Source organism: Balearica regulorum, chromosome 23, assembly GCF_011004875.1.
Source record: "Balearica regulorum gibbericeps isolate bBalReg1 chromosome 23, bBalReg1.pri, whole genome shotgun sequence".
NCBI lineage: Eukaryota > Metazoa > Chordata > Aves > Gruiformes > Gruidae > Balearica > Balearica regulorum.
Genome location: NC_046206.1, coordinates 2,270,947 through 2,392,107, shown reverse-complemented (window position 1 = coordinate 2,392,107; position 121,161 = coordinate 2,270,947). Strand labels below are relative to the sequence as shown.

General features: G+C 50.3%; 7 protein-coding genes and 2 long non-coding RNA genes across 13 annotated transcripts; 2 read left to right on the top strand and 7 right to left on the bottom strand.

The window, feature by feature from the left end:
• Positions 1-4,713: 4,713 nt before the first annotated feature.
• On the bottom strand, positions 4,714-13,314 carry SCN2B (sodium voltage-gated channel beta subunit 2). Its single transcript, XM_010310316.2, has 6 exons — positions 13,245-13,314; positions 12,337-12,728; positions 10,984-12,213; positions 7,976-8,142; positions 7,344-7,554; positions 4,714-7,151 (listed from the first exon to the last, which is right to left on the bottom strand). Exons 3-6 carry the CDS (start codon positions 11,051-11,053, stop codon positions 6,952-6,954), a joined length of 648 nt encoding a protein of 215 aa, XP_010308618.1. The 5' UTR covers positions 11,054-12,213; positions 12,337-12,728; positions 13,245-13,314; the 3' UTR covers positions 4,714-6,951.
• LOC142604906 (uncharacterized) lies at positions 13,211-20,866 on the bottom strand. 3 transcript variants are annotated; one of them, XM_075774572.1, is made up of 9 exons: positions 20,229-20,866; positions 17,647-17,876; positions 16,105-16,268; positions 15,490-15,715; positions 15,200-15,329; positions 14,767-14,827; positions 13,987-14,082; positions 13,572-13,759; positions 13,211-13,334 (listed from the first exon to the last, which is right to left on the bottom strand). In XM_075774572.1, exons 2-9 carry the CDS (start codon positions 17,687-17,689, stop codon positions 13,322-13,324), a joined length of 921 nt encoding a protein of 306 aa, XP_075630687.1. In that variant the 5' UTR covers positions 17,690-17,876; positions 20,229-20,866; the 3' UTR covers positions 13,211-13,321. The 3 variants fall into 3 exon arrangements, with proteins under 3 accessions (XP_075630687.1, XP_075630689.1, XP_075630688.1); XM_075774574.1 differs by having other exon boundaries at positions 15,200-15,326; XM_075774573.1 differs by having other exon boundaries at positions 17,647-17,695.
• A 766-nt stretch (positions 20,867-21,632) lies between these two features.
• Positions 21,633-29,530, bottom strand: MPZL3 (myelin protein zero like 3). Its single transcript, XM_075774475.1, is given in 8 exon segments — positions 21,633-22,811; positions 24,826-24,889; positions 25,711-25,876; positions 26,526-26,733; positions 27,745-27,911; positions 29,215-29,287; positions 29,289-29,345; positions 29,347-29,530. Coding segments are annotated over 8 exon segments (795 nt in total). The 5' UTR covers positions 29,380-29,530; the 3' UTR covers positions 21,633-22,784.
• A 162-nt stretch (positions 29,531-29,692) lies between these two features.
• On the bottom strand, positions 29,693-38,573 carry MPZL2 (myelin protein zero like 2). 2 transcript variants are annotated; one of them, XM_075774476.1, is made up of 7 exons: positions 38,396-38,573; positions 36,230-36,518; positions 33,887-34,053; positions 33,043-33,253; positions 32,644-32,788; positions 32,093-32,180; positions 29,693-31,545 (listed from the first exon to the last, which is right to left on the bottom strand). In XM_075774476.1, the coding sequence occupies exons 2-6, from the start codon at positions 36,282-36,284 to the stop codon at positions 32,120-32,122; spliced, it is 639 nt and encodes a 212-aa protein (XP_075630591.1). In that variant the 5' UTR covers positions 36,285-36,518; positions 38,396-38,573; the 3' UTR covers positions 29,693-31,545; positions 32,093-32,119. The 2 variants fall into 2 exon arrangements, with proteins under 2 accessions (XP_075630591.1, XP_010297850.1); XM_010299548.2 differs by lacking the exon at positions 38,396-38,573 and having other exon boundaries at positions 36,230-36,575.
• A 1,194-nt stretch (positions 38,574-39,767) lies between these two features.
• On the top strand, positions 39,768-46,525 carry CD3E (CD3 epsilon subunit of T-cell receptor complex). 2 transcript variants are annotated; one of them, XM_075774477.1, is made up of 6 exons: positions 39,768-39,824; positions 39,942-40,071; positions 42,375-42,569; positions 43,369-43,521; positions 44,622-44,668; positions 45,022-46,525. In XM_075774477.1, the coding sequence occupies exons 3-6, from the start codon at positions 42,551-42,553 to the stop codon at positions 45,076-45,078; spliced, it is 276 nt and encodes a 91-aa protein (XP_075630592.1). In that variant the 5' UTR covers positions 39,768-39,824; positions 39,942-40,071; positions 42,375-42,550; the 3' UTR covers positions 45,079-46,525. The 2 variants fall into 2 exon arrangements, with proteins under 2 accessions (XP_075630592.1, XP_010297849.2); XM_010299547.2 differs by lacking the exons at positions 39,768-39,824; positions 39,942-40,071 and having other exon boundaries at positions 41,984-42,569.
• A 2,641-nt stretch (positions 46,526-49,166) lies between these two features.
• On the bottom strand, positions 49,167-53,039 carry LOC104629353 (T-cell surface glycoprotein CD3 gamma chain). Its single transcript, XM_075774340.1, has 6 exons — positions 52,959-53,039; positions 52,288-52,730; positions 50,922-51,128; positions 50,285-50,416; positions 49,838-49,881; positions 49,167-49,453 (listed from the first exon to the last, which is right to left on the bottom strand). The coding sequence occupies exons 2-6, from the start codon at positions 52,358-52,360 to the stop codon at positions 49,391-49,393; spliced, it is 519 nt and encodes a 172-aa protein (XP_075630455.1). The 5' UTR covers positions 52,361-52,730; positions 52,959-53,039; the 3' UTR covers positions 49,167-49,390.
• A 26-nt stretch (positions 53,040-53,065) lies between these two features.
• ZW10 (zw10 kinetochore protein) lies at positions 53,066-67,468 on the top strand. The gene is made up of 16 exons (XM_075774339.1): positions 53,066-53,235; positions 53,618-53,752; positions 54,590-54,691; positions 54,881-54,958; positions 55,083-55,242; positions 55,950-56,099; positions 56,673-56,864; positions 57,523-57,686; positions 58,464-58,646; positions 59,117-59,355; positions 60,378-60,449; positions 61,177-61,346; positions 62,565-62,695; positions 63,188-63,319; positions 64,345-64,547; positions 65,547-67,468. Exons 1-16 carry the CDS (start codon positions 53,119-53,121, stop codon positions 65,665-65,667), a joined length of 2,349 nt encoding a protein of 782 aa, XP_075630454.1. The 5' UTR covers positions 53,066-53,118; the 3' UTR covers positions 65,668-67,468.
• A 45,074-nt stretch (positions 67,469-112,542) lies between these two features.
• LOC142604917 (uncharacterized) lies at positions 112,543-116,264 on the bottom strand. Its single transcript, XR_012838767.1, has 3 exons — positions 116,115-116,264; positions 114,022-115,935; positions 112,543-113,842 (listed from the first exon to the last, which is right to left on the bottom strand). It is a non-coding gene; the product is annotated as an uncharacterized LOC142604917 (long non-coding RNA).
• Positions 116,265-117,324: 1,060 nt separating this feature from the next.
• Positions 117,325-120,132, bottom strand: LOC142604919 (uncharacterized). The gene is made up of 3 exons (XR_012838771.1): positions 119,975-120,132; positions 117,882-119,795; positions 117,325-117,702 (listed from the first exon to the last, which is right to left on the bottom strand). It is a non-coding gene; the product is annotated as an uncharacterized LOC142604919 (long non-coding RNA).
• Positions 120,133-121,161: the final 1,029 nt, after the last annotated feature.

Below are 121,161 nucleotides of genomic sequence, written 5' to 3'. Positions count from 1 at the left end.
CGAGGCTGGTGGCTTCCTCTGCGGCTGCCCAGAAGACAACAGAAGGGGCCGAGGCTGGGGCTCAGCTCTCGTTCGGTGCACCTCAGCAGGGTGACACCACCGGTCTCCCTGCCCTCCGTCCTCGTGCAGATACCAGCACCCCTCTAGCCCCGAGGCAGACACCAGACAGTCGTGCAGCCGCAGACCGGGACGCTGAGGCTGACACCGACGGGCAAGGCTGCAGTGGGAATCCACCTGGCGCCAAAGGGAACGCTTTGAAAACTTATTTTTCTCACCGTGAGCTTGTTCCAGGATAATAACCTGCACATAAGTTCACGTCTCCACAACCTTTTCCTTACCGCCACATCCATTAGACCTAACCTTCAGCAGACCACATTCAAAAAGGTGGTGGTAGGGGCCCTCCTAATGGAGGCCTCTGATGGCACGATGTGCAAAGATAGAGCTTTACCTTTGCACCCGGGTCCATTAGACAACCAGACCCCTGGGCAGAGCAGCAATTTGCTGGAGATGACGCATCCCAAGAACAGGCATGGCGGGAAGGGGGAGGAGATGCTGCCGTGCTCACGGTGCAGGAACAGCACTGACCCTTTTCTCTGGGCTGTAGTCCTTGCTGGCACAAGGCACGTGTCCTGGCAAAGCTCACCCCAGGGGCCAGGCGAGGCTGTACCTCCCTTGCTGGGTACAGCACTATAGCATGGCTTCCCTGAACAGGATTGCTTCTTTTCAGGAGTGAGAGCAGCTCACCCACAGGGATGCTGCCTAGGGCCCTGCCTGCATGTCCGGGTTGCCACGGCCTGCTGTCAGCTCCAGGGCACTTTGGGGGACTCCTCAGCCCCACTGCAGCTCCCTTTGCAGTTCACTTCCCTTCCTACCTGGCCAGGAGCATGAAGCAGGAGGGAAGAGGGAAAGCAGGAGGCTTTGCAGGACACAGGGGCATCCCAGGGGACCCTGAGAGGATGCCATCAGTGCCTGAGGGTTGAGGAGTTAGGGCTGCAGAGCTGGCAACAGAGACAGGAAAAGTACAGGCAGAGCGGACTGGGCAGCGCTAGCAGCCGGTGCTGCAGGAGCAGCGTGGAGAGTACTGCTGATGCAGCAGAAGGTGTCTCGGCGGGCAGCTGTGATGGATACAGCTAGGTGATGAATACAGCTAGGTGATGGATATGACTAGGTGATGGATACGGCTTGGTGAGTAGAGCTGCAGGCACTGGTGACCAGGCAACTGGTGTGCTGAAACAGGAGGAAGAACGCTGCACCTGCTGGAGCCTTGCTAATTGTGGGGGGGGAGGGAGGGGGGCACACCTCCAAGGAGGTACGCTGCAGGGAAAGGCCGTTATGTGTGGCGAACTCCTTCCAGGGATGCTCAGCTGTCTGCCAAGTTTGCTTCCAAAAAGGTGGGTAAAGTTGTGGTGGGTTTGGCCAAACTGCCATTGTGAATCCTCCAAGCAGAGCCCTAAATGCTTTTAGAGGCAGGGAGGTTGGGAACAGCAGCACCACCCAGCTGGGAGGGTTGGCCAGTAAATACAAAGGGGCTCCTGTGAGCGCTGGCACAAACTGGGTGTGCTGGGCAGGTGCGTACCCAGCTTCTTGCACTCTGTCACGCCCTGCGGGCACTATCTCCCTGCTGAGCATCCCTGCAGAGGCAGGGCTCCACGTGCCCTGCTGGGGAGAGGTGGCAAGCCTGGCGCTGTGCTGCCCGCTCCTGCTGCACGCCTGGGGCCAGCCGGGCCCTCCTGGTCACAGTGCCCCAGGGCTCAGAGCGGGACACTGCCTGTCACAGAAGCCTGATGGAACTGTCACACTTGGCAGCTCTGGCTGGTCTCCTCGGCCGACTGATCTTGTGTGACATCTGCCGCGGGCCTGGGAAAAGCTCTGCTCTCCTGCAGCCCGTCCTCGTTAAGTAGTGTGTGCCATCGCAGGGAAGGGCACTCACAGCAGCTGGCCCTGGGATTTTGGCATGATGCTGAGATGTCCGGTGTGGGACCTGGGGATACTGCAGCTCAGCAGAAACTTGTTTTGCTGAGTCCAGCACAAGGCTGCTGCGTCCGGTTTCAGGGAAGACGAGCACCCTCTACTTGGACACTGTCACCTCCCCGGGGGACAGGAAGAAGGGCTCCGGGGTCCTGCCAGCTGGCATGCAGTCTGCCGGGGGTGTCACAGTGGCTGCCAGACCCCTGTGTACCCCTCGCTCCCTCTCACGTTACACTAATGGAGCTGGGAGGGTTAAAGTGCCAGGCTGCTCTCCGAGGAGGGCTCCTGCTTCCCTCCACGTGGGTACCGAACGGGGTAGGGCTGAGCAGAGCAGTTGGGCTGCAGCCTCCCAGCTCAATGCAGCAGGCGCTGCGCTGGCCCCAGCTGCCCTGGAGCATCCTGCTGGGGGCAGCCCCAGCCCTTCTACCGGCAGCAACCCGAGGACAGCCCCGGCCCCCTCTCAAACCTCCCAGAGCCAGGGGATGCTCAGAACTGCCAGCACCAGGAGCAGACAGAGCCCTCCTGCTGATGGAGGAGGTGGCGATGCTGGAACAGAGCTTCCCATCAGCACCTTATATTTACCGCAAGGTCCTCTGGCTGTGACCTTTAAAAAGCAAGGTGGCCTGGCAGCCCCGGAGCTGGCAGCGGGCAGGAGGCGCTCGCAGTGATCAGACACTCTGCAGGACCGTCCCGGCTGGGCCAGGCACGCTGGGCTGGGAGCTGAGCGAGAGGTCCCGGGCATACAGACTGCGGGTGAGTGCTTGGCTGCCTTTGTCATTCTCAGCCCTCCCCTGCCTGCAGCTCTCCCTCGGAGCAGTGCTTTCCCCTCTCCCTGCCTCCTTCTCCCTATGCAGAGCCGTCCTGCCCGCTGCCTCCTCCACACCCGCCAGCAGAGCCTGCTGCCCTCCAAGGTGGGCAGGTTCCTCACCCGCTTTCACAGGCCCTTTAATACAAGCCAGGAAAGAGGAGCAGTGTCCCCAGGCAGCCACTGCAGAGGCATCTGCAAGAAACACTGAGGCAACCGTCCTGTGTCCCAGGAGAAAGTTTCTTCCTGACCCAACACGGCCTGAGGCCACTTCTGCCAGACCCTCCCCAGGTCCAGCTCTGGCTCCCCAGAGTTCACTGCCCCAGGCTGTCCACTTTCCAGGTCCCCCCTCCCCTGTGCCTCTCTGCACAGCACTGAGCAGAGGTCTCCCTGGCACAGGGAAAGCCCCCCGCCATCTCCTGAGCTGCTGTCTTGCTCTTCAACACCTCTAATCCCACCTGGTCCAAGGAAATGTATGTGGTCTGTAAAAGTGACTGTCTCCAGTTCTGGAGGATCTGTGAAGCCCCGGTGCTAGGAGGGGTTGCAGTCACTGCCCTCGGTCCCTCGCGGTGATGAGAACTCACCCTTGTCATGTCCCTTGGGGCTCTCCTCCATGATCCCACAGTGCCTGCCTTCCTCATGAGTTCCTTGCCAGCAACTCTCCCAGAGGCATCCCCAAACTGCCAGCCTGTGGGTCCGTCGTGCCCTTTGCCTAGGCTGTATTCACCCCTCTGTCGGGCTGACTCCCTCTGAAGCTGGGTGGCTAGATGGCTGCGTGCCCTCCTCCAGAGAGCTGCTCCTTTCCGCAATAGCAAAGCTGTTCCCTGCCAGGGGCCAGGTACAGATTGCAGCGTGGCTGGGCTGTATATCCCAGCACCAGCCCTTTCGGGGAGGTGGGAGTTTTCTACAGAGTTAACCCCGCGGGCACACGGTGAGGCGTGCAGGGTGCCGCGCCTGGGCCAGGCAGGTGGCACTTGGAGGAGCTGAGACTGGCGGTGCTGCTCATTCTCACACTGCCGCTCAGAGCAGCAGTAGGCTGCGTGAGCCGGGGTCGCTGCGGAGTGGGTACAGCAGGGCAGGCAGGCAGCGTTAGCCCAGGAAAGAGGTAGTCTCCGTCGGCGCGTAGGGGTGGTGTGCCAGCCAGACCTTGCTTGTGTGCAGACTTGGGATGCACTGGCATTCGGCAGCCCCGGTTGAAGGGCAGCTGTCAGAGCTCCCCTCACCCTTGGTTCTCCACGGTGGGTAAATTGATGGACGTGCCTATTAACTGTGCCCCAGTTGTGCCACGTCGCTCTGGCACATCTGTGCGACGTTGCTGGATTGCTAAGTCAGACAGCAGCCTGGTTATGTGCGTTGATCACCCGGCGCGTGCCCTGGGCTCTGCGGGAGCCTTACCTGCCGTGCCTCAAGCGGCTGTCAACCCCGGCTCTCTGCAGAGCAGAGGTGCAGAACTTGGCAGGACGCAGCTCCCTGTAGCAGAGCTGGAGCCCCTGCAGTACGTGCGGAGCACCCCTGAAATCTCGGTGCATGCAGATTTGGGCAGCATTGGCTGCTCTCCCGCCCCCAGCGCTGCCCTGCCTGCACCTGGCTCTGCGGCAGCTCCAGGGGACTGAGCTGTGGAAGCGCAGGCTGCCCTGGGTTCCCCGGGCACCCAAAGCAAACCTGTTGCCACAGCGGGACCGAGCTCCGAGCACATGGGAGCCTTCTCATCCCCCTGGACAGACGCTCAGGCAGAGCAGAGATGAGGCACCCTGTTCTGCCCCTCCAGCAGGCAGCAGCACAAAAGCATCGAGTGCAAAGTTTGTGTTTTGTTGTTCTTTTGTTTGTTTGACTGTACAAAGAGAAATAAAAACATCTTACACTCAGCAGTGTCTGGCAAAAGAAACCCATCAGAAGGCGCAAGCACAAAACTATAGTCATGACCAGTAACAGCACCTCCCGTGTGTAGAGATATATATGTATTTGTAGAGATTCTCTCTGTTGTGTACAGCTATGTACATACAGATGCATTGGCAAGTTGCAATCCAAGGATAGTGCATGAAAGAAATGAAAGGCAGATGCAAGACTGGTCGTGTGCAACAGTCAGAGGCCTTTGGCCGCAAAGTTGCCAGCTCAGTCCCGCGTGGAGCCGCTCACAGCCCAGCTTTGAGCAGCAGGCGGTCCCAGGGAACCAGCTTTGCGGCTGGCTTCCCACCGGCACTGTATGGGGAAAGCCCTCTGGCATGGGCATGGGGGTGCATGGGGGCAGGCAGCCTCAGCCCAGCCCTCCCCGGGCAGGAAAGCCCATGGGAGAGGGGGAAGCCACAGGGCGAGACACGGCGCATTCCTGCTGCAGACGGGAAAGGGAGCGGCGTACAGCCCAGCGAGGTCAAGCGGGGTGGAGAGGGCACGCAGGGCCTGGGCAGAAAGCGATGGGGCAGAGCAGGGAGCGCATGGCCATCCCTTCATCCCTGGGGCCTGACGGCATTGCCTGTGGCGCTGCTGGGACGGCACCCGTGCAGGGATGTGGCGGCGCTGGGCAGCGGGCGGTGTGGCAAAGGTCTCCCTTCTCCCCTGGCAGTGCTGCTCGTGGGCGACAGGGGACCTCCGTCACCAGGCCCTGGGCAGTGTCCCCTGGGGCTCCGTGCACTAGCCCTCTCCTGCCCCATGTCCCACCTGCCATGGGAGAAGAAAAGCCCAGGCACGGTGTGACAGGGGACACTTCCCCGGGTCATTTTCCCTGTCTGAACCACAAGAGGCTCCAGGGCGAGCTCCCGCGCTGCAGCCAGCACAGCTCAGCCGCCAGGTCTGGTGCAGGAACCAGGGCCAGGCAGCGAGCCCGAGGCAGGCAGGACCACCAATTCCCAGCCCTGGGGCTCGCTGCGTCCCCCTGCACCGCAGCCCGGTGGGACCAGCCAGGATCACCGCTCGCGCATACCTGCCCTCACCCCCCACCCCGAACTGCCCGGGCCACTGCTCATAACAAACTGCAGAGCACGCAGGGCAGCTCCTGGGGTGCGCTGAGGGAGCTGCCACAAGCAGGGCAGGCACTGCGCCATCGACGGGGCTGAGGCAGGCGGCAGCCGGCACTGCGGGGCCCGCAGCTGGGCGGGCTGGCAGTGCATCGCCATGGCAGTTACAGATTGTACAGCGCTCGGCAGGGAGGCTGGAGGAGGCAGTCACAGGGTTGCTCAGGGGTGACAGAGCTGTCCTGCCTCTGGGCCCGCGGTTGTGCCCAGTTCTTCCCAGCAAGTGCCCAAAAACTCCTCTTCCTCCCAGCAGCTCTTTGTCCCTAGCAGCCGCACCCCACCACTCCCCACCACCTCGGTTTGGCACATCAGCAGAACATTCTCCACTAGAATTCCCCTCCCCAAGAAGGAAACGAGCACAAAAAAGTCAGCCCAGCACCTTTGGCTGAGATTCTCAGGCCCAAAAATAGCCTGAGAGGCAGAAGGGTACATCCATTCCACACCAGGAGCCATTATCGGCTCCAAAAACCAGCAAAGCTCAGAGAGAGCATGTGGGCTAATGGTCGTTACCCAGCCATCGGCTTCCGAGCAGGCCGGGACAGTCCTGAGGAGCACGAGCTTCTTGTCGCAGCACCCTCAGCACTGGCACACAGGACTTGCAATGAGGAGACAGGCAGCTATCGGGGATCCCTCGGGGACAGGTATGCCAATTCCCCGTGCCCTGGGCACAGCAGGAGCGCCTCAGGGGAGAGACATGGCCCAAGGGCAGACGGCTGCTGGCCGCTGGCCCCTGCTCTCCTTTCCTAGAGGGATGGCGTGCAGACATGGGCACAGGGCTGCCCGGCTCCCTTCTGCTCCTCCTGACACCCCCTGCTCCAGCCCCTCCATGCATGGGGACCACGGTCTTCCCCTCTCTCCTGCACCACCCTGTCCCCAACCCCTCCCCACGGCCCCAGGCGGTGCTCTGGCACTCAAAGTGTGCCCAGCGGGACAAGCTGGTCCCAGCTCAGCCTCAGGGGCAGCCTCGATGCACTTCAGCCACTGTCCCCAGCCCTGTCCGCTGTGGCCAGGCTCTGGGGACCTTCTTCTCTCTGTGCCCTGCTCCAGGCTGGGTTGGGTATTTAGATGGAAGGAGGGATGCTCTGGGGAGACAGAAATCCTTGCTCTGGGAAGCACATCAGGGGAGTCACACTGTACAGGGGCGAAGAGGGAGGGGTGGGCAGGGAGGCATTACTTGGTGCCCTCATCCGGGTTGCCTTCACCGTCTGTCTTCCCTTCCTCCTCCGTCTTCTGGTCATCTGTGTTCAGCCTCTGCTGCTTTTTCCGGCGCACGCATTTCACCACCATCAGCACCAGGATCACCACGGCCAAGAAGCCACCTACAGAGGCACCCACGATGACAGCCACTGTCGAGTCGTGCTTCGGGGGCTCTGGGGAGACAGGGCACAGCCTCAGGACATGCAGCCCCCAGCTGGGGCAGCCAGCGGGAGCAATAGGGAACGGGCTCGCTCCCACCGCCGGGGAGCAAACCTGCACATGCAACACAGGGTGAAGGCAGGGCACGAGGTGGAGCAGAGAGCCACACAGCACCCATGGGTGCCCGACAGCAGAGGGGCACTGACCTTTGGTGAGCACCTTCAGGCTGATGCTGGCATGGCCTCGATGCCGGTCTGGTGGGTTCAGGACATAGCAATTGTAGGTGCCCTCGTCCTCCAGCTGCACGTTTTTGAGGGTAAAGGATACATCGTACTTGGTGGGGTTCCCAGTGAACTCCACCCGGTTCCCAAAGCGGTCCAGCTGCTTGTTCATGATCTTCGTCCGGAACTGCAGGAACTGAGCAGCCCGCGCGGGAGAGGAGGTGAGACACTGTTTGGGTCCCCGCACGCTCACCTCCCCTGGCCAGGCATCCCCCTCCCTGCATGCGTTGTCCCGGGCACGTGCCCACACTGCATGCTCGCCCCCGAGCAGGGCAGTGCCCGCTCAGCTCTGTCAGCGGCACGATCCCCGCTCAGCTCTGGCCGCCCCAGTGGCCAGGGACAGGGCCTGCTCACGCCTGCCTGTCCTGCTACATCAGGGCAGCTGCCCCGACCGCTGGGTCTTTACACGGTCAGTTGCTAATTGTCCCTGTGGCGGAGGAGGGCCAGATAGCAGGACCACACGTAAGGAGAAGGCTCGGGACCCCAAGAAACACACACAACAACTTCAAGCTGGTCCCAGGACCTCTCAGCAGACCCCCAGCCTCGGCAAGACTCACCAGCTCCTCAGAGCAGTTCCTGCACTCCTGGTATGTCCAGTTGAGGGAGAACTGCTTGTTCTCCACCTTATAGCAGGAGTTGAAGGTGCAGGAGAGCTTCACGGAGGAGCCATTCAAGGCATTGATGGTGGCGGGAGCCATGACCTCCATGCCCAATCCTGTGGGAGCTGCCACAAACACAGAGAGCGAGAGCAGACACACAGATGAGTTAGAACAGGGGCACAAGCAGCCATCCTGCTGCCTGGGCCCGTCTCCCTATCCCGCCCCGCACATTGGCTGGCTGCAGAGGGCTCACCCTGGGGCCTGGGATCGCCTTTCAGGCACGTCCACGCACAGACCACACTGTGGTCAGCCAGGACCGGGGTTTCGCTGCACAGAAGTGACAGGGGACAAGCAGGGAGCAGCCCCAGCCCTGGCACCACCCCTTGGCCCTGCTCTGCAAGGGCTGATGCCCCCTCTCTACCGTGCCTAGCCTGATTGTGCCTGGTGCTAAATTCTGCTGACTCCAGGCAAGCCCTGTTCCTTGCCGCTTAAACGAGGCTTTCCTGCTGCAGAATCGATAACACTATGCAAAGGGCTGAATGCAGCATCAGCATGCAGGGCTCAGTGCCACATCCGCAGAGAAATTTATGGCTGCGCTCATCAGATTTCATTCCCAGCAGGATGCACTACAGCGGCAAGGGCTGGGATCTGCCAGGGCCAGCCCCTGGGGGCTGCAGGGGGAATGCAGATGCTCCCCCCTCCGGGTGGTGTTCACTCGAGGATTCTCCAGCTGGGAATGACTGGGTCAAGATCTCAGTCACTCCTGGGGGGACCAGGCCAGTCCCTGCACCCTGGCCTTGCTGTGGCAGAGAAACGGGGACATTACCTGGTGCAGCTCGCAGGGCAGGATGGCTCACCTGGGGCATGGGCAGGATGATGTCTGTGCCCTGCTCCCTATTCCACTCTTTTTCTGCACCTCCCCTAGTCTGCTGGCTGCCCCCAGCAGCTCCTGAAACCCAACGCCCCCATCCAGCACCTTCTCCCCAGCCTGCAAAGGGGAGGGTGCACATGCCGAGACAGGCTCCTGTGCAGCTATTTAGCTTCAAAGTCTAAGGATAAGCCCCAAGAAGCACAGGGACAGAGAGCCCTGGAAGGACTGCTGGGACAAGGCTGTAAAGGGAGGCTGTGGCACCCCACAGGGCAGGGACGGTGACACTGGCAGCAGGTGCTTTTCCGGTCACCTCACCTCTCCCCTTTGGCTGCTGCTCTTTGCTCTCAAATCTTCCTCCTGAGGTGCTCCTGACTCCAGCCCTATGGCCAAGCTGGATGCATGACAAGGCAGCTCCGCTGACTAATCCGCTCCATCTGCAAGCAGGGCAGGAAAGGGACCAGGCTCTGCAGCCAGGGAAAAGAGGCTTTTCCACGTTGCAGATACGGCTGCTTCAAGCCACAGGTCTTACTGTGAGGTGCGAACCAGCAGCATCCTGAAACCAGCTCTCTGGGGGCAGAGGGGTGCCCTCCAGGTATGGCCAAGCCCCTGGGGATGGCTCCCTGCTCGTGCTGGCAGCCGGGCAGCCACGGTGAGCACCCTCAGCCCCAGCGCAGGGAGGGCTCCCCACAGGGTGCTGGGAGGCGCAGAGATGGAGAGAGCTGGCGCATGGGGATGAGTCGCAGCACCCCAGGAAGGAAGAAGGGTCCACGCCTGAGCTGGTGACCCAGCCTTGCTGCCCCATCGCACCCCACCCCCCTTAAGCGCTTTCAAGAAATGCTTGCAGGAGTGGGAGAGAAGAACCAGGAGCCTGCCTGTCCCAGGAGGCCCCTTCACAGACCCAGCCCAGCAGGCCTGGTTGGAGGGGTCCCCGCACAGAGGCGCTGGCTTGAGTGCCCAGCGGCCCTCGCACTATGCCCTGTGTGCCTGCGGTCGGGTGGCGTGGCTTCGTGCTGCGTCCTTGGGGCACCCCAGGGCTCTGCAGAGGGCTGAGATGCCACCAGGAGCTAGCTCTCCCAGGCTCTGCAGCAACGGGGCAGCCCTGGCCAGGGCTTTGCCCTGCCACCGGGTACGGCAGGACCCTACTGCAGCTGGACGGTCCTCGCAGGCAGCCAGCACGCAATAGGCACGTGCCCCGGGAGCACCTATGTGCACAGGTCCAAATTCTGCCACTGCCTGGGCACCCAGCACCGGAGGACAACAGAGGTGGGGAAAGAAACTGCTAAAATCCCTGGGAGCGACTGTCCAGGCTGCACCCTTTGGCGCTGCGCACACTCCCAAACGCTTTGTCACAGTACACCCTGCACCCAGGGCTCGGGAGGTAAAATTACACGCAGCCTCTAAAGCAGACCTTGCTGGGCTTGTTATCTTTGTGTCCTGGCCTCTCTCCTAAAGCAAAGGCAGCCCACCAGGAGCTGCAGGACAGTGCGAACAGCACTTCAAAGAGGTGATGTGTTCCTGTTTCCAATCAATACAGACCCAAACCTGCCGACACACGCTGCTGGCTCTGGGGCAGGGCGGAAGAGCAGAGACCACAGTTCCCCCCCACGCCCTGCACCGCCATCAGCCCAGAGCCCGCTGCCCCAACAGCCAGCCACAAACCAACGGACAGTCGCAAGCCACCCGCAGCCCACCAGCCACCGCCTTCCCAGCGAGGCAAAGCCAGAACTGCCCCCTCTCCCCACTGCAGCCCACACCCCTGCCTGGCATGCAAACAGCCTTGCGCTTAGACAAAACCTCCAGCAAGCAGGATGCAAAGCTTTTTGAACAGAAGATGCACTTGCAACACACCCCCCGTCCTGCCTAAAAGCAGGTCACCCTGGCTAGCGGATTTCGGCAGGGTGCGTTTTGGACCACCTCTGTCCCTGTCCCTGCGGCACAGCATCTCTCGCTGGCTCGCTGCTTCCCCGGGGACAGGAGGCGCTTCTCAGGGCTGGGACGTGGGGAGGGGGCTCCTGGCCAGAGAGGCTGTTTCTCCCCAGCCTGGATGCTCTCCCCTGGCAGCCGTGTGCATGCAAGGGGTCAAGTCGACACTTACCCAGCGAGAGGAGCAAGCTGAGGCCAGTGAGGAACAAGGTGGGCTGCGGGAGCCGAGCTTCCGGGCTCATTTTGAAGGACTTTTGTGTATGGAGAGGACCTGGTGTTGGTGTGGATTTTGGTGGTGGTGGTTTGCTTTTTTCGAACGCCCGGGTTATTTGCAGGTGACATATAACATTAGAGCTGCTTTATTTCCACAGCCCAATATGGCTGGCTGGAGTGGTGCTGGATCGAAAAAATCCGTAAATGCTATGGTTGGTGGATTTCAGCAGAGGAAGTGGGAGGGCAGAAAAATTTTCCCCTGAACAGAAGGCAAACACTCCTGGCGCTCCGGCTCTGTGTTCTGAGGTCTGGTCGTGGGCTGTGGCACAGAGCACCTCCTGCAGTGTGCTGAGCCCAGGGCAGCCAAGGAGCAGGTTTCTGCTAGGATTCTCTCTGGCCGGGCAAACTTGCCATTGGAGCAAGTAGCACTCAGGGCTCCTCTTTCCCCCCTGGGGAGGCCAGGAGCCTAGGGGCTCAGCCAGTGCCCTGCAGGGTGGGCCTGACCTGGAGGGCTCCCATGGGCACCTGCAGCCCCCTTATTTCAGTGGGACCGTGCAGACGTGTCACCTCTGCCCTGCAGGAGGCTGGTGACCAGCCTCGCTCGCACCATTCACGGCAGCGGTTCCCACTCTCGAGAGCCCAGCTGTGCCCAGGGACATCAGAAACACTCTCCCAAAGACAGACAGAGAGCAAAGGGACTGATCTAGCGTGGGAAGAGAGGAGGGTCCCAAGGAGGCAGCCTGCACAGCAGCCTGGCCAGCGTGCCCAGGCAGAGGCATAGCCACGGGCAGGCAGCCTACAGTGAGCAGAAGTGCACCTGCCTACTCGCGTACTGATGTGAGGACAGCCCCCTTGCTTCCCGGGGCTGCCAGACTCTGCCGGCACCTTCCCCTTTCCCCTGCAGCGTGCTATCCCAAGGCAACACTCTATCCTCCTCCAGCCCTCAGGATGGGGAGGCTCTGCTCAGCAGTAACAGGGCTGGAGAAGGTCTTTGGTCCCCTTCGCACCATTGGTCAAGGAAGCCTCTGGGTCATGGACTCCAAGCCTGGATTCAGGCTGCAGAGATGGATGCAGGAGGGAGACAACACGTGACCTCATGGAGATCGGAAAGCCAGCGACAGCAGCTGCTTGACCACCTAGTTCTCACGTCCCAGGACGCAGGATGGTGGGGCTTGCTGCGGCAGCATCACTGAGGATAAAGGAGAAGGGTGCCCTGGAGCCAGAGCACATTTCAGCTCCTGTGCACCAGAGCTCTGGGGAGGAAGAGATGGGGCAATGGGGAGGCAGGAGGGATGCAGAGGTGCTCTGTTACCTGACCAGCTTCAGGAGGGGAAACAGGGCAGCCAGGAGAGAAGGTATCGGAGAAGTGCCGGGGGAACGCAGGAAACCTACTCAGCAAACACACTCACTGCATGCGCAGCACAGTTTCCCAACCACGCCGGGCAGGCAGAGCCCACTCTCCTCTGCTGCAATGGGTCCCACGACCCCGCAGAGGCAGCGGAGGTCATACGTAACCTGCCCCGACACCCCAAAACCAGCTCTGGTTGCTGGTTCCTCCTGTAATCTCATTATTTGCCTTCATCCAGGAAAAGAGAGTAGGGTGTCAACGTGAAACGAAGGACTGCAGCCCGGAGCAGCCTGTGCTGCAGTCTCCCATCTAGCAGAGCCGGGTGGGAGGTGGTCCCCAGGCTCCCAGCTCTGCACCTGGAGGTGTCAAACATCTATATATAGTGCAGGAGAAGAGCCAGCACACGCTGAGACGCTGCCCCGGAGGCCCAGGAGGGGTTGCTGGATTCCTCCCGGCCAGGGCAGCGAGTCCCAGGTGTAGGGTGCGCGTGGAGGTGCTCACCCATGGCGAGCGGCTGGTGCATGGGAGATACACGTGAGCACACACACATGGGGGACACCACTGCCCGCGGGGTCTGCTCCGCTCCCCTCCATCCCCTGCAGAGCCGGGGCAGCAGGGTGGCTCAGTACAGCCCAGGCAGGCCCCTTCCTGCTGCAAAGGGACCGCTTTTGTGGCTCATTTGGCTTTACTGCTCCCTGGAGCCAGTGGGACAGGCGCAGGTGCCGTGTGCGAGGCTGCACGTGGGTGCAGGAGCTCCCAGGCCCAGGGGCAGGCAGTGTTTGGCACACTTGGACGTCACACACTTAAGTGGGAGGTAAAAGGAAGCCAGGAACAGAGAAGACTCCCAGAGTTTTATTATCTTCAGAAGATACCATTGGCACGTCTGCATGGCTCCCGCTGCATCTCCCCCTTTCTCCTCCTGCCAGGCTCTCCTTGGAGATTCGTTATCTCAGGACCTGGACCTGCATGGACCGGGATCAAAGCTAGAGCATGGAGGCTGTGTCCCCCTCCAGAGACCAGGAGACAAGAGCCAGAGAGATGCGTCTCCCCTGGTCCCCCGGCAGACAGCTGGGGTGGGACGTGCCCCAGCAGTGGCTCTGGCTCGGAGCACACAGTGAAGTGGCATCGCTTTTTAGAGGAAGGGCTGACAGCAACAGAATGCTGTCATGCCCAAAGGAACAAAGATGTCTTGCACACACCTGCTGGCTAAGGGTCTTACATCCCCCTGCACGGCTATTTCTCCCACATTGGAGCCCAGGGAAGTGCTGCTTCTGGTCTGTTCCTCGCTTTGTCCATCACCCTGTCTCCCCTCTCCCATCCATTCTGCCGGGATCGCCCTCTTGGCCAGCTCCACGTAGACACTGTTCTCCCGGAAGAAAGAGGGATGCTGCAAGGAGCAAGGGACAGAGCATGAGGCTCGCTGCAGGCATTGGGGCCCATTTGGAGTGGGCAGGAGGCAAGGGATGCTGCTGTCTGGCGTGGGGAGTGAGCGGTCAGGCCCTGGATGCCGTCCCCTTGGCGAGGGGAGCAGTGATGTAGGGAGTCACATCAGCCCTACAGCTGCACACCCTGCCCATGCCTGCCACAGCTCGGGGCAGCTGCTCGCCTCCTCACCATGGTTATGTAGGTGTCCTCGGCTCTCTTCTTCTTCCCTGCATCCTGTTCAGCCTTCGGTACCTCAGCTCCAGGGATTGAGCAGTAAAGTGCTTCCTATGAGAGGGAGATCAGGATGCTTGGAACTGAGCAGTCCCCAAATGCAGGAGAGCTGCCTTATCCCAGTGATAGGGCCAGCACTGAACGCCAGTCGTGGCTGGCCAGAAAGCAACACCTCGTGCTTGGCCAGTGTGAGATCACCTCCTTCAGCCTCCCCAGCCCTGTGTCCACGCACCCCATGTCAGTGATCCCTCCGTGTCCTGAAGACACACAGCCTTAGCTAGTGACGAGACAGCAACCATCCTGCGTGAGGATAACCCTGGCTTCAGTCTCAAGGGGAGGCTGTGGTCCAGGACCCCATCTCCCCGCGGCAAACCTCTCGGCTCCCAGGCGTTCGGCTGCTGCAGCAGCATTTGCTCCATCGGCGCCTCCTCTTAATTGCAAGCCAAACAAAATGGCAGACCTGGGGCTCGTTCCAACCACCGCATGCAGCCAGTGGCACAGCAAGGAGCCCACAGCTCTCCTGTGCATGCCACGTCCCTCGCTGGGGGTGGCCGGCCGCACGAGGGCACAGCTCCGTGCGTGCACGGGCCTTGGGCGCTTGGCACCTGCCCTGCAGCCCCGTGCAGCCCATCCCTCCCCTTCTCTGCCTCTCCTCCCTGTCTTCGGTTCCCACGGGTTGTGGCGGTGTCCCAGGGCAGGGCAGGCACACACTCCACTCAGCTCAGCCTCAGCTCTCACCTCTGCTTTGTTCTTGCTGCCACCATTTCCAGTCCTCTCCAGGGCCGTGTTGGCCGCAGACCTTGAGGGAAGGCAATGGCAGTGTCATCTCCGGCAAGAAGCATTGCCTACTCCTCCAGTCCCTGCCCTCCCTCTCCTGGGACACCGGGATCCCTTTGCGTGTGCCTCGGTCAGGTCATCCCCGCTGCTGGCATGCCGGGAGCCCAGAAGGTTTGGGGCAAAGGAGGGACAGGCCAGGGCAGCGGGACACTAGAGGGCAGCAGGAGTGTGCACCCCGCTGTGGGCAGCGGTGTTACCCGGGATGACGATCCCTCCGGTTCGCACAGCTCCAGCCCTGGCTTGTCCAGCTAGTGCTGGGACAAGGACAACAGCGCAGGAGGGCTGCTCTGAAGTGCTTTGCTCAGCCCCATAAGCCCACAGCTAGCGCTAGTACCTCTTCCTCAGGCTGAGTCCGGCCAGGAAAGCCAGCACAACAGCCACACAGCCACAACCCACAGTCACTGGCCAAAACACGGTGTCTCCCGGAGCTGCAGAGTCCTGGGTGTGTTCTGCTCCTCTTCCTGCTGGGGAGACACCAAGGCAGGGAATGGTACATACAGGGACCCTGGCCCTACTCCAGAATAATCATGGTGGCATGTCTGAGAGCTTCCTGGAGCCTCTGCAGCCCCTCTGCGTGGGGCCAAAGAGGGCGATGGGAGAGGGGAGCAGCCATAGGGCACCTACCTTTCTGTACCATGGGGCTGACGTGCAGCACCGTGTGATTCTTGAAGATGTCGCTGTGCCTGAGCAGCCGGATCTCGCACACATAAGTGCCGCTGTAATTCACCTGTACATCCTGCAGCTGAATGGAGCCATCACAGCTGGAGATGTTCCCTTGCCACTGCACCCGGTCCTTGAAACGGCCCACGGGGGTGCTACAGTTGCTGTAGTAATAAAACACCATCTCCTCCTGGCAAGGCACAGAGAGCATCAGGTGAAAGGAGCCCAGCAGAAGAACACTTCCCCTTGTGCCCTCCCTGCCCAAGAGCCCTCAGACTTGCTGTTTCTCTCTGCCCATGAAGCGCTCGCTGCGTGCAAGAGCCCAGCTCACTCCCACGCTCTCCTGGAAAGCCCCAGGATGCAGCACCCAGCGCTGTGGTTCCCTTGCGGTGCAGGGCCACGGGGAGCGGTGGAGGTGCCTCGCTGCCCCACACAGGAACCCTCCTTCTCTCGTGGCCTGGGCCAGGTGGACGGGCTTCCCTGCAGCCTCCCAAGAGCAGCAAGGCTGCCTCTCTCACCCTCCCCTGCCACCTGCCCCCCGTGCCCTACTCCCCCACCCACCCCCCGGTCACGACCCACCTTCTGCGTGTCATTTCCTTCCACGCGCAGCCAGTCAACTTTGGCCATCGTACAGCCCTCGGCCACCGAGTCTCGGAAGAGGCACCGCAGCAGGACAGAGTGCCCAGTGCTGGCTCGAAGCTGAGGCTCTGTGAACACCCAGCCAGTCGACCCGCTGCATCGCTCTGCCAGGGACAAGGACAGCAGGATGAGTCCAGGGAGGACGGTCAGATGCAGCCTGCCTGTCCCCATAGATATCTCCTCTCCAGATAAGCCTGGGGCTAATGGCACTGACCAGTCCAGAGCGCAACAGGGAGGCCCCACTCCCTGTGCGGGCAAAGCCTCTCCCTGACCCCTGCTTTTGGTGTGCTTGGGATGTGGGGCAGCACATCCTCCCAGCCGCCAGACCAAGGGCTGCTGCGCTTGCTGAACAAGCGACGCAGAAGGGAAGGGGGGAAGCACAACCCCAGCCCTCTGCGTCTCCGAGCCGAAGGCTGCAGCTCCTGCAGGGTTGTTCCTGTGAGTCACTGGCTGGGAGAACCAGTGCTGCTCTCATCTATACCAGGCCAGGAGCAATTCAACTGCTTTACACAAACTTGAGTTCCTCTTTCACAACCTGCCCATTTGGCTTCCTTACCCCTTGCTCACAGGCTCCTGACCTGGGCTTGGACTTGTCTGGCCACATAACTACTGCTTAGGGTTTCTAGAGAAGCCGGACAGTGGGGGAAATCAAAACAAAACAAAACAGAGGAACATCAAAGAGCACAGAGCTGATATAACCAGGATGAAACAGCTGCCGACATGGCGGGCTGCAAAGCGTGCAGCAGGAAGGGGAAACAAGGGGGACAGAAAACGTCCCTGGGGCTCGTCAAGAGAAACTCTGCGTGCCCCAGAGTTTGCACTGGCAACACCCAGCAAGAAGAGCGGCTGAGGCTCTGGCACTTGGTTGTCAAGAACTAGGTGAGCTGATTCAGTGGGGAGCTGCTCAGACAGGTAGACTTTTCCCAGCGTCTTAGCCGCTCTGCTGACTCTGTCCACAAGCCACTGAGGGCTGGGCCCTGGCGAGGCACGAAGTACTTGTCTGATGCCCTGGAAATAATAAATGCAAAATGCTGCAGCTTCCCAAGCAGGTTTCTTTTGGTCTTGACCAGCTGTGGAGCTGAAAATGACACATATTTGCCAGCAGAGAAGACCAAGGCAGCCAGTTGCCTCGAGCAGAGCCAAAATCAATACCTTGGAAACCTTTCCCTGTATTTAGACTTGACAAAGCAGTTCTACTTCTTTCAAAGCCTTGGAGCCGGGAAGAGTAAGTACAGGACTCCATCCAGGGATGCCGTTGCAATTTGAAGCCTATATATATGCAAGCTCTGCAGGAAGGGAATATGCGGCACCCAGAGAGCAGAGGAGTTACTGGTAGCCAGGAGCCCACTTACCGCTGTCAGCTCCATGCGCCTGCGAAACCCCAAGGGCTTCTCGCCGCAGGAACGGAGGAACCGATGGGTCTTTCAGCAGAGAGGAAAGCAGGCAAGGTAAATAAACCCACCAGAATGACTTACAGCTTACCCAGCCATGTCAGCACCAGAGTCAGGCTCAGCAACGTGTTCATCTTAATCTAAAAAGAACAGCAGAGGTGACACGTGCATCGGTTTCCCCCAGGGCAGGACACCAACAACTTGCGACCGAACTGAACCCCCAGATCAGAAAAAGACTTCCTTCAGTTCTTCAGAGAGGGACATGATCTTTGCTGCCTGGATGTTCAGCCTCTCAAGTTAGCCACTATCCCAGCCGGGAGCCTGAAGCTCAGTGAAGCACAGATGTCACATACCTCTCTGGTTTGAGAGTGCTCTGAGCCCTGGAAAGGAAGAGAGGGCGAGTGGGGGGAGGGCTCAGCCTGAAGCACCTTTACATTTTCCCCTAAGCAATGAATCTTTCCGGTGGTTTGGGGGTCAAATCTCTAGCATCTCAACTGAGATGTTCATTGACGTTAATTCTGCTCAGAAAGCAATGGGATGTTTTTTCTACTACATACTCAGAGACGTTTGGTCCTAAAAACACAGACCCCTTACTCTAGCAACAACTCCCTTGCTGTAGCGTGCTGCACAGGGTGACAATTTCTGCTGGAACCCTTCAGGGTCTGTCCAAGACAGTGCCACGTTTGGTCACTGTATTCAGTTTGACCCGCTGCACGTCTCTCAAAATAAAGCCAATGTCTCCTTTCTACACATTGTAGACGTCCTGCAGCCCCAGGCAGGACTGGCTGTTATCATCAGAAATATGTCAGCCAGCGTTCATGCATGGATCACAGAAAGGCAAAAGTCAGTACCCTGCTTGCTGCATCTGCTCCACGATTCAAAGTTCAAGAAGTGATAAACATATTTAAGGGCAAAAAGTTATTGAGAGAAGCCCTCCCACTTGGACAACCTGCACATTTGACACTGCCATTACCAGCACATGTTTTCCAATACATGCATTTTTGCAGCAGAAATAGACAACAAGAGCTGAATCATCTCTGAAATGTTGCTAGCTACTCTCACTTTTCCTCCATTGTGCAAGTCAGAGGATCTCTAGACCAGCTTCAGCAAGGCTCGGAAGGGCAAAAGGTCCCAGATAGTATTTCTCCCCAAGAAACAGCCATGAAAGGAGTTAGAGTAAATACATAAGGCAAACATCTGTCATTATTCCTATTGCTCTGAGAGATGCACGATTCCTTTCAGTGCTGTGGAGCAGAAAGCCACAGCGACAGGTCCATGGTCCCGGGACACCAAGTGTCCTGGGGCAGCGCCCACATCCTTGGCGCTCCATGCAGAACCAACATGACAATAACACCATCTACAAAGGAGAGCAAGGAGGTGAGAGGGGACATGCCAGCTCTGTGTAGAATGGCAGGAACTGCTATTGCAGCTTTGCAGAGCACGAGCAGGGCGTGGGGAAGGCCTCCGCCCCGCCATTGCTCATACCCTAGCAAGCTTCCATCTCTCGCTACATGGCCAGACATGTTTGCTAATTCCTTTTTCTTTCTAAATGCATTTTTCTCAGTGAAGGAAGCTCAGAAACACCCTGAAACAGGCTCAGACAGGGATTACAGGCCCAGAATTAGCAGCTGGGGCACTGATGGGTCTGTTCTAGGCTGAGAAACAGTCACCACGGCTTTCCAGTCAGTGCATGGTGTTCTTGCCTGCAGTCAATGATGCAAAACTACCTCTGCCCTTCATCACTCTCCTCTTTCTACACAAAAAAAAAAAAAACAAAAACAAACCCAAACCCAAAACCCCAACAACACACACCCCCCCCCATCAAAACCCGAAAAGCAGTAAATAGCCTTCTGGAATTCTTTCAAATCTGCCTTTCAAAAAAACATGACCTGTTTGGGGGTTGGGTTTTTTGGAGGTGGAGGGGAGAGCTGTGTGGTTTGACTGCACTGTTTGCAGCTCTACCATGACAGAGTTTGCTGTACAACCCGCGCTTGTGCACACATGACCTACAAATGCAGCAAAATTCACGCTCAGCTCCAAAGCTCTCAGCTGGTGCAGCATATCTCAGTGGAGCAGGCCAAAGCATCCCACTTCCCAGCTATACTGCCAAAAGCTGTAGAACTCAAGCAGAGCTACGTCCTCCCAGGACCACCCCTATGCAGGACCCAAAATAGGAGGTAGCTTAAAAACAAGTCCTCAGCACACAGAACCCTGCATACTGGGATATCTGCACTGAGAACTTCCAAAGTTCTCTGTAGCTGAGTTACCGAGGCTGTGGTCCTTATTTGCCATCAGATCCTTCCTGGACTTATCACCCTATTTCTCAGAAGAAATTCTGGTCCTGTCTGGGAACACATTTTTTGCAGGGTCTCCCTCTGCGACACACACCAGCAAGTGGGTGCTGTGCGTGCACCAGCTGAAGACAGCACCCACTCACCCAGGCTGTTATGTATATTACAGTGCTGACACATCCAAATCCTTCCACAGAATGACTGCCTTTACTAAACAGATTGGGGAAAAAAAAAAAAACCAACACGTAGATACCATACTGCCTTCACATTTTCCTACTTTTGCACACGGTTATATGAATCCTCAGCACTTCTATGTCTCTCTAGGTCTCTTTTCAGGAAAAACAAACAAAAAAGAGTAAATATTATGGGAAAAAATACTCACCTTGTGTGGCTTGGGACAGTCAACTTGTCTCTTGCACGAGGGGTTCTTCAGTGACTAATTTGGAGTACCTGAAAGAATCGGTTGCTAAATTGTCTTGAGGTTGTATGTATAAGACATTTGTCTTCCTTACAATCTTTGGTTTTGATTCTCTTATTTCAAGTTGTTTGGTGGTCACTTTTAACTTGCTAGAGGAAGTTAAGAGCTAGACTGATGTACTGACAAATCAGAATGCAGAAGGGACTGCTACAGAGAGGTGAAAAGAACTATAGATGCATATGCCTCAGAGCAGATGATGGGTATACAGCTTCATAAGACGACACTTCACAGGTACAAGATGTGGCTCAGTCCCAGTCCTTCCATTGCGGCAGACTGATCCAATAAGTTGCCATGTAAGAAGTCAAGAACAGAGAAAATTCTTGGCAAGTGACCCTTTTGCGGCCTGTTCTCCCTCCTAGTTTGTTTTTGGTGATCAGAGCTGGTTAAAGAACCACCACTCCTGCAGACTGGATCTTGTGAGGTATCAACAGCAAGGAACTCGGAGTAGCTTTGCTGAGCCTTACTGCTGGTGCTACAGGTATCCTACAGGCAGAAGGGCCACCGTCAACATGCTTTTCACTGCGCAGTCAGCTGCTCCCTTGTGAAACACATACGAGATACACAGCATGGACTGCTTTTAGCTGGCACCCCCCTCCCCCGCAAGTCACTTTGAAAGCATATTTTCATCCTTCCTCTTCCTCTGGAGTACCACAGCAATCTCTGTTCTCTAACGTATTATCAGTGGTTTTAATGGTACACGGAGCAACTTCCATACAGCTAGCAAAGGAAGAGAGAGTGAAGTCTTAATGTGCGACGCCATTCACAATCACGAATGCTATTAGCTTCAAGGTGGCAATTCAGCTTTACACCAGGAAGAGACTGCCCAGGATCTAGCCTGCTGTTTGCAAAGGAGTCATAGCTGAAGGCAAATATTCTGCAGAAAAAAAAAAAAGTTGTTCATTTCCATAAGGAACTTGAACAACGTATTATTGCTGAAATTGGAGCAAAGCCACTTCCTCCAGGCTGCGTATCCCACTGATATCCTTTCCCAGGAAAGTTTTGGTCAGGAGAGACATTGTATCATCAGGAAGTGCAAGCTTGTTAAATATTACTTTATAGTAAACAAGAGAAAAATATGTTTCTTTATCTGGAGGTACAGAGCTACAGCTAACCTTCCACGTAGCTGTAATCGACAGCTATCATAGAGCTGCTAAAGGGGGACTCGGTACATGTTCCCTGTTGAGTTAAATCTGTTCCCTAAGCACCTTTACCCATCATCATATGACAATTTCTATTGCTAAGCAACAACTCAGGATGGCAGTTTTATGAGCTCAACTATATTTAGCCAAATAAATCCACAGCCCAGAATGGAACAAAGCAGTTTATTGGTAATGGCACATCAAAGTCAACAGTAAACTTGTAACACATAGGTAAAAGGAGACTATTTGACCAATGCTGCATACAGAAAGGAAGCGGAAAACAGCAGCTGTTTGGGTATTGAGCAGACACGAATTCCACTGCACTCTGCCATAGATTATTGGACAAGGTTGGTGAAAGAGCAAGTACTCTTTGTTACTGAGCAACAATGCATGTTCAGCTGTTTCCCTAAAATGGTACCTAGAAAAAGAGGAACATGACAGTTGTTCTGAACACGGAACATTCCTTCGCACACTGCTTGAGTCAACAGTTGAGGTAGATGTGGTCATGTTTCCCCAGATACAGAGTCCCCATTTGCATCTCTGATTTAAAACCATTATTTTTATATGAATTGTGCTTCAATTCTACAAGTACAAGGAGATGTACCTACTAATGCAGCTGTTGGACAAATTAAAAAAAAAAAAGGAAAGAAAACTCAACAATGTAAGGTAACAGTACTGTGCAATTGGTGACTTAAAAATCAGAAAATAGTACAAACAAAATAGCGATCCTGTAATTCAATGGCAGATTAAACCAAGAAACAGTTAAAAAGCGGTAGGTTCTCCTTCCTCCAAGACAAAAGATGTCATATATCAACTTAATCAAACTGTTTTAAGTCCTTAGCAAATACGTTCCAAAAAAAATGAGGCGAAAACATTGTCAGTGCCCAGTGACCATTACCTCAGAGAGCTGATGTCCCTCTGGAGTAGACTGTGCTTCAGGCAATTTGAATTCAAGGGTGCAGGAAAGGGGGGATGTCACCAATAATAAAGGAAACAAATTTGCGAGTAAACTAAGAAACGTGCATTGTCAGAATGCTGGTAGGAAACACGCTGTACAGCTGTAGGCACTGAGGTTTCTGTAGGCCTGGAGATGTAAGGCTAAGAGAGGGTTTTTTCCCCCAATAAATTAGAAAGATTTCAAAATTCATTCTTTTGTGCTTAAATAAAAGTGAATTATCCCATCGGCATTATTCTTCCAGTCTAACAAGATTAGAGCAGGTCCTTCAATCTGCACTGGTTATCCAGCAGCCTTCGTACCATCTATCAAGCCATGATTTTCAGTGCTGTAATGTTGTTCTTTCTCTGTAGCTTTGGTCTTTCATCAGTATGGGTCTTCCTCATCCGTGTCCTAAACAAGGAGTATGGAAAGAGAAAATGAGACTATGTATGAAGACATGAACCAAGTTCTGTTTGACACAATTTTGAGTCTGCTAGGCTTCTGACAGGAGTTTAAATGCTTTCCAAAATGCTGCTGTCCTTGAATAAGCCACAGGACTTGGAGTCATATAAGCACTTGCAGCTAAATCTGTTTGACTTCTCACAGATACACAGATGAATTGTCACTGTATAATCAACATGTGAAATGTGTTTTAAGAGAAGTAGCAGCTAAACCTCAAGCAAAAGAAAAACCATCAAGTGCAGACAGCCATCTTCTGAAAAAGCACCACCAATCCCTACACAGGAGGTCCGGAGCAGCACACGCTGTTGTTCAGCTACAGCCAACCACATATTTTCAGATCCCCATCATCTACTGTCTTAACCACAGTAAGCCTTTGATGGCATCCCCACAATCCAGCTCTGCAGCTCTCAACTGGAAAGCAACTCAAACCTAACAGCTCTATGAGGGATATCTCACTTACTTTCCAGACATTTTAAATCCAAACATTATCACTGGCTTTGCAATTTACCTTTTTGGTAACATGCTAAGCATTAAAAAGTACATTATAGAAACCTCAAAAATGTAGAATCATTAAAGTGAGTGAGACAGGATTTTCAGAGACTTAGTAAGTTAAATGTTTTGGTATCAGAGAGCAAAGTATCAAACAGATGACAAAATACTCAATATGAAAGCAGCAGGATTATAGCATTCAAATTTTCCTTCTCTCAAAGGATGAGAAGGTATTTTTCAATTTTTAAATGCCTGACAGCATTTTTCTCACTGAATCTGGGCTCCAATACTTTTGCATCTCTCCACTGGCAGTACAGCAACGGTGCCTCCCTGTTCCCCAGCATTTCACTAGCAACAGCCTTTCCATCTCCCATGGCAACTCTACCTTTTGCACAAAGCATTTTCTACTTTCTGCAGCTCCCAAAACTTTTTCCCTGATACTGCTACATTGTATGTGTGTTACATAGAATTGTAAATATTTCTTATGTAAATATTTCTTATGTAACTTGCATAATTGCTTGGTTTTCATTCTGTATCTAATAGAGCATAGAAACCATCAGCACACACTGTCTGAAGGCTCGTGCATTTAGTACATTTTAAATCACTGGCATTAGAATAGTGAATGAAGTGACACATATTTAAATCCTCCTTAACATACTTCCTGACCATGCATAAACGACATAAAGGCGTGTCTGAGGTAAGCTTGCTCTGTGGGACATCAGGAAAAAATGAAAACACTCACATTAGCCATATTAGTGAGCTTACTCTGGAATGTGCCACACTTACGGCTGTAGCTGCTAATGCCAGCACAAAGAACTGAGGCACATTTTACAAAACAAGTAGAGCAGGTGGACAAAACATTCAGTAGTTCCAGTGCAAAACATTTGATTAACAGAGGCTGGCTGACAGGGCAGCAAGTGAACAAGCAGAATGAGAAGACAATCACCACTTCACAAAACTAAATAAAACAAATCACAAGAGGTTAGCAGGATTATGTTGTGACAAAAACAGTGTAAGTAGGAAGACGTCCAAAAAAGAAACAAGGCTGCACACTACTATCTTTGCAAGAAACATAGTGGTTTGAGGTTATCGCTGCCTCCATTCCTCACCGTAGGAGGAATGTCAAACTGCAAACTGGTTTTGCAGAGTCTTTAAAGAACTACAGAGCACGGTAGCTAGCACTTAAAATTCTGAATTTTCATCTTAAAACGTCAGCTTTGGTTTCAATAATATCAAATGAAAAATCAATTTGGTGCATCTCAAGACAACTTCCCCTGCTAGTAATACAGTATGACCAGCAGTTCTCACCCCCTATAGCCCATACGTGGAAAACACCAAGGGGCATAAGTCCAGCCATTTGGGACATTTCTTTAACATCCACAGGTGTTATGACAAGCTCTACCTGCTGCTCTTTGCACCTCCTCTGACCACCAAAGTTGACAAAACCACTTATGAAACACCAACTTTCACTTACCACACAGTTCAGGAACCAGTCTCTGAGTTTCCCCAAGCAGTTGTCTGTCCCTGTATGTTCAGGCCTGCAGTAAAAGCACAGGATTAGGTTGGACTTTTTCCCCAACACACATACTAATATCTCCTACGGACTGTGAATTCTAGTTCTACTACACTGAATCGAAGGCTTTTCACCATGATGAAGAAAGAACGTCAGGTCCCTTATTTTGAAGGCACATCAGTGCCATGAAGAATACAACAAGAGTTGCTATTTGGCTGGCAGATCTTACAACACTAATCAGAACATTGTATTAAAACCCCATTCTTGCCAGAAAGTGTAGTACTGAATTGATTGCAAAAACAGGTGCAGCTCCAGCATTAGCAGTGTCACCTTATGGTTCTTGCTACCGAACCTTCCCAGAACAGAATCCTCTCCAGTTCAGAAGGGAATTCAGTCTCTAAGGCTCATTCAGTACCTGGCATCTCTGCTCAGGCCATCACAAGGAAACCAGTTAGCATTATTCCGTTTGTTTTGTTGTTATGGATACTTCATACTAAAATGCAACACACTCGGCCTAAATCAGCACGGTATTTTGCTGATTTAGGCTGAAATGCATCCGATTACAGAACTGAAAGACTGTCTAACCCTAAACCACTTCAGTTCCACAGCCTCACAAGAAAGACAGAAAAAAAGGGGATATACAGCACTTAGTTTATGCCCCAGCATGGGGATTTTCCAAAGCTTTCTGACCGCTGGCTAAATGATGCTCATAGAGGAGTAGATTTCAGTGACTGAACTGCAGATGCTGAGAGATATGTAATGAAAGACAGTGAAAAAAACTGTCCTTTGGCCTGTGGCAACATGCCGAAGTATAAATACAGGCTTTAAGTTGCAGCCATAACTTACTCATCAGACACTTCAATGGAGGATTTCTTACAGCCAGTTTTTTTTTTCTCCTTTACCGCTCCGAATTTTCTTCCCATCCTTACCAACAGCAGAATAACCACAATGATGGAAGGCAGAAATACTAAAATGGACAGCAGCACCGCTGAAGTTAGTTGGAAGGCAAGGCCTGCAGGAAAGACAAAGAGCAGCCCAGCTGTATCAGTAGTAAAATACAGCTTGCTTAAAGCACTGTGACAAATGTTCATCCAGGACACAGGTTGCTAGCCTTTTGATATAAAGCACAGAGCTGGCAGATTTGAAACAGCTTGTCACTGAATCTGCAGGATTCCAATCACGTATCCAACACAGCAGGGTGCTTCATATGCAAAAATCTACAAAGGATGGCAGGTCACGACATAGTTCTATCAGCATGTCTAAGCTGCAAATTTGGGGCAGGTTGCACATGCAGGGCAGATGAGGAAATTATTACTGAGAATCAGCGTTTGTGATGTGACAGTTATTTTTAGACCACTATTTCCTAAACATTTAACTTGTTCTACTGCCGCAATATGTGGAGACTGGAACTCCTGAACAAATGCACGCTTTTGATTTCTATTATCAGCACAGCTTCCCCTGTCCCTTCCTGCCCCCAATAAATTCAGTAGTTCTCAATGTATCTAGCTCAGAAAGAAGGGCTGAGGTAACTCTTGCTGAGATTCTAACGTGGAACTGCAGGGAACCCATTTCACGTGATGGTCGGACTTCTAAGATACTGACAAAGCTGCAACGCAGCTGTATCACATAGACGAGGATGCTCTATCGAAATGGAGGCTTACCCCTCTCTGTAACTATCAGCACTGTCTGGGGAATGTTATGGTACACGTCTGGAGGGTTCTTCACACTGCAGATGAACGTCCCATTGTCACTCATCACTGGGCTTTGGATAGCAATGGAAGCATCGCCCTTGGCAACATTCCCAACCCAGGATATCCTGTCTTTGAACTTTCCCATCGTTGGGTATGGAACAGACTGATAATGAAAAATCTAAAAGGAGGCAAAGACATTAATTGCGCCAATAACACACTTATCTGAGAAAGCAAACTAAACTACTTTTTGGACTGTAAACATAAAGGAATACACATTAGGAAGGCAGAAAGATTACTTCTTATAAAGGACACCTTCTCAAGTTCCTGTTTGATAATTCTATGCCAGTCACATTTCATTAGATCTCCAATGCTTTTATCTACCAGCCTCAGCTGTCAGATATCACCATCACCATTCTGACCAACTTGTTCCCTTCTGCAGATGTTCAGCTGAGAAGTAAAGCAGGCTTCTTGTCTCATGCAAGACAGAACATTGCAGTTCTTCAGGTTTTGCTTCTTGCACTTTTGCCCTTGCTGTCCTAGGAGTACAGAGTTAGCAGATCTCACTTCATATATGCAGCATCCTTTTGTTCCAGATACAAGGACACTCCTAAGAGTTCAAACTCTTCAGGCAGTGGAAGTCACTGATAATCCGTAAAGATGTGCATTTTCTATTTCCACCTTGAATAAGATTTTCAGTGGGCTTTCAGACGTATGTATTTATGCTTAGATTTCAAAACGCTGCCAACAAAACAGCAAGTAGCAGCCCATAAACTTTCGAGGCTGTCATCATCACTGTCTTCAGACTGTCATTGCACACATGTTCTTGCCACTCCAAGATATATCAGCAGTAGACTGCACAACAGAACTACTAGGGTACAGCTGCCTTCAAGAAAGCTACTGATCAAATGCTTTCCAGTCATTCTATACATAGCTACAGCGTACAATGCAGCACTCATGTCAAAACCCAAAGTTTATCTACGTTATCATCGTTATGCTATTATGCATTTACATAGAATACTTTTTGCCCAAAGAACGCTACAGCAATTTCACACGGGAAAGAAGGCGACAATGAGAGTCCCAAACTGATGAAGCAGCACAGCAAGGTAAACAGAAAAAATACCATCAGATTTTCAGCAGGCACAGAGGCCTGGTCAGTCTCCACTAGGAAAAGACTCCCTGTCCCACTTACTGTCTCCATCTGACCACCTGTGAGGGGCCGGTATGTCCAGTCTACTGTCAGGCTGTCAGTGATGGGAGAACTGGATTTGAATGAGCATTTCAGCAATACTTGTTCACCAACAAAAGCTTGCACTTTAGGACTGGCTTTAATTTCCAGGCAAAGAGCATTGCAGACACCTGATGGAAGAAGCACAAAAGACTAGGATTAGTTTCTTGTTATCTGCAAGGCGCAGAAGTGATGATGTCCCAAAGGTACGTGCAGGTCAACCACAGTCGAAAGACTGAAGCACAGTAATGACTACGTCCCCGATAATGAAATTTAAAGAAAAACAGACAGCTTCCGTAACTTGTTCTCTGTGGGATTGGAACTAGCCCAAATTAAAGTATTTATCTAGAAAATACCACCAAAAGCCAACAGATATTTAGATATGGAGATAAAGAGCTGAGAAACTGAATCAGCTGGCTCTCTGACAACTTGCAAAATGCCAGCTTTAGACTACTTCAAGGCAGTTCTGGCTCTGCACATCTTGCCCCAAAGTGATAGAGCCAGTGAACTGCACGTGCACCGGGTCATTAGACACCCTGCAGCAGCAAGTACTCTTACTTCTCGCTTTCAGTATGTGCAACAACTTCTGCCTAATTCACCTACCGCAATGCTCCAGCCAGGGATGAGGTCAGCCTGCCCAGCATTCAGCCATTTGAATCCCCCCTTTCACCAATCTCCTGCTCCTGGCTTATGAAGATTTATTATGGTGATACTCTGCATGAAGTTCTGCTCTAATTGCCACAGCTGACTGCCGTGCGGGCTCAGAAAGAGCAGGCACAGATTTCTACTCAGATTTGCCAGTGCCTGTGCAAGTTTCTGGTGTCGCACACCTGTTCCGCAGCTACCAGTATAAAATGTAAGGGTCTTGACAACACACTCCTTTTGCTACCGACTGAAAGTCCTGAAACCTCGAGTGCAGGCAGCTGGACCTTAGCAAAGCAAGTGGAGACGGCACAAAGGTACCCACGTCTCGAGCGTGAGCAGCGGGCAGAGTGCAGCGTGAGGAAACGAACGCCGCCAGCTGCCCGCCGGGCCCTGCTGCAGGGCCTTCGTTCCCCCACAGCCCACCACCGGCTCTCCCGCCGTTTCCAGCGCTCCCGGCGCAGAGACCCGCTCGGACCAGCGTGCCCGCCGCGGGGACCGCCAGCGAAGCCGAGGCCCGGAGCCGGCCGCGGCCGGCCGCCACCCCCCGCTCCGGAACTGCCCTTGCCGGGGCCTCCGAGTCCACCACCTCCCTGCAGACCATCCTCGCTGCCGGGGGCGACTTCCCGGGCGCCCACAGCCCGGCTCCCACGCCGGGCCCCACAGCGAGCAGGGCAGGGCCGGGCCTGGCCGGTTCGGGCCGGTCCCGTCCCGTCCCACCCCGCCGTTCCCCGCCGCGGCAGCGGCAGCCTCCGAAGACAGGAGGCCTCGCACCCGAAGCGCCCCCGTTACCGAGCAGAAGCAGAACCCCCCGCGGAAGGAGGAAGAAGCCGCCGCCGGCCGCCGGCTCGCCACACCGCATCCCGGCTCCGCTCAGGGCCGCAACATGGCGGCTCACCTGCGGGCAGCGCAGGTGAGGGCGGGGGCAGCTCCAAGATGGCCGCCCCTCATCGCCATGGCGACGGGTCGCCTCGCACCTGGGCGGGGACGCGCTCCTCGCCCCCGGGAGCGGAGCTGTCTGGCCCGGTCACCGCGGTGTGCCGCCACTGGGGAACGGGCCCACCGGCCCTGCTGGGACCCGGGCGCTCTGCCCTCCCAGGGAGGAGCAGGCCAGCAGGGCTCCCCGAGAAGCCTGGGCGGCCCGTTTCTGGGTTAGCCAGATGGCCGGTTTTTTGGTGCTTTTCAGGGCAGAAGAGCCCTCATTTGAGGTGCCGAGGGTGCAGCAGGACTGCGCGTCTCCCATGTCACAGCACTTCTATAACACAGTCACTGCTGTCCACAAGGCGTGTTTATTTATGACACACTTGATTGAAAATGAAAATATACAAACAGATAATGTGCCCAGCACATTACAGGTAGAGTTATAAAGTCATAAAGATACTCTTTGAACAAACAGGCTGATGTTTTGATTTGGTGCTGGTTAAATACTGTAACAGCTCTATGGTTTCAATCGTTTGGGGCTTTATTTCAGAGAATCACATAACGGTTTGGGTTAGGAGGGACCTTAAAGACCATCTAGTTCCAACCGCCCTGCCATGGGCAGGGACACCCTCCACTAGCCCAGGTTGCCCAAAGCCCCATCCAACCTGGCCTGGAACACTTCCAGGGAGCCAGGGGCAGCCACAGCTTCTCTGGGCAACCTGTGCCAGGGCCTCACCACCCTCACAGGGAAGAATTTCTTCCTCATATCTAATGTAAATCTCCCCTCCTTCAGCTTAAGGACATCCCCCCTTGTCCTGTCACTCCCTGCCCTTGTCACCAGTCCCTCTCCAGCTTTCCTGTAGCCCCTTCAGGGACTAGAAGGAGGCTCTAAGGTCTCCCCGCAGCCTTCTCCTCTCCGTGCTGAACAACCCTAACTCTCTCAGCCTGTCTCCACGGCAGAGGTGCTCCAGCCCTCAGATCATCTTCATGGCCCCCTCTGGACTTGCTCCAACAGGTCCATGTCTGTCTTGTCCTGGGGACCCCGGAGCTGGACGCAGTACTCCAGGTGGGGTCTCACCAGAGGGGAGCTTTCTGGGCTGTGAGCACGCATTGCTGGGTCATGTTGAGCTTGTTTGCCTTAGAGAGACTAAGTCTATGGACGTACACGCTGGTGATCACCTGGGCAATAAACAGCACCCAGAGAAAGCAAGATACTGGCGTTGTTGTTGGAAGTCTGAACCGTGCTAGAAGCCGTTGAGTGATGCTACCACACCAGACGGTGGTGGGACAGCACACCATCAGAGCATCGCTTGCTCACGGCAGTCTCTGAGCTTGAACCCAGCAGCTGCTGCTTGAACCCAGCCAAAGTTTCAGGGCACCTGCAATGGTGGGTGTAAGGCCGCTGAACTGCGGAAAGAAGCGTCCCGCCTGGCAGTGGCTGGCATGCTCCCTCGGAGGGAAGGGAGGGAGCGGGGCTGGAGAGCCGAGGGGAAAGGAGGTCAGCGTTGGGACGTACCGCAGAGCGAGAGTGATAAAAGGAGGGGAGCTGCCGACGTGCCTGGCCACGTGCTGCACAGCAGAAGGCAGTGTCTTCGGCTACCGTAGTTACAAAGCCTACTGAGGCTGCAAGAGATCAATATGAAAAACGCACTCGCTGGTAAACGTTATCCCTAATAAGAAACAACATACATTCCCAAACTGTAATACTTCCCATTTAAAGCAGCAAAGAGATTTAAAGTACATTGTAGCAACTGGCTGCTCCTCTGATCCCTCATGCAGTCAGTCCTCATTTTAGTGACATCAGAGAGGATTTTGATTTTGAGGGAGGAAAAATAAGGCAACATAAATGCACCTGGTGATTTTTAAGGTGCAAAAGTGTGTCTGCTCAGACACTTTAAAAACCTCTGTCCAGCCAGGTATCTTGGCATTGTGTTCAAATCTTTCGGCATTTTTTCAATCTTCAGAGTAGCTTTCTTCACATTCTGCAGGTGTGAAGATTAAGGAAAGGTCCTTGTTCATGGGGCAAGTTCCTCCTCCTTTGCTTCAATGAAGGAAATATACCACTTATGTTAATGTCATTCTCTTTCCTTGCAAGAATTTCAGGTTGAGCAGGGATGCCACACTCACAGCATGATGCGTCTGTAATTCAGCTTTGTTCTAACATCTGAAATTACAAGCTTTCACCATCTGCTTTAGAAGTACCTAAGAGGAAAGATTATAAGAAAAACAAAGCAGATTCATTACTCAGGGTTATTGTTGAAAATTAAAATAATGGAGGCAACAGCTGATCTCAGATATTGAGTGGGTAAAAACTATGCTGAAATGTTTCAGCAAAGCCAGCAAATCTGGAAATGGTTTCAGCCTTCCTGTAGCCGTTTTAAAACAATAAAGAATAAATGAATCAAAAAGCAGACTCAAAACTGGTGAAAGGAAATTAATTCGTTCCTCTTTATCCACAAAACAGGCATGTCATGGAAAGCAGAAACAACAGCTAGCTTTCCTACAAATGATCCTCAACACTAGGGTGGAGAAATCTCTTCTATAGTTAAGAGGCAGTTCTGTCTCCACTGCCTGTTCAGTTGTCTGTGAAGGCTCCTCAAGAGCAAAGTGTGGCTGTGGTCTCAGTTGTTTCTGCTTATGGCTACCATGACCTGTTGACTGTGAACAGAAGTGAAATACCTAAGTAAAACTGTCTTAGAAAGTCTGCAGTAACACCGAGACATGAATTAGAGAATCTTTGAATGAATACCTGTATTGTATATACCATCAAAGACCTCTAGTCTTCTAATGGACTGGCTTCCTTTTCTTCTCCAATCTTCAGATTCTCCTTTTCTCTACTGTTATAAAAAAAAAGGGAGGGCAAGGGAGAAGAAAAAAAGCCCAAATCAGCATCAGATATCCTGAGCAGTAGAATCATGTTCTGAGTCAAATGTAACATCCATAACATATAAGAAGAAGTTTTATGATAAAATAACAAGTGTGCTACATACAATGACCACAGTGTCAGGTTCATGGAGGAAAGAACAGAGTGATCTTCTGCCAACTACCACCTCACCAGCTGGGTCGTTCTCTGAAGGAGGAGCCACCGTGAAGAACAAGAGCAAAATGAGGACTCGAAAGCTCGTTCATCCTGGGGCTCTGTTCTGACTGCAAGTAAGCAGCCAATAATTGCTAATTGTGTTGGCAGTTTTGCATTGTGGACGCTTATTGTAAGGTCCAAGCCAATGATTCAGAATAGCTACGAAGATATATATATGACAAGCTTTCCCAGAAGCCTTTCTCTCTCTCCTCTGTCCTTACAGTTCAGTGTCTGCCACCTCGATCCTCTTCTCTTGCGCTTTCCTCCGATGATGTCGACAGATAATCACAACTGTCACCACAATGATCATCAGAACACAAGCAGACCCAATAGCCACTGCCAGGAAGTGGATTTCTGAGAAATGCACTGCATGGAGAGAAACCGATAAATGAACAAGAGGGGCACACAGGGGGGTCTTGGTATGAGGCTGGGAACCTGTATCCCTGAATATAGCCTTTCCTCAGCTCCTTGTTCCCTTGTATCCATTAACTACCCTCATGCTTTCTCTTTATAATCCCATTTATTCCATACATTTTCCCAAATGTGGAGGAAGACCTGCCAATGCTTCGCACTATCTATCTAAATTCACATGACACCTGGTGGGGTTCTTGGCCTCTCACCTTTCTGCACAACTCTGAGTCGCACTTCACCAATTGTGCCATCAACATCTGGTGGGTTCTTCACCTGGCAGGTGAATGTCCCGTTGTCAGTGGGCTGCAAATTCCAGATAACAATGGAAACATCATTGCGCTCAATATTCCCATCCCAGGTGACTCGCTCTTTGAACCGTCCAGCAGACAGCTTGTAGGGCTCCTTCAGGTAATAAAATACCTACAAGAAAGAGAGGAAGCTGTCATTCCTATGCACTGTGCAGTCTCTGTGATGGAAGCAGCACGTGCAAATGGAGTGGCAGCGGCTGAGGCACGTGGCCTAAGTTGAGGAGAGCTGTGTTGGCCCAGGCACTCTCCCATGAACTCTCAGACCACTTCAAAAGATAGTGCCTTTGCTCCAGCAGCCGTGCCAGCTCTGTCCTGCTCAGGCCTGAGGCTTCGTTAGGCTATGTTCAGCAGTCTTTCAGTTACAGGCAGTACTACCTGCTTGCCCTGCCACATTGGCCAAGGCAAAACATTCTGTAAGTTGCGTCAGGTGCAGGATGTCAGCTAAGACACAGCGTTCAGCTGTGGTATAAGCAGACATGGTTTGATGAGGGCCTGGATATAGTAACGCTGATTACCCAAAAGTAAACATAAACAATGTTCCTTTAGCCAGGGTCTGTAAAAAAACCTTCTTGCTCAGAGTAATCATTATGAGTAGCAGAGAAGAGGCCCGAGATGTACATGTGCATTTCAGCTGTGCTTGCCCATGCCCACACCTGGAATTGTCGCAGACACTGGGCTTACCCTTGGGATCGGTTTGTTAGGGCAAGTGTGCATCTGCAAAATGGAGTGTAAAGGTCTCACTCACTGGCTCATGAGAGCTCAGGTCCTCGGGCTGGAAGTTCCAGGTCACTGACAGGTGCTGGCTAATAGGGCTGCTGCTGGAAAAGGTGCATTTTAACCGCAGGTTAGTGCCGTTCACAGCATCCACCTCCTTGGAAGTGTGAACTTGCACGGCTGCCGCAGGCCACAGTGCTGCAGGGAAAACAGCAGGGGTTAGAGGTAAAGAAAAGTATTGTCTAGGAGTAAGCTCATCACTTTTCCTTATCTGCATTTAATCTATGCAGGAGCCTGCCTTATCTATCCCTGTCGATATCTTAACCTGACAGTCTAAGCACGTGGATGTAATGAGGTGAGGGAGGTGATCCTGCCTGTGCAGAATCCAAGAGATCCCCTGCGCTTTGTGGATTTTGTCAGTTGATAGGCAAGCTGCACAGTGCTGGTTTCAAGGGAGTTTGCATTCATCTGAACTGCCGGTACGGTGCTTTCTTTGTAGTTTTGTGGCTGCACAGGTAAACGCTTACAGATTTGATAACTGGTTGAGAAAGGACCACTGAGAAGGACTTGCCTATAGGGACAATAGACTGTTTTGGGGGAGAAATGTCTCTCTTCAGGCATGAGCAAACTTGACATCTAGGAGGTACAGTGCTGGTGTAAATGCCACCTCTCCTTAAATACACGCTTGCTCCTGACTGGCACCAAACTATGTAACTTTTCATGTGCTTGTCTGGGTCACATTTTCAAAAGTGAGTGCACTCTACTGCACTCAATTCCCCAAGCAGATTTCTTCAGAAAAGCAGTCCTGCCCTTCCAAGTAGGACTGCTGAGCCCCAATAAACAATTTCTATGTCCGATGCTAGAACTTTCCTTTATAAACTTTGTATTACCAGCCTGACTGTCACACACACTATGGTGAAAACTGCTCTTATTGATGCATGAAGTGCCTGTTAGAAGGTTAATAGCCCAGCTGGACAACTATAGTCAAATATAGTCAGGCTGAGGAACTCTACAGGAAATCCTCAAGGTAAATCTGTCAGCATTTGTTTGTCAAAGAAACATTCTCTGTTAACCAAACCACAACAGCTGCCACTTTAAAAATACGTTAGCATAGAGTTAGACTACCCTAAGAGACAACCAGCAAGAGAGAGAGAGCATCAAAGCACAGAGAGAAGAAAAATGAAAACTAAGAAAACCAAAGGGTTGCTGGTGAAGATGCCTCTCACCCTCAGCCCTAGTTGTCCTCTGGCTTGCCCTGCCGTTCCAGACAGAGTTCAATCACTCTGGCAGAGTGGTGCTACCAAAGCGGTGGTGCTGCAAGTTCTGACTCTTTTCCCTGCGACTGCTGTGTGGCTTGCCTGTCCACTTTAGCTCCCCGAGTTAGTGGGTCCCTTTCCACAAAACAGCAGTGCTGAGCTAAAAATCTTGCTGCTGCTGCTGAAAGGGACAGTCCTCCCTGTTCCTGATCATGTGCTCCCATTAGTTTCCTTTTATGCACTGGTCAAACTAACCCAGCAGAAAAAAAGATAATATTAATAATTTCCTGTCACTTTAGGAAGATGAGTTAACTCATCCCAGAGTGATTCAAGCAAAAAAAAAAGCTTATCTGGGGTTGTAAAATACGGTTTCATAATACAGATGATCAATAAATTTCCTGTATTTTAAAATAATGTATAACCAAAGACTTCCTTGCCAAATTATTTTTTTTTCCTCAAAGGAGAAAAGATTTGAAATGCCAAAACATTGAAGGTGTTCACATTTGAAAACTTCATGGGCAGAGATCCTGTTTCTCATCCAAAGATTTAGTGTCAAATTGTTTCTTTTTAAACTCCTTTAAAAGAACAGCTGTGGGAAATGTGTAAAATACTTTTTTCAAGAGAGATTACCGAGTGTATCTGTCTGCTGATGCATTTGGGAGAGGAGGACACAGTGTTCTTAGATTCCAGGTATATTGATATAAACCACAGAAAATTCAAGCGAGGTTATTGTTGTCGATCTGGAATCATTGCTGTGTAAAGGATCTAAACCCAGTGCTGCTTAACAATCTCTGATTGTCTAGTAACAAAGATAGTGAAAAAAACCATCTAGGAGTAAAGTCCAGCTTCCTGGCAGGAGAGAAAAAGATGTGTAAGCAGAGCTCAGAATGAAATCAGTGTTCTTCTTCCGCTTGAACACACACCTAAACCTGTTTGTCGAAGAAACTCAATCACTTTGTGTTGCTTGCAGTGAACCCTGGACAGAAATAATCACAGCAATCATCCACAAGTATCTGAGACTCCTATAAAGTCGCTGCCTTAATGAGGACAATAGTGAAAGGATCAGAAGAGGAAAGTCAAGATGGCAACTGAGGCCAGACAGTGCCAGGTTTCCTTACCTCGGAGCTGTACCCCAAGAAAGAGCACAGCTCCCAGCCAGCTGGGGCCACACATTGGGAAGACAAGTCCGTACTCCACAGCTTGAGCAGTCCCAGAAAGAGAAATTCGTTTCAGGGTCTCGATAACCAGATGAAAGATGAGTTTCTCAAAGCCTTCCCAGCACAGCAGAGCAAATGCCTTTCTCTTAGCTTGGCCTGCAAAGCAATGTGCGCACTCCTTCCCGCTGGAGTCAGAGAGCACTCCCTGCCCTTGCACTGAAAGGCAAGGTGTGGCCAGCACAGCTCATGTCTGCGTAAAAGAGATTTTCAAGGTAAGATTAATTTCTTCTGCTTCCCATACTCCTTTGCTCTTTTGTGTTGCAATCATCCCTCCTCCCAGCTTCCACTTGAAACCCCTCCCCTCTCCTGGCAGGTAATTTTGCTCCTCAAAGAAAATTTGCCTCAAGGTGTTTACAGATAGCCTGAAGGAATGAGGGCCATTTGTTTGGCAAAATCCTGCAAACAATCCAAAAAAAGCAACCCAAAACAGACAGTCTGTGGCAGCAGTGTGAGCACACATCCAGAGCATGGAAATGTCCTATGAAACACAGCTACCCACAGTAAAATGAAGTGATCATTTTAATGTTACTTAGTTGTAGCCATCCTGCAGGAGAATTGGGAGACTTGTGACGTTCTTGGAAAAGTCAAAAGACAATTACATTGGACATAAGTCCAGCCCGGTGGTAGTCCAGGCACAGCTGGGGAAACCCCACTGTGCTTCACAAGCAGCACAAGGTGCTAGAGAAAGAAACTCAGTGCAACACAAAATATTTTCCTGGAGGCACGTAGCAGTTGTGAGAGCATGAAACTGAGATGTGCATGTGGGTTGGCAAAATAAGGATGTTTGCATTTGAAGACCATAAATCACTTTAACAGCAGAACCTGACGCTGGCTGTGGCTGTGTTTGTGTTTGGTCCATGGTCTAGTTCCAAAAAGTCATCCCAGGTTATGAACTTTCATTGCGACTGATGCTAATTTCCCTCGCAGTGGTGCCAAGGCAGGGACAGGGAGGATGCCCTAACCTCCGGGTGTTTTGAAGGACTCCCTTCAGCTCAGAGCTAAGGTGCAGAGTGAAGGCAGTCTTGCTGTGCAGCAGCGTGGGCTACGACTGGGATGTTTTGGATTACCTGCGACACACCAAGAGGATGTCCGGACTGGCCAGAACAAGGTTTTGATGGAAAGGGGGCAGCAGCAGGACTCTCAGACTTCCTGCCAATGAGTAACCATGTGGACAACTCTCCTCCCATCTGCTGTTGTAACATGCTCGCAGCAGTTTCTGAGGGGAATACTGAATTTATTTTTAACTTTTAAACTTCAAGTTACAAATCTGGCAATGTAAAAAAGCACCGAGGCCATCAGTCTCACGGATTGTCCATGGAACAGCACAGAGAATCTTGTTTCTACTAACACGTCTCTGCTAATAGCGTTGAGATACCAGATCTCTCTTTTCATGGGAATAATTTAGCCACATGCTAACCCTTCTGCATCTCCCCACATTTCTACTCAGTTACTATTACAAAACATCTATGCTTTCATTGCCATCCTAAACACTTATTAGGCTGGGGTTCTTTGGTTGGTTGGTTTGCAAACCGAGGATACTTTTGCCTTTTCAGATTTTTGTTTCGAGTATCTGTAAGGCAGTGCTCAGCAGGCAATTTCCTGCCACCTCCTGCAATCGTCTTTCTGCAAAGCAGCAACTTCTTATCCTCAGGCAGCCCATGCAGAGTCCGGTAGGACAAGCGTGTTTCTTGCTGTAACTGCACTTTGGCCACTCTGGCCACGAAACACCACCACTGGCTCTCACTTAAGATGACATTTGTGTAACGCACAGGTCTGGGAAGAGGGTCTGTTCCGCTCTTTACTTGCAGACTTTCACTAACCTTCAACATCTCGTTTCAAAACGTGCTGACCCCAACTGTTAAGAGAAGGCCATGCCCTGGCACCCTTACTAGTAACAAAAATTCCTGAGTTTTCATTTTGAAACAGAAATAAGTAAAAAAAAGATCGGACAGCTGAAGAGAGCGCCTCAATAAACGAAATAAGGGCCTACAACGTTATCATTAGCCATGTCATTACATGGTGAGCTCTTGGGAAGGAGCAAGAAGCCAGCTCCACCCTCCCAGGCACCTGGAAAGGAGTCCCTCGAGATATGTGCGGCAGGTGCGTCCTTGGGGAAGAAGGGAGCCTCGGCTGGCGTCGCAAGGTCTGCTTGGGACGCGTGCCCTCAAATCCTCACAGCCGTTATAAGCAGCTCTGCCACCCCTGTAGGCTTCAAGCAGAGGGAAAGGGAAAGACGGTGCGTTCCCACTTCGTTCATGCCAGCACCGCTGCTGGAAGCAAAGCTTGGAAAGGCCGCTGCCCCGTCCCGTGGAGGTCTCTGCCCGCCCCACCGTCCAAGTCTGGCAAGAGCAGCCGGCGTGGGAGCAGAGCGCTGGAAGGGGTAGGAGCCCCCTCTAGTGGAACCAGGCCGCTGCTGCTCGGGCTGCCCACCCCGCGGGCAGAGCTCCCTTACAGGAGGCGCTGCAAAGCCGCCGGGTGAGCCAGTGTCTTCTGAGCAGGGTCCTCTGAGTCCAGAGGTGTCTTCTGAGCACAAGGTCTGGACTCCTCCCGGCTGGGCACGGAAGCGTGTCTCAGGCTTTCGGGACGGCTTTGCGGCACCATGTTCCCTTCTGCTTTCAGCAGCTTGAGAGACACAGGCTTACTCCAAACAGCCTCAGCCTTCTCCCTTGAGAGGGCTGCTAGACTGGTGAACAGACAAGCCTAAATGTCATTTAAAGAAATAAAGCTGATTTTGTTGTAGGTGCCATTTGTAACGTGAGTACGAATGCTGCATGAAAATGCGGACTAGCTTTTGCAGTCTTATATTGAAACTGGAGAGAAACAGCAACACAGTTAAGCAAGTTCCCTCCTAGCAGGAGAGCATGTCATCGAGTATCTGTTGGGAGCAGAGTGTTAGCTTCAGGTCAGAGGTTTGCAGCCAGGCTTGCGGTGCTTAGCCACCGCTTTTGCTGTGCTCCGCACTGTCAGTATGTGCGGATAGGCAAGTCTGGGTGAGGAGCTGGCAAATGCCACTCTTGAAGAGGCAGCAGGAATAAATGGGTTCTGTTAGAGCGAAATAACAAAAGCAGAGTCTAGATTGCATCATCAGTGACTAAACCCCCCAGGTTTTACAGCCTGGCACTTACAGGCTCATTTCTGCTGGCTGTACAGTGTTTCTAGGTGCTGAGCTTCTTGTAGCATTTCTGGTTCCTTTGTTTATTCCCTTGCTATGTTAAATTGCTTGCAGTAGTTTGAACTTAGAAACGCTCACTTTGAAAAGTTGTTAGGAAGGTCCTGATGGCAAATCTGATCCAGGCTCGGTTCTCTCTCCTGCTGCTCCTTGGGCAGTTACAACAGGTCTCCGGAAACTCAAACTGGGCTGGTGCAGAGCAGCCACCCCTTGCTGTCAATGACGTTCCGTGAAGACGTTTTGAGCCTCCGCACTTCCTGACATGGGCTCATTTTACCAAACGTGTTCTCTATCTTTCTTGCCTGCTTGCAGGTTTCACTGGAAACAGTGAGTCTCCCCAGCACTGCTCAGTTCATTGCTGTACACAATTCTGGGAAAAAGTCTTGGGCCTCTTTCTTGTAAGAGAGAACTTGAAAAGGCAATGTCTTCTTTCTTCCCTCACAGCCAGCCTCAGTGATGCCAATCTGATGTGGTAGAGAAGAGCAAGAGAAGGAGGAATACGAAGATGAGGTTGGAGCAGTCCTTGCCTCTCCTGGGACTCCTACTGTGCATGGGTGAGTACAGCTGGCCAGAAGCCCACAGGGACCAGGAGGGTGGCTGCCCAGGGGCTGCAGAGCAGAAAGCATCGGGGTGTGCGATCGGTTTTGCAAAGTACCTGTAGCCACATCTGCAACTGGCATGTGCAGTGCCTGTAGAGCTGCTGCTCTCCAGAGTGAGCGATCCCTTCAGAGGGCAGGGACAGAGAAATGGGAATCCGATGCTCTCAGGCTGGAGAAAAGAACCTAAAGTCCCTAGTGAATTTTTCCTTACTAGCTGATTCACTAAGACGCCTGGTCTCCAAACGTCATGCAGCAGGGTTGGAGTTTGATGCACTTCTTTCTGCAGCAATGTGAGTGATAAGGTTCTGTGGTTTTAATTTTGTTTTTTATGCTTTATTCATACACTTTTCTTAATCCGTTTTGTGATCATGGGTAACTAGCTTCAGTTCCAATGCACGGTGATATCATGGGAGCGGTAGCAATTTCCATGGTACCAGTTTGAACTGACCAGTATTTAGAAAGCTGGTTTAGGATGAAGTGCAGACTATTTGTAAAGACTATAAAAACCCCCTGGTAACTATGAGAGATAAGTTTGAAAGATAATTAAAAGATACTATACTAGGACTACAGCTACTCTGCCAATGTGCTGCAAATACCAACTGCTATTCTTTGAGAAGATTGAAAACATTTGGTTTAGCAATGGCTTGTTCTTTTTTCAAATTTAAATTCATCTTCTATAAAGAAAAAAGCATCAAGTCACCTTCTCTCCAGCCAAGTCCTATGCCTGCGGAGTTTCAAATCTACAATTTTGTTACAAGTAACTCCTATTGTAAAGCCAGAATTACTGGGATGAGACAACAGCGCTGAGCACATGTATACAGGTCATTCCTTTATTTGCTTATTTTCTATCAACAAATGTCTTTAAAGCAAATCACAAGTCTGATTCAGACCTCCTAAAAACTGTTTCTGTAGTACTCCAGCTCCAGAGACTTCAGTGGAGCTACTTGTTTCCTACCAAGAGAAAAATCACACAGATAAACTGCTTTACAGAGTTAAATCAAGTGTGAGGGACCAATCCTCCAGTGAGTACACTCCTGCAGAGGACACTGGTTCTTACTGCAGAAAGTGGGCATGATTTTCCAGCAGTCTTTAGTCCATGATAATAAAGCAAAATTGTTGGGTGTACAGCTTGCAATAACGCTTTTTCTAAACTGGGTCAGAAAATTACTCAAATTTCCATTCTGCCTTAGTCCGTGTTAAAGATGGCTTCCAAAGGAAAAGACTTCATTGCAAAACAACATCCTGTCTCAGCTAACAGAATGCTTCTAATGCCTTTAGCACAAATAGAGGAGTAGAAACATCTCTTTCAAGCAGCTGAGTTCAGAAAGGATTTCCTTCAAGTAGGAAAAGTGTATGATATCAGCAGCTAAATTACTTAACACTTACTGTTCTTTCTTTTGTAGTTGGCACCGCAGCTCAGCAGGGTAAGTGTATTTTACCAGCATTCTTAACTATGTAGTATGATAAAAAGACCAACTATGCCTCACAAGTGAGGACTAAAAAGTCAAATGCAAATATTTGAATTTTGTAAATATTGTAGGACAGGAAACATTCCCTGTTCATCAATTGTTACTGATCTCACTGATTTGAAAAACTGGCTGTCGTCAGTTGTCCCTAATTATTGCTAGTGATCCCCAAGCAGGGTTGGGCATTTCTTTACAGCACAAGGAGTAAAGTAACAACAGGCTGATTTGTTAACACTTACTGTTCTCTCTTTTGCAGACGATACCGAAGACCCGAAGGGTAAGTGTATTTTACCGGCATTCTTAACTATTCAGCATGATAAAAAGACTGCAGATGCCTCACAGGTGAGGACTAAAAGACAGATAGAAATATTTGAGTTCAAGCAGTATTTCAGGAGGGAAAAAAATACTGTTGGTTAGTTGCTGCTGTCATCACCGATCAGAAAAATGAGCTGTAACTAGTTGCCCCTAATTACTGTTAGTGGTCTCCAAGCAGGGTTGGCCATTTGCAGAGAGCAGCAAGCATATGGATAAAGAGAACAATGAATGGCAGGTGGCCAGGCTCTCTGACACAAAGTTGAACACTATGCGATGGTGTTTTGATACCATTTAGTGTTTTGCAAAGAATCAGTGTAAAAAACTAAAGGAAAGCATGCACGCAGAAGACACATACACAGGGAATTTACATTACACCATGAAATCAAAGGTTTGGCAGAGCAAAGTGTCATGGTGGGATCAAGGGTGGGCAGGGAAGCCTGCTCAGAAGCCATTTGTAATGCTGATTTCCCTTCTCATGGGCCCACCGTCCGATAAAGAATTCCTGGTGGAGATCTCCGGAACCACGGTGACAATCACATGTCCCTTCAGTGATCCCACATCCTGGGAGTTAAATGGGGTGAACCAAGCTAAGAAGGATGCAAAGCATGTTATAGAGAACCATGACAGCTCTCCTGTCAATGTGAGTTGTACAAAAGATGGAAAGAAGTATGAAATGTACCTGAACGCCAGAGGTGAGTGAAAAAGCACTCAGTCTACAGGCTAAAGATAAACTCTATACATTTCAGTGATGGGTATTAGGACCTGAGACCCAACTTTCAGTGCTGCTGGACTGGGTGAATGCGATTCTGCTGAGGCCCTTCCAGCATTGTGTGGGCATTAAAAGAGTGCAAGAGTATGTTTTTGGCAAAAGGAATCTCCCTGCTCTCTATGCCTTTCTCTTCCTCTGTCCTCAAGCTGGTTGCATGTCAATGGTTCCCACATACACAGTGCATGATCTTTTTTTATAGGCCTTCTGCTGTGCTACAGGGCAAGAGTAATGTCTGTCACAAGGGCCAGAAGCATTTCTTTCCTTGCAGAGTGGAAACCTCCCATCTGGAGCACATATCCTGGTTTCTATGACCCATCAACCAGGGGGAGTTTACTCCCACCCTGACAGAGTGATTTAAGCCTCTGAGCCTTTTGAAATTTGGGCTGCTGCTCTGCATTCAGGACTTAGACTCCAGCATAGGCAGAGGAGAGCAATGATCTAGGAGATGTTTTGCAGTCTCTGGCTCGGGCCATGCAAACCGCAGAGGGTAGTGAAGGAGGTTACACACACCAGTCCCTGGTCTGTGCCTGTTTGCAGACCAAAATGGCGGGGTGGATAGAACAGTCTCTGCCGCCCCCCCTTCCTCTCTGTTTGCTCTTTTCTCCTTCCCACCCAGAACTGTATCTTTTCTGCTAGCACTAAGCAGATGAGTGAGGCCTGGACTTTCCGTGCTGGAAAGGAATGGTGCCGTCTCTGAGCACCTTCATCTCTCCTTCTGGCAGTGTGCGCAAACTGCGAGGAGCTGGATGCCTTGGCAGTGACGGGGATCATCACTGCAGATCTTCTCATCACCTTCGGGGTGCTGATTCTGGTCTATTACTTCAGCAAAGACAGGAAGGGGAGAGCGAGCGCTAGTGCTGGCGGTCGGCCACGAGGTAAGAGCCATTTCAGGCATCTCTGCTTTCCATGATGTCCGCTAAGCACTAAATTAAGCACTCGCCCCTACCGAGTGACTGAGCCTCCTCTGTTCCCCCCAAGCCTCCAAGACCTCGCCAAACAACACTCCTGCTTGCCACATCTCCTGCTCCGGGCTGCCTTCTTGTATGGGATGAGTGTGGCTGCCGTGTTGTGTCAAAGGCTTCCTGCGCACAGGGAACCATTTCACAGGCTGCTGCGCAGCAGTGTTGACTCTGTGCTGAAGCAAACTCTGTACGGCGGATGCTCAGCTTGCAAGTGTAGTTGCAAACCCAGCCTGGCCCTGGCCCGCTCAGCTGCTTCTCTCAGGCAATCAAAGACCAATTATTAGGCCCACACACAGAAGATGTGATTAGAAATCGTGGTGTTATTAAAACTATACGTTTTCATTTCTGGGGCCATGGTTTGGTGACCCAGTGGGTCCAGCAGTGGGGCTCCTGGGTTATAAATGCTGGGGTAAAATGATGCAGGGTGGTGACCTCAAGATGCTGGTTCAGATTCGTTCAAGAAGTGCTGATGATGACATTTGTGCCAGGACACTGTCTGTCAGACAAGTACCATGAGTGCTCACCAGCCGGGCTTTGTGCAGATCAGGCATCGCCACTTTTCCCCTTGCCTCTACAAAGCTGATGTGCCTCTTTCGGCATGTCTAAGTTCCCTCTTGTGTGCTTACTGTGCGTATCGTGTACTGGGTTCAACAGAACTGTGATGATGTGCTCGTGCCTGTGCAGCTTGCTGAGGCAGAGGAGTATAGATCTGGTATCCATATCGTGGAACTGTGGCCCGGGCCTCTGCTTATGGGGCCTTCTTGTTCTGAAGTATTTCTTCCCAGCCAGGAAAGCCAGAAATTTACCCTTTCTAAAAGAAAGCTGATTTCCTCCGAAATTATGATAAGGCCTCCTGCCTGCAGCAGTCGGGCCTTTAAAAGCTCTAAGCTCATAATAAAGCCATCCAAGTTGACCCATGGTATGCATTACCGTGGGATCATCTCCCTGAAAGTCCCTCATGCTGTCTTACAGGAATTATCACCAAGGATGACGTCTCTTTACCTCTGTTGCAGGTCAGAAGATGCAGCGTCCTCCCCCTGTTCCAAACCCGGACTATGAGGTATGGAGAACCTACATTTTTTTTCCATCTCTCTTTGCTGGTTGGGGAGGCGTAGCCAGAGCTGGGAATCTGTAGCACTTATCCTTTTTGCTCCTTTGAAGAAGCATCCAGTCAACCTCCAGGCTTTCCTGGGAGCAGAGGAAAAAGGTGGTGAGGGTGGAGCCCCTTCTCCTGGTGCTGACACAAGGAGTCGGGAGCAGAACTGCAGCTTCTTGTGCAGGCTACCAGAGCAGCACTACGCCTGCTCCCTCTGTTGTGGTTTTCTCCATGTATTGTGTGGACCGAGACTCTGGTGGTGTTTTGAGGGTGTGTTAATAAGGATTCCCTAACTAACATCTCTGCTCTTCCCACAGCCCATCCGGAAAGGCCAGCGGGAAGTGTATGCAGGCCTGGAATCCAGGGGCTTCTGAAATTCCCACGGATAACAGGCTGGGAAACAGCAGCAGAGGGGCTAAGTGCTTCTGCCCAGCTCGGTACCGGTTTTCTGCAGGCCTGCTGAGGCTCAGGCGTTTTGGGGTAAGCCAAGCGGCTACACGGGACAGGCGCCCTGCTGCCATCCGCCGTCCCACCCCGATGTCTTCCTTTGGCCTTTGTTTTGACATTAGGGACAAGAAACAAATGAGCACATTGGCAAGAGAAGTTTTCCTTCTCATTAAAGAACTGCAGCCTCACCCGTGGTTCCTGGCCTCCTTTTCACTCACACTTCTCTCTCTGCTCCAGTTGCCTGTCCAGGTTTTCCCTCCCCTTTAATTTCCGCTCTGAGTGCCTCCACTTGCTCCCCATGCCTGTGTAGCTCGTGGGCAAAGAGCAGGTCCTTCTCAGAGTGAATGGCCTCTGACCTTGTCCTGCTCTGATGTTAATAGCCTACCTTCCTTTTGCTGCCCAGGACTGTAACAGAGGCGGTCAGCACATGAAAACCTTAATGGTACATTTTCATAGAAAAGCCAAGCTTCAAGGTTTGAATGAAAATATTGCAGCAGTTTTCCTTTAAAAAAATGAGAAGCACTTCTATCAGTACATGCAGCCCGACCTGTCCATCCCTAGTCCTTCTTCTGTAGGAACTGAGTGGGGCTGAGTACCACTTTGCAACCAGTGACCTTTATGTTTCATACCTTCAGCAGAGCATCCTCATAGGGTCACGTAAGGATTGGGCACCTTCCCAAGCCATCTGAAAGCCTCCTGTTAGGAAATTTAGGTGCTTGGCTTAAATCTTTGTTGCCGTTAAATAGTGGGGCTCTTAGATATTTCAGCTAAGATTTGAACCGCCACTTAGCAAGGAACATCAGCTTTGCAGTCTGACTGAGACAGCACAATAGGGATTTTCATGTTTCCCAGATTGGAACACAGACCCTTTTGCTCAGCCCAAGGACGAGCACTCTTGCTCTGAAACAGCTTATTCGCTGGAATCGAAATGAATGCATTGGGGCCACAGAGATAAAGCCCAGGACCTACAAAATCCAAGAGAGCATCAAACCATCAAACCCTTTTGCTAGGCTGTCCTTCTTGTCCCAGAGACTTCATGGACTCCATTTTTACCGATATTCTATAGTGTAGTCTAGGATAAACACATTTCTTTGAGTGTGTTGTACCCTAAGGGGTGTACAAGTACATTTGCTGGTGGAGTTTCATTTTCCAGAGCTATCGCTCTTAGAGATTCTTGTGATTTGTCCTTTGCTGCTGCTCTTTCTCTCCCCATTTCAGCTCTGTAACCTGAATTCTGCCTGGGTTGTGTTAGAAAGATGGTGGGCTGCTTTGCCATTGGTAAAGATCCATTTTAACTTTTGTACATAAAAAAGCATAAAAAATTTATGTATGACATGTAAAAACTGTAGGATATTAATAAAATAGGAGACAGCACCACCTGGTATGCATTGGAAAAGATTTCCCCTGTGGGTTTGTCTCTGTTAAATAAAACTAGTTCTTGTTAAGGGGATTTCCCAGATCAGGAGTGAGAGCTTCTGTGGGTCTGTGTTGCAGTAGCCTCTGAGGGGTTTGGGAGCAGACAGTGCCAGGATGGAGCGAACGGGGGGGCAACTACACGTAGAAAAATGCACTACTGTGCCTAGGAGAGCAGGGCCTGAGAGCAGGGCTGGGGGAAACGGGAGCTGGGGAATGGGACTGGGGCTGCTGTCTGTGAGCGAGTGAAATAGCTGAGGTGCCATGCACTCGACATACAGATTTTAAAAGCAGCGGTTTCCAAAGCAGCAGCAACGGGACAGGTAGTAACTTAAGGGGAAGGGCCCGAGAGGTGCTGTGATGCCTGGGAACGTTTCTGGTCTAACACTGGCCAAGTGAGCCATGTTTCTGTTGCTCTGCAGAGCAACAGCTCTGAAGAAAGGAAACAGCAGCAGAGATGGGGGCTGGGGGTGGTTTAACCCTTGAGTTTCAGCATGGGGAGACGTATACCCAGCAAGTTTCACGCTTCAGATTGCTGTGCTTACCCTACAGGATGTGGTTTTAAAAGCAGCACAGCTGGGTTTACTATACAAGGCGCTACACATCTAGGAGGGAGATTGTAAGATACAAAGAGCACTAACCTCCGGCAGCTCTAAAACCACTCTGGGCCACGTTCTCAGCTTCTGCAAGACATCACTGTTCCAGGGATGCTTGCTCAGCCCAGCCATATAGCCCATTGCCATGAATGGGATGTGAGAAGCTTGGAGCACTCTGGGTGTACGAGGTCTAAATTTTGCTTCAAGCTACACCCCAATGCTTCTGCCACCATTTATGGGGCTGCGTGTTTGCCTAGTGTTTGCCTCAACCAGTGCCACCGCATGCTCTCCTTATCTCAGTGGGATCAGCGCCCATCCAGTGACAACATCTCTCTGCCTCTGTGCTTAGCTGCACTACGGAAATATTTCTTTGTCCTCCCAAGGGTGAGGTGCTGAGGAGCCTCTCACAAACAGATGAGTTGTAAATGTTGTCCCTGCTGTGTATTTGATTTGTGTAGAACATAGCCACCCACTCTGCTCTGGGTTTCTCCTGCTCTTTGTGTGTGGTTAGCCACCTTTGCTCATTGCTTTTAGAACTGACTGTGACAGAAGTGCTATGAACTAGGCAGTCTGGTGGTCACTTTTTTTATGAGGTCCTACCCTGATGGTTTTGCAGACCAAAGACAGGTATTGGCATATTCTACCTGCAATGGCAATGGCTCACCCTTCACTGTTGCAAGTTAGAGCAGAAAAAAACACTAAGATATTATTTGGTTCCTGTGAAGAGCAAAACATCATCGCATAAAGAGCCAACACCATAGGAAAACACCTCCTTTTCTTGTTCACTGTCCACAAGGCTGATCACAAACTGATTCCTGTAAGAGTACATGGGGTGCACCCACAGCTTTGCACAGCCTCTGTGTTGTTTGCTGTGTCAGACGTGTCACAGATTTGTGGCCAGTCTTTACTGAGTGTTAACTCTTTCGGTGCTTACTTTGTACCACTGAGTCACAATGCAATTCACAGCCTGGTGCTCTCTAAAGCCTGTCACCCAGATTCTTAGAAAAGCAGGAAAACAACCTACAGGTGTGTGCAACTGGCACATGGAGGGTGACCTGGTTTCTGAGGTTTCTAACTGCTAGCTGATCCTGTCTGTTATCTGCCTGCCATTTTGGCCATAGTCAGACCACGTTAGCTGTTTCTGCTCAGAGCTGGGGAGCGGGGACCTTGCCCGGAAGAGCTGGGTTGGTGTGGGAAGACCCAGTGCTGCTCAGAGTCTGGAAGGGCAGTTGAGATGGGAAAGGCTCTGAAAGTTTGTTCGACTGCATTCTGTACTCAACACAGTGGGATGGCTACTGAGCCTGAAAAAGGGGTTGCCGAATGCCCCGTGAAAGATTCCTGGCCTGGTCACAAAGGTGAGTCACTCTCCAGTGGACTGCAGAGGTGGAATGTGTGTGGGGAGCGCGGACTACCTCTGGCCCTCGCTGCCTGGCCAACTCTGCTGCCACGTGTTTTGCACGGTCTCTGCTGCAGTTTTTGTGCCCTGTGCTGTTTCCATTTCCTCTTTGGGCTCAGCCCCCGCAAGCTCTTCTGGAGAGCCAGCATAGCCTCCTGCTTTGCTTATGCTTTACTCCTCTGAGCACTGAGGCAACTTGCAGGCTGGCTGGGTGCCCGGGACCCGGCAAGCCTCTGCGGTTTGGAGTCTGTGATTAGATGCCAAACCCTGCATGTGCAGAGGAAACATCCTCCTGTCCTCCCTGCTGCTAGCCCCCCAGCTCTGTGCAGGGGGCTGAGGCACGCAGGCATTTTGCAGGGGTGACACAGACCTTGCTAAGCATCGCTGTGCTCACGGTGTCCCCACTCCAGCAATGGACCCGGATGTTATTTGGATCCTGGCACGGAGAGGTGGCACAGCCATGGGCACCTGCCTGCACTGGCAGAGCAGTGTCCTACTGGGACAGGCCTCGTGGCTCTGCAAGGATCCAGGCAGATCGCATCCAGCGTGCACCTTCCCCAGCGACCGCAGGGCTCCCCAGGCTGCAACACAACTGATGGAGCAGGGAGGCTATGGGATAGGCTCATCTTTAATCAAAGGGATACAGAAGTGCAACAGGTCACGGAAAAAGCAGAGTGCTACAAGCAGCCCATCCTGGCAAGGAGCTGGAGGGCTCTCTAGGTACAAACCCGCACTGTCTTCTACGAGCACTGAGCTTACGAAGGCACTGGTGGTGACTTTGCTGTAATATCATTCCTGGTGTGAAGAAGCCACGGGTCCCAGCGTCTTCCCACTTCACTTGCGGGCCTTGACAGGTGCCAGCCGGCTGTACTGTCCATCGTCCCGCTCGCCAAGGGGCTAGGAGGAAAAAAAAGGCGAGATGAGCTACAACTGTGTCTGTCCAGCCCTGGGAGGGAGGGTACAGGGAAGCTGGCCCAGCCCTCCCTTTGCCAAGCTTTTGGCAAGCTTTCCCTCCCTGCACACAGAGCTTAACAACCCCAGACAGTAAGAGGCAGGGGGCAGCTGAGCTTGCCCCATCCTCTGGACCACTCAGGGGGAGGCGGCTGCATCACCCCAGCAAAGAGCAATCTCCAACGCAGCTCTGTGTCTTGTGGCATCGAGTATCCCCCAGCAGCTGTGCTGTCATGGCATCACCGATCCCACCGTGCCGCCCCACGCTGCACAGAGGTGCTGAAGCCCAGTGTCCCACACACACACATGCATGTGCGCACCCCTGCTCACCTGGTAGAGCTGCTCGTTGGCAATCAGGTTCTGCCTGTCAGAAGCTAAATGAAGAAAGAGGGTGGTCAAGGATCAGGGGAGTCATGGGCAGCATGGTAAACATTTGCAAACAAATCCAAGCGGCCCACTGCTTTCAGCCCTGTGCTTTTACTTCCTCTGGGAGGCTTGGTGGAAAGCCCCTGCAAGGCCTCAGATGTTCCTGTGCCACTAGCTGCTGTCCCTGGGATGATGTTTTGGTGAACCTGGTGCAGCCGATGGCTTCTCCCGGGAAGCTGAGCCAGGGGCAGGAGGGGTACACGGAATACTCATGTGGATTCCTACCCTAGACACGCTGTGTGCTGGCTGCTGCCTGCAGTGACTGGGCTCTGTGGGCCCTAGGTACCATGCAGAGAAGCGCAGGCACTTCCCGTCCCCACCTGTGGGCAGCCAGTGGGGCTCTCCTCTCACCTCGTGACATGCGTCCCTTGTCCTGGCCGGTGATGCAATACACAGCAACTGCCAGGAAGACGGTGGCCACGACGTCTGCGACCACGATCCCCGAGATGGTGGGAGCGTCCACTTCAATGCAGTTCTGGCACACTGGAAGCCCAAAAGGACACAAACACTGAAAGCAGGGCCATGACCAGGACCCTGCCCCTTGGCTGCCTCCACCCTGCCGTCAGGGCCAGTGTGAGCCCAAAGCACTCAGCCAGCTCTGCTGGTCCAGGCAGGCTCCAGTCCCAGGGCAAGAGACCAGGGATTAAGTTTGGCTTGCTGTGTGACCCAAGGCAGTGGTGCAAGCTGCCACGTGTCCCCAGCACTTAGAGCAGGCCACAGCGGGGCCAGCGAGTGGCTAGCAGTGAAGTGGAATGAGTGCCAGGTTATGGCACTAAATGAGGCTACAGGGCTCTCCTGAGGACACCGCATGCAAGTGAACGTGAAGCTTGGCCGTTCCTGTGGGCAATCTAGCACAGGAGCTGTCAGGACTTCTGCAAACTGGTGGAATCACCCTCAAACTCTGGGAAATCAGTAGCTCCCTCAAAAATTTCCTTGGGTGGAAACTCCAAGCAGTTCTGGCTCTAGAAACCAGGCTTGCAACACTTACTTCGATAGTGCACCTGGAGAGGGACACTTGACTTTCCGCCCATTGCGCATGTATAGATGCCTCTGGGATCATCGTAAATTGCACCCAAGTCCAGCTGTGTTGTGTTTCCTATCTCAGTCTCGTCTTTCTTCCATATGACTTCACTTTGGCTGCCCACACATTGCAGGAACACCTTCCCACTGGCTTCTTTCACGATTACTTTCTGTCCTATAAAAAAAAAAGGAGAGCAGAGAGCTTCACAGCTGAGTTCTCCACCCTCACAGTGGTGCGCAACTCAAGAGATCTCATTCATGGAGATGGCTGTTGTAGAGGCCATCACCTTAGGCTGTCCCCTGAGCAGTGGAAAGGACACTGCAAACAAAAAGCTCTGCAAAAAGCAGACTACCCAGTGGAAAAGTAGTCCAGTGTTCAACTGGTGGTTACGTTGGTGCAGCTCTGGGTAGTTGAGAGATCCGAATTCCCTTAGAGTGAAAGCTAAGTGGAATGGGGCATCTACCTGGACTCCAGACTGAATGTGTGTGACCCTCATCCCACACACAGATCACATTGGTATTCAAGTGCAACTGCAGTGAGAGACGTTTCAGCAGAAAGTGGAACATTTCCACCAGCAGGGATAGGAACCGAGCCCAAATGGGGAGGGAAAAACCCATTTGTTTTTTTACCCAATAGTAAAAAAACATTTTTAGTGAAAAGCATGCAAAAAACTACACAGAATTGCTTCCGTGGCCCAAAAGCATCACCTGCAGAGTTTGCAAATGGAGAGTAAATTCCCTGTCTTATTTGGTGAGTGCTGGAGCAGAGTACACAGTACAGCCTCTCCTGCTTGTGTGTTTCTGCCAGGCACAAAGCCCGTGGCTACTTTCGTCTACCACCACGGCGCTGCCAAGTGCAACTTTATGCGCTCTGTCACTGCAAGGCAGGTTTGAGCCATCGCAGATAGCCAGGGAGTAACGTGCACGGTTCTGGACTGTGACAGCAATGGTCCAGGGCAGGCAGAGTTGTCACAGCGATCCCGTCCTCATGGACCATTGCACTGATCCGCTCCCTTCTCCCCATCGACATTTATGAACCTCACGTCAAGGTGCCTCAATGGACAACCCCAGCAAGCTGTGGGGACCTGCTTCCCACCCTCCCAGCACCGCAGAGACACCCACAGTATAAGCAATACGGGCTGGCATTCTCCAGGGACCACGGTGAGCACCCAACCGGCATGGCTGCAGCCTCGCCATCCGCCGGGGTCCCTCGGGTACGCCACGCCGGGGGTCTCCACATACTGCGCTGGTCTGCGCGGCACCACTCCCGTTTCAGCCGTGGGGCGCAGCACCGCAGCAGCCGGTGGGAAGCGACTGACACCCCGGGGACTTACCTTGGACACCCCAGCTGGCCACGGCCAGGCTGGCAAGGAGCACCCAGACGCCCAGGGCCCTTCCCCTCCACATGGCACGAAGTAGTGGCGGCTCTTTTCCGCGCTCAGAGGAGAGGATGTGGAGAGAGCTCCTCGCCACTACACGCCACCCACCCCGAGATCTTTGTCGGGTACCGGATGCCGGGGGCTGGAGCCTCCCTCCCTCCCTCCCCGCCCCAGCAGCTGGGGGATGTCAGAGGTGCCCTGGGCCTGCCTCCTCGCCCCAGCACAGCCGTGACGCCCGTGGAAAGGCAGGGGAGGACAGGTGGCCCGAAGGTGCTGTGTGCCCCGGCAGCCGTGGACACACAGCAGCCGTGGGTCCTCCCACAGCCACGGACCTCCAGCAGCCGGGGTCCCCAAGCAGCCATGTGTCCCCCAGCAGCCATGTGTCCCCCCGCAGCCACCTGTCCCCCCGCAGCCACGGAACCCCGCAGCCGGGGTCCCCCAGCAGCCATGTGTCCCCCAGCAGCCATGTGTCCCCCCGCAGCCACCTGTCCCCCCGCAGCCACGGAACCCCGCAGCCGGGGTCCCCCAGCAGCCATGTGTCCCCCTGCAGCCATGTGTCCCCCCGCAGCCATGTGTCCCCCTGCAGCCATGTGTCCCCTTGCAGCCATGTGTCCCCCCGCAGCCACGGAACCCCGCAGCCGGGGTCCCCCAGCAGCCACGTGCGCCCCCGCGGCCACGGAGCCCCGACGCCCACAAAGTCTGTCCCACGCCGGCCGCCGTAGTGGCATCGGCGCCGGCGCCGTCCCGTGGTGCTGTGCGGCGGCGGGCGGCTGCCGGAGCGGGGCGATGGCGGCGCCGGCGGGCTCGCTGGTGGCGGCCGTGCTGGCGCACTCGGGCCGCCTCGACAAGGAGGACTTGGGCACCCGCATCGGGCGGCTCTCCCGCCGCGTGGAGGAGCTGAAGGCAGGGCCGGGAACCGGGGGGCGGGGGGAGCTGGGGGGGGGGGGGGGGGGCGGGGGACAGCTGGAGCCTTGGGGAGAGCCTGGGGGGGCGGCGGCCCCGAGCTGCCCGGCTGATGCCGGGTTTGCCTCCGCCCCGGTCCGATGAAGCCGGAGCGTCCGTCCCGGGCGCTGGTGTCCGGCGGTTCTTTGGCCGGGTTTTCTAGCAGCCGTGCCTTACCGCGCAGGGCGGGGGAAGCGCCTGGCGAAGAGCGCCGGTCGGCCTGGCCGCGCAGCCCCAGCAGCTGGTTCGGCCCAGGGTGCCCCAGGCCTGGAGAGGGTCGCTCCCCCCTGCTCGTGAAGGTCGGCCTGAGAGTGACGGTGTCCCAACGCTCCCTCTCCTTCAGGGAGAAGTCTGCAACATGATTAACAAGAAGTATAACGAGTTCCTGCCCAGCATGCAGAGCGCTGAGGACTTGGTGTCGCAGGTGGACGGGCTGTCCAGCAACATCGACCTGCTGAAAGCGGGGATTGAAAACGAGGTGACAGCGCGGTCATCCGCGGGGGCTCTGGTAGATGCCGTTCGGTTTCAGCCCAAACCTGTAGGACCTCCCCATCTTGGGGTGTTGCCGGGGGACTGGGGAAGGAGGACTCCTGACTAAGAACCTCGGATGCTATCACCCCTAAAAAATGCGTTTAGGTGACACACGCTGCAGAGGTAGGTGTGTGTCGGCACATCGGGGTGTAAGCAAAGAACTGTCATTAAGCGACTGGCGTCTTTGCTCCCTGTCGAACAGTTGGAAAAGCGTGTCACACAGCTCTGCTTCAGACAGGAGAGAGGGTTCAGCCTTGCATATCACAGTAAGGTGTGACCCGGTAGTGGACCTGCTGAGCGTTGGTCCCACAGTGATTTTGGGCAGAATGGCAACCTAAATCACAGCTGTGTGCGTTCACTGAAGTCCTTAAAGAGAACATGAGCAGCTCTGGCAGGCTGGATTGCAGACCCACTCGCTGGTTTTTGCTGCTTTGATTGACTTTCCAACATCTGGGGCTCTGCAGCGCTGTTAATTGAGATTTAACTTTTGGCTTAGTTCAAGTGTGGTTGCATGTGGCTGTGTTAAAGGAACACTAAAGTCCTTTTGACTGCTTTTTGAGACTAAATTGCCTTACAGTGCCTTTAAAAACTTTGTTAAAAGAGAAAACAGTTTATAAGTGTTTCCAGTGCTTATAAGGATCTTCCTAGCAAGGAGTAAAATGGATGGAGCCTTTTTCCTCCTCAACTAATTACTCTTAAATCTCACATCATTACACTTTTAAGAGGAAATGTGTCTGGATAACATGTGCTTGCTGTAAATGAACTGAAAAGTTTGTTATTTTAGGTTCAACGTGATCTAAATGTCGCTGTTGCCGAATTTACTGAACTGAAGCAGCAGTTGGAGCGAGACACACTGGTTCTGAGTATTCTGAAGAAGCTACAGGAGGTGAGGAGGGGGAGCAGCTTAAAATCATTAACCGGTAGTTATCATGTCTGCTGCTCAGTCTATGGCATTATCCTGGGCTTCTCTTTTGAATAATTATCTATGACCCCCCTGTCTCTAGCCATGTTATTTAAAAAAATGTAGTCTAATAGCAGATATGCAGCGACTTATGAATCTATTTGATTGTTGCAGTTTGATACAGCTATTAAAGAGTACAATACTGCATTGCTGGAAAAGAAGTATGTCGCAGCAGCTCAACAACTGGAGAAGGTAATAATGACTTCTTCAGCATATGACAGTACTGTTCGTCTATGCTTCCAGTAAATTTCACAAGATGCTTTTTATTAACAGGGGTAACAGTTACCCACGTTTTGTGTTTGATCTTTACCACCAGGCGCGAAGCAGCCTGAAAATGCTGGAATCCCGCAAGGGCTTTGAGCTGAAGATCCTGAAAGCACTAGGCACAGAGCTCACAGTGCAGACACAGAACATGCTCTATCATCTCGGAGAAGAATGGCAGACATTGGCTGTATGGAAGCTTCCTCCTTCCAAAGGTACTCACAGTTCTAATTCGTTTCACTATGTTTGCTTCACTATTTGAAATGGCTGGTTTCAAGCTCCTACAAGATTGGAAATGCAGCAATACTGTCGAACTAAGGTTGGTTTAAGGAGCTCTTTCTGCCGTTTGCATAACCTAATAAGTGGGAGCGATGAGTAGCAGTATTCTTTGGACATCACTCCACTGCTGGAGTATTTAGGTGCTACCAGAAGCAATCCGATGTAGTCAGTAGATTGTAAACAGTTTTGAAGGTTCATCTGCCTCATCTGTGGTATTCCTTAGAAAATGTTGAAGCAGAGATCAGAACAGCTAATTGCAAGAACTGCGCAAGAGTCTGTTGCTGTCTGTGTTGAAACACAAATTTTTCCTTTGGAAAAGGATAAGCCTTTTTTCTTTGGATTTGACGTGAAATGGGGAGAAGAGGGCAAGGAAAGCAGTTGTCACTAAATGTCATTCAATTGCAAGGTGACTGAAATGAGAATTCTAGGTCATTGTAAGAGACCGATTCTCGTTCTGTTGTCCTGCACTGTAACACAAGGAACTCTGTGCGCTCTTCTGACACTCTTACAGGAACTGCATTCTGTGGAAATGGGGAGAGGTAGAATATTGCTTTAGGTGCCACCTGTGAAATGCGGTAGCTTCTCAGATTTGCTCTTTCTCACACCGCGCTCTGACAGAGAGATGGTTCTTCTTTTTCTTTAGAAAGCAGCGGCCTGGAGTCAGCGATGCATTCAGAATTGCACTTACGCACAGTGCCATCCAAAGAGGAGGAGATTGCTGGCCCACCTGTTGCTTCTGTGCTGCAGGCATTTGCTGTCCTAGGAGAACTGCACACCAAGCTTAAAATTTTTGGTAAGACAGACCGTGGATACAGATAAACATACCTGTGGTAGCCTGAGTTCAGACTTGCTTTGAGATGGATATTGAAATCCAGTTCAGTGGATTTTGACTTTCTTATCAGTTTACTCTAGTGTCCTGTTTTGATCTGTAGCTATGTGGTTTCATGGTCTGCTGTTTAAAGAATTTTTCCAGTTACAGCCTCCTCATCTACCTAGAGCAAGACTGTTGGTTTCAGGCAGCCTCTGGGCTTCAGCATTCTCAGGTGTTGATAAAATAAATCGGGGAGTATGGCAGATGCTAGGACAGGATTTCACGCTTCCAGCTATTTAAGTTGTTTTTCACGCTATATTAAATATGCTGCTCTTTGTTAGGCCTCTGTATGTTTTACATGAGCACAATGGTCATTAGTGAAGCCAAATGCAGCATTTTACCTCCTTAACTGTTCCCTTTTTACAGCTAATCAAGAGAGTGTTTCTTCCACTTCATGTGAAGAATCTCTATATCCAAAATAGTCATGGCTGAGCCTCACTGGAGCAAAAAGCCTGCCCTCCTGCTGTTGGAAAACATCTGTTTTTCATTTCTCAGGCCAGTTGCTGCTGAAATACATCCTCAAGCCACTGATTTCGTACCCGTCTCTTCAGCCGTTCACAGAGGAACAGTCAGATGTATTCATCCTACGTTTTAAGTCCAAGGAGCCTAACTTGGATCATTCCTCTCCTATGGAGGTTTTTGACAAGATCAAGCTTATTTTTGAAGTTCTCCACAAATATCTGCTGAGTAGGTCATTTCTCTCTTTTGGAATTAGACCTTGTTCATGTAATTGGAGCAGAAACTTGCTAGAACATCTGGTTGATAAGCTGTATTGAATTATGTGTAAGGTCTAAGCAGCTTTTTAATGTTAACTTGCTATGCTGTGCTCTTGAACAGCCTGGCACCTTGTCAAACTGGACTTAGAGGTGACCCAGCATTCACAGAGCTGGGAAGATGAAGGAGGAAAGTATTTTGGCTCAAAGGGATCAAGAAATTAATTTTTTGGTAAACGTTTTTTCTTATGAACCTGTCACTGCATTGAAGATCTCTGCATGCTGCAGGTCTAAGAGGTGGAAATCATGATGCAATCCAGGGAGCTCCCTCGGTCAGGCTGGTCACATGCAGGATCTTCCATTGCCTAGAAACTGGCCTGGGCTTTGCCAGCATTTCACAAAATAAACCTGCTGGGAAAGTGGGCGCAGTTTACACAGAAGCTAGTTGGTTTTTGATGGGGTGGATGATTCCACAGGCCCAGCACGTGGCCTGGATAAGAAGAATACCTCTATTATAAGATTATGGAACAGTTGATAGATGCTGTTCTGACAGGAAGGACCAAATGAACTGGTGAAGGCTGTGGTCCAGGAAGCAGGTGTATTAAACTCCATTTCTGTTTTCTTGAATTCAGATGTGCCTCTTGAGCAACCTGTGGAAGATAAAAAGGAGTGCAGAATTACACTCGCAGAACTGCTAGGTGATATGATATGGGAAGAGTTATCAGACTGCCTCATTCAGAACTGTCTGGTGAATTCAATCCCAACCAATAGCAGCAAACTGGAGCAGTATATAGAGGTAGGTCTCAAAATTCAGATCCATGTGGTGGAAACGCCACATGGCCAACTTCAACAAGAAGCTGTGTTTTGCTACTCTAGAATTGCGTATTTCTCTCAGTTAAGCTGTGGCGGCCTTTTCCTGTCACGTTAAGTATGCCAGGTCTCTGATCCATGGAACTCGGGCCATATTGAGCTAAGACCTGGAGGGTTTCAGGGTGTGCGATGCAAGGCGCTTGTCTGAGCCTCTGTGAGAGGCTGAAGATGATGATGTGGCAGTGCTGCTTGCCCAGCTGGCTTCCTGAGGACTGATTGCTCTGTTTGTATGTGGTATTAAGAATCACAGGGTTTTCTTGCACAGGCCACGTACATTTTTTAAAAACTACATACATAAAACAGAACTTACTGCTAGTGAAGAATGCCAAAAGCTCCTTTTCCTGGAGAGGGGGCTGTTTCAAATAGAAGCAATCGTAGGATAGATCTCCCAGTCCCTTTATCCCAGGTAGCCCAGTGTAATGAAGTTTGATCATCTTGCTTCTCTGGTTTTTCAGTTAGGTTGCCAGTGCAGTCAGGGGGGACAAACCTGCAGTTTAAACACTGTATTATTGTGCGATCACGGCCCCCAGCTGAGCCAGCTCTTTCCAAAAGATTGCTGAAAAGCTGTTGGATGGTTAGTACCTTCTAAAACCTAGGTTCATCCTTTGCTTTCAGCTGAGTGAAAGAGTTTATACTCAGCTTTAATTTTGTTTTTGATTTTAGGAAACTATGTTAATGTAGAATATATACCTGCTTTTCTCAGGTGATTAAATCCACAGAGGAATTTGAAAAAGCCTTGAAGAACATGCAGTTTTTGAAAGGAGACACAACTGATTTACTGAAATACGCCCGTAATGTCAATTCCCACTTTGCTAACAAGAAGTGCCAGGATGTGATTGTGGCAGCCAGAAACCTAATGACCTCAGAAATACACAATACTGTAAAGGTAACTGTTGATGCAATACACTTTTTCTGTGTGGGAAAATAGCTTAGCTGTTGAAGAAGGCTTGTCTAGAACAGTAAAGTCCTTTTTTTTTTTTTGTGGAGCACCGATTACTCTTGATTATTTGGGGATCTTGGCAAAACAACAGTTTCAAAGCCTTTTTTAATAGTGCTCAAGTAGGGTATTTCACTAACAAGATGCTTCTTAAAATACTTGAAGTTTGCATTTATAGCATAAGAAAAGTTAGAGGATTACTTACAGAGTTGCTTGTAGGTATGCAACATTATATAGATCATTTTGTGGTCTGCTGTGTTGTTCATAAGCCAGGAGACATCCAGCTGTCTTAGGGGACTTCTGGAGCCCTGTGTTTATCTTGAATCTTAAATCTCTATCATTCAATGTTTTGTAGTCTTGCACAGTCTCCTTTCTGTGAGCTTTGAATTACATTATATCTCTCTCTTGTTTTCCCTTAGATCACACCTGATTCCAGTGTAGCCCTACCGAGGCTTCCTGATCCTGGGGCAGGAGATCACTTAAAAATGCAAACAACTTCTAAACTTCTGCATAATGACACGGTGAATTTGGAGAACGAGACTAAACTGAGCCAGTACACGTTTTCTCTGCCCACATGCCGCATCAGTTCATCAGTGGAGAAACTGATGGAGCTGGCTTATCAGACCCTGTTGGAGGCTACAGCCAGCACAGATCAGTGGTAGGAATTCTATATCCGCGGGTAACTCTTAGGTATCAGATATTTATGGCCTTTGGCAACACCAAGCATCTGTTAATTGAGTAAAAGAACTTTAAAAGAACAGAAGATACTTAAAAATTAGAGTCAGTCGTGAAAGTTACTCTCTGTTTTGGCTGGAGGATGCATGCCTGGGTTCGTGCAGTAGGCTGGTACAACAGGAAGAGCTGCAGACTGTGTTCCCTGTGGTATTCAGGTTAAGCAGCCTTTTGGACTTGGGTTTTCAGGGAACATTCAGGTACACTTTGTTGTATTTTAGTTATTAAAGCAGTGAAAATATGGTAAACTCCCTAGTGTGCACCACATAGTTCACAGCTTCACTTTTTTAGTTGGGAGAAATGCTACTGCAGCATTCACTTCAATGTTTTATCTATCTTCAATGTCAGTTGCTCAGAAAAATCAAAACCATTTCTTTTTTTCAAAGCAAGTGATAAATGATGGCACCCCTTCTGAGGTGAGTTCTTGCTTTATGTGTGCTGGGTGAAAGCAAAGAACTCCAGCTCTGCATCTGGCAGGGCTCCTCAGAGAAAACAGTTAAACGTTTTGAGGAACCACATGCAGTCTGTTATAAAAACTGGAGACCACAATCCCAAGGAAGGGGAGTTGCCTAGGTACTGAATGCCCTTCAGTATACCCTGGCAGAGAGGGGGCTGACTTTACACACTCCTGGTGGCAGAAGGGACACCGTCCCCTTTGTTCCTGGGATTTCATGTATCTCCCTTCTGACATGTGGTCTGAAGCTTGTCGTTTCCACATTGAACTTAGAAGGTCATCACAGCTTTTCTGAGAAGCCTTTGTGAATTTTCCAGAATGTTGCCTTTGTTGACGTCGCTGTAATTGATCTTGACAATCTAATCTTTGTGCCAGTATTTCACTGCCAGTGCTTCGCTACTAATAAAACCTTGTTTTGGAGAAGGTGGAGGGACACTTGTGAACAAGATGTTAATTCCACTGACAAACTAACGTGAACCTTATTTCCCTTGTAGCTGTATACAACTCTTCTACTCTGTGCGGAATATATTCCAGCTGTTCTATGATGTAGTGCCAACATACCACAAGTAAGTGTCTGTGTGTGTATTACCTAGGGCCTGTTTTGGAGAGAGAACAATGCTATTGGAACAGCCCCACTTGTCCCCAGTTTGTGCACCGCAGCCAGATATCACGAAGAGCTTCCTCTGGCAGCAAAATACTAGTACTCTTAATCTGGTATTAAATTTTACCTGCTGCACAATAGGTGCTTGAGAGTTTCAGAGTTGGCAGTCTTACGACTGAGGAGATAGTTGCAGTTTTTATAATGGTTGTGTTTGAATCCAGTCACGTAACTTTGACCCCAGGTCTGATGCAGAGATTTTTTTCATTATGTTTTTCCTGTAAAAAAAACCAGTAATGAAGGTTGAAAGCATATAATTCTGTCAGAGAACACAGGGGTATTACTGAAAAGGACTTCTCTCTCTTTTCCTCCCCATCATGCTATAACAAAGTACCTTCCTGTTTGAAAGCCCATTGCTAGAAACAATGTGGATATAAGTCATGGTTTGAATGCCCAAGTGCCATTTCACTAGCTGTGAAACCCCTTTCGTGTAAGTTCTTGTGTGGATGTGCTAGGAGATAAAATGCCTTTATTCATAGTGATGCCTTTATCAGGCCTTGCCCACACTTAGTTACTTGCAACATTTGTCTGAGACAGACCTTGAGTTTCTCTAGGGTAGGTGTGACAATTTTTTTCACAGAGCCAGGTCTAAATAAATACCTTTCTTTCTTTTCTCTTCCTCCTTCCTGGGACAGAGAGAACCTTCAGAAATTACCCCAGCTGGCAGCCATTCACCACAACAACTGCATGTATATTGCTCACCACTTGCTCACCCTCGGACACCAGTTCCGATACCGCCTGACTAACATCCTGTGTGATGGAGCAGCTACTTTTGTAGATCTGGTACCTGGTTTTAGGAGACTTGGTAATTTTACCTTTCACTATTGAACTATATTGATGGGTGACATGATAATTAATCTTGGCATTTGTTGCCAAATAATTTAATGTGTGGCTATTGACTCAAGCAGTGGATTGTTATTTAAGAGTTTTGGACAAGTAGCAAGGACACTTTCTAAATTGGGAAGTCTGACAGAGCATTACAACTTTAAGCAAGATAGCTGTTCAGGGCTTGACTCTGAAACCCAAATCTTCTTGTCCAGCACATGGTTCCAAGAAGAGTTCGTTATCCAGTGAGATGTGGCACTCAGATATTTTGGGATCTGCTGCTCAGTCATTTGATACTCTCTTTAGCTTATTCTATGAAACAAATTCTGAGGTAAGTTTGTGTGATGGTTTAACCCCAGCCAGCAACTAAGCACCACGCAGCCGCTCACCCGCTCCTCCCCAGTGGGACAGGGAGAAAATCAGAAGAGTGAAGGTGAGAAAACTTGTGAGTTGAGATAAAGACAGTTTAATAGGTAAAACAAAGGCCGTGCAGGCAAGCAAAGCAAAACAAGGAATTCATTCACCACTTCCCATCGCAGGCAGGTGTTCAGGCATCCCAGGAAAGCCAGGCTCCAGCACGCATAACGGTGACTTGGGAAGACAAATGCCATTGCTCCAAATGTCTCTTCCTTCCTTCCTCCTTCTTCCCCAGCTTTATATACTTAGCATGATGTCACATGGTATGGAATATTCCTTTGGTCAGTAGGGGTCAGCTGTCCCAGCCGTGTCCCCTCCCAACTCCTTGTGCACCCCCAGCCTCCTCGCTGGTGGGGTGGGGTAAGGAGTAGAAAAGGTCTTGACTGCTCAGCAGGAACAAAAACATCCCTGGGTATTGACACTGTTTCCAGCACAAATCCAAAACATAGCCTCATACTAGCTACTATGAAGAAAATTAACTCTACCCCAGCCAAAACCAGCACAGTGTGACAGCGCCTAACAGAAGCCTGTCATCCATAGTTAATTCTGTGCCTTGGCTCTTTTTCAAAAGCGTAGTAGCAACGCAAGCTGCGCAAGAGCTTACCAAATATGTGACTAGGCCTGGTTAAATTTGCTCTGAGAGACTGTCTAGAAACTGGAAATTCCTTTAAAAATAAAACATTATAGCAAGTTCATTATTCAGCACTTACAGTCTCTAAATTGGCAGAGCAAATTTAATAATTGCTTAATTGCCTGTCTCTACTTGTTTTTGCTCCTAAAGGGATGGAGTGTTTTCTGGCCCAGATGCGAGTGCAGAAAGGAGAAATCCTGGAGAGGCTGTCAAGTGCCAGGAATTTTTCTAACATGGATGATGAGGAAAATTACTGTGCAGCAAACAAAGCAATAAGGCAGGTAAGCAAGGCAATCAAAGCCAGATAACCCGTTGTCTGTATATGCTGTCCTTGGGAAGGTAACGTATGTAATCTCAGTCCTGGCAACTGTGCAGCATGTCAGCAGAGTGGAACTTTTCAAAACAAAAATTTTCTGGCATGATTTTTTTTTGCCCTGGGCTATGTCTTTTTGTAAAATTGGAGCATGCTGAGTTCAGTTCCTCTTGCTCCAAGTTGAAATGAAAAGCTTCTTAATCTTGAGCTTTTATCGTACGTTTGTAATGTTTTTCATTTTTCAGGGAAAAGATCTGTCACACTTTATGATCCCTAATGCAAACTGAAAATGTAGCTTTTTTCCCTCAGGAATTTCTGCTCTATGCAATAGCAGGATAGTTCATTACCTTTTGCTTCTTTCAAACTGGTTTCTGACCATACACAATCCTGTATCGTTTGGTGCCTCTCTATGTTCTTTTTGATACCACATCATAGATAACACATAGCTGTTATCTTCCAGGTATTGCATCAGTTGAAAAGACTGGGGAAAGTTTGGCAGGATGTCCTTCCAGTGAACGTATACTGCAAGGCTATGGGGACTTTACTGAACACAGCGCTCTCAGAGATCGTCACTAGGATTGCTGCCCTAGAGGTAACTGCATGAGATGAACATGGTGCGAACAGCTAGCATTTCTGACCTCTAGAAGTTCTTCCCAAGATCAAGTTTCAGGGAAACAGTTATCTTCCATTGAAATTACGATTGTGGTCCTGTCTATGAGAAACGTTCAAGATACCAGTTACTCACATCCAGTTGAGACTGTACATACTCTTACAGCAATTCCATGACTCCCTAGTCAAGGGGAGAGTCAGGGAAGTGGCCGTGATTTCATCCTAATTTGGATTTAGGTGTGTCACTCCTACTGTAAACATTCCTATGACTCAGTCTCCATCTTTGTTCAGGGCACAGGCATTAACTCTTGTCCCAAACTCCATCTATTCCAATACATTATCAATCTGTGCATCTCCAATGAACCTCTCCATCCTGTCTAGGCACCAGATGCTGAAATACCTGTGCAATTTCAAACTGAAATTCTTCTCCATTGAAATCTCCATTTGACTCCCAATACTGTGTTAAAGTGATTGTCAGGTTACCTTGGGTCAAGTACAACTATCTTATTACATTTCTTAATTAAAATATGTTTTCACAGCAAATGATAGAAATTTGCTAGTGCATCTGTTCTAGTTGTAGTCTACATCCAAAGAGCCTTCCGCTGTGCATTAGGCCAATAAAGCCTCTTTTGCCCAACAGCTAGTTTACAGGACACTTCCTTGGGCTATGCCTGCCAAAAAGCTTGGCTTCCATCTTTGGGCTGGCAATGCCCGAGCAATTTCCTTGTAAACTGTTCAGACCATCATAACACCTCCACAGTGAAATGCTTGCTGTTGCACTAAGATACCGTTTAGAAGCACAACCCTTGTTTTGAGGCAATCATCGAGAACTTGTTGAAATAGCTATTCATTAAATAAGTTGTATTAGCTTGAGACTGTTAAATGTGATCTAAACCACTGCTTTCATCTTCACACACAGAGCCAGCCACCTTTTTTTCATTTCACTCACTGCTTGGCACTCCGCAAATATAACTAACTGCTCCCCTGTTAACGTTTGTTCAATTCTAGGATATCTCTGCAGAAGATGCAGATAGGTTGTACTCCCTCTGTAGGACCATGGTGGAGGAAGGACCCCAAGTTTTCACCCCACTGCCTGAAGATGACAAAAATAAGAAATACCAAGAGGAAGTTCCAGTCTACGTGCAAAAATGGATGACGTTCAAAGAGCTGATGATCATCTTGCAAGCCAACCTCCAAGAAATAGTAGATCAGTAGGTGTCTTCCTCTCTTCCTTTTCAGCTAGTTCTTCGCCCCAATAACAGGGAGCTGGGAAGTGGTCTGACATCAGCAGGGCACTGCACTCAGGGGACTGTGTTCAGACAAAAGGCAATCACTGTTAATAAGGATCAGATAACTGCTCCTAGGGCTGTTTCTTGGCTGGTGTGTTTATAGTCCATTTCAAACTTGCTCATATGTTCAGCTGCATCCTGTGAAGGAAAAAGCAACAGTAAAAAAAAAAAAAAAAGTGCCATGGGAGATTGTGCGTGCCCCTTGGCTTCTCGTAAGTTCCTAAGTGTTTCACGGTAGGCAGCCTGGCATTTTGCCTGCTGCTTTTGATGCTAGCCACGCCTTGCCGCTCTAATTGTTCCATATGATTGGCCTCTGCTTTTTAGATACTGTTGCTTGCTGCTTTTAACTTGCAGTGGGGGATTCATCTGAATTATATGTGAGGATTTGCATCATTACTTCTCTTACTTTAGTTGGCATGAGTTGGCAGAAGCTAGACATTCCCTGTTCACAGCTGCCTCACACATACATCGGAATGGCAAGAAAACCTAACTGTCCTCAGCAGGCTAAACTGAAAAGGTACCAGCCATGGAGAAAGCACACAGGGAAGGCAGTTCCTCTTCTGTGCCCTGCTCATTGCTGCTGTTTGGAACCATGTTAGACACCAAAGTTCCCAATTCTGCTTCCACCTGGCCATAAACTACTTGGTTTGGGAGGTGAATGGGAATTTTGCAGACAGGCTTCACACTCATTTTGGAGAAGGAAAAGGTACAGTTTGTAATGAGTGCAAAAATCACCTCACAACCTGTCACTTTATATACTTAGCTAAACAATTCTGGACTCAAGTTGCATGCAGCTAATAAGCTGCTAACTGGATTTGTTTTGCCTTCAGACTTACTCCTGTAACAAGTGCTCAGAAGACTTGGTTTAATATGACATTTCTGTGCAGTTTGGTTAAATAAAGATCTTTCTCTCCTATGTAGGTGGGCAGATGGGAAAGGGCCTCTTGCAGCTGAATTCTCTGCAGCTGAAGTGAAGAGTCTGATCCGAGCCTTGTTCCAGAACACAGAAAGGAGAGCAGCAGCACTGGCCAAAATTAAGTAACTCTTTACTCCTACACGTTGCATCTTCTGAGAAAGTGAGAGCAGACCAAGTCTTTCAAATATTTTTTGAATTTGACCCTTCTTGTTCATACTGGTATAAAAAAAAAAGCTTAGCATTAGGTAAGTGCTTCCTGGGGGCTTGACTGAGGGAGACATTTCCTAGCTCAATATTTGTAGGGCAGATAGGGTGGCTGTATGAGTCTGGGACCAGAAAAATCAAAGGTGGGTAACACATGGACACTGACTGCTTATGCTCCATCTGCCAGGCAGACAGAGTTTGGGCTTGAAAAATGTAATCTCCTGCCATGCTCTCCAGAGGTGTTCTGCCCAGATCCAAATTTTCCTTCATGAGCTGGTGGGTGTACAGTCCTGGTGAAAAAAGGATGCTTTTTGTCATATGTGCTAATTTCTGTTCTCTAGGATTTCATCTTCCTGTTAAGCCCAGCAGAGGGAAATAAAGCAAATCTTCTAGCCAACATCTCTTTGTGAGAATAGGCACTGATGGGCGTCATGCAAGGCGCTGTATAATGTCATCTCAAGCTTCCTTCCTTAAGGGTCTTGTAGAGGGATTTTTATTTCTCGAGTGACTCTCTATCTATGCAGTTTTACATCAGGGGGCCTGTAGCCCCATTGTGTCTTACCTCTTCTGTCCCTGCAAATTACATGTGAAACCCACAGACTGCGGTAGCTTTTGATATCCTTCTAAGAATGCTGAAGTGCCAAACTTTGCTCTTTCCCAGCTCAGGTTTCCCTGAAGAGCAGACCTCAAGAGAGTGAAAGTTTGGGGCCTGGGGGGGGGGTGGGGTGGTGTTGGAGGGAAGAAGAGATCCTGTTCAGAGCAAACTGTTTATCAAGTCACAGGGTTTTGAACAAGTGGCAAAATTCCTCTTGGCTTTATTTCTCATGGAAAAATCTCTTAAAACTGACTTAGAATTTTTCAATCTCATTTTGCCAACTGTAGAAGCCAGTTCAGCTCCTTCCTTTATCTTTTTGTTGTGCGTGAACTAGGTAGGTCTGGCATCTGCTGTCTTTCTGGTAGTAAATTTTCTGTCCTTTATGAATAATGAGAGAAATGTAAATGAATATAAAAAGGGAATGAAGCGTGCGCTCATAGCATTATCTTTTAAGTTAAAAAAGGCTACGTTTGAGACTTTGAGAAACGTACATTTCTTTTAATTGAAAAACTCACCAAGAACGTTCCTTAAAACACAGCCCAGAGGCCAAGATGTGCCAGTTGCCGCACACACGGAACAAAGGATTTCCTACCATGTAGTGCTTACAAAAGTTTTGATCACAGAGCGTAATGTTTTAATCTGTTATTTACTGTCATATCCTTTTCATTTGCACTTTTGTCTGATTTCTGCTCACCTTGCCAAGCATTTGTGCAGGGCCTGAATCGCAGCTGGCTTTCACATTGCACCTACGTCACTGCAGAACCAAATAGCCATTCTGCCTGCCGGGTCGGCCGAGCACAGCTGTGGCAGGTGGTGAGGAGACCCTTCTGTTTCTGCCTTTACCCGACAGGGAGGAGGCAAATGCAGTCAAATGGGAATGCTGCAAGAGAGATAGCGAAGCAAAATGTGACTGCCACTTGGAATTCTAGCTTTTTCTTCTCTTCCTCTCCATGTAATTTACCTGAAGGCTGAGAGTGGTCCCATAACACTTGCATCTCATGGGATCCCCCTGCCCCCTTAGACATAGCAATCCAAAACCCCATGTACTTTGGAAAACACCACTTCTCCCACATGGATTGTTCACAGAAATGTAATTTGCTATTTTCTTTAATAAACTATTTATACTGAGCATGTTTTCTAGTGTCTGTCTGGGGATTCTGTTAGGGTTATAGTAACACAGTACAAATTAGTCGTGGACTGCTCTCCAGTTACTACGTGGAAAGGGCAAAGTGTTGCTCTCTGAAGTCTCTCCTTGCTTTTTTTCTAGTAGATGTAGACACAAAAAAAAAAAGCAAGCAAAAAAGGAATCAGTACCATAAAAGAGATTATCCCAGAGGTTCATGTGTCAAGTGTGAGCATAGGGTAGTGAAGGCAAGAGTTAAAATAGGATACTTAGCACTAGGATTTGTCTATGCAAGATATGTGGCTGTAGGTCAGGCTGAATATTTGCCTTTGCTCCAGCTTACCAAGCCTAACACCTTGCAATCACTCAGCTGGTGTGAAAACTGGAGGGCGCAAGGATGTGTGCAGTGTTTGGTTTGGATTTGTTTTTCTCCAGGCCCCTTACCTTGTTAGCAATTAGGCCAGAAAGCTGTGAGACAATGGACAAAGCTGCAAATATCCCCCAAATCACAACCTTGGCTCAGCAGCTGACCCTTTCCTGGTCGGGCCTGGGGGCAGTGGAGCATCTCCTCCGTCTATGGAGGACTGTAGATGGTGCTGGAGGACCAGGGAGACCAGCGGAAACGTGAGGCAACAGCCGAGGCTGCAGGAACCAGCCTGAGAACCCGCTGCTGACACCTGCCCTGTACTTGGGCTCAGAGGAGGGGAAGGACTCACCCAGGCCTCTTCTCCCTGCCGCCAAGGACCAGCCCAAGGTCGCTGCAGGACTACTTCGGGTCATCTCCCCTCCGAGCATCCCGTGCCCTGGGGCTGTTGGAAAGCCGACCTTTGCAAAAGTTGAATGAAGGTGCAGGCTGCGACCACAGCCAGCGAAATGCAAACACCTTCTCTGCAAGCAACAAAACACAATGAGCCAGTATCAGTCTATGCAGGGAAATGTGTGATAACAAAGAGCAAATTCTAAAAAGGTACATCAGTAGCAGTTAAAAAGACACATCAATCTGTCTATACTACCTCGCTTCTCTGAGTCACGCTCATTTTTTCTGTTCAAACTCATTAAAAGAAGATCAATATTTCTACCAATTCTGCCTGCCTGCAATAAGAAAGTAGTGACTAAAATGAGAGAGCTTTCAAAATGAAACATTGACGCACAGATGTAAAAGGTAGGAAGGAGAGCAGCATTGTAGCTTTTTCCTCCTAGTTTTCATCATTTTGCTGTGGCTCTTTAGAAAAATAAAATAAAAAAGCAGCAGTACTGATTACAGACGTTGACAACCACTGAAATGCCCTTGTGTTCCATAAATACCTGACAGGTGGCAGAGATGCTGTGAAGCATAAGACATTTCCTTTGTCATTTTTCTAACTTACTGCCATTGAAACAGACTTCCCTTTCCCACCTGAGAGTAGTAAGCAGAGCACAGCTGCAGAGCAACAAGCCAGCTGTTAGCTCACAGTGCTGTAACACCAGAGCTGATGAAGTCACAGCCGTGCACAGCAATATGAAGATCTGGCCTACAGCTTGTCAAATGACATATTTTGAACTCGTGCAATAACAAACAAAAATTCTCTCCAGCTATTCAGTCAGTTCTTCTGAGATTAGCAAGAAAGGGTCACTTACTGGCACATAAAATGGCGTATTGAACACCTGACCCTGATGCATTCTTCTCCAAACTCAGCAGAGGCTGCTGGGCATTTCCAAGCTGGGGTATGAATCCAGAACAAGTCCGGAGCTTGGCTCTTCTTGAGCCAGCCCCTTCTCAGCAGGTGCCGTGCTCCACAGGTCTCACAGCCTGCTTCCCAACAGCAGTCCCTTATACGACTACAGAGTGGCCTGGGAAAAGGGGCTGCCTGGATGCTGCAGCTCTTAGGCTCTGCATTACCAGGGAACTTTATGGATACGGATTGCAGCTGCCACCTGTGGGTTTGTAGTATCATCAAACTGTGCAGGACAAACGAATCAAGAATGAGTCTCCTCCCAACAAGCTTGCACACTGGGATGAATTTTAGCCCTTTTGCCCAATACATGAAGTTTTGAAAGTGGCTTTAACAGGCATTGCTGAATATCACTTACTGTAATTCTTTGTTTCAGCCTGTGCTCAGATTGCTCTATCCTTTCCCATACAAAAGCTGGGTTCTTCCTTGGGGATTTAGCCAGAGGGACCCTAAGCCTCCAAAACAGTGGTAGAAAAAAAGAAAAATCAGTTTCACTCATCAGGATTTAAAGTATCTCTTTCTTGTTGATACAGGTTCTGCCTCTTGTCTCGAGGAGACATTTTAAAATCCTTCCTGCAGTCTCTGAGCTCTCCCATTCAGACTGTCACAGCTGGACAGCCCTGGTAGGAGCAAAACAGTATTTCAGTTTTAATTAGGGCTGGGAGCTCCCAACAATATTTGCTGGATTCGGTGCCTCAGACTGCATCCAAGCTGAGGTGTCTGTTGCTTACCAGCTGCCAAGCAAGCTTGCCTTTAAAGAACAATATGTGAGCTCCTGTTTTGTGCTCTGAGGGAGATCCAGTGTTTAAGTTCTTACCTATGAAGCACTGAAGTATGAAGTTGTAAACTACCAATGCAAAACCCTGGAAGCCTGCAAAATCTTTGTACTTACCCCAGAGGAACTCAGGAAGAGAAGACCCAATAAAAAGCAGCCAAGAAAACATCAAGCAAGGCAAGAATCATTTGATCTAGAACAAAAGCACATTCAGTCTCATACTCGCAGACAGCTAAAGCAAAAAGCTCTGCAATAGCTGGGACAGGGGGTGGAGGGGGACAGCAAACGAGAAACAGTAATTTATTTAATCTAGTAGCTAGAGTTCACAGGGTTCCCTGCCTGTTCACCTGCTCAGTAGAAACTGTGGCATAAAACTGCGTGCAAAGGGGAGCTGGTGACAGTGACAGACAGGGTGAGGAGAGCTCAGCGCCAGGCAGAGGCGGCTCATCGCTTTCTGAGCCAGTACCGCACTTGTGAGGCAAGCAGAGGCGGCCCCATCGCAGCGCACTGCGGTACCGAATGGGAAAAAGCAGCAGCAGGAGGTTGCGCTCCTACGGATTAACCAAGGAGCGGGATCAAACCCAGATGTTCCGAGCACACAAGTGCAAGAGCAGGACCTCCCATCTAGCTCCCGGGGCGGGCAGGGACAGGAGGAGACCTCAGCCTCTCCTGCTCTGCCAGGCCACAAGCAGCAGCCTCGCAGGCACCGCTCCCAGCAGCAGCCTGGGGAGATTTCACAGCAGCAGCATTGGAGAACTCTGAAGACTCCAGAGCTCCACTGGAGGGAAGGCTTTCATCTGCCTCGCCCTGCCTGGGAACACTGCTGTACACAGCGCCGCTGTGGCTTGCACGTGCTTAGTGTTTCTTTGCAGGAAAGCTGACAAAAATCCCTGGATTGCTCCCACCCTGGCCTAAATGGGGCTGCACCCAGGGCTCTCCAACAAGATGGAACGAGACAAGGTGGCCACAACCTCAAGACATCATTTTGTCCCAGCCTCTCAGCCTCTATCAGATCATTTCCTTCCTTACCTCATTTCTTCTCTTTCTCCCTTTAGTCTCCTATCTAATAAAAGTGCTTCGCTGAGATAAGGCAGCTGCTGTAAGCCTGTAATGAGAGAAATGGCCAAAAGCAACAGCCTAAAACCTGCCTAATCCTGGTAGCAGTCTGCCAAATTTCATAATGGATAATGAGTCCTGGATGTCCGAATTGTGTTTTCCCAGCAGTGACACTGTGGTCAAAAAACCAAAAAAAAAATTAATAACTCCCAAACAGCCTTCCAACCCCCCCTACCCCCCAAGTGCTTCCTAACCCTTTTTCACTATCTGCCTGTCCCCGTCCCCATCTATTATCATCTCTAGCAGGATGCAGGTATCTCTGGAAGGAGGGTAAACCAGCTTGCCCTAGACCTGCCATTGCAGTCATGGTGAAGTTTAATCTTGGACTCGCAAAACATCGCACTCACGTCACCGTAAGATATAAGACCTGCCAGACCAGATCTGACTAACCATCCCTCTCACCTTGCATCTCATCTCCAAGAGAGGCCGATATCCCAAACCTCATAATGGGAAATTATTCACTAAGACTCTTTTTAACCTCAGGCAGTGGGATATTCTGACATGAAGGAAGATAGTTTATATCCCGTACATTTACCCTGTTTAATGGAACCACACATCTTTCCATATTTCATATGAATGCCCAGTCCTATTTGGACCTTTCCACGGAGTAAAAAAGTTGTTACTCTAACCTTGACACGTTGTCACCATATTGCCCATTGTAATGGTTTATTTCATATCCTTTATTGTTGAAGTGATCATCCTAAATACTGTGAATAAAGCCCTGTGTAAAACAGACTGTTAAGAAGCTTGAAACTAGCAGAGGAAAAGGCTGGTTCATGTGATCACTAACACGCAGAAAGGAAGAGAAAACCGCCTCCATCAGAGCTGCTGGTTCCCAGCACCCGCTCTGGACCACCGGCCTAGTGGTGTGGCTCCGCTCTGAAGCCCAACTTGGAAGCCCAGCGGTTGCTGCAGGCAAGAGAGAAAGGGGTGACCTAAAAGATTCCACAAATCTTGAGTTACCCGGTTTTTCCCGTTGTCTCCAGAAGTCTGGACAGACTTACAGCCCCTTGCTGGGAGCAGGCAGACTGCCAGCCTCGCAGGTTCACTCTGAATGAAGCGGCCTGTACTTTATTTACAGCTACTGGTGAGTACTGGTGAGTACTCACCCGCTTCTCAGTCCCACTCCATTATACCGCGATCAAGCTTTAGGGCAGGGATGTGTACTGCAGGCACCCTCATCCGGCAAAAGCAGGAAAGAAAATATTCTTGGGAAGCTGCCTCCCAGGTCATGCCGTACACCGAGCCCCTGCGCACCCTCTCACCAGCTGAGCACCGCCCCGTGCCAGACCCCCTCCAGGAACAGCATCCCAGTTGAAGTGTGCAGTTCCCGGGACACGAGCAGCCCTCATCCTGGGGGCAACTCCACATATCTGCCCGACGCATCTCCTGCTGCGGCACGGAGACGCACGCAAAGCAGAAACGGGCCGCTGCCCTGTTCCAGCCTCTTTCCCCAGGCAATTTGCCACGTAATGATTATAGAGTTGAGGGAAGGCAATTTCATGAAAACGAGTTTCTCTGCAGAAGGAATTGAATACGGGAGCTACTATAATAACCTGATACAATCATTTATTTAAAAAGCAGCTGGCACCATAAGAAGCAAACAATTTAGAGGCAATTCTCTGCAGAGACTGTATCACCTTCCCCAGGTCTGGGGCATGGGCAGAAGTTCTTGTACGCTGCAGAAATCAGAGGCTCTTGCTCCACATCAGCAAATATCAAGACTTCTAAGGGAAAGGGTGACAATTCACAGGTCCTGTGAATGCACATCCACCGTCAGAACTCTCCCTCATCTTAGAGACTGTGATGTCTCATGACTGTCATTTCCTTCAGACACCTTGTGCTTCCTGCAGAACAGACATCCTGCTGGATATAGAGCAAAAGGCCAGTGACTAAGCTAAATTAAAGCCTGGAAAGGAAAAGCATTATTACAGCACAGAGATGCAATGAGTCCATCAGTTCTGCAGCTTGTTTCCTCACCTCCTGCTTCAGAGGAGCAGAGAAACATGTCCTGACTCCACCAGTTGCTGTAACTATGCGAAGAGATGGGAAACTCTCAATGCTAACCTTGAGCAGGGTATTTTCATTTTCTGTACCTTCCAGTTTATGACTGCCATCCTCACAGGGGACTTCTGAGTATCAAATAACACTGTATCTTACATTTTTGTGCTTCTTCAGAGGACTGACAGTCATAAGAGTGCTGGGCTCTGGATTCTCATCAATCACCTAATAAGTGTAGAATTTAAAGATGTCAGGGATAAAATGGTTTCATTAGCTGTATCACATTCCAGTGCAGAGACACCCCGAGGGATTTCTTCTCAGAGATGAGTCAAAGAAGAATAATAGTTAAGGAGCAATTAATATTATGTTTGCACTTTTCCATTTCCAAACGCAGTTCATTTCATCACTTTGTCGGCTGACTACCCTTGCAAGTTGCTGAAGACACACTAAATCCCAGGAAGGTAAAAGGAAAAGACATTCAGGAGACTGAATGGTGTTTCTACCTCAGCTGTACCCATATATCCTGCAGTAAATCAGCCTTGGTGCAGCTCCAGGGAAATTACCCATGGGTGACAGTGAGCATGTGGGACAGTGTCTGGAACACGGGACAAACCCTGCGGCTTCGCAATTGCTGCACTGGCCAGCACAGAGCTCAAGGCACAGCTGGTCCTGTGCTGGGCTCCACACCGCTGCCTAATGCCTTAGTTGTGATCTGGGCTGGCCTGAACCATAAGAGCTGCTGCTGGTGAGGCCCTGAAAGGTGAGGACATAGCAGGCAGAGGGAAACGTAGAGCCTGGCTGCACTGCCAATCAGGCTACACTGCATTTCTGCAAATACACAGGAACTGATGCCGCAGGCTGAACCACAGTCTGGCCTCACTTCCACTCTTTTTTTGACTGATTCTTGCATGATGAACCTGGTGTGGCAGCTTGAGGTACAGTACAAGGACCAGGCTGACAGCACGGTGTAGGAAAGCCCTATCCCTCAGACCACAGCTGAAGAAGCCTGTGCTCAGTTTGGTTCAGCAAGGCACAGCAGGGACATTTTCATACAGTCCCTTACCTTCACAGGGAAACAGTCCAGCATCACAACAAGTTCTGTCTGCAAGCTATAGCAATTAGCTGCTGAGGATGACACAGAGAGGACCAGAAGGAGCCCAGGCAGAGACAAGCTGTGACCCAGGCTGGCCTCGCATCCCAGCGAGCAGCTGCAGCCCAGCCCAGACAGGCAGCCTGCCACATGTACTGTTAAATATGGTGTCCCCTTGCTCTCTTCTGGCAGTCCAGATGAAGTCACTAGCTGATGTAATGGTTGCTAAAGGGCTGCCAGGTCTCACCTGCTGCAGCATAGCATTACTATCTTGCTTGCAGCTGAACCTGTTCTATCCCACTCCTTCCCCCATCAAAACAAACAAACAAAAAACCAACCCGAAAAAATCCCAAAACAAAAACACCCCCACTCTGAAGTTTTCAGCAATTTCTTAGACTTTGACTGGCCTGAGGCACACCAGGGGAAAATACAAGTAATCCTCACATCCTGTCCTGCCAAGGTATGCAGAAGACTGAAGAAGAAACCCAGGTCTGTGAAGTCCCTTACAGAGCTGCTATCCAAGAGCAATTAAGGACACTACATGAGTATTAGAGTTCAGCTAATAAACCCTTTCTTAAGATGGCACTAAGAGCCATGAGGGAGCCGAACAGGGTTGTACAGTTGGACATGTGCTTTTATCCCATGAGAGGACAGCTAAATTATCAGATATACTTATCTGGATCCCCAAAACATCCTTAAACATATTGTCTGCAGGTACTAAGATTGAATACTTTTTTCCCCCTCTGCTTTTCCTGTGCATGCTGTAATTTAGGCTCACGGGATCCTGCAGAAGCAGTTTCAGCCATGAGAACCTGCCTGTATGGTATGTCTTTCACTGCATAATTTGAGATGGCCGAGAACACCCTTCCCCCAAGTGCTTTCCAGCATGCGACACTACACTATTTGCACTGAGAGGAGGTAAGGCCTGTAACACATTGCCTCTTGGGTTGCAGACACACCTGTTGTAGAGATAGGAAAACAGATATGGGAGTGACAAAACATTCTTGAAGCATCTTGCTCATGCCCAGGTCAACACAGGACTTTCAGAAACTTTTGACTGAAAAGGACCTTCTGTATGCTCAGGCACAGTCCTGCCTTATCTCTGCTAATCAGCATGTTATCCTCCTCGTGCCTTTATTAAATTCATCTTTAAATCGTTAGATTTCTGACTCCTAAGTTGCCAAGTTAGCAAGCTGCACCAGAGCCTTAGAGTTCTGGAGGTTCATAATGTCCCAGTTTGGTTCTCATACACATTGTATACTGGAGCGTATTTGTGTCAGCATAGCTTCTTCCTCTCTGTCGAATTTGTTCTTCTATTCCTTCTAAGTGTATTTATAACCTGCAATCATTTCTCCTCTCAGTCTTCATTTTACTCAGCTAAACACACTATGCCAAGCTTAGGCAAGACTATTCCCCTCCTTTCCAGGTTGAATCCACTGTCTTCAGTATGAATGACCCATTATTCCAATGAAGTTTCATGTTTATTAACATCTTCTGCCTCCCCTGGGACAAACTTGCTTGATGCAACTTTTTACAACCCATCACACTTCTGTTCTTACCCACTGAGAACCCCTCACTTACTGCAAGCATTACTCACTAAATACATGAACATTTCTTTTCTCCAACCAAATTATCTCCTGAATTTGATCAGGATTTGTAAATAGCTTAATTTCCTCCTCAAGCTCAATTTTTTGGCAAGGAGAAGGAGGGAGCATTTAGTATTTGTTTAAATCACTAATTCTGGCTCTATTTTCCCCGCAGTTTCTTTAACATTGGAAGACATGCCCTTCACAAAGTTAGAGTGTGCAGTAATCTGATAAATTATATCCCTGGACTCTGACACCGTATGTTAAACCTGCTTTGAAAACTCTCCTTTTAGGGCACATTTGTTCAGTGCAATTATACAACTACTAATTCCATTGCTTCAAAGTCCAGCCCTTGACAGCACATTAATTTTTCCACACTGATTCTCCACTGTGAATTCCCACTCTCTTCTTTCCACAGCAAGTTCATCCTGAGCAGAAAGGTCATGAAATCTAAGCAACTTTAAAGAAGCAAATCCCACAGGAGCAGTAGCTGCGCATCTCCATTTCCAGCTTCTTCCATGTCATTACTCAACTCTTTACTCTTTTTGGACATCCTAAATTCCATGCTTGAAGATGGACAGAAGCACTTGACAGAGACAGACAATGCCCACTGTGCCAATTGTATTGCACATTTGTGGGCTGCAACTGGCTAAACATCTTTCCCAGTGTAAGAGGTGCTGCAGTTCAGCATCATTAGGCTAAAGTTCTCTTTGCCAATTAACTGGATTTTAATTAACACAACTCAATGCTTCTCCAGTCAGTGGCAGTCAGATGTAGAATGCAATACTAATAAGCAGATTTTAGTCTTTCCAAAGCAATCCCATCCTGAACTACTCTTCTCATTCTCCCTTTCTTTCCTTTGTGGTGGGTTTTTTTTTTTTTTTTTTTTTTTGCTCTGCAAAGCCCACAGCAGTTATGTGCTGGCAGTGAACCCGCTCCTGGCAGTCCTGTTCCCATACTGAGACTACAGACAGCTCCTCAGCACCAGAAGCAGATGACGTGTTGTGTTTTCTTTTGTGTTTTTTTCAGCGTAGTTTTGCCTAAAGGCTTTTTAATTGCTACCGAGAACATGTTTACTTTTGCCATTATTACCTGTGGGCTGAGCATGGGTTTGGGTTATTCACTGTGTACTCCATGTGGTGCTGGCTGCTAGTTCTAGCTACAGTGGGTCCAAAGCTTTACAGAGCTGCTGGTTTTTTGGTGAGGAGAGATGCTCCAGTCCTGCCTGTACAGTGCACTTTTGTAGCAAGGCCACCCCATGAAGCTGCAGGAGCAGGAAGAGCAACTCAAGTACACAGTAAATCGGACCTACTGAAAGTGAAGGAGGGAAATGTGAAGGCCATGCTTGCAGTGACTGCTTGTCACACACGAGACACTCATTCTGCAGCCTGAAGGTGCTCCCAACTCATGGTACCAGGGGATGCCCGACTCAGCTGGCTCAGGCCAGGGAGAGTAGGTCTGCTCATGCCACCACTTGCATGCTCTTGGGGGCAGACAGATATTTTGCAAACTCTGCAGCCTACATGCTTTCCCCCTGCAGGGAACTCTGCAGCCTGAACAAATTCAGCAGCCAGGCATCCACCAGACCCGCAGAGACCTCAACCTTCTGGCACAGAGTCTTCCACCCCATTAGCTTCTCTTCTCCCCAAGGGGCATGGGAGAGGCAAGGGTCAGCAAGATATTAATCAGCTGTCAGAGCCTGCAGTTCCAGCAGATGCTTTTCCTGAACCTCTGCCCCTGCTCTCCTGCCTTCATTCTGTTCTGCACAGGCTGAGCTGGGCATGTTTCTCCCAGGATTTCATCCCAGCTGTTGAACAGTCCACATTAGAAAACAGGTGGTGTTTCCAATTTCCTCTAGCAATAGCTCTCTAATACAGGCTTGTTGGGAACATAAGCCTTTCTAAGGATGACATTGCCCGTTTGTGGGCAGCAGAGCTCCCCAAGGCCAGGCTGTGCCCACCTGACCCTCCTCTCCCTCCACAGCATCCACAAAGGCTAATGGCGCTCCTCCGCAGGACACAACCTTATCCGCAGCTGCCCAAACTCTGGTCTGTTCTTCAGCTCCCAGAGGGGTCACTGAAGTCCATGCCAGGGGCAGCAGAATTTTCCATTTCTGGTTCTTTCCAGAGACCCAGGAGAGAAGTGTTGCATTTGCAGAACCTTTTTGCATCGTGTGCTTCCCTGGGGATATATCCTTGGCAGGGCTTTGGGTCTCTAAGATATAAAATCTACTTGCAATCAAGGTCCTGCCAGAAAGTTATCCACCTGCAAAGATGTATAGGTCTCTTGGTTCTCATTAGAGCCTGCTAAACACCTGATAAAATTAACTCCGTGCACTCAAGGGGAGCTTTCACTTTTTCCACGCAGTTAACTTGACAGTATTCCATGTAAACCTGTCATTGTTCAGCCCAGCAGCTTCTCACTCAGCAAGAAAAAGATGTAACTGGTAGTAGGTGGATATTCCTGCCAGCCTTGCCTTCCAAGATGTTCAAGTTAGAGACTACTAAAACCAACTTCCTTCTTAGGAAATAAAAAAACCCCAAAACTTCCCCCAGCCAGCAGCATCATTTTTCAGTACTTATGTCCTGGCAGTATACTCAGAATGACTTCCTTCCCCACCACAACACAGGGACACAAAGTTATGGCCAGTGCTGTTAACCAAGGACATCTGCCTTGTAGCTCACTCATACAGCAGCCTATCTAGTCCACATTATGGATCCTAATTAATTATACCTTTTAATTAAATGTAATTACAGTCCCTACTTATGGAAATAAACATGCTGACTGTAATTATAAAATTATGAAAAGCTGTTATGAAGTATAGATTCAGTTAAAGAGAAAACCACTTCAGAGAGCTTCTACCCAGGTCCTATCCACTCAGCAAACCATCAAGCCAGAACACACAAGATAGTCCCACAACTAAGAATCAGGCCAAGCGGTATTGTGGGAAGAAGCGAGCAGCAAAAATGAGGACAGAAAGATCACGAAGCTAGGTCTTACTATGCTCTCTCTTCTTCTGGCAGCACCAGCACAGTCTGCTACGCTGGTCTGAACCAGTGGGGTTACTGGGGGTGACAGACAACCTGGCAAAACTTTGGTGTGGCAGAATGAATCACATGAATTTGTTTGTTAAACCAGGCTCACACAGGAGCCTCTGGGACAAATTAATTAGTTGTTCTCCCTGATAGAGGCATTTATACACATACTGCTATGGTGCTGGAAGGGGCAGAGTGTGGGAGAGGAGCATGCCCCACACATGGCTTCAAAGGCAAATTGCCTCTCAAACACAACAGTGGCATGGCCACAAAGTGTTATGAATTCCAGTCCGGCATGGGTTGCATTGCCATGGCAAGCCCTGGGAGAGAAGACAGGGCTGCAGAAATCCCTACAAGTTCTTTACCCCCCCGGACCAGCTTGCAGGTGCACACAGCTCAACTGTGGCAGCCTGCTTTCCCTTGTTTGTTTGCACCCCTTGCTCACCAGGAGCTACTGTGCGTTTCTCCAAACTACAAAGTGAAAAATTTCTAATGCATTTAGACAGAGAAATAAACTCTCCCTTATGCCAGCATTTACCAATGCTAGGGCCAGCAGCAATGCTCCCAGGCATGATATTTAGGGGAGTAAAATTTCAAAGTAGCCTTTCCTTCACCTTTCTTATTTATTTCCTCCCATAAATTCATACGAGGTAGTTACTAAGCACTTTGCTCTAAAGCAAAGTGGCCTTGATTCCTAAAGGATCACCTAAAACTCAAACAAAAGATTTCCCTTGTCTCTTGCTATTTTCTTTCTGCATGCAAGCAGTTTGGCAAATACAGCCTTCCTCAGGGCAAGTGGGATTTCTGCAGCTCAGGAATTAACAGATTTGCAGAACAGTGGGTGCCAACTGGGAAAAAAAAAGGGGGGGGGGGAGTGTTCCACTTAGGAACTGCTACAGTACCTAATTATTAAGTCAGATGCATATCATCCCAATATACTCTCCCAAAACAAGAGGCCCAGCTGTTTTCCAGAAGAAAAAAAATACTCTTCAGAAGTCAGTGCTCTCATTAAGTGCTAGACTTGAAGGAAACAAGGTCATTTCTCTACATGACGAAACATACTTGGCCTGACTATGTGTCTGTGCCTTCGCAGTTCCTATTGGTACCTTTCTTTTGTTAGGCATCTTGATGCCTTCTGGATGCAGAGACTCCCTCTGAACTGCCTGTTTCCATGGTCCTAAGCACTCATTTTACAGCAAGGACTCTGTACTGGATATTTCCTCTTTCCCGAGGTGCCCGCTGGACCCTGTGGTGTTGCCATTGCCTGCCCTGAGGGGCTGCTGCAACCCTGCCCCGCAGCCACACGTGTCGCACAAGTCCGGCTCTGACCGCTGGCAGGACCGGCTTCAGTCAGGGTCTCAGAAGTGGCTGGAGGTTTCCTGCCAAGCAGTGCCAGAGGGCACCCACAGCCAGCTCAGCCTCAGGCTCTGGGGGCACAGCCTGCTCCTGCCCCTTCAGCAAAGCTGACGTCCCACTTGCAGAGCAGCAGCGCACCTTTGCTTTCCTTCTGCTCTGCCAGACAGTCCCTTGAGTGACTTGCTCAGTAACAGTTTGCGGAAAAAAGCAGGACCCACAGTTCTGCAAGGATCAACCTTATTTCACATAATGCACCTCAGTCTTGCTTAGGCACAACCTGGTTTATATACCTATGGGAGATAGGAATTTTTCTTTCACTGCGCAATTAAGAGATGAAAGGGAAATCATTATCGCACAGAGCCTTCAGACATAAAAAAAGCATATATTCTAGAAAAGGATGAGGAGCTGAACTCTGTCAGCTGGCAACTGTTCACACAACAAATTGGTCTGGAGTTGAAATACCTAACTCATGGATGTGACTAATTGCTCACCTCCAATGTACCTGAGGCATGCGGCTGAATGTGATTGCAGCTGAGCCCCTGTATTCCACGCTGAAATGGAGTTTGTGCTATTAAGCAATAAATACATCTAGGTGAGACAGGAATAGTCAAGATGCAGATGGCCAATATTACCAGTAAACCACAGCCCTGGCTAATCAATGAGCAACTTTCCCCTTCCCTCCCTGAGTCCCCTGGTAACAAACACGTTCATCACTGTCAGGAGGGTCTCTGGAGTTCAGTGGGGGTGGGTGAAACTTCTCCTAATCCCATTCAGTCTGCATCTTGGCTTTATCACCATGAGCCACTGTTAACTTCTTAAACATCCTTTCCCATCACAACACCAAGCCCCAGTGCACACAATAACACGCCCTTAGCATTTCTGCCAGCAAAGTATAGTTATTGTGGCATAAATAGCACAAGTGTAGAAAAATGGGCTATTATTTCTCCCCTATTTCCAATGTGGCTAATTAGCACTTTTGTTTCACTAGGCATAGTTTGGTAACAAAGCTCTGCAAATGGACTAAAGTTAGAGCTCTATTAGTAATTAGATTTTAAGTGCTTAATGGCTTCTCAGTAAATGCCTTCTCTGTGGTGAGGCTCTTGAGCTGCTTTCCCTTCCTGCTCAGCCCAGAGGTGCAATCGGCAGGGAAAGTCGGTGAGCATGGAGTGGGGCGGTGGGGAAACAAATCACATGCAAACGTTACCCTACGTGACTTCGTTGAGGGTGTTTGCAGCCAAGGTAGGTGCTGAAGTCCCACGAGATTGGGAGGAGGAAGCTATGCAGCATTTCCACCAGCAAGTGTACGCGCACAGAAACCGCTCCGTTGGCACCCTGTGATGGTGGGTTCACTGCTGGTGGACAGTCAATGCAGATGGACAGCAGAGTCTTGCTGAGAGCATGAACATCTCTGGTGATGCCACTGGATGTGGAAAAGGCACCTGCCCCTTTTGCAAAGCCTAGAGGACAGACACTTAACTCTCCTGGAGCCTGAACGATCAGCCAGGGGAGGGCTGTTCAGCATAAGTAACAGCTAATTCTTAAGGAAATGCATGAATGTCACATGAGAAATATTTTCCAACGTTTCCAAGTTCAGTCAAGATTTGAGTTCTGCTTCTTGAAGCCATTTGAGATGCAATTAGTCAAGACTACATCGGGCAGACAGAAAGTACAAGTCTTAAGCTTTAAATACTACACAAGTGACAGCATTCAGTTGGAGGAGCAAAATGTCCAGGGCTTATTGCACTGACTATAGCACATTATTCTGTAGGCTTTCCTCACACCACTTTCTGATGTGGAAAAGGAATGCATCGCCTCATAAAACGTTAGTATTTCCACAATGGATATTTGACTTTTTCCACAAATATTAGTAATGACACCACAATTATAATAAAAACCTGACATATTTTACTATTAATAAATAATTCTTATATAATTTCTCCAAAAAGTACTGAGCTAAGGGGGGAGCTAAGCTACACCTGTGAGCATCAACCACTTCTCTCTTCTTTTTTTCCTGATTGACATAAGAAAGGAACAATGATCCTAAATGGGAGCCCTCAGGCGCTACTTAAGTACGGCTAGATCGTGCAAGCCTTTGTGGCAGAGGACAGCTTTTGTTCGGTGCTAAGAGCTCGCCTGTCTCAACAGGCTTGCCATCTGTGACTCGCCTTTTAGGCACTGCAACAGTCAAAAACATGCATATATTTTAGTAAGTGCCAACAATGCAGATATTTTTAATTTTTGAACGAAAGAGAGTTCAAACATCAGCGTAGCTGTAAGGCTCACCAGGTGCCACGCTAATACACGTGTAATTAACTGGCTTAAGTTTCTTACCGGAGTCCCGCCCGTCTCGCAGGAGCTGCGCTAAAGCTAGCCCCGGTAAGTCGGCACTAGCCACCGGGCATCCCTTCACACAGATCACACACACCACCCCCCCAGCAGAGACCAGTGCCAAGATCTGCTCTGCCCCGCAGCCTCAGAGCTGGAGAGACGGCCCTGAGCGATGGGCTGACACCTGGCACCTCAGCTGTTCCAGCGGTCTGAGCTCCGCAGCACTGCAGGGGCTGGCACCCCCCGAAACTCACGTACTATGCTGCACCGATAGCCCCTAATTCAAAGCTAATGAAACAGAGGGCAAAGTGTGCAAAAGCCAACAGAGTCACAGAACAGGAACTTTTTTGCCTGCTGTAAACACTGCACAGCAGCTCAGCGCAACACCTTTCTTCGCTACAGTATTTATCAGCTTATTGTTCTTTACCAGCGCTGCCTTTCAGCTAAAGCAAGTAGGAAGCTGCATGATGGATATTGAGTATTTTGACTCCTTTAGTAATGCAACTGATGCTTGTTCTGCAATGGATGTCAACTGCCCAAGAGAAGGGGTGATTTACCAGACTCCTACTATACAGCAAGCATTTACTCACATATTTAACTCGCTCGGTAAAGACACTAAGTTTTGAAAAGCAGCTTGCCAATAGATCACCCCTGGCAAAACACAGGAACAAGTTTGCTATTATTTCAGCCTAAAGATTGTTTTTCTTATTGAATCCCCAGTATTACAAAGAGATGGTTTGCACATGCAAGAAAACATCATTTTTCTGAATGCCAGGGAAAATTTTGCTTTTGTCATCTGTGAGATTATGAGTCAGCCCCATGTTCGCAGGCAAGGAAGAAAAAAGTTCTTTATCTGCACTTATAAATACTTTGGGGACTTGCTCTTTTCTGTGGCTATGTGCAGCAAAGAGGCAGCTGCACAGAAGAATTTCAGACAGCCACGTCCCTTTGCCACCCAAGTCAGTGTGCTACCACAACGTAACAGCTCAAAGGTCAGCTCTGACTTTGCACTCTGCATTCAGTAAGGTTCCAGCACTGCAGTCAAGGGCTGCCTTTACTTGCAAACAGATTTGTCTCCTTCCTTTTCACTCAAGCAAGATTTGTCAATCTTTGTGAAATGGAAGGGGGGCAACAAACAAAGACTTTTGACATTTGTCATGTTTTCCACAGACTAGAGCTGGTTATTGTCCCAAGCACCCCAGGGAAAGGGGTAGCAGCTGGTGTTACAGGAACGCTATTATTTTCACTGTTTGAAAAAAGACATTTCCATAAGGCCAGAAACCACAGCACATACAACTACATCTTTCTGCAAAGTCAGTTCTGCCTCCTGACAGGGAGGCATTTGTCTGCCAATAAGGCACCTATTGCCTTTTTATGTTTTTCCTTTTAGCATTGATTAAAGCGTTCAGGCACTTTCTCACCACTGCTGAGGCTGACCCCTCGCCCCAGCAAAGCACAGCTCCTGACAGCTCCCAACCACCGTGTCCGGCAGCACAGACCCTGCTGGGGCATGGCTGGGCTCCTTCGGAGGAGTGGCAGCCTTTGGCCATGGGATGGGAGGAACTCGAGGGCAGGGGTAGCAGAGGCAGGTGGGAAGCACCAAAGGGGTGCCAGGAGGCCCTGTTCCCCCATCCCCAGTGCAGTGCCCAGTTGAGGACCAGCAACAGGGACTCAGCCCCCACCCTGGGTGGTGCAGCGCTGCCCCTGTACTGCTCAGCAGGACCCCATGCCCACCTCAGCCCTGCAGGGCACACACCTCGACAACCGCTGCACTCACCTCTGCCCTCAGCTCAGCCCACACCTGAAAGAGAAGGAGCTCTTCCCCTTCGCCTTTTATAGGGCCCTGGTGCAGCCCGCCCCAGCTGAGGGCAATGAGCATCCCAGCAGCCCTGCCACCTGCCCCGCTTGCAGGCATGTGCTGCTCTCTCCTGCCTCTTTTCCCTTCAGAAGTCAAACTGGCTCCATTCTGTCCTGCCAGTAACATGCGGATCGCCTGGGCAAGGGGGCAGGCCTCTAGTGATGATTTACGCCCTTCACCTTGCAAAGAGAGCAAAAGCCTTTGACCATCACTGTGCAAGGAGAGAGGCTGCAGGACACTGTGTTTAACCCTCTATTGCCTGTAGCCTGTAACATCTCCTCAGGAACGTTATAATGTCATATGTCTGGAGTGTATTCATGTCCTGAGAAAAGATCAGCTTCCCCGGCCCAGAGGCCCAATGCGTGGCCCTGAACCGGCAAAACTTCCTGCCACTGGCTTCTGCAAGACTTTTCCTGATAGCAGGTTCATCACTTCCTGCTGGCAATTTCAAAGGTGTTTATCGAATGAGTCATTAAAGACAAATAAAAAATAGGAGAAAGAAATTGACTTAGCACTTCTTTCCAAAAAATACTGTAACTGGAGAATTTTAAGTAGAGCGAATCAGAGCAATTTTAATAATATTAAACTTAAATTGACAGTGAAAGGAGTGACTACAAAAAAGCAACAAACCCCCAAATATATATAAACCATAAGGCATTGTGAAAAGAATATGATTAAGCTTTCAGAGTTATACATTCAAAATTTAGACAGTGCTGGGAATGAGGTCTTTTTCTTCGGTGGTGAAGAAATACCCTACTGTATAATCGCATAACAAAGACTATACAATAATTCATACAAAGGGAGCCGATGCTTGCACGCTTCACACTGGCTTTCATTTACTCTCCAATGTCCAGCTCTGCAGCGCTAGTGGCCCACCTGCAACTTCGGCATGATCTGTGCATTTCTGTGCACACGTGTCACCCTCTGCACATCCCACGGCTGGCAGGATGGCTGGCTTGTGGGGTGCAGTAACTGCACATTTACCTCTGCTGCTGGCAGGAGGAATGCTTCACACCCGTGCAGAGGGCCAGCCTGAGTCCGTGGCACTGGTGGACCCCAAGAGATTGAAATCTGTACTAGCTGTGGACAGGTACCCTCTATTCTGCTACCATTCTGGTGGGCAATAGCCCACATGAATATTCCACTGCCCCTCTGAATTCCAATTCTTTTATGTCCTAAAAAGCAAGTCATCAGACTGAAAATAATCAAAATGGCACCGTTGCCCCTTCCATCTTAATTGAGGGAAGACAGATATCCATTTACCAGAGTGTTTTATCAGGGTCTGATGAGCAGTGGGTTCTCAGTTGCGGAGGCTCATTTACACCAGGGGAAATGCAGGAGGACATGGGGAGAAGCTGAGGGGGTCTATCCAGAAGCTCCAGAAAGCTGGTGGAGGGATCCCAGGCAGCTGCGTCACATGTCAGGGGAGCTGCCATCAAAGAGCGGCTCAATTTTCTGAACAGTGAATGAAATGAGGTGCTAGATGCTGCTGTATTCTCATTCCCAACCATGGAAGGAGCAAATTCCTTCCACGGTCCAGGTGGTTCATCTTACATCTGCCAAGTAGTAAATTAATTGCTGCTCAGCAGGGAAACCAGAATTATTCTGAATATTGCAACAAAGTCCAAATCATGTGAGCCAACCTCTGTATGTCTTGGCTGCTCTTTCTCAGCCGCAGGTAGAAATCACAGGTTTTACTGTAAAAATAAATGTGAAAATCCCCACGTACATTTCCTGCATCAATTTTCATTGTTACAACAATGAAAATAACAGCAAGGATGCACAACTCTCAGATACTGATTAAATATTGTAGTGGTTTGCTGGAGCATCAGAGATACTCTACAGAAGAGTAGCTGGCTGAGGGTCAGGCATGGACCAGCAGCTCCCAAAGGGCACTGGAATCAATCTGCACGGCCGCTCATTGCCCAGGGTTGACACTGCTCTCACGGCTAAGTCTGCTCGTAACTCATTTCAGAGATGATCACGGAGCAAAAAGAAGGAAGGGGCTGTGACAAACAGCCATGGCTAAATAATAAAGCAAGGTCAGTCACTAAGAGGTCTTTTCACCCTCTAGGCTCGGTGTTTACACTTTAGAGGTCACAGTGATTCTCATCTCTCACTAAATGTGTCTGGAGAAGGAAAGACTATCGATGCTCTCATTAGAAAGGACTATTAGGTCAACAGATGTGCAGAAATAGAGGCCGGACTGAGTTGTAGGGTCTGAGGGGTCAGGAGGGTTTGGCTTGAGTAGAAATGCAATGCGTTCCTGCTGGTCCCTTCTCTTTTCCTGTGTTTATGATACAGAGCAGCAGCAGGGAATGCATTCAGTGAAGAAATGTCTCTGGCACAACTGCCATCTTTCACTTTTCAACAATGGACAGCATACCAGACCACATCTTCAGCGCATCAAAAAGAGCTTTTTAGCCTCTCATTTTAGGGCAAATCATGGCATTTCTCATGTATGAATGTAGCCTGCAGTAGCTGGTTGGTACCCGCTCCTTCACTAGTTATTAAATTTCATTTGTAAAATAGCTATATTGATCACAGCGGATAATTACTTGTTAATAATGGCATTCCTGATAAATTGCTCCTACCATGAAATTTACTGCAGTGGCTCTGTCACTTCTCTATTGGTGAAGTTTGCAACGTTTGCTAAATTGTTGGCTCATGTTTGAAAGTTTAACAGGTTTGCTGTGGGGGTGCTTTTTTTTTTTTTTTTTAAGTATAGTGGAGGAAGAAGAAAACCAGAGTGAGTTTGGAGTAATATTTTCACACAAACCATGATCATAGGTATTAAATCAGAATTCAAGTCTAGCAGTTTAGATGATGGTTCAGGAGAGAGATAAGTGAAGCAGGGACATAGGTTTTCTCCCACCAGCTCTTGGCACTCTGTGCCCTCAGCTCTTTGCTCTTTGAGGCAGCCACCAGAACTCAGGGGGCTGCAATGGTGCCTACACCCTCCCCAGTGCTGCCAGCCTTCCTGTCAGGCACCTTCCTTAAAAGCGTCACCCTGTCCCTTGGTCTAGGCGTCCTCCCACTGCTCTGTGTACGTAGAATGGTCTTTTGGGTACGTTGCACTGAGAGGCTGCGTGACACAGGGTGGCAAGAGAGAGAAGCTAATATGTAGGCAATGGTAAATAACTAAAGATATGATTGCTAAAGTGCTAAGTTTTTCACTGTGAAATAATAATAATAATATTAATAATAATAATAGCAGCAGCACAATATTGTCAGATACCAGGGGGATTAAACATCAAATTAATATTTAGCATGGTTAGGATTAAGCAGAAATAACAGCTTTATCATTAGAGTCTGAAACTGCTGCTAATACTGACTGATTATGCTCCCACAAAGGAAGAATTATAAGTACTTAAGGACAAATAACGTTCCAAAAGTTTTTAGCAGTGCAAAGCAGAAAAGTACTGAGAAGACCAGTAAGTTGTCTGCTGTAATGGGGCTGCATGTTTTCTGGAAAGAGAAGTAAGGTAAGGGACCATGTGCTAGTGGTTTCCAATAAATGAAAAAACAGTTGGTTGTTTCCAAGCCCAAAGCTTCGGGGAAAAGTTAAACTTCTGAACAACAAGGAAAAAAATCTTTTTCAAGTTCCTGCTGTGCAACGGAACAAGGCAGCCTCTTCTCTCTGCATGGGACTTTTATCCCTAGTATGCAGAGACCTTGTTTATTTGAAAGTATTTTAACTGTAACTTGGCAAAGTCTTGCCTTTCTGCCAGTTTCCAGCTCATTAGGTTTGTCTTTATGAAGTTTGCCACCTCCTCTGGGCTCCTCTAAATGGTCTGTTTTTCTACGTGTTTATTTTCTTTGAGAAAATAAACTGCTATCCCTTGGCAACATGCAACAAGGCAGAGGCTGCAAACTTGTTCTGTTGTGTAGAGCTGGAAGTGAAAGAGAGAGAATCCTGGGGGCAACACCCACCGGTTGCTTGCTGCAAGGTCAGACACAGAGCAACTCTGGGTTCCTGCAAAATACCAAGGGCGTTTGCAGTGTTCTCCAGAGGGGCATTTTCTCTACCACCTGACAGCCCACCCAAGGCTTGTCAAGGGTTTGGGTAAGCCTGACAGGTGAAGGACCTTCAGGGAAGAGCGTAACCGCTTGGGGACCAGGAGAACCTTTTACGATACCGGTGTACTGTGACCAGCAGCACGGCGTGGCCAGGGCAGCAATGCCTTGTGCTCCTTAACACAACTAAATAAATGAAAAAGAATTGTCTGCCGTCCTTCCGCGCTGAGACTGTCTTCTCTGTGTCCGAAGAAAAGCCTTTAACAGGAAGACCCGCTGTTTCATCAGAGTTGGAAATGGTGAAGGGACACGATTATGGGCTGGGAGCAGTTACAAGCAAAGGCAAAGAGATTTAGTGGGGAAGCTCCTGTGACAGGAGCCAGGAGAGACCCACTCTCCTCCACACACTGCCTTAGACTTTTTGTATGACAGAAAAACACGGTTTATTCCTGCTTATTGCTGTACTCATGTGCATCCCTTCTCGGCCCGGCTCTTCGCTGTCTTTCAGGCCGTCTCAAAACATCTGTGTTGGCAGGATCTGCCAAAGCAGGGCTGTTACTCGACAAGACGCTCTTATGCTGCCATTATGCAGTTACGCAGCTCCATCATACTATCTGGTTACTGCTTCCATATGACCTGTAGCAGCGAGATATATTCCACAAGACACAAGCCTGAAATTCTACTAGTCAGAGACAAATACATTGCCAGATTCAGACAGGAATCGCTGCACTTATAGGAGCTTATTAATTCAATTGCATATGCAAATATACCTGCTGAAAACACAATGTACCACTGTGTATGCAAATCCAATCAATAGGTACTCAGATTACTCACATAAAAGAAAATAAATGCGGGATCCTAACTGCAACATTTGTGTAAGTTGGAAATTCATGGTCTTGTTAATGCAGCAAACATGACTTTCTCTAAGTGTCTGTATTTGGAATGTACAGTTCTCCCAAAGATGCACTCATGTAGTAGAACACAGCGATATGAAGTGCATTCATGTAATTATGGCACCTAAACACATTTGCTAAAGCAAAATCTAATAAATTTGTGTTGCGCACATACCACATCCTCTCCACCTCCCTGGCCACAATTAAAAAACTACCATTTAAAAATTTTCTTGCTATATGCTCCGGGCAACATTGAGCTCAAGCATGTCACAAACCCCAGGTAACTCCTCCTGAAAAGGAGGAGTGTGTTGAACTCCTGGGTTTCAGTGCGTGCTACAGGGATTGCCAGCATATCAGCAGAGATGCTGTTCCCTGAACTAGGATGGTGAGAGGCGGCTCTCCTCAGGAACGGAATTCTTCACTGGGCATGGTTGCCCCTGAGCTTTGGTCTCCTGGGGGTGGAACGGGGTGGGGGAGAGGCAGTCTCGTGGCTCTGTCTGCTTTAAATGTCTGGGCTGGAAAACACACGTAGCCAAGCCCGCCGCTTTGGAACAGAAGCAAGCGGCTACTTGACTGAGTCAATGTCTGTTTGTGGTCTGAGAGACCTTCCAGATACTCAGTCTGCCACAGCCAGCATTTGCAGAATTCACCCACTTCAGCTGTCTGTTTCAGATAGCCCAATTCTTCCTCAAATTTAAGGTAAGATGTGTGCAGGGTGGGAATTGTGAATAGGCTTTTTAGAAACACCATGGATTCTTTTCGTAGCAGTAGGGAGGTGATGTCTGCAAAACATTTTTACCCAGCAGTTGCCCTCCAAGAGCTGGTTTTATTTGCTCAGAAGCTGACAAGGGGAGAGGAGCGCCGGACAGGAGGGGCGCAGCTGAATGTGTCCCTGCCGTCCTTTGCAGGCTATCGGGTGCTGCAGCCATCAGGAGGCACGCAGACCCTAACCACAGCCGATCGGATCAATGTGGCGTTTGCCTTGAAAAGTCAGATGGCCAGGTCCATTTTTTACGAACAGCTTTGCACGCCTTTGTGTTTGCCTCAGGAGAAAACATGCACCAAAGGCATTTTTGTTGAGGCCAGAGTAAGGATTCGAAAAGCTCTGTGCGCAGGTTGTCAGCTGCAGGTAAGAGTACTGTCCTTCCAGACCTGCCAGCCAGCAGCTGGAGCAAGCTGATCACCTGGTTTGGCTGTCCTGTGCAGAAGGGTGGCTGAGTACGGGCCCAAATGTCATTCCCTGGATATAAAAGGAGCCTGCAGTCTGAGGAGCAGCCAGATTCCCGGTGCCATTGGATTCTGTAAGCGCAGACACGGTAGCTCTCGCTGTCCAGAAGGAGACATCCCAGGCTGGGGGAGCTGATCTCCCACCACTACCCCCTGCGACCAGGCTCAGCTGCCAAATACCAACTGGGCCGCTTGAGACGTGCAAGACAATCTTTCAAACAGAATGCTCTGAGGAGCTTTGCAATACCTTTATCTTCTGTCACTCTGTATCACCCTTCCCTTTTCTGTTTCACAGCCAGGCTGGTAGCTGAGGCTTGGCTGCGGTGTGAGGAAGACACAATGCCCAACTTCTTCTTGGTCCAGATACTCGATGGTACTTTGTGTCCCATTTCACTCAGTATCCGAAGCTCAGTTCACCGTTGCCTTGAACCACGCGTCTCTGAGTGAGGAGGGAAGTAGGACACTTTGGCCTTCTGCTCTTTTTTGCAGATTTTCGTTTTTCTGATGTCTGTGGATAAATGGGGGTTCTGACCTTACACAGAAAAGTGAAACTGAGGCAGAGAGAGATTTGTGAGAGTGCTGACTCTAAGATGTTCACTGAAAGTCAGTGTGTTCATGCCCCTCTGTGACACCAGTGAGGCTGGGATGGCGCTTATGGCCCAGAGGGTCAGTCTGGCAGGCAGGCAGTCCAGCCGATGTGTTTCCAGGCTGCCGGATTTGACATTCCTCCTTTTTATTGCTGCATCCTCTTTCATTTCCCCTTAGCTGGGGAGAATTTCAGATAAACACTGCTTGACATTTTGAAGTATGAAGTTTTTTGTTCCCTGTAATTACTCCGAATCTCCAAGAAAGCCTTAGGCAGCTCTCAGCTTGGATTTCTCTTGCCAGCTGGAGTCTCTGCCTTTTTGTCAGGGATGGAGGCTGTATGTGCTCATTGCCTCTCCCCAGGATTTGCATTCAAGTAAGGGTTGCAGCTCTTCCAGTGAAGTACCCACTGCTGATAGGGAAGATAAGCAATCGGACAAAAGAGGAGGCAGGAGAGAGCTCCAGGGGGCAAAATGTTACCAGATACGGCCTTCTGGTGGCCAGATTTAAGTAAATCTTTGGGAAATCTTTTTCCTGGGTTGCATGACCGGTTCGTGCACTCCACAATGCAGGAGGGCGGAGAGGTATGGAGAGCTGTGGCGGCTGGTATTTTAAAAGAGTCGTATAAGGGATGGCTGATATTATGGGCATACGGTGCGTGTGTGTTTGCAGTCGTCAGACTGAGGCAATTGAGGCTGGCCTGTGCTCCCTCCTGGGCCCAAAATACATGTTTAGCACTCACGGGAGTGGATACACGGGCCAGCACGGCCAGAAGATTCTGGGCAATGCACAGAAGATGAAAGTAGTCAAGTCGATGGGAGTGTCCCTTAGGAGTGCCAGCCCCAGGCATGAGACGCAGCTCAGGAGACTGAGTGTGGCGGGAAGTTTGTCAAAAGCTAGCAACGTGCTAGTGACTAATTGATTCCATTGCAGGATTAAGAACGAAAGGGAAGCTGATGGTAACTCCTCACTGCATTTTCTCATTGTCCCTCCATCTGTCTCTAAGCAAACACCAATAAGATATTTTGTGTGATGTACCAGTCTCTAAAATTAAGATAAGAACGATGAAAGCCAGAAAGAAATCCATGCAAACTTGCTAACAGAGAGAATGAATGGCCTGTGGAACATGGGGAAGGGGAAATTTAAGGGCTTCTGGTATTCATGTTGCACTCAGTAAAGCCCCAGTTAGTGAAAATCATGTGCTGCATGCAGTAGTGATGTTTATGGTTTTGCTCTGCTGTCTGATGTCCCAGCTGGGCATCGATTAGGCCACTACTAGTTCAAAGCACTCGTAGAACAGTATTAAGCTGCAAAATGGAATTTTGCTCTGCAACAGTCTGGAAGAGTGAGATGGTATTGTGGTACCAAGGCAATAAGAAAAGTTTGACGTTAGGCTGTCAAGACTGAGGAGAAGGATAATCTGTTTCCTCGTTTGCTGGTCCTCGTAGATTTGGGATTATCTAGCTTTCTTGTAAGACTGTGCAAGTACATTTCATTTTACCAATTTCTTGCTAACTTTTATGTACTGTACCCGAGACAGTCTAGCCAATGAGTTTGGCTCCTTTGGCTCCAGCTGGCTGCTGCCTGTTGGAAAAGTGGACCCTTCAGACCTGTTCCTATCTCCTGCTGCAGAGACATTTCTAAACCCCTGACCTATCCCAGTTTTATTTGAGCTCCTTTTTCTCATCTTTGTCTTGTCTCGGGAAAGTGATGGAAAATGAGTTGTGCAGCTTGCATGTGGAGGGCTGTAATTGATGGGCTCTGCCTGCAAGACTATTTACTACAATATCATAATTAACTTGACATGCAACCAGACTGTGGCAGCTGGGAGCTGTGATTCATGGCCGACACCAGGCCTCCAGTAGCACATAAGCAGAGACTCATGCCTCTTCCACTTCGCTAATCAAATGAAAAGAGAAGAAATTAAGTCCTCAATTAATCTTCCCTTCCCCCCTGAGGCTTGCCTGTGGTGCTAAACAGACCCACATCAATTTGCCAGGAGCCAGCAGGGAGACGGAAGCGGGCTGGGAAGAGGGAGCTCAGACATTTTGCCAAAATATCAACAAGAAGCCAGAGAGAAGAGTCCAGGTTGTGGGTTAGGCTGTGACTACAAAGTTAATTTTCAGGTGCTCACTGTAATGGTACTAGCTATTAGGAGCCATTTCATAAGAATTAAGTTCAGCAAAATCTCTAGCGCATTCAAAAATGTAAACATATGACCTCAAAATTAAACATCTTTCTTACAGCTTGGCCAGACCAAGCCCAGACCAAGACCAGGTGCGTCGAGAGAGGGGCTGCCCAGTACGGTCAGAGAAAAACTCCTGGCCACAGTCTGGCAAAAAGACAAAGGCTAATGCCAGTGTGGATGTGTGCAAAAAATGGTGCTGTACCACCCTCGTCTAAAATCACGCAAGTGTGAAGTATATCTCCTTTACCTCTAGATGGCTTCACAGTTCAGGGCACTAAACTGGATTTAGTCAGAGACAGAATAACAGGTTTATTCTCAGAAAATCGTTCAGAGGACAGTTCGTTTGCTTTGCTGGTTGGCCGCCAAAGGCAATGAAAAAGAAGTTATAAGGAATGTGGAATTAGCTTCCATCATCTGAATTAATGAAGTTACATAACTATAGATGACTTTATCAGGCATTATTTTCCATATGGATGAAATGGTGCTGCCAGGTTCCATGGGAAATTAGGTGAGTGGAATTAATCTGAGTGAACAAGACTCATAGTATCTCCCCGTCCAGATTCGATCACTTTGATCTTTGTCGAGAAAGAGGATCAATTTTACTAAAAATGGCGCATAGCAAAAGCCCTTTTTCTCATTTACTAGAAGTGTATCCAACCAGGCCCTGTATGAGAGCAACTCCCTGATCTCAGCAAAGTGCCCTGCTTGCCTGGAAGTTTGCTTTTGGTATTTGTACTGGTTTTGGCTGGGATTGCCAAAAAACCATGAATGGCTGTTTTCTTTCCCCACGCCCAGATCACCCATCAAAAATGAAAGGAAGTTTTTCGAGCTGAAAGCTAAAACTGCCTAGATGAACATGCTTCCACAAGCCTGAAAGATGACATCTGGCACCTGAACGACTGCTGTTTCACTCCTTTGTAGATTTAAAGAGTCTTTTGTTTAATCATGCAAGACAGTGGCTGACCAGTACATTGATAAGAGGTGAGTGCTTGTACAGGGTTGCTTCCCAGGCAGCACCTGCTCAGTTTAGGAGAGCTCCTAACTTTCTGCCTGTAAAGCACAGGCCCGGTGTAAGTGGCAGGATTGCTCGGTGTCGAGCTTCATCTGTCCTTCCCATTCTGCCAGTTTATGTAACTATTCATTTCTAATTTTATTTCAGAAAGAAAAGAACAAGGTAAGGATATCACTATTCGTTAATGAGCCATACCACAGAGATCACCCTCCTTTCATTTCTGCCACGCTCAGCAGTGCTGAACTTCACCCAGGCAGAGAATTTTAATATGTATTTTTTATGTCATTTTGATTTTTCTTTTCAGTATCTGCCGAGTATATGCTAAGCGAGTGGAAGGACGGTCCTTACGCTTTGGAGTTGGAAATGAAAAGAAACCTCCGTGAACAGTTTGTCTGTGGTGTGGGAAAGACAAGGCTGAAATCGCCAGCACCACCTGGTAGAAATGCACCAAAGCAGCTGGAAGATTCCACTCAATTATATTTCAGCTCTTCTGAGAAAACGGCCCGTTATGAACCAGACATGTGGCAAGAGAGAGAGAGATCCACTGAGTATCTGGTGTTAACATCTGGCTATTAGGCTGCATCAGCAAAGGGATGTATGATTAGAAATGCACTGGAGTGGCGGAGCAGTTACTGCATTTCCTTGGGTGCCCTCACAGCAGACACATTAGCCAGGCTACTGGCACCAGATGGCATCTCAGAGAGAGAGCAGGCTCTTGCACAGAAAAATGAGATATTACACTCATAAAGGTTAAAAGGCTACCTACAAACACCAGTGGTCCCAGGGTGTACATGTTTCTGCTAATCCAATGAAATACCGACCAGACCAGAAGGATTTACATGTTTAATAAATGCACCCATTCCTTGCTATCAGACTGAAAACCAGCTGAGGCCCAAGGCAGAACGAACTACTTCTTGCACTAAGAATGCTGATGATGTTCTGAATGGCCCTGTTTCTCTCACTTTTCTAGTAATCAGTCTTTGACATGCTCTTTCCCCAAGTTATCACAGTTTCCTGTCATTGCCAAAGCTTCCCCTTATGGTCAACCATGAATGACTCAATCTCTCCCTTGTCTCAGGGTCTGCAAGTTCCCCTTCATGTGTACCAATACACAGCTCAAGCCCGTGGGCCTGAGGTTTAATATGATTCAGACAGGTTTGGAGCTGCCCTGTGTGAGGTGGTGATGACACAGCGTCATGCAGGTGCTAGCAGAACGGCTTCATGAAACCAGCTTTGTCTACGTAGTGCAGGAAGTCTGAGTGTCTGGAGGAAGAAGTAAGAGTGTGTGAGTGTGCGCGTGCGCACACGTGGGGGACAGATATCTTTAACGCGTGACTGGGAAAGGCAATGCATGTGTATGTGATGGTGCTTAAAGATTGGAAAATCGAATCTGAAACCTTAAGGTAGGCTGGGATAGTGACTGGAGCGAGAAAGGCCACTGAATCTATATTTAAAGTTAGAGGCATGACAAAATAGCTCATGGCCTGAGAAAGGGGATTATCTAGATGGAAGATGATTCCTGAAAGATAACAACTCCCTTTAGCCTTGAGATTTTTTGCACAAGGCTCTGGGCAGAAGAGCTTCAGCCTTGGATGGAGGCAGCTCTTAACAATTCTTTCCCTCCCAAAAGCCAGCATCCAAAAGCAGCTGGGTGAAGAGTTCTCCCTTCTGCCTACATACACAGATAAATGTGGGCTGGCAATTAAAGTCCGGATTTTAAAATATAAATGAGTTTGCGTTTGATTGCTGTGCGTCAGTTGCAGAGCAAATCATGTATATGTATGACTCTGCCTCCAAACCATTCCAATTCACATGAAGCACAGGCTGATCCTCTTCATTTGGATCCACATTCTGATTCCTGGTCAACATCCCGATATTCCTTTGTTGGCGTACCTTGCCACAGCTGCAAATCCCAGTCCTGCACGTAACAAACAGTCTGAGAGCAGCAGAACTAGCAGAGCACGTTTTGATACACGTTACCTTCTTTGTGCCTCTTACTGCCAAAGCTCCTCTGGCGGTAAACTGAGATGGATCGGAAAGGAAACGTGTTCTTCTTTCATCCGCACTAGCTCACCTTCATTCTCCATTTCAGGGAAGTGTTTCTGAAAACGGTAACTCTGTTACAAGTTCAGCAAAAGGTTTTTGCAGAGCAAAGTTCAGTAGACATAAACATTTCCTCTTGATTATAAATATGTGGTAAACTAGAAACCTGTGCAATTGCATAACACTGCCTTCACTTACCGAGCTCATTTTCTTTTATAAGCTACTGAAGCAACTGCTCATAGAAATTATTCAAGGCAGCCATGGGAAATCAGGCCTTCGACTAATTGGCTTCATTCAGGAGGATTACAATTATGCTTTTCCTCATTAGTTATGTAGTTGGCTTCATTTCTTTATGGGCATCTTAGCACTTTTTTCATGTAAGTGTTTGTGCCAAGACTTGAACATACAAATTAAGTCATCAAGTCATTTGCCACACTAAATCTCATGGGGGTGGAGAGAATCATGCCTTTCTCTGATATTTCTGCTCTGCTGCTCTTTGCAAATGAAACCCCACCATCGTGGGGGTGCACGCCTATACATTAAATCATTGCTCAATGGCTACCAAGGATGAGGACACAAAATTGTCAGTAAGGAGCCTTGCAAGGCACCTTCAAATCATGATTAATGTTTGTTTGCCAATGAACTGGGAGAAGAAAGGTATGCCCCATTCAGCTTGCCCCATAGCAAGGAAGAGTCAACGTGCCGCACTAAGTCTTATGACAGGGACCGCAGAAATGCTGCTCTGGTGGGCAGATGCAGAGAGACAGGCTCCTCTTCCGGGGGATCTAAAATGTGAGTGATCAAGGCAGACCAAAAGGTTAAAGGAGAACCAGAGATGCAGAGAGCTGAAGTGGAGGAGGTCCCACGGCAGGTCTGTGTCAGGTGGGCACCTTCTGCCTGCCCTGGAGAAGGCAGAACAGCACCTTGCATGCCTGCCTGTGCTGACAAAGGAGGCCGTGGAAGAGGGAGTTTGTAGGTGGCTGAAGAAGTGGCATTGACAAGGCAGGTGATGAAAGCCCTACACATGCATCTTGCTGTACAGCTCTTAGAAACGCTATGCATTTCCGCAGCAGCTCTTTGGAGCACTGGGCGATGTCAATGGATTTCTCCAACTGCAGCTTCGATGTGCCTTTAGAGACTTGCATAAACAAACCAGAACACAAGTTAAAGCCTTGACATGACATAAAATGCTTCGCAGATTCATCTGGGAAAAAAGGAAACAAACTCCCAGATGAGCAAACTGTGGAACAGCTGAAAATAAAACCAACCTCACTCTGTGTAAAGCTTTCTATTAAGAGCTGAGCGCTATTATAGACTGATCTATATTGCACTCAGCTGCTTTGGAAACATTGCTGCTCTCGCAGTGATAGTTGCATTCTCATTGCCACGGTCAAGTGGTTGAAAATATCTCTGCCTCAAGGGCTATCCCCAGGTAGAGTAACACCCTGCCAGGTTTGCTAACAGTTTTCAGAGTTCCCTTATTTCATACAAATATAAGAGATCATTTTCAAAACATTTCTGAACCGTGAAAGTCAATGTAATGGCTACCACTGGCATGTCTACACTCTGGTCTTGGTCCAGCGACAGAAACTGCCCACGGTGGGGAGTTCTCATAGCCAGATCTTTCCGAAGAGCACCTGTGAAGATGTTTGAGTGTGAATCTCACCCCTAAATAAAACTCAGTACTGATTTTCACTTTGTGAGGTATTTGATCTTTTGCTTGTGTATAGGTGTTAGATAGTCTTGAACAGCTGCACATCACTCAGGAAATGTCCAGCAGAAAATTCAGATACTATTCCATTCACTTGCTGCTTTGGGCGGTTGGAGGAAAAAAAGACAGGTTTTTTCCTGCAGCTTGCAGGCTTGAATCCTAATCCTTGTTCTTCCAAGATCCGCAGAGCTCACGACAAGGAGACATTGCCATTCATCCTCAAAACCTGGGAAAAGTGGTGTTATTTGCAAGGCTTCTGAACTGCCTGACAATGCCTGGAGAGATTTGGGAGAGTTTTATTGTGACACGACACAGAGAACCCTTCCTCCAGGCTGGGAATATTATGTGAGCACAAAACAAGGTGGACCACTGGACTGAGAGTCAGTATGGGCAGTCCTAGAAAGTCCTCTAAAAAATTCCCATGCCTTATTTTAATAACACAAAAAATAATTATCATTTCTGTCATTTGAATTTCAAATCCAACAGAAAGATCTACCTGACGCTTCTATTTTAAAATGCGATTCTTTCTTTTCTTTTCAACTCCTTTTCAGAACCAAACATCATGTTTCATCTCCAAGTACTGAGATTAAAAAAAGCCAAAACAATTAGTGGGGAGCTGATGAAGGTGACAGGGTCATAATTAGTGCTGTTCCTCTACAGCATGTGTTTATCATGCTAACAGAATAAGTCGCTCACAGGGTTAGAGTCATGAGCTGCAGGAGCACACATGCCTTTTGCAGCTGTAACACTGCTGGGTTTGTTCTGCAGAGAGTAGAAGCACAAATAAAATATTTTAAACACGGGATATCTTGTTATCTCAGTAAGCAAACGAGAATGGTTTAGCTCCTGACAGTGGCTCTGTTGTGCCTGACACTGTATAGAGCCCCACAATTGCCTCTCTATGTTTCAAGGGTGGTCCGTGCTAGGTCAGGAGCAGTCCTACTGCTAATTCAATTCAGTCGATGATATTTCAAAAGAAAATGGGTTTGTGTTATAACACCAGAGACACTGTTGTACACAGCAGCATCTGGCACCTGCGTGAGGAGACAAAAAGCAGGAGATGCTGGAGGCAAATTCTTCAATAGCCCTTGCCCGGCACCCCAGAGTAGCCGCTGCGGTGTGCAAAAGTTAGACAAACTTGACCAGATACTTGAGACCCAGAGTTAGAGCAGACAAAACCCACCTTCAAGCTCTGTACACAGCTCTTGTGTCATTTATGCTCCAGGTGCAATGCATACATGTATTTCTACTGCAGGACAGCAGAGCAGACTCCTGTCCTTGCCCCCAGCACTGTTCTGTGCTCAGGATTACCCACAGCCACAATCAGACTGGAGGCTGCTCCCCATGACTCCTGAGTCGCAGTCCCAAAGCTTCTTGTGGTGGTGTCTGCTGTCCAGAAGGATCCTCCCACCCAAGTGGAGAAGAGAGAAACTTGCCCAAAAATGCAGCGGCTGAAACCGCTCAGCTGGATTTTGAATGATTACCAAAGGACCAGAAAATAGGTCTTGGGAGAGCTGCTAGTGGAAATCTGTCTAATTAGATACTTAGCAAGCTTTTCAAGAACTCTTGGTAAATTCCTTCTTATCACTCTCCCCACTCAAGCTCTGATCAAGTGTGGTTCAGCTACTGGGTGCTAGCAGTATTTTGCCAGGACTTGAGTAAGTTTCTTAAAACTATTTTGTCTTCCTGTATTCACGGCTGAAAATAAGTAGCAATTACCCGGGGAGGACTTTCCTGTGAGAATCCCTTGCTAATTAGGTCTTGTTAGTTCCCTTCCTATCTTGCCGTAGATTTTAGTATTTTTCCCTGGTGCTGGAAAGCCAAAAAGGAGAAAAAGAAACAATGAGCAACTATTATTTGACTATATATGTCCAGGATGAGTAAAGCAAGTAGAAAATAGGAACCGTCAAAGCTGTGGAATGAACATTTACATGGTATGTCCAAGTGAGCACTCTGAAAATTGATTTAAAAATTGGATGCTTTAGAAGGGATAGCAACCTCTGTGCTTCAAGATGCATCAGTCTTCCACCCTCAGGGCAAGGAAAAACTTTCCCTGGTTAAATAATCCTGCAATTGCAGAGGGCTTTGCACTTTCCTCGGAAATGACGGGACCTGTAGGAAGACATCCATGTTGATATATTCACATGTAATTTTTCGTGGTGAAATCTGACAACTTTCCTGCTTTATTGCTGTGGCAGTGGGCCAGACCAGTGAGTCGAGTGTAAGCCTACAGTAGTCTGCAGTGCCATATTCCAGTGACAAAAGCAAGAGCCACTTACTAAATAGCAGTTTGATGGCTGACTGACTCCTTGCTTTTGCTGTGGTTTGGCACGTGCCTGCAGAAATGTGCCCTAAGCAGTCAGTAATGACTTTAAATCATACGAATTACGTATGTCCTGCTGCAGAATGGCTTCACATTTCAGCAACTGTAATTAGAACTAGTTGCATTATTGGTTTAAGAAGCTGATATTTTTTCATTGATGGCCTGCTCAGTATGCTGAGCAGAGGTGGACTGCTGCAGGGGTTAATGAAAGTCCCTCATGTAGAGTCCTAATCTGAGACGAAAGTACCATTCTAATTAAACTCCTTGACCCTTGCTACCAATATTCATGTAGCCTGTTAGGTGCACTGTTTAATGTTATTGAGATTTCTTTTTATAATATATGGACAAATCTTAATGCAAGGGACACCTGGAAAGTGGAAACAGGCATCCCATCTCCCAACAAATAATGGCAGCGCTAAAGCAATTTTCATTCATCTATGACACTTTTCCAGCTGTTACCATAGCATCTCAATGCCTCACAGCCTTGTCTGTCATCTGCACAGCATTCATTTACAGCAGGAACAAAGGATCATTGTTGTTACTTCATCAATGCCGAACCAAGGTACAGAGGGACTAAGTGACAGGGCAGAGAACACAGAAGAAGCCTGTGTCAGAGCGGGGCATCAAGCCTACTTGGCCCAAATCGTGGCTTAATGCAGGCTCCTTCTTTCACAGCAGTTCATGATGGCAGCATTGCTAGCCCCTTATTAAACTAAGAAGCAGCTGAAGCAATAAGGGCTAGGACCACCATTTCCGAAATGAACTCTGATGCCTGCCTAGGCACTACGTGAATCTGCATCTGACAGCGCTGAACACTTGCACCTCATATTTGCCTGTCCAGGGTAGGTCACTCGGGGAAGAGTGACAGGTCTCCTGACTCCCACAATGCGTACTACTGCTCCATCTGTAGGACAGCAGGACTGACTGATGCCCCAGTGCAGCTTTATCAGGGAAGCTATGGGAGCTTCACCCCTTGCTTTCTATGACCTTGCAGCTCCTTTTCCATGAGCTCAAGAAGGCAGGGCAATATTCATCCTACTCATTTGCCTGGCTTTCTGTTCCTCTTTTCTGCCTTCAAAAGTGACTTCAAAAGTGACTATTAATGCCAAGAAGGAAAACGACACCTGACCATTCTGGGATGCAGAGGAGAGGTTATCTTGTACTGGACCTTGTGCTAAAGAAAAGCTAGAATCGGGTGATTCCGTAGTTGAGATGCAGGGCACATACAGACTCTAGGTGGTGAGACACAGATGGAAGGATACTGTTTGTGCATACCATGTCACAGTATTTCAGATCTGCTTAAATCCTGGCCAGGAATAGGCATTCAGGTAACAACCTGCTAGCTTTTCTGGTAATGTAATCTTCAGTTTCTGTGTTTGCCAGGGTTCTCTTTACCTGCCTTCCCACAGAATAACTACTCTCCCAGACTGGGTATGCTTTTTGGAAATTGTATTGCAATCAGGATAGACTAATTTGCTCACCAATTCTAGGATCAACAGCATTTTCTGACAGCCAAAGGCCAGGTACAGGACGAGAGGACAGAGAGGCAGAGCAGAGAGAGAAAAAAGCAGGGGAAGGAGTTTTGGTTGGGGTTTTGTTGGGTTTTGGTTGGGGTTTTTTGTGGTTTTTTGGGGGTTTTGTTTTTTTGCTTTTTGCTTTTTTGTTTTTAAAGTGAACTGGATAGGCAGCCCAAGAGGTTACCGATAGGGAGAAATACTTGGAGATATCCTGGGTGCTGCAAAATTACTTGACAGAATCTCCTGCTTCCCTTACTACACCCCAGCAGCCAGACAGGAACTCTGCTGGTGATGATGAACCGTACTGATGATGAACAAACTGAGCACCAGGGAAGTTTTAATACAGGAACAGGATTAAAATAAAGTTATCAGCTTCCCTTGTGGATGGAAGATGAGTTCTTTACAAAGACAGATGTTTTATGCACTATTTGGACTGTTGCACAACAGCAATACTCAGGCTCCCAACTGAAACCAAAGCCTCATTTTACAGGGTACTGTACAAACACACAATGGAAAACATCCCCATTTCCTGGAGATGTCTAAAGCACTAAACCTTCTACTGTGCCTAAGCATTGATTCACCTCCAGTGGGATTATTCCTGCCTGGGTCTCTGTAGGCTCAGACCTATGGTGAAGAGCTGAAACATTATTGTCATCGTCTTATTTTAACACGGGGAACTCAAAGTTTGAAGAGACACTGATTTTGAAGAGACCACATGTGGACCTAGCATCAGAGCTGAGAACTGACTTTCCAATCAGCTCAGATCTCCTGATGTCTAATCAGAAGCACTAACTTCTTGATAATGAAGGACATGAAATCACCTACCAAAGACCTCTCTACCACAAACCTCTCTATCACCTAATGTAGCTCTAAGCTGGCTGCTCTCTTCTGTAAAGAGATGAGGGAAGACTTTTCAGAGATTAGCAGAAGATGACTTCACATCTACCCAGCAGTACACCTAGGAACATCATGCAGAAGGCAAATATCCTGAACTTTCACCAACAGCCCAAGAGCTTCCACTTAAAGACAGACCAAACCCATGGGATCTAAAGGAAGAACACTTCTTGCTGGCACCCGTTCCACCATTCCCAGCTGATAACAACAATGCTAACACACACCATGGAGAATTAAAGTTGGCTGCAACGAGAAATTGGCAAGCCTGAAAATACATGTCCAAAGTAGCAAGGAATAGCACTCTCTCTCATGTAGGATTTCTGAAGTTTTGCCTAAAATTTTCAGCCAGGTTACTATTTGTCCTGTGGGTACTGATTGCTCATAAAGTTTTGCAGCCAGCTCTTAAAGACAGAGTTTTCTTGTTTGTTGGTTTAATAAAAAGCAGCCTGTTATCATATTTATCTGCTGATTTAATCTAAATTACATGCCAGATGCATGCTGCAGAATATCTCTGTGCAGTTAGCAGTTAAATCCCTGTCTTTTTTTAATAACATAAGTATTCTGATTGCAGCAGTGGTACTTTCTGCAGACTTGATGGTTAAGCCTGAAATGAATGCAATAAAAGGAAAAAACTGTGCAGATAATCTCTAAGCACCAATTTGCCTATTAAAACTGATTTACTAACTCATGAAACCACCCTTTGCTAGTGATGGAGGGAGGAGGAATCAGTAAATGGAGATGGTTGGAACATTCTTGAGAAGATTTCTTTTTTTCTCTAAACATGCTGGTTGTTACAGTCTAACTGTGAGTTTCAACAAAATTTAAGGGAGAGAATAAAAGAAAAGCCTGGTCTCTGGGCTGTTGGCCTCAAACACAGGAGACACAAAGTTAACTCCTGACTCTCGGGCAAAATCCTGCAAGCTCCAACCTAACTAATCTGGCATGCAGCATTGACCTTTACTAGCTTTTATTTAACAGGAACGAGAGCCTCCTAAGGGATGGAAGCTTGGGCTCATCACAGCAGGTGAGCTTTCTGTAAACAGAGGCGAGTCTCTCACTGAACTTTGCAGAGATTCCCAGTGGAGAAACAAACGCCATCCCAGCCCTGTAACCCCTTCATGCATGCCCTGAAAACAAGCATAGTCTGCAGCTTCAACCCTAGAGTGCCTTTCAAATGCAAAGGCTGATTACTGTGAGGAGAAGACTGGCTTAGCAGCCCTACCCAGGAACAGTCAAACCCAGCCACCTTTTAACGTTACCTGCCACTCCAGGAACGATTCCAAGGAAAAGCTTCCAACAGCACTGTCACTTTGAGGCTTGTATAAAGGATCCATTGGCATCCTGAAACCTGTTGTTCATTCTTCAAAGCATGAATGGGGATGCAAGGGTGAAAAGCTCTGTAGACTCCAGAAAAAGACTCAGACTGTCCTTAAGCTTAACTACTAGGTCTTTGATTTGTTATTAAACTCAAAGCAAAAGATTAACTTTCAGGTGCCCTAAGGTCTTAAAGATCTCAGATCTATGTTGCAGGTGCTACTTCTGGAAATGTTCTTCCCCAATATCAGCTTTGGTTTGAAGAGGGACCTACTTAGGCCTGGGTAAAACGTGTAATAGGATCTAGAGTGCTAAAACCAAGGGCTACCGCAGTGCATACCCAGCCTACCATTACTGCTTTCAGAGTCCATATGGTACATACAAGTTCTCTGATACAGCATACTAGCATAAGACACAATTGCATCTCTCTCTGCAGAACGACGTTTTTGAAGCAGCAAAATGGTTCTTCCTAGATCTGGACAAGTGTCGTCTTTGCCTGGGAAACTACTGGGTAGCTGACACGGACAGGTCTAAATTGCCGTGGCAATTAAAGCTGTATGATCAACTCATAATTTCAACCATATCCCAAATGAAGAACTTCACACCGAAAATCTACTGTAGGACTTTTTCTTCCTCATTGAAACAACAAGCACTGGTTTTATGGCAGGAGGGCTTAAAAGACATCCTGCTGGTTAATCTGGGCTGTGTCCTGCAGAGAGAATGGAGAGCTGTGATCACCCCGCTCTGAGGTTTCCCGTAGGCCCACCAGCAAAATTTGCCCTCTGCAGTGGCACCTTAAATGGAAAAGCAGCACTAAGGAGGTCAGAGAGAAACCTTTTAGTTCAGCCTCTGAAGAGGCCGAAAGGCCAAACCACAACCCCCTTCCTTTTGTTTTCACAAAGCTTCAGAAAGCAGAGCCAAGTGAGGAGACATTTAGAACAATAGGTCTCTGCAGGCCAGGTGCTATCTGGAGTGGCCCCATAAGCAGAACCAAAATACAGCCTCAGCTGTATTTAAGACTAGGTTTTTCTTCCACTAACAAAGGTCCTTCAAATATAGATACATGCACAATAAGTAGCTTTTATCTCCTCAATAATGGAACAGGCTAGGTGGAAAGAAGTCAGAGGTTTTGTATCCCCTGCTTTGAATTTCCCTCACTCAGAGCACCTCCAGATCCTGAGCACAGATATTTTGCGTTTCACAGGCTACATTACCACAACAAAATGCTACATGTATAAGAGCTATCCAAATTGTAAGGCAAAGGCAGTAACAATAGGAACATGAACTTGGCGCTTAATTTTGTGTGACAATTCAAAGGCATCATTTGTGTGACAGGTTTTTCCCCTAATTAGAAGCATAATTAAAAATTACACTTGAAAAAAGGGGTTAGGTTTTTTTTTCTATTTTCCCATTTAAGGGAACAAAATCCTTTGCAGATCAGTTTAAAAGCAAGCTCGTGTGAGAGGAGCTACAATGGTAAGTTCTTGGGAAACAGATCTAGCTGAATTAACATCATCTCGAACAACCTAAGTAAACTCCTCTCTCAAGGCCAAGTTATGTGTATCTATCTTCCAATCTCTTGAGAAATCATTCTGGGACTTATCTCAGATGCTCATGATTCTCTCTCTCCAGAAGGAATCCTGAAAGGTGCTGCAAATTAATACAGAGCAAGAATCAATGCATTCAGTGATATATGAGAGGTATAAGCTACTATGTCACATTCAAGTGATGAGTTTGCCTAACCAAGAGTGCAGGTGGCCTATCTTTGACAATGTAACTCAATTAGGCTATAAATAGAGACAAGGACAATTAGTGTTGGTTCTCTATGAACTAACTAATGCTCACATCACCCTTGGAAACGTATCAAATGTTGCTTTGCCCACTCCTCCAGTTTGGGTAGCAAAACAGTGGCTAGACGTTAACTCTGTTTGTTTCAAGGCCTATCATTGCTTTCCTTCCTTTTGTTTTTTTCCCTCTCCCCAGTTTTTAAGGAAAACATGACCTGGCTGGCCACAAGTCCATCCACAAAAAGGAGTTTTAGTTAAGTCTAGCAATCCCCGACCCCCTCAGCCAATTTAAAAGAAACTTGACAGGCACAAAGGGTTCTCAAAGAGAGTGTATTTCTATAAATTTTATGAAAGTATGAAGCTGAGTAAAAAAGAGTGTACCAGATTAGGATCCCAGTAGAAAAAAAGTGCTTCATGAATTCAGTGGTATTGCTGGACATCAGTGCACCCCTCAGGAGAGGTCAGCATGAGATCTCAGTCATAGGGGAAGCCTCTCTCAGAGCACAAACCTTATTAGACAGTAAAGAACCCAACCACGAGGCACAAACGTGCAGGGAAAGAGGCAATTTCTGCTGCTCATTGCTAATCTTATCTTATACTATCAAGACACGGAACCTGGCAGGTCGAGCTGGTGGCAATAGTAAATACTGGGGAGTCTTGGGAAGAAATACACGGAGGCAGCTAAAGTTGTACTGAAAAAAAAATCTGTATCTATAGTGCAGATAAAAATATGTATTCTAGGAATCTGAATTTTCATACCTAACTTTCCTTCTCTCCCACCTCCATAAAAGATAAAGATTGAATATCCCTGAGTGAGTTTAACAGGAATTACAGGTCAGATGGTGATACCTAGGAAGTTTTTGATGATTGCTGCTTCATATGAAATGGTCTTACCAACCATTTGAATCAAGAAAGGAAAACTCAAAGACTTCAGGCAAATAAGAACACATGAATGATCACACTTTCATGCGAACAACCCAATTTATGTGATGAGAGGCAGAGAGAGATTCAGAACACTCAGCTAATTACAAGGTGGTGGTAATTATTGGTATAAAACCAATGTTAAAGGCAGATGAAAAGTGCTGGTGTCATTTTTTAGGCACAGAGTTACAAGGCTTAGAAATGTCAAGTCAAAATGTCATTTTGAAATACAATTCCAAGCCTTTGATATGTATGGTTTTTAATCTAATGACAAGCTGGAATCCTGCACTCAGGAAAATAGCTTTGTTTTATAAATTGTATCAGGATTCTTGTATCTTGTTTATTCTCCACAGGAGTACAATCAGACTACCACTCTGACAGAAGCCCTCTGTTTTAAGGGAGATTTTTTAAATTCTTTGATATAAAAGGAAAAAAAACACCCCTGATATTAAAAAAAACCCCAAACCAACCCACAAACAAAACCAAATCAGCACAGCCTGTGGTCACCATCACTTCTGTCTAAAAGTGGGATATTAAAAGAGACAAGATAAAATAACAGCTCTGTCAAACAGTAAGGAACGCTGCCAAACTTCTGGGCCAAAGGTTAATTTATCAAGATGCTCAGACAATATCAGGGCTCTCTGGAAAAAGTGCAGAGCTAACATGAGGGCTAAAGCAGACAGAAGAGACTATCCTAGTAAGTATATGCAGTGCAGAGAAAACTTGAACATGTAGAAAGGTTTGAGTGTTGTACTTCTCTTGCCCAGTACATCATCAGGTGGCTGTAGGCTGTGTTTGCAAATACCCAGAATTTCAGATGCGATCACTCTGAATCAGTAGCAGTTTAATACAGAGGACATTTCTGCATCTGAGACAACAGTGTTCTGGAACAGTAGATGCTGTATTATTTCATAATTTCTGTATGACTCCAGGACCAGTACTCCATTCTGCGTTTTACTGTAGCTTTCTGGGAGAATCTTTTCAAGCAGTTGCTCTGTGCCTGCAGCAGAGAAAGCTGCGTTCTCACTAGAGACTCGTGAAAATTCACGGATGCAATTTTGCTTTGATATAATCTCCTGTATCTTTTCCCCATTGGCAACTTACAAAATAAAAGGAATCACTTAATTTCCTGCAATTTATGAGTCGTTGTTCTGCTTTATTTACTTCGAGAAAGATACAAATGCTTTTTTCAAAGGGCAATGCATAGTTCGTTCATTAAAATACATGCTCAATTAAGCTTTGTACAAACCATGAACTGCACTGCGTTTCCTGCACTGCTGTTGATTTCCTCTGCTGCCTTGTGAGTAAATGAGCCACAGAGCACACCGAAGTGAGCTTTTTTTACACAGGATGCGTGGTGTACAAGCTCTTGCTGTCTTTACAAATCACTGTAAGGTAACTGAAAGGAGTGCTGTATACCAAAGGCAATGCAACACCAAGGAAAATATTTTGCAAGCAATACTTTTGAAATTTGGTGCTCTAGCTTTATGCTCTATAACCTCAGGCAGGAAAGTATCCCAAAGCGGCAGAGATCGTGTGTAGCAGACATCATGAGGCAGATACCTGACGTCATGTTGAAAAGGCAGAAATCAGCGCATCTAAAAGCAGCACACAAATATTCACAGGGCTCAGTGGCTGTATCATGTGGCAATGAATAGGGTCACCTGTTTTCTGTTATTTTGACTTTTCAAAGCTTTGCAAACAAGAGCTTTTCCGGTATTTTCTCCCCTTTCACTTCCAGACACACTCTACAGCTATGAAAATTATTACTGCAACTTTGAAACCAATGGTCCCAGCCCTATATTTGAAAGTCGCAACCCTCAGTACAAACCCCTTTGCACATCTCTATCAATTTGCACTAACAGAATACTTATTTATCCACTTTTTATCTCCCAACACCCTTACAGCCCCATCAGCCCAACTTCAAGTAAAACTGATCCTAACTACAGGGAACATAGTACATGCGTTGATGAACTTTAGAAAAATGAACAGAGTAGTAGAGTGGACAACGCAGCTGCCAGCTGACTAGAATAAACCTGGTAGTGTGAATGCACCTGAACTACTATAAGTTACAAAATAAAGTAACAAATTCAGACATAAGATGTTCCACTACTCACAAGACTAAATATTATATGAAAAAGTTTCCAGTGGATAGGAAGCACAACTGGTAAACTAACCTTACCCAAGAATCTCAGGTGCCAATCTGCATGAACTGGAAACAGAACAGCTTTCGAGAAGACACATAGATTATAATATATATATTACAAGAAATTATATTTCTCTAATGCTATAACATGCGGGTGAATGTTTCCCTTCTCTCATCCAGCATGATAAAAATAGTAATAAAACACATCAACAGTCCAAGCCAATTAGCAGAGAGGTTTCAGAAACAATGTCCACTATTACCAGGTGCCCACCAGAGCCGCTCTATCACTCCCCTCTTTCATTAGACAGGGGAGAAAAGGTACAATGAAAAAAAAACTTACGGGTCGAGATAAGGACAGGGAGAGATCATTCTCTAATTATCATCACGAGCAAAACAGACCGAACTTAGAGAGGGAATTCATCTTATTTATTACTAAGCAAAACAGAGTAGAGGAATGAGAAATAAAACCAAATCTTAAAAACACCTCCCCCCACCCCTCCCATCTTCCCGGGCTCAACTTCACTCCTGGCTTCAACCTCCACCCCCCCCCAGCGGCACAGGGGGACGGGGAGTGGGGGTTACGGTCAGTTCCTCACGTGGTGTTTCTGTCGCTTCTTCATCCTCAGGGGGAGGACTCATTGTTCCCCCGCTCCAGCGTGGGGTCCCTCTCACGGGAGACAGTCCTTCACGGCCTTCTCCAACGTGAGTCTCCTCCACGGGGTGCAGACCTTCAGGAGCAAACTGCTCCAGCGTGGGTCCCCCACGGGGTCACAAGTCCTGTCAGCAAACCTGCTCTGGCGTGGGCTCCTCTCTCCACGGATCCACAGGTCCTGCCAGGAGCTTGCTCCAGCGCGGGCTTCCCACGGGGCCACAGCCTCCTTCAGGTGTCTCCACCTGCTCCGGCGTGGGGTCCTCCACGGGCTGCAGGTGGAATTGCTACACCCCCTCATCCTCCCTCCATGGGCTGCAGGGGGACAGCCTGCTTCACCATGGTCTTCACCACAGGCTACAGGGGCATCTCTGCTCCGGTGCCTGGAGCACCTCCTGTCCCTCCTTCTGCACTGACCTGGGTGTCTGCAGAGTTTCTTACATCTTCTCACTCCTCTCTCTGGCTGCAAAAGCGCTCTCTAACTGTTTTTCTCTTTCTTAAATATGTTATCACAGAGGCGCTGATTGGCTTGGCCTTGGCCAGCAGCGGGTCCGTCTTGGAGCCGGCTGGCATTGGCTCTATCGGACACAGGGGAAGCTTCTAGCAGCTTCTCACAGAAGCCACCCCTGTAGCCCCCCCACTACCAAAACCTTGCCACGCAAAACCAACACAATGCTACAGTGCACCAGAGGAACAGAGGCTGAGACAGCCAGGGAGGGCCAAGGCCTTAGCTGCTTTCAAAAACCCAGCCCCAACTCCCTCTGCACACCACTTCCATTGCACAACACATGCAACTGCAACTCTGCCTCTAACAGCTCGTGTTCACACCTACTTGCGTTTGTACCTACTCACCCTGAACTGGCTACAACTCAATCCAAGCACAAACTACATAAATTATTCCTACAGCAATGCTGCACTGTCGCTGTTGTAACCCCAGTAGGCAGCTAAACAACAAACAAAGCTGCTCGCTCCCTCAGTCCCCACTAGCAGAGAGAGACTCAGAAGGGTAAAAGTCAGGAAATTTGTGGGTTGAGATAAAGACAGTTTAATAGGTAAAACAAAAGCTGCACACATAAACAAAACATGGAATTCGTTTGTGACTTCACATCAGCAGGCAGGTTTTTACCATGTCCAAGAAAATAGGGCTCCATCATGCGTAACGGTTATACAAGATGACAAACACCATCACTCTGCATGTGTCCCCCTCCTTCCTTCTTCTTCCCCCAGCTGTTATTGCTGAGCCTGACATCATATAGGTACAGAATATCCCTTTTGTCAGTTGGAGCCAGCTGTCCCTTCTGGATTCTCTCCCAACTTCTTGCTCATCACTAGCCTAACTGCTGGCAGGAGAGTCTGAGAAGCAGAAAAGGCCTTTTCTGCATGTGTGGAAACACTGCTTAGAAACGGCTAAAATCTCCCCGTGTTATCAACATGGTTTTAATAACAAAATAAAAACCTGGCTCCATACAAGCTACAAAACTCTATCCTAACCAAAAAAAGGATGACTACCACAAAACTACTCTCTGAAAAGAACCAGCCTGTCCTCAAGGATTTCCCTTGCAAACACTAATGATAAACGTGAACTATCCTCAAAACTACAAAGACTCCAATGACTGATAAACAGTTAAAATTGTATGCAATGTAAATAGAGCTTTACATAAGAAAAATGAGAAGTGAAACACTTAAAATACTTTATTGAGTAAACTTAACATTAAGCAAACAGAAAAAGGGCAATAGCAGAGACTGCTCTAGTCTTTGGAAGAACATATGCTAGAGTAGCATATCTTTGTCCTAATGTCCACAACACCATGTATTCAGAATCACAATGAACAAAATAAAACTAAATGGCAGAGAAGTCACTCAAGTCACAAGCAACACAAAAGACGGGCAATTCCACCTGCCAACACAGTCTGGAAGTGCACAGCCTTAAGGACTCCTCTTCTCCCTAGTGCTTTCAGAGATAACGATTCTTTGCTCCACGCCACACATCCTGTTTCTCCGTGGTCCAGAGATGTGCCCCCTTGCCCATCAGGTGCAGAGACGGCGGCTCTCACCTTCGTTACATGGTCGCCGCTCTTTTCGGGAGGTCCCTTTGCCCAGAGCGCCTTTCTCCTGCCCGCTCTTCAGCCCGACGCCGCTCCTCTTCTCGCTCACTCTTGCCTCGCCGTTCCACACCGTGCCTCTTCTTTCTTCTCCGCCAGCCGCTGCCAAGGAAGGAGGACGCAGTTAGGCCCGAGAAGCGCCAACTCCCCCCCACGAAGCAAACAGGGACCCCCGCGCCCCCCGAGGGAGCTCCCCCCAAGGCACCACCCGGCCGCCAGCCGCCCGCCCGCACGCCCGCCCCTCCACCTCCGCAAAACCCCCCTACGTGAGCGAGTCTCACCAAAGCGACGCAGGGCACAGTTCCAGCCGGCGCTGGAGCCGGGCTCGGAGGCGGGCACCCTGGGCAAACGAAGCTGGGCATGCAAAGCAGCGGCCAACGAGGCTCCGCATCCCTGCTTACAGGGGGCTCGAGCCGCTGCCTGGACCGCAAAGCGCCCGGGACTGGCCGGGCCCTGACTTACAGGGCAGCCCTGGTCCCAAAGGCCCACGGAGGCTCCTTCTCTCCGATTCAGGGGCACCCTGACCCGCACCCCGCTAACGGGGCCGGTCACCCCACGCAGGCTGCCAGCTGAGCACAAAGGCTCCCAGACCCGGAACCCTGCTTACAGGCAGGTCGACACCCAGGGAGTCGGGGAGCTCGGCCTTCCCCCGCAGCCACAGGAACGAGACTCGACAGCCAGGCAGCGGAGCTTCACGGCCAAAGGCCGGGGGGCCGCGGCCCCAGCCCCGAGGACAGGGGGGGCGCACGCCTGGCCCCCACGCATCCTGGCTCCACGCCTATGAAAGGCCGGGGCCAGGAGATACCCGCCTGATTACAGGGGGTCCCCTCCAAGCACCTCCCGCCGAGCGCGGGGGACACGCACGGCCCTGCTTACAGGGGGGCCCCCCTCGGCTCGGCACTCCCAACAAGCCCCGCGGAGCCCGAGGCTCCCACCTGCGCCCGCGTTACGGGCCGGCCGGCCTGGCTGCAGCACAACACCACGTCTTCAGGAGCCCAGGGAGCGACCTCGACCCCAACCGCTTACGGGGAGGTCACCCCAGCCAAAAGCAGCAGCGCCAAAGGCGGGAACTGCGCCCTCCGGCGCAGCGCTTCCTCAACCTGCGCCCGCTAAAGGGCGAGGGAGGGCTCGTTCCTGCGGGCTGGCTAGAGCAGCCTCCCCAGCCCCGCTTACGGGGAGGTCGGGCTGCTCCTGGGGACAAGAGGGCTCCACGGCTCGTGACACACGCCCCGAGTACAGGGCTGTCACGCTGGCAGCTCGCCAGCAGGACAGGCGGCCACGCAGGCAGAGAGACCCGGGCCCTGACTACAGGCAGGTCGCGTTGCCCGCTCTACCGCTAAGCGGCTTCGCTCCGTCCTTAGAAAGGAGGGGCAAGCCCGGACTCTCCCTCCACTCGCGGGCTCAGAGGGGACCCCCCTGTTGCTGCACAGAGCTGCCCCCTTTCCCTCCTGGGAAGCCTAAGCTAAGCTGCAGCGCTTTTAAGAGGGGCCTAAAGGACAAGCTCACTCGCTCGCTCGCTCACACCCACAAGGACAAGGACAAGGACAAGGACACACAAACAAAACTTCCCAGAAGGGCGAGCGAGCCCTGTGCAGCCAATGTCTGGGGCGCCATCCCTACCGCCGAGCAGGAGAGGAGAGCCTCAGACCCGCCCCCCGGGCTGCATGGAGGCCACAGGGGCCTCAACACGCCAAGGGGCTTCACGGGTGGCCAAGGGGCAAAGACTGTGACGCGCCCCGACTCCAGGGGGTCACGCTGGGCAGGCCGCCGGCAGGCAGAAAGCCGCCGGGGCCAGAGGAGGGGGCCGGGGAAACAGCCCTCCCCTGCTTACAGGGTGGGCTCGGGGTCCAGAGAGCTCCCTTTCCCCCATCGGGTGCGGAGACGGCGGCTCTCACCCTCCTTACAGGGTCGCCGCTCTCTCCGGGCAGCCAAAGGAGCACGACGGCAAAAGGCCGACGACAACAGAAGCAAAGACCGAGCCCTGGTTACAGGGAGGTCGCCCAGCGCAAAGCCAGCCGGGGCACCCCAAAGGCGCCCGCGATGCTCTTACGTGACCGCGCCCTGCTGACAGGGAGGTCCCTTTGCCCAGAGCGCCTTTCTCCTGCCCGCTCTTCAGCCCGACGCCGCTCCTCTTCTCGCTCACTCTTGCCTCGCCGTTCCACACCGTGCCTCTTCTTTCTTCTCCGCCAGCCGCTGCCAAGGAAGGAGGACGCAGTTAGGCCCGAGCAGCGCCAACTCCCCCCCACGAAGCAAACAGGGACCCCCGCGCCCCCCGAGGGAGCTCCCCCCAAGGCACCACCCGGCCGCCAGCCGCCCGCCCGCACGCCCGCCCCTCCACCTCCGCAAAACCCCCCTACGTGAGCGAGTCTCACCAAAGCGACGCAGGGCACAGTTCCAGCCGGCGCTGGAGCCGGGCTCGGAGGCGGGCACCCTGGGCAAACGAAGCTGGGCATGCAAAGCAGCGGCCAACGAGGCTCCGCATCCCTGCTTACAGGGGGCTCGAGCCGCTGCCTGGACCGCAAAGCGCCCGGGACTGGCCGGGCCCTGACTTACAGGGCAGCCCTGGTCCCAAAGGCCCACGGAGGCTCCTTCTCTCCGATTCAGGGGCACCCTGACCCGCACCCCGCTAACGGGGCCGGTCACCCCACGCAGGCTGCCAGCTGAGCACAAAGGCTCCCAGACCCGGAACCCTGCTTACAGGCAGGTCGACACCCAGGGAGTCGGGGAGCTCGGCCTTCCCCCGCAGCCACAGGAACGAGACTCGACAGCCAGGCAGCGGAGCTTCACGGCCAAAGGCCGGGGGGGCCGCGGCCCCAGCCCCGAGGACGGGGGGGGCGCACGCCCGGCCCCCACGCATCCTGGCTCCCACGCCTCTGAAAGGCCGGGGCCAGGAGATACCCGCCTGATTACAGGGGGTCCCCTCCAAGCACCTCCCGCCGAGCGCGGGGGACACGCACGGCCCTGCTTACAGGGGGGCCCCCCTCGGCTCGGCACTCCCAACAAGCCCCGCGGAGCCCGAGGCTCCCACCTGCGCCCGCGTTACGGGCCGGCCGGCCTGGCTGCAGCACAACACCACGTCTTCAGGAGCCCAGGGAGCGACCTCGACCCCAACCGCTTACGGGGAGGTCACCCCAGCCAAAAGCAGCAGCGCCAAAGGCGGGAACTGCGCCCTCCGGCGCAGCGCTTCCTCAACCTGCGCCCGCTAAAGGGCGAGGGAGGGCTCGTTCCTGCGGGCTGGCTAGAGCAGCCTCCCCAGCCCCGCTTACGGGGAGGTCGGGCTGCTCCTGGGGACAAGAGGGCTCCACGGCTCGTGACACACGCCCCGAGTACAGGGCTGTCACGCTGGCAGCTCGCCAGCAGGACAGGCGGCCACGCAGGCAGAGAGACCCGGGCCCTGACTACAGGCAGGTCGCGTTGCCCGCTCTACCGCTAAGCGGCTTCGCTCCGTCCTTAGAAAGGAGGGGCAAGCCCGGACTCTCCCTCCGCTCGCGGGCTCAGAGGGGACCCCCCTGTTGCTGCACAGAGCTGCCCCCTTTCCCTCCTGGGAAGCCTAAGCTAAGCTGCAGCGCTTTTAAGAGGGGCCTAAAGGACAAGCTCACTCGCTCGCTCGCTCACACCCACAAGGACAAGGACAAGGACAAGGACACACAAACAAAACTTCCCAGAAGGGCGAGCGAGCCCTGTGCAGCCAATGTCTGGGGCGCCATCCCTACCGCCGAGCAGGAGAGGAGAGCCTCAGACCCGCCCCCCGGGCTGCATGGAGGCCACAGGGGCCTCAACACGCCAAGGGGCTTCACGGGTGGCCAAGGGGCAAAGACTGTGACGCGCCCCGACTCCAGGGGGTCACGCTGGGCAGGCCGCCGGCAGGCAGAAAGCCGCCGGGGCCAGAGGAGGGGGCCGGGGAAACAGCCCTCCCCTGCTTACAGGGTGGGCTCGGGGTCCAGAGAGCTCCCTTTCCCCCATCGGGTGCGGAGACGGCGGCTCTCACCCTCCTTACAGGGTCGCCGCTCTCTCCGGGCAGCCAAAGGAGCACGACGGCAAAAGGCCGACGACAACAGAAGCAAAGACCGAGCCCTGGTTACAGGGAGGTCGCCCAGCGCAAAGCCAGCCGGGGCACCCCAACGGCGCCCGCGATGCTCTTACGTGACCGCGCCCTGCTGACAGGGAGGTCCCTTTGCCCAGAGCGCCTTTCTCCTGCCCGCTCTTCAGCCCGACGCCGCTCCTCTTCTCGCTCACTCTTGCCTCGCCGTTCCACACCGTGCCTCTTCTTTCTTCTCCGCCAGCCGCTGCCAAGGAAGGAGGACGCAGTTAGGCCCGAGAAGCGCCAACTCCCCCCCACGAAGCAAACAGGGACCCCCGCGCCCCCCGAGGGAGCTCCCCCCAAGGCACCACCCGGCCGCCAGCCGGCCGCCCGCACGCCCGCCCCTCCACCTCCGCAAAACCCCCCTACGTGAGCGAGTCTCACCAAAGCGACGCAGGGCACAGTTCCAGCCGGCGCTGGAGCCGGGCTCGGAGGCGGGCACCCTGGGCAAACGAAGCTGGGCATGCAAAGCAGCGGCCAACGAGGCTCCGCATCCCTGCTTACAGGGGGCTCGAGCCGCTGCCTGGACCGCAAAGCGCCCGGGACTGGCCGGGCCCTGACTTACAGGGCAGCCCTGGTCCCAAAGGCCCACGGAGGCTCCTTCTCTCCGATTCAGGGGCACCCTGACCCGCACCCCGCTAACGGGGCCGGTCACCCCACGCAGGCTGCCAGCTGAGCACAAAGGCTCCCAGACCCGGAACCCTGCTTACAGGCAGGTCGACACCCAGGGAGTCGGGGAGCTCGGCCTTCCCCCGCAGCCACAGGAACGAGACTCGACAGCCAGGCAGCGGAGCTTCACGGCCAAAGGCCGGGGGGCCGCGGCCCCAGCCCCGAGGACGGGGGGGGCGCACGCCCGGCCCCCACGCATCCTGGCTCCACGCCTATGAAAGGCCGGGGCCAGGAGATACCCGCCTGATTACAGGGGGTCCCCTCCAAGCACCTCCCGCCGAGCGCGGGGGACACGCACGGCCCTGCTTACAGGGGGGCCCCCCTCGGCTCGGCACTCCCAACAAGCCCCGCGGAGCCCGAGGCTCCCACCTGCGCCCGCGTTACGGGCCGGCCGGCCTGGCTGCAGCACAACACCACGTCTTCAGGAGCCCAGGGAGCGACCTCGACCCCAACCGCTTACGGGGAGGTCACCCCAGCCAAAAGCAGCAGCGCCAAAGGCGGGAACTGCGCCCTCCGGCGCAGCGCTTCCTCAACCTGCGCCCGCTAAAGGGCGAGGGAGGGCTCGTTCCTGCGGGCTGGCTAGAGCAGCCTCCCCAGCCCCGCTTACGGGGAGGTCGGGCTGCTCCTGGGGACAAGAGGGCTCCACGGCTCGTGACACACGCCCCCAATACAGGGCTGTCACACCGAGCAGGCCACCAGCAGGCAGAAGGCTACCGGGGTGGCAGGAGACGGGCAGGGAAACGGCCCTTCCCTGCTTACAGGCTGGGCACGGGATCCCCAGCCTGCACGGAGGCCACAGGGGCCTCAACATGCCAAGGGGCTTCCACAGGTGGCCAAGGGGCAAACGCCGTGACGCGCCCCGACTCCAGGGCGTCACGCTGGTCAGGCCTCCAGCAGGCAGAAAGCCGCCGGGGCCAGTGAAACAGCCCTCCCCTGCTTACAGGGTGGGCTCGGGGTCCAGAGAGCTCCCTTTCCCCCATCGGGTGCGGAGACGGCGGCTCTCACCCTCCTTACAGGGTCGCCGCTCTCTCCGGGCAGCCAAAGGAGCACGACGGCAAAAGGCCGACGACAACAGAAGCAAAGACCGAGCCCTGGTTACAGGGAGGTCGCCCAGCGCAAAGCCAGCCGGGGCACCCCAAAGGCGCCCGCGATGCTCTTACGTGACCGCGCCCTGCTGACAGGGAGGTCCCTTTGCCCAGAGCGCCTTTCTCCTGCCCGCTCTTCAGCCCGACGCCGCTCCTCTTCTCGCTCACTCTTGCCTCGCCGTTCCACACCGTGCCTCTTCTTTCTTCTCCGCCAGCCGCTGCCAAGGAAGGAGGACGCAGTTAGGCCCGAGAAGCGCCAACTCCCCCCCACGAAGCAAACAGGGACCCCCGCGCCCCCCGAGGGAGCTCCCCCCAAGGCACCGCCCGGCCGCCAGCCGCCCGCCCGCACGCCCGCCCCTCCACCTCCGCAAAACCCCCCTACGTGAGCGAGTCTCACCAAAGCGACGCAGGGCACAGTTCCAGCCGGCGCTGGAGCCGGGCTCGGAGGCGGGCACCCTGGGCAAACGAAGCTGGGCATGCAAAGCAGCGGCCAACGAGGCTCCGCATCCCTGCTTACAGGGGGCTCGAGCCGCTGCCTGGACCGCAAAGCGCCCGGGACTGGCCGGGCCCTGACTTACAGGGCAGCCCTGGTCCCAAAGGCCCACGGAGGCTCCTTCTCTCCGATTCAGGGGCACCCTGACCCGCACCCCGCTAACGGGGCCGGTCACCCCACGCAGGCTGCCAGCTGAGCACAAAGGCTCCCAGACCCGGAACCCTGCTTACAGGCAGGTCGACACCCAGGGAGTCGGGGAGCTCGGCCTTCCCCCGCAGCCACAGGAACGAGACTCGACAGCCAGGCAGCGGAGCTTCACGGCCAAAGGCCGGGGGGGCCGCGGCCCCAGCCCCGAGGACGGGGGGGGCGCACGCCCGGCCCCCACGCATCCTGGCCCCACGCCTCTGAAAGGCCGGGGCCAGGAGATACCCGCCTGATTACAGGGGGTCCCCTCCAAGCACCTCCCGCCGAGCGCGGGGGACACGCACGGCCCTGCTTACAGGGGGGCCCCCCTCGGCTCGGCACTCCCAACAAGCCCCGCGGAGCCCGAGGCTCCCACCTGCGCCCGCGTTACGGGCCGGCCGGCCTGGCTGCAGCACAACACCACGTCTTCAGGAGCCCAGGGAGCGACCTCGACCCCAACCGCTTACGGGGAGGTCACCCCAGCCAAAAGCAGCAGCGCCAAAGGCGGGAACTGCGCCCTCCGGCGCAGCGCTTCCTCAACCTGCGCCCGCTAAAGGGCGAGGGAGGGCTCGTTCCTGCGGGCTGGCTAGAGCAGCCTCCCCAGCCCCGCTTACGGGGAGGTCGGGCTGCTCCTGGGGACAAGAGGGCTCCACGGCTCGTGACACACGCCCCGAGTACAGGGCTGTCACGCTGGCAGCTCGCCAGCAGGACAGGCGGCCACGCAGGCAGAGAGACCCGGGCCCTGACTACAGGCAGGTCGCGTTGCCCGCTCTACCGCTAAGCGGCTTCGCTCCGTCCTTAGAAAGGAGGGGCAAGCCCGGACTCTCCCTCCGCTCGCGGGCTCAGAGGGGACCCCCCTGTTGCTGCACAGAGCTGCCCCCTTTCCCTCCTGGGAAGCCTAAGCTAAGCTGCAGCGCTTTTAAGAGGGGCCTAAAGGACAAGCTCACTCGCTCGCTCGCTCACACCCACAAGGACAAGGACAAGGACAAGGACACACAAACAAAACTTCCCAGAAGGGCGAGCGAGCCCTGTGCAGCCAATGTCTGGGGCGCCATCCCTACCGCCGAGCAGGAGAGGAGAGCCTCAGACCCGCCCCCCGGGCTGCACTGGAGGCCACAGGGGCCTCAACACGCCAAGGGGCTTCACGGGTGGCCAAGGGGCAAAGACTGTGACGCGCCCCGACTCCAGGGGGTCACGCTGGGCAGGCCGCCGGCAGGCAGAAAGCCGCCGGGGCCAGAGGAGGGGGCCGGGGAAACAGCCCTCCCCTGCTTACAGGGTGGGCTCGGGGTCCAGAGAGCTCCCTTTCCCCCATCGGGTGCGGAGACGGCGGCTCTCACCCTCCTTACAGGGTCGCCGCTCTCTCCGGGCAGCCAAAGGAGCACGACGGCAAAAGGCCGACGACAACAGAAGCAAAGACCGAGCCCTGGTTACAGGGAGGTCGCCCAGCGCAAAGCCAGCCGGGGCACCCCAAAGGCGCCCGCGATGCTCTTACGTGACCGCGCCCTGCTGACAGGGAGGTCCCTTTGCCCAGAGCGCCTTTCTCCTGCCCGCTCTTCAGCCCGACGCCGCTCCTCTTCTCGCTCACTCTTGCCTCGCCGTTCCACACCGTGCCTCTTCTTTCTTCTCCGCCAGCCGCTGCCAAGGAAGGAGGACGCAGTTAGGCCCGAGAAGCGCCAACTCCCCCCCACGAAGCAAACAGGGACCCCCGCGCCCCCCGAGGGAGCTCCCCCCAAGGCACCACCCGGCCGCCAGCCGCCCGCCCGCACGCCCGCCCCTCCACCTCCGCAAAACCCCCCTACGTGAGCGAGTCTCACCAAAGCGACGCAGGGCACAGTTCCAGCCGGCGCTGGAGCCGGGCTCGGAGGCGGGCACCCTGGGCAAACGAAGCTGGGCATGCAAAGCAGCGGCCAACGAGGCTCCGCATCCCTGCTTACAGGGGGCTCGAGCCGCTGCCTGGACCGCAAAGCGCCCGGGACTGGCCGGGCCCTGACTTACAGGGCAGCCCTGGTCCCAAAGGCCCACGGAGGCTCCTTCTCTCCGATTCAGGGGCACCCTGACCCGCACCCCGCTAACGGGGCCGGTCACCCCACGCAGGCTGCCAGCTGAGCACAAAGGCTCCCAGACCCGGAACCCTGCTTACAGGCAGGTCGACACCCAGGGAGTCGGGGAGCTCGGCCTTCCCCCGCAGCCACAGGAACGAGACTCGACAGCCAGGCAGCGGAGCTTCACGGCCAAAGGCCGGGGGGCCGCGGCCCCAGCCCCGAGGACAGGGGGGGCGCACGCCCGGCCCCCACGCATCCTGGCTCCACGCCTATGAAAGGCCGGGGCCAGGAGATACCCGCCTGATTACAGGGGGTCCCCTCCAAGCACCTCCCGCCGAGCGCGGGGGACACGCACGGCCCTGCTTACAGGGGGGCCCCCCTCGGCTCGGCACTCCCAACAAGCCCCGCGGAGCCCGAGGCTCCCACCTGCGCCCGCGTTACGGGCCGGCCGGCCTGGCTGCAGCACAACACCACGTCTTCAGGAGCCCAGGGAGCGACCTCGACCCCAACCGCTTACGGGGAGGTCACCCCAGCCAAAAGCAGCAGCGCCAAAGGCGGGAACTGTGCCCTCCGGCGCAGCGCTTCCTCAACCTGCGCCCGCTAAAGGGCGAGGGAGGGCTCGTTCCTGCGGGCTGGCTAGAGCAGCCTCCCCAGCCCCGCTTACGGGGAGGTCGGGCTGCTCCTGGGGACAAGAGGGCTCCACGGCTCGTGACACACGCCCCCAATACAGGGCTGTCACACCGAGCAGGCCACCAGCAGGCAGAAGGCTACCGGGGTGGCAGGAGACGGGCAGGGAAACGGCCCTTCCCTGCTTACAGGCTGGGCACGGGATCCCCAGCCTGCACGGAGGCCACAGGGGCCTCAACATGCCAAGGGGCTTCCACAGGTGGCCAAGGGGCAAACGCCGTGACGCGCCCCGACTCCAGGGCGTCACGCTGGTCAGGCCTCCAGCAGGCAGA

Excerpts from the sequence above, each read along its gene's own strand:
- LOC104629353 (XM_075774340.1), bottom strand. The coding sequence starts at position 52,360 with ATGTGGAGGGGAAGGGCCCTGGGCGTCTGGGTGCTCCTTGCCAGCCTG. Across the intron at positions 49,882-50,284 it reads CAAGGGACGCATGTCACGAG|CTTCTGACAGGCAGAACCTG; the intron begins GTGAGAGGAGAG and ends TTCTTCATTTAG. Across the intron at positions 49,454-49,837 it reads CCAACGAGCAGCTCTACCAG|CCCCTTGGCGAGCGGGACGA; the intron begins GTGAGCAGGGGT and ends TTTTCCTCCTAG.
- CD3E (XM_010299547.2), top strand. The coding sequence starts at position 42,212 with ATGCACGCAGAAGACACATACACAGGGAATTTACATTACACCATGAAA. Across the intron at positions 42,570-43,368 it reads AATGTACCTGAACGCCAGAG|TGTGCGCAAACTGCGAGGAG; the intron begins GTGAGTGAAAAA and ends TCCTTCTGGCAG. Across the intron at positions 43,522-44,621 it reads TGCTGGCGGTCGGCCACGAG|GTCAGAAGATGCAGCGTCCT; the intron begins GTAAGAGCCATT and ends CCTCTGTTGCAG.
- LOC142604906 (XM_075774572.1), bottom strand. The coding sequence starts at position 17,689 with ATGAACACGTTGCTGAGCCTGACTCTGGTGCTGACATGGCTGG. Across the intron at positions 14,083-14,766 it reads GCAGCAAGAACAAAGCAGAG|GAAGCACTTTACTGCTCAAT; the intron begins GTGAGAGCTGAG and ends TCCCTCTCATAG. Across the intron at positions 13,760-13,986 it reads AGGACACCTACATAACCATG|CATCCCTCTTTCTTCCGGGA; the intron begins GTGAGGAGGCGA and ends TGCTCCTTGCAG.
- SCN2B (XM_010310316.2), bottom strand. The coding sequence starts at position 11,053 with ATGAGCCCGGAAGCTCGGCTCCCGCAGCCCACCTTGTTCCTCACTGGC. Across the intron at positions 7,555-7,975 it reads GGAACTGCTCTGAGGAGCTG|TTCCTGCAGTTCCGGACGAA; the intron begins GTGAGTCTTGCC and ends CGGGCTGCTCAG. Across the intron at positions 7,152-7,343 it reads CCTGAAGGTGCTCACCAAAG|AGCCCCCGAAGCACGACTCG; the intron begins GTCAGTGCCCCT and ends CTGTCTCCCCAG.
- MPZL2 (XM_075774476.1), bottom strand. The coding sequence starts at position 36,284 with ATGTGTGGCCCCAGCTGGCTGGGAGCTGTGCTCTTTCTTGGGGTACAG. Across the intron at positions 33,254-33,886 it reads ACCTGAGCTCTCATGAGCCA|GTATTTTATTACCTGAAGGA; the intron begins GTGAGTGAGACC and ends TCTTTCTTGTAG. Across the intron at positions 32,181-32,643 it reads GAGGTGGCAGACACTGAACT|TAGAGAAAAGGAGAATCTGA; the intron begins GTAAGGACAGAG and ends TTTTTATAACAG.
- ZW10 (XM_075774339.1), top strand. The coding sequence starts at position 53,119 with ATGGCGGCGCCGGCGGGCTCGCTGGTGGCGGCCGTGCTGGCGCACTCG. Across the intron at positions 53,753-54,589 it reads AAGCGGGGATTGAAAACGAG|GTTCAACGTGATCTAAATGT; the intron begins GTGACAGCGCGG and ends TTGTTATTTTAG. Across the intron at positions 55,243-55,949 it reads GAAGCTTCCTCCTTCCAAAG|AAAGCAGCGGCCTGGAGTCA; the intron begins GTACTCACAGTT and ends CTTTTTCTTTAG.